We start from the raw sequence: 144,179 nt of genomic DNA, 5'->3' as shown, positions 1-144,179 counted from the left end.
GATCTAAAAGAAATTACTATTCAGGTGGTAACAAGAAGTTTTCTTTCTCTAAGGGGAAATAGTATCAGCAGCAGTCTCAGCAAACACAGCAACAGAAGGGCTCAAATTCTCAAGCTCAAGGCAGTGGCAAAGGTTCTAATACCAAGAACAACCGCAATGCTCAATGCAATAAATAGAACCAGTCCAATCAGCCAGCTCAGAGTAGCCAGTCTTTTGTGAGCAGGAATAGTTGTCAGCAATCAAATGTACCACCTATGGGAAGAGGTTCTGGCAGAAATACAGAATGTTTTTCATGTGGTTAGATTGGACATTATGCAGCTTAGTGTCCTCAGCGAGCACCTCAGTTTTCAGGACCTAGACCTACCATTTCAGAGCCTACAGTTGGTGATGCAGGTAGAGCTCATAGAGTCTTTGCAGCAGTTGATCAGCGTCAAGCAGATCATCAGGGAACAGTGGTTGAGACCACAGGTGCTATTAGAGGTATATCTCTTTCAATATTGTTTGATTTAGGGGCTACAGATTCATTTATTTCACCATCTATAGTTTCTAAGTGTAAGTTGGATGCGGTGAAGCAAGATTGTGGTTGGCAAGTGGAACTAGCCTCAGGTATTAAGGTCTCCACAGACTCTGTAGTTCATAAGTGCGGGCTTAGCTTGGGAAGTTTTGACTCTACAGTGGATCTTCGAGTCATACCCCTTGGTTCCTATGATGTGGTTTTAGGCATGGACTGGCTTGGATCACACAGAGCCAGTATAGATTGCAGGAAGAAGATTATTATGTGCCAAGATGACCAAGGGAATGATGTGAAGATAGTTGGGATACCAAGGCCTATATCTCTGCGGATGATTTATGCTATGCAATTGAAGCAAAGTTTCCGTAAGGGATGTTAGATATTTGTTGTTATGGTAAATGATCTTGATGAGGAAGATTTCATGAGGGAGACTTTAGATCACCTGATTTTGCAAGAGTACGCAGATGTTTTTCCAAGTGAGGTTCCAGGCATGCCTCCAAAGAGGGACATTGACTTTAGTATTGATCTGATTCCTGGAGCGGGGCCTATCTCTAAAGCTCCTTATCGCATGACTACTTAGGAATTGGGTGAGCTACGTCTTCAACTAGAGGAACTTCTGGCCAAAGGGAGCATTCGACCTAGCGTATCACCTTGGGGAGCTCCAGTGCTCTTTGTGAAAAAGAAAGACGGTTCTTTGTGCCTTTGTATTGACTACAAATAGTTGAACAAGGTGACTATTAAGAACAGGTATCCTTTACCCAAAATTGATGACTTATTCGATCAGATCAAGGGAGTTACAGTATTCTCCAAGATTGATCTTAAGTCAGGATACCACCAGCTTCGCATTAAGGAAGCAGATATTCACAAGACCACTTTTTGAACTCGCTATGGGCATTATGAATTCACAGTGGTACCTTTTGGGTTGACTAATGCTCCATCAGTTTTCATGAGTTTGATGAATGGTGTGTTCTGATCTTATCTGGACAGGTTTGTACTCGTATTTTTTGATGACATATTGATATATTTTAATACTCAGAAAGAGCATGAGGAACACCTACAGTTGGTATTGCAGTGTTTGAGGGACAATCAGCTTTATGCCAATGCAGCTAAGTGCGAATTCTTCAAATCGGAGATTCAGTATTTAGGGCATGTTATTTTAGGTGATGGTATTTCAGTGGATCCTGCAAAGATTCAAGCGATAATAGATTGGCCTACACCGACTAATGTGTCAGAGATTCGTAGTTTCATGGGTTTAGCCGGTTATTATCATAGATTTGTCTAGAACTTCTCTAGGATAGCACATCCTATCACTTCCCTTCAAAGGAAAGGAAAGAAGTTCGTATGGATAGAGAAATGTGAGGAAGCTTTTCAAAAGCTCAAGGAGCTTTTGACCAGTGCACAGATTCTAGCTATACCTGATCCAGAAGGTGATTTCATGGTATGTACAGATGCTTCTCTTGAAGGGATTGGGGCAGTGTTGATGCAGGATGGATGGGTGATTGCGTATGAATCACGTAAGCTCAAGGATCATGAGTTAAATTATCCTACGCATGATCTTGAGTTAGTAGCAGTAGTTCATGCTTTGACTAGATGGAAACATTTCTTGTTGGGGCACAAATTTTTGCTACATAGCGATCATCGTAGTCTTCAGTACATTTTTACTCAGCCTAATTTGAATGCTCGCCAGAGGTGATGGATGGAGTTTCTATGCGAGTATGATTTTGAGGTTAAGTACATTCAAGGCAAGGAGAATGTGGTGGCGGATGCTTTGAGTCGCAGGAGACATGTGATATCATCGATGACCCTTAGTGTGGATTTGAGGAGTCAAATTCTTCAGGCACTTCCTACGGATTCTTGGTATCAGAAAGTGTGCAGAGAGATAGATTCGGGGAAATATTTGGAAGGTAAGTTTGTAGGTTATGTTCGAGAATTAGATGGTCTTTTAAGACATCTGGGGAGGATATATGTGCCATTTTTTAGATGAGCTTCGCACCTTGATACTGGCAGAAGCCCATCGTACACCTTACTCAGCACATCCAAGTGTCAAGAAGATGCATGTTGATTTGAGATGTTTGTTCTTTTGGTCTGGGATGAAGCGAGATATTGCTAATTTTGTGGCTAGGTGCCTTGAGTGTCAGAGAGTTAAGGCAGAACATCAGCACCCAGCTGAACTTTTGCAGCCTAATCTCATTCCTTCTTGGAAGTGGGATATCATCTCCATGGATTTCATTGTAGGATTACCTATGATAGTTCGACGTCATGATGCTATCATGGTCACCGTTGATCGGTTGACTAAGGTGGCACATTTTTCACCGATTAGGTCTTCCTACATAGCAGCTTCTGTAGCTAATGTCTTTATGCGTGATACTGTGAGATTACATGGTATTCCTAAAAAGATCATTTCTGACAAGGATCCTGTATTCACATCTGCATTCTGGACATCATTGCAGCATGAGCTTGGAGTGCAGTTAAACTTCAGTTCAGCATATCATCCAGAGACTGATGGTCAGACAGAGAGGGTGAATCAGGTTTTGGAGGATATGTTACGAATGTATGTGATGGATAGACAGACATATTGGGAGGATTATCTCTACCTAGTAGAGTTTGCTTACAACAACGGGTATCATAGTTCTATTGGCATGGCACCATTTCAAGCATTATATGGACGTCCTTGTCGTACACCATTGAGTTGGGACAGTCTTGAGGATCGCATCCTTTTGGGTCCTGAGATGCTTCGTGATATGGAGCAACAGGTAGTGCATATTCGTGAGCATTTGACTACGGCACAGGATAGGCAGAAGAAATATGTTGATGCTCATAGGACTGATAAGCAGTTTGTTGTGGGTGATAAGGTTTTCTTGAGAGTGCGTCCGCGGAAGAGTCTGATCCGATATGGAAAGGGTTCTAAGCTAGCACCTCGCTTTGTGGGACCATTCAAGATTTTCGAGACGATTGGCTCGGTTTCTTACCGCCTTGCTCTACCGCCCAGCCTAGCTCGCATTCATGATGTTTTCCATGTTTCGGTACTTCGGCAGTATATTCCTGATATTGTACATTTTCTTGATTGGAATGTGTTGCAAGTAGAGGACGAGCAGTTGGCTTTGGAGCTGGTTCGTATTTTGGAGCAGTGGGAGTTGACCCTCAGGGGTCGAACCATCGAGCAGGTAAGGGTCCAATGGGACCCTACTGATGATTCTTTAGCTACTTGGGAGGATGCAGCTAGATTGAGGGAGTTATATCCTTACTTGTTTGTAGGCTTCCAGGAGTAAGCCTAACCCAAGGGGGGGTGGATGTAGTGCCTCCCCTCGTTCACATCTTTTCTAGACTTATTGTTGTTATTGTTATCAGACTTTGATGAACTAGTATTATGTTGATGGATTAGTGGTATTGTTTTGAGACTATCAGACATTATGTTATGGACTCAGTGGTTATATGATGAGATCATTTCGACTTTACATTTCATGCATACATGATGATCATTATATTGTTTTCAGTTATTGTTGATGATTAGTTAGATGGTTTATTATCTCATGTGTTTTATTATGGATACTTACCCCATACTTGCATGTGTATGGTGTGTGTGTTTTCTTATTGTATGACATTTCTGATGTGGTTAAGGAAGGGAGTCATAGTCACCTGCTTAGTCGGGATCTACACGATGCACCACTTCCTACCATTGTCTGTTTAGCTTAGCATTATATATTGTATGTACATGCATGGTTTTTCTGCAGATTGTAGTTACCGGGTATCGACTTCTCTGAATTGCCAGGATGAGCGTACCCTATTATAGTATCTCAATGATAAGAGAATGGAGATAAATTCTCAAGTCCAAATCCCAAACTTTTAAGCCAATTGTCCTAGTGAGGTAGGACAAGTATCTAGATATTTTACCCACCGAATGTGTTAGATGACATAATTCATGATTTTTAACCCTTTAGATTGATTTTGAGTAATTTGCTCTATGATGGGTTTTCATATTTTATCTTGGAGGTCTATGGTGAATTTTCTATTAATTAAGTCTTAATAAATAGATTTAATTAATAAATTAATTATTTGAGAAAATTTCATGTTATTTGATATTTTGATTATAATTAATTAAATATGAATTATTTGTGGAAAAAGGTGTAAATAAAAGAAAATTAGAAATTAAAATTAATAATAATAATAATAAAGTAGTAAATAAATAATAGTAATAAAAGTTATAAAAATTAATATGAAAGTTATAAAGATTAAAATGGAAGTTATAAATATTTAATAGAAAATTATAATAAAAGTGAATTGGAGTTATAAGCTTGCATGGGAATTAATGCACTTTTCTATTTCTCATGTGTCAACAACACGGAGGTTAGTGCATCAATTAAGCACATGGTGTCTACAACCCTATGGCTCATCTTGAAGGTTGGAAAAGACCCATGCTTAGATGGTGGCACCTTCCAGATGTTTCTAGAAGCATTCTAGATGTTTCCTGAAAGCTCTTTATATTCAGGCATTCATAGAGGCTTAGATATAGCATTGGGAGTGCAATTTGGAGTATTGGAGGATTTGAGAATTCTGAAGAAGGGAGCTTGCTCTACGGGTTTTCTGAGGAAGAGCGAATTAGCATCAGAATCCAGGTAGATTCTTGTGATTTTACTTATGCTATTTCCACATCATGCATTCCCTGTCTTCTTCGTGTCTTCCATATGTCTTCTGAGAATTTTTCCTATTTTAATTGTATGTATTCTCAATATGGGTAGTTACATTTATTTGAGAATCTTATATGCATAGATCTGAAAGATCACAGGGATAGGGTTTAAATTTATAGCCAAATCCATTAGAAAATTAATTGAGTGAATCTAGAGTGCAAATATTTTATAGAAAAATTGTTTAATTGTAGATATAATCTTTGTGGAAAAACATACATGTTTATATATTCAGATTTGCATACATATATGTGTGTGTGTGTGTACATTTATTATGAATCTAATACAAAATTCGAATATATATATACATACATACATACATACATACATACATACATACATACATACATACATACATACATATATATATATATATATAATACACCGAATGAACGATTGATAAATCGCAGTGGGGAAAACTTAAATCGCGATTCATATTGCGTGGAAACAATGTTAAAAAATATATATATTAAAATTGCCAGGGGCATGTTTTGTACGCCACGCCTGCGGAAGGCAGAGGCCTGTCGTCGCAAGTCTGCGGCGACAGGGATACTACGTACCCGCTGTCGACGCAGTGCCTGCGACCGCAAGTACTGCGTACCGCAACAAGGGTGGGGGGGGTTAATTATTAATTCGTTATGCTTTTTTTTTTAAAACGTTTATGTTGCATAAAAAAATGTTTATGTTAATATGTTTAAAACAAACGTTATACGATTTCTATGAAATCGATTCTCATTGTTATTTTTCATATGATATATGGTGTCAATCGAAATTGTTAATTCAATTTTATGAAACGTAATATATATATATATATATATATATATATATATATATATATATATATATATATATATATATATATATATATATATATATATATATATATATATATATATATATGTAAATATGATTATTAATAAATTTAAGTTATTATTATGATTGAAGGTTTATTTTCATAATGGTGACTCTTTAATAATTTTCAACTATTAAGATTTAATTGTATAAAATTATTAAATAAAGAATTGATAGTTTGGTGGGAGATGTATCAAACAAATGTTATAATTGGAAAATGGATTTTAGTTCTATTAAGGAAACCTTTTATTTATCCAAAACAATATATGTGTTAGGGAAACGTACAAAATGTTCCTCCATTCATTCTTCAAGCTTGGAAACATAAACTGAGATATCTACGCATTAATTCAAGTTGTAAATTTAGCAAAATCAAAACATGTGTTTACATTGTGTATTCTTATGTTGTTGTTTTGGGTTTTGGGTTGACTAGTGTTGACCAGTATAGGACGTCTACCAGAGGCTTGGGAGTTATGCGATTGTGATGTCATGATGATGTTTTAATCTCGATCTTTATAAACCCAACCATGGTTATGTGATGGAATTCTCTATGTATTGGATGTGATTACTGATTGTTATAGTTGAGATTCTTATGTGTGAGACACTTGACTTAACCATTATTTTGGTCATCGATCAGTTATCCTTGGTTATTTTCTAGTCGCCATGATAGGACTGAAATGTGGAATTATTCTTGATGATGTCATGATGTGACATGTTTGACTTAACCATTTTTGGAGTCTTCGATCAGTTTGATTGAGATATATTTTGGTTATTGAGAACCATTGGATACTTTGATTATCAGTGATACTTCAATTGCTAATAGAGAGCTGTTGTGATCATGATTTTCTATGGATGTTAGCTCATGGAGATTTGATGCTTTAATGCATATTTGATGATTTGATTATGGATTATCTTTTGTGATTTTGAGATTTATGATTCCATGAGCATTAGGGTAGGATATATGCATGTAGTGACGGGAAGTGGCTTGCAATGGGGGCCGGGCCCCTAAGAGGCTGCCAGGGTAACTCATTGTAAGTTGGATTAATAAGTGATAACATTCACACCTAATACTAACTGAATGAACCTAAAAAGATAAGATTTTTGTTCTCGCCCATGCGTTGAGTGCTTGTACAGGCTAGGATGGGAGTAGTGAGACGCATGGTTGCGACCTTGCATTCCGTAGTATGCCTTGTCAGTATGAGAGGATACTAGTGGCCGAATGAAATCAGTATGGACCCATGGAGTTTAGCTAACTACCAGGGTAACTTGTACGTGATAATTGCGATGACACTTTCCCGCTTGCATAGTAGGTTCTTACATGTCATTGTGTGCTTCTGGGAATAGATTTCAGATTTTGTGTTAGGAACCTTTGAGTTAGTATACTTTTAGGATTCCTGGACTTATAGAGATTTGTGCTATGTGATTTTGATAGCCTATTTGGGACTTGAGATTATCTCCTCAGCACGGTGGGAGTGGACCACTTAGGTACCATGCGGTCGGGTGGTAGTGTATTTTCTACTCTTATCATTTTGAGTTTCATTGAGACATCGTGGCTGACGCATCCTTCATGATGGTGGATATGTATCCTTTATATTGATGATTAGCATATGTTAGATGATGTTATCTTATGCTTTTATTTGCATGTTAGATTACTTTCTACATATGATGTTGTATATGTTAGGAGTGACATTCCTACTATGTAATACCGATGATCTCTTCGGTGATTGGAATGTTACGCACGGAGGGATGGCTAGGATCCACGAGGGTCTAATGATGCTATTAACAGTTGGGAGGAACCGTGCACTTAGTTTATTATGTTTGATCTTTATGATGGATGTATATGACTTCTATGATGATGTATCATGTGATTATCTTACTTTGATGTACCATGAATTAGAATAGGATGATGTACCTTATTCTATGTATGTATATTCTTTTGAGCTTGTCATACCCTGTGACATGTACAGTGGATGATTGAGTATTTGACATGTAATGTATAAACATTAGACTTATCATTATTTCATGTGGATGTTGTACCAGTTAGATTCATGTAAGTTAAATGTTTCTAGATGTAATCCAACGTTAAGGTATCTTAAAGAATGTAATCTATTATGTATGTTATGTTTACTTTTAGATGGACATTACTATTGCTTCCGTTATTGTGCATAAGTTATACGTTGTGTTTACTTACATGAAAAAAAAATGCTACTAAACTTAGTGAAATTCTAGGTTAATTCTTTGGATCCCTTGGCGGGGCATTACAGGAGGAATGATTCACTCACTGTAATCACAATTCTTTCTTTCACTTGACACCTAACAAATTCAAGCCTTATGATTTTGTAATGTTCTTTCCTTTAACTAGAGTTGTTATCTTAATTGGCCAGTCATCATAGAATATAAAATTTGGTTACCATAGGTATAAAAATAGTAATTAGAGTCAATATAAAATTGGGAGACGCCAAATAGGATTGAAACAAATAAAATAAATTAAAGAAAATAAATGAGAAATAAAAATATATCAAAACTTGGTTATCATAGGTATAAAAATAGTAATTAGAATCAATGTAAAATTGGGACATGTCAAATAGGATTGAAACAAATAAAATAAATTAAAGAAAATAAATGAGAAATAAAAATATATCATTTGAATACCTATTTTCCAGAAGCTCAATGAGCCTAGGAATTAAATCTTCTTTATCTAATAAAATATTCCTTCATTTGATGTTAGATGAAAATAATTCTTCCATCCGAATAGACAAATTTTGTTCCCATCAAACCAATCCTAAAGTGAACGAATCTAAGGGAAAAAAAATGTAAAAAAAATCTCAATCCTAAAATATTAAACCAACATAACAACCATGCGACCAACCCTAAATCTAGAATGATGATGAATGTAAATTTGCAATGATAATTTAAAATAAACCAATTACAGCATGCTTTCTTAGAAAGAGATCTCTAGCCATCTTTGCCATGAGCCTAGATATGACTTATCAAAAGCAACTCTTCTTTAGGTGTCCATGGTCCCCTTCTGCTACAAGGAGTTTGGAAATCCAAACAATTAAATTTGTTGTTTCTTCAAAAATGGAAGTTGGTGCACAGTTGTGAGGAGGTGGAATAAAGTTAGGATAATGTGGTGTCATTACACATGTAAACCCTATTTGTATTTAAATTTTCTTAACCAAAAAATAGAAAAGACTGTCAGGAAAAATGGACATGGCCAATTCAATAGAATTTAGAAATTTTATTTAATTAGAAATTTTAGTACAACTGTAGTATAAATGGAAAATTTTGCAAATTGCACAACTATCAAAATGAAGATTAATGTAAACTAGTTGACCAAAAACTATAGTCTCTGCCTATAATAAGTAGGATTAATAATGTAGCCATTTAAAAGGACTTTGAACATCCTAAGAAGGAAATTCTAGGGACATGAACACTCAAGTGGCTATAAAACTGGGGGAATATTGCAAAGGGGTAATGTGATTTTTGACTCTACAACTCTATATTGTTTGTAATGTGTACCCATGGGTGTTACCTAGTGACCAAGCTCAAGAGTGCAGGAATCCCTACAAAAGCCAAAGGCATTTTCTTTCCATTTACTTTATATATTTCTTGTATTGTGTGCTAGTGGGTTTTAACCTTGTGACCAAGTTAACAATAAAACCTAAGTTTGCGAATCAACCTACTTATAGACAAAAATTGCCTCATGTACAAATGCTCTGTTGTATCAAGCATGGTATAGCCTTATAAAGTGATCTCGAGAACATTCAGTAAGGATCCATATGAAGCAAAATTACTAGCTTTTGATGTGATAAAAGATATCTTAATGGTAATAGATATTGAGAGACTTGTAGTCCGATAAAATGAAGATCACTGAACGAATGATTTTTTTACAAAGGCCAAACAGGCTAGAGAACCCCCTAATAGCTACAATACAAATAATGATCCCTTGGAAGATCGAGATCTTTTTAATCTCTTCTATACAATATATTAACCTCCCAATTAAGCTCTACTGCAAGGGAACGAGAATAGTGGTAGCACAATCATGAAGTAGGGTACAATAACTAAAATAGACTTATTAGACCAATTGATTAATTAGTCAAATCTGTAGACGGAATGATGCCAATAAACATGAAATGGAGCTCTTCAACAATTGATATAAGATATTTTAGTGATTAATATAATACTAACCTCACTATTGGGTCCTAATAGAAATGCCAATTCATCATTTCTATTGTGCCTGTGCAGGATTATTTACACACCATCCATATAGGCAGAAGTCCATTGTATATCTGAGTGAATGTAGATATAGAGAAAGTGATATTGATCAAAATTGTCCCAAATATATTATCTATTGTCGATAAGAACAATAAACTTATTTTTAATAGTCACTTCTAGAGTACCCCTCAGTAGTGGAACAAATATAAGGCACTGCTCCCCATCGTGGCACTACATGCACTTCTTCGCATGCTTTATCATAGCCGACAGTTTCACACTTGACTCTTCACTATGGTAAGGCTCCATTTTCACCATTCTTTAAACACCAGATTTCCAATTAGTTGGAAAAATAAATCCAATAGAATACTAACAAGAGTTGGAGGGCAGCCAAGTTCCTGCCATAACTTGAGGATGACTTTGGTTATGTCTAATTTATGGGTAGAATAGTGAATGTCTAATATAGCGTTAGCATACATGTATTATTAATAATTCGATGTGAGAAGCTGTAATAAAAAGCAGTGATCCTTTTTTAAAAGTTCAAATCTTTTATTTTAAAAAAGTGTACTATTTGTTTATAGATTATGCTATTATAAAATTGTCCTATATTTTTGAGAGAACAAAGTGATTCTATAAGAAACATCATTTCAAAGTGAATCCATAAAAAGCATTTTAAAGTGAATATATATTAACTTTAATAAGAAAAATGATTTCCTTTATAAATATATTAAAATTATAATTTATGATATTGAAAGTTAAAATAGAGTTCTCCAATCTCCCTAGATTTTAAAAAATTCAAAAAATACCATTTTCCAAAATATGAAGGGGTATTGGACCACTACAAGAGTTGAGCTGAATATTTCCATTTTCAACTTGATCGTCCATTTATAAATGGAAGATAACAATGAATCAAAGCTTTTTGAGCCACCCTCACGATGGAAAAGGTTTAACTGTTTAATCTATTTCTGCGTAGCTCTATCAATACTTATTACACACTGTCAATGCGATTTGTCGAAGATGGCAAAGATGCCCTCTTGAGGGATTTTATGAGGTCAAATCATCAAAGAATGGCACTTTTTAATTTGGTTTTTTCAGTCTGGATGAAAACGGCAACTGGCATGTGGGAAACTGGTATACCCAAATCTCTGAGAAGACCATCATTTGGGTGGCTAACAGAGAAACTTCCTTCAGAAACATGCAGTCTAAGCCTGGTTATGTCACAGTTCTGGCTATGTCACGCTCTCTGATTTGCAAGAAGGGAATGGGTCGAGTAATGATTCTCGGCAAGCTAAGGCATCCATAGCTTCCATACTTGACACTGGTAACTTTGTTCTTTTGGCCGCCCAAAATACTATAGACAATCATGAACATATGATACAAAAAACTAAAATATAGATACCTCCAATGAGCTAATGTTGTTTGAGCAGAAGTTAAAACACTTCTTGTTGTGAGCCATGGCCCAATTACCACACCTGACAGTATGCTGAAAACCTGAAACCCGTATTTAATAGCCTCTTGTTCTGCTAATGTCTTAGATATCGTATACAGATTCTAGGAAATTTAGGGGACTCCGACAACGTTCGTCATGGCATTTTTGAGTGAGTTCCTCCTTGTCATTTATTGGAGAAGCTGCTGTAACTGATGAAGTGGAAATTACACGTTTAACATATTCAGATCTTACACAACCTTTCCTAATATTGCGTCTAGTCCAGAAAGATTTAGAGAAAAGTCTTTCTTGAATTCCTTGGATTGATATAGGTTTTTGAGATATTAAAATCACATTCAATTGTTAGCATGAACAATGAGGTGACGAGTGATTTCATTTGCTTAACATGTTAGGTTTTGTAAAGACCATGGGACTTGACACATGAAACACTCCATGACACCCTCCATTGCAGAATCAAAGCTGCCCTCTAAACATAGATCAGCTTTAAAGAGCATAATCCTTTAAACTTCAACAAGGTCCCAGATTTTGTTGATGCCAATGATTTTTGAGCTGGACACTTCTTCAGAACCTGTTGGGGATATGAAGCTCAACCATTTTTTTTTTTTATTCCCTCCAACAGACTCTGTCTCTTCAATTCTTCCGCTGACATTCAAGAGTCTCCCTTGGAGCTCTTTTATATATTGTATTTGCTGTAACTTGTATATACTTCTGGATTAAATAATATATTCTCCTGCTCAGTGTGGACGTAGGCTTTATTGGCCGAACCACGATAAATCTGTGTACTCTGTTTTTGCATTCTTGTTTGCACATTTATTGCTTTTCTAACCTTTACAATTGGTATCAGAGCAAGGTATTGCTGTTTAGAATTCAGGGTTGAAATTCTGGGATCATGGAGGAGCTCAAAGTGCAGAAATTTACAGGCAAAAATTTTGGCCTGTGGAAGGTGCAAATGAAGTCGCTATTAATTAAGCAAGATCTGGCACTTGCTTTAGAGGGGAAATGAAAGCAACCAGACACGATGTCTGATGAGGATTGGGAAACAATGGACAGGAAGGCAGTAGCAACAATTCTTCTTTCACTGTCTGAAAATGTGCTCCTTAATGTTGCAACAGAAACAACAACAAAGGCAGTTTGGGACAAGCTGAGAACTACTTATGCAATGGCGTCTGCTGCAAACAAGGTTTTCATCATTAAGAAACTCTATAGTCTCAAAATGAAGGATGGTGGTAATATAGCAAATCATCTCAATGAGTTTAATACTCTAATCAGTCAAGCAAATTCGGTGGGCATGCCACCAAGTGATGAAAGCAAAGCTGTCTTATTGTTATGTTCTCTTCCAGCCAGTTGGGATGGAGTTGTAACAGCCATAAGCACATCGCTTCCCAGCAAGAAAAAGTTAGTTTTTGATGAAGTTGCAGCTACTCTTCTCAGTGAAGACATGAGAAGAAAGAGTGATGTTCCCTCATCCGGTGAAGCCTTAACAGCAGTAAGCATCGACAATAGAGGGAGGAGTCATCAAAGAGGTAGAAACTCCAATAATAGAGGAAGATCAATGTCTGCAAAAGGGACAGATTCGAAAGAAAGCAAAGGGGGTTGCTGGTTTTGTGGCAAACCAGGCCACTCAAAGAAAAATTGTCGTGCTTACAAAAGGGCACAAGATAAGGTGCGGGACAGTCAAGCTAACACCGCTTATGAGAAGGATAAACCAGGGATTTTAGTTCTTGCTGCAAGTGATACTATTTCAGAATCATGGGTACTTGATTCTGGAGCATCCTTTCATGCTTCCTCACACACGGAGTTCACAAATTATCATGAAGGTGAATTTGGGAAAGTTTATTTGGGTGACAATAATGCTTGTGACATTATTGGGAAAGGTGATATTTTATTACCATCACTTGGAGGAGGGCAATGGCTTTTAAAGGATGTTCGACATATTCCAAAATTGAAGAGAAATCTGATTTCTGTTTCTCAACTTCATAGTCAAGGCTGTCATACATTCTTCAATTCCGATACATGGAAGATAACAAAGGGATCTTTGATAGTTGCAAAAGGAGATAAAGTTGGGAGTTTATATATTCTAGAAAGTAACAATGAAGTGGGAGCTGCTATGACAACGGTGGACAACAACTCGGAGCTTTGGCATCAAAGGCTTGGGCACATGAGTCGGAAAGGACTTGATGTAATGCTGAAAAGAAATCAACTGCCAGGGCTGAAATCTATTGATATAGAATTCTGCGAACATTGTCTCTATGGCAAACAGAGGCGGGTCAACTTCTTGAAGACCAGTAGTGAGAGGAAGGGCACACCCTTGGAGCTTGTTCACACGGATGTCTTTGGACCCACTGAGGTAACCTCTTTTGGCGGGTCCAATTATTTCGTTACTTTTCTAGATGATTGTACAAGAAAAATTTGGATTTATATGCTCTCTAGGAAATCAGAAGTTTTCTCTAAATTTCAAGTTTTTAAAGCCCTTGTTGAAAAGCAAAGTGGACACAAGATTAAGTGTCTAAAAAGTGATAATGGGGGAGAATTCTGCTCCTTGGAATTTGATTCTTTTTGTGTGGATAATGGTATCCGTCAAATCAAGGTTGTTCCATTTACTCCACAAGAAAATGGAGCATCAGAAAGGTTGAATAGAACAATTCTTGAGAGAGCTCGGTGTATGCTCTCTAATGCCGGCCTGAGTAAGGAATTCTGGGCTGAGGCGTGCAACACAGCGATGTATCTCATTAATCGGAGTCCCTCATCACGATTGGACTTTGGCATTCCGGAGGAGGAATGGTTAGGCAAAAGAATTTCATATTCTCACATTCGAGTGTTTGGGTGTGAAGTATTTTTCCATGTGCCGAAAGAAAAAAGAACCAAGTTGGATTTTAAATCATAGTGGGGTATCTTCATGGGCTATGCTGAAGATCAGTATGGGTTTCGTATTTGGGATCCAAAAGAGAAGAAAATCATCAGGAGCAGAGATGCTGTCTTCAATGAGAAGACATTTCCAGGTTGGCAGCCACAATCAACATTAGAGGAAGAATTTGTGCCCACAATTGTTTTGGAAAACAATGACTCAAAGACATATACTAGTGGAAGTCAGCAGTTCATTTCTCCTGCGACTTTATTTTCACCAATCTCTGTTACATCTAATTCAAGTGAAAAAGATATCAGAGATGGCACTGAACATCAATTTTCTGATGACTACACACCAAATGTGGTGTTTCCAAGCACTTCAAACTCTTCATACACTGGTCAAACAGCAGATGCTGTTGCAATAAATAGAATAACAGAAGTTGAGGGGGTTATGTCTCCTCCTTCACGCGTGGACCATTCTTCCCCACGTGGAGACAATGTGCCAGCAGCTGCAGCGGCTGCTCTGCCTCCCCCCACCGCTATTCAACCAGCAATTGGGGAGGCATTTGACAACTCTCAGCCTGTGTTGATAGACATCCGGAACATGGGGAAAGGAGCTGCAGTTGGCAATTTAGAGGGAAATAACTCCAATTTGACTGCACTCCATAGGAATGAGGAAAATACTAATCCTCAGAATTCTGAAATTGCTCAAGGACTCAGAAGATCATCTCGACAGAGAAAACTTCCAGCAAAGTTCTCTGATTATGAGTTATTAGTTGCAGAGGAGGCAGAACCGTCCTTATTAGTGTCTGATCAATTGGAGCCTGCAAATTACAAAGCTGCTTGCAGAGCTTCGGATTCACAGAAATCACTAGATGCCATGAGGGAGGAAATGGATTCATTGGTAACAAATCAGACTTGGGATTTGATGCCTTTGCCACCGAATAGGCAAGCTCTAAAGAACAAGTGGGTGTATAAAATAAAAGAAGAAGATGGCGGCAAGGTTCATTATAAGGCCAGATTAGTGGTCAAAGGATATGGACAGCAATAGGGCATCGACTTCAATGAGATCTTCTCCCCGGTAGTCAAGATGACTACTATCAGAGCCGTTCTAGGCTTGGTTGCTACATGGGATCTTGAGCTGGAGCAGTTGGATGTCAAGACTGCGTTCCTACATGGTGATGTAGATGAAGAACTTTATATGATGCAGCCGGAAGGCTTTGTAAAAAAAAGGAAAGGAGCATCTTTATTGCAGATTGAAGAGAAGCTTGTATGGACTGAAGCAGGCCCCAAGACAATGGTACAAGAAATTTGATCAGTTTACGGTTGAGCACAAGTTCATACATTCAGAGGCTGATCCATGTGTTTATTATAAACGGTTGCCCACAGGTGAATTTATAATTCTTTTACTATATGTGGATGATATGTTAGTTGCCGGAACTAGTATGAAGATTGTTCATGAACTAAAGAAGCATTTGGGAAGCAGATTTGCAATGATAGATTTGGGGGCAGCTAAGAGGATACTTGGGATGACCATTTCACGGGATAGATCCATGAGGAAACTTTGCTTTATCTCAAAAGCAATACATTGAGAAGGTATTGGACAGATTTGGCATGCTGGACGCCAAACCAGTTTGTGTCCCTCTAGCATCTCATTTCCGTTTGACTGCTGAAATGTGTCCCATAACACACGAGGATACAGAATTCATGAAGGGAATCCCTTATACTTCAGCAGTTGGTAGCATTATGTATGCTATGATTTCTACTCACCAAGATATTGCTCATGCAGTGGGAGTAGTTAGCCGGTTTATGAGTAATCCTGGCAAACCTCAAACCTCATTGGGAGGCAGTTAAATGGATTCTCCGGTATCTTAAAGGCACCTCTGCTTTCTCTTTATGTTTTGGAACAGATAAGCCAGCATTGCAAGGTTTCGTAGATTCGGATCTTGGTGGTGATTTAGACAAGCGGAGATCCACCTCAGGTTATGCTTTCACATTTGCTGGTGCAGCGATCAGTTGGGGCTCTAGATTGCAACATTCAGTTGCTCAATCATCTGCTGAAGCCGAATACATGGCTCTCTCCGAGGGGGCCAAAGAGATGGTATGGTTGCAGATTTTGTATAAAGAATTGGGTTTGCAGCAATCAGATATTAATCCTTTTTGTGACAACTGTAGTGCTATATTCATGAGCAAGCATCATACATCTCAGCGACGCTCAAAGCACATTGACTTGCGTTATCATTACATTCAGCATGTGGTTGAAGAAGGAAAACTTCAAGTCGTCAAGATTGACACAAAAGTAAATCCAATTGATGCCCTCACGAAGGTTGTAACACAGGAGAAGTTCGAGTTTTGCTGAGCTTCTCTCGGCATTTCTAGCATGTGATAGCAAGGATTAGAGTAGGGGAATAGCTTGTTACAGCAGTGGTTGATCTTCAAGTGGGAGATTGTTGGAGATATGAAGCTCAACCGTTTTTTTTATTATTCCCTCCAACAGACTCTGTCTCTTCAATTCTTCCGCTGACATTCAAGAGTCTCCCTTGGAGCTCTTTTATATATTGTATTCGCTATAACTTGTATATAGTTCTGGATTAAATAATATATTCTCCTGCTCAGTGTGGACGTAGGCTTTATTGGCCGAACCACGATAAATCTGTGTACTCTGTTTTTCCATTCTTGTTTGCACATTTATTGCTTTTCTAACCTTTACAGAACCGAGGCCTTTTTCAAGATCATCGATCAATTTCCCATTGATACAGACATTATATATTATAGTTTTCAAAGTTTTTATACAAAGGACGCGAGGGTTACCGAGAAAACCACACAGAACATGTAGATTAATATAAATCTATTTCATATCAACTTCTTCCAATCTAAAGTGAAAAAACAACACCTTTTGATCAAGTTAAATCCCATTTCATTGTTCAATTCGCTATTCCACTATAAATTTGATCTCCGAAAACAAATTTGCGCGGACTTTTTTCGTACTTTAATTGATGTAGATCTAAATATTATTTTTGATTAAAGGGAAAAACAAAGATGTTTACTTTTACAAGAACTGAATGACAAACGCAGATCATATATAGAAAGGGAAAAAGTTTGAGCCCCCATTAAACAAGAGAGCAATTGTTCTTGCTCAAAATTTAATGGAGAGCCATTAAGAGATGATTTTTCCTTAAATTTCAAGGAAATGCAATTAAAACAACAAGGCCATGATTTTCACTCAAACTTCAACAAAATGCCATTAAAACAAAAAGACTAGAACCACAAAATTCAACAAGAAATATTTATGCTGTTGTAAAAAATGTAGGTTTGTAGAACCGCAGGCAAAAAAGAATAAAATATCGTAAGGAAACACTGCTCCATATTAATAGATGGTGTAACAACGTGAAGAAACTGACGGAAGAAGCTATTTGAAAATCTACTCTACAAACAATACAAGTATACATAGTTGCTGCAAATATTTCCTTGCCTTGCACTTGCTCACCTTCTTGTAATGCTTGGTGCTTAAAGATATTTATATTTAAAATGAAAATAATGGTAGAAATACTAACTCCATTAATAGCATTTTTGATACTAACTCAAAATAATGGTGCTTAAAGATAACCAACAACCTAAAACACATCAAAAATAGCATTTTTGATACAACATCCCATAGAAGCCAACACATATTATAATATTAAAACTGTGCAATTTGAGTTCCAATATTCACCCATCATCAATATACCTAATTGAACTATGATCATTACCAGTTGAAGCACTTAATTTATATTCCCCAGCATTACAGGGAGATTTAAAAGATTAGAAAAATCTTACCAGGAGCTATAATGTCCATAGTTTTTTCCATATATTTACCAGTGCAACGCCCAAAAAGCCCTCCACACATTTAGAATGAAACCCCTAAATTTAACATTATTTAACTTTGCATTGACTTTCCTAGAGGACTTAAAATTTGATTCTTATGCTTGTAGGGTTTGCAAGTTTTCAAACAGTGAGTCTTGGTGACGCTTTTAACAACTAGAGTAAAAAAACCTAATCTAGTCATTCCCACATCTTCGATACATTTGTTGAAAGTTATGGAGAATCCTCTGGGAGAGATAAAAGAAACTTACTTGCTAAAACTAGACAGCCCAAGTAATTTACCAAACAAACATCTCCCACCAAGAAAAAAAGAGTACAAGGGGTAATTCTTAGGTTGAGCATCTATTCTCCTTGTACGGCTAGTAAATAGTTCTAAAGTCTTATGCTCACACATATCACCTATGTGCTTAAACAAAACTCTGTTGTGCCAAGAATGATGCTGGTAACCATACACCTTACTTCTCTCAAACAAGCCTTTGGCACTGTACATTCTCGTGGAAGGGTAAGGGTGAACTTTTATGCCGCGTGGAATGCCAATAAAACAAACAAAATTATTAATATTCAAACTACTTCTGCACTATCCTGTAGTACACTGCAAAAGTTCTAGAGTAATGTGTCTTCTCATCTTGGTATCAGCAAAGTTTTCTTGAGATTTTATTTCCACCAAATGTAATCCAATGAAATCAATGAAAAATATTAATAATGAACTTTGGATGTAAAAAACTTGCATCTTTTCTTTAAATGTGCATAGTGTTAAAGAGAAACAGAAAAAACATATGCAATGTGACTGGACATCCATATTCAAGTATAATCACTAGTTAGGAGAGGAGCCTTGGCAATAGTTCTTTCCCATGGCAAGAACTTAAAATGCCACAACTCTCAAATATTTCAATGAAATTACAGTGTTTGTAATGCTAAAGAATATATACAAATCAATTGTAGCTTAATGTTAATGATTGATGAATGTACGCATTCAAATGAATAAGTCTACTACTGAAGAGTTGAAAAATCAATTAAACTATTTATCAAATTTACCATAGTGTTCATGAGTCAAAATCAAATAGTAGAGGATAAATCTAATTTCATCAGCATGTTTAAGATTCTAATGTTTACATCAAAGAAATCCATGAAAGCAATGAATACAAAATATAAAATGTTGGGATTACCATTACTGATCATAATCACCATGTCCTTGTCCATTAGAGTAGTATTGTGTATGCAACAATCCACTCTGCAAAAATTTCCATAATTATCGTTTGAAATAAGTCAATTGATAAAGTAGAAAAACTAGAAAGTAAAAAGAAATATGCATGTAAAATGTGAGACACGTGAACTATCACAAGCATCCCACCTGCCCAATGCCACCACCACCTGTCAAATGATTTCTACTAAGTGTAATGTTCAACAGATGTCCAAATATTATTTAGTAAAATTTTCAATTTATCTCAACATAAAAATAAAAAGATCACCGCAAAAATCAACAATGACCAATTAGAAAATGAAAATTAAATAACAAAATCTCACTTTAATAAAGTATTTTTACAAAACATAGGATAAAATAACTACACACAATTTCCTAGAAATGAATTAATAGACAAGAGTGATATGAAAACTTTAGTCTCCACCTATTTATAGGTGGGACTAATAATTTGAAACTATGGAATTTACAAATAGAGGGGAAGATATAATAGTAAACTAATTTAGCTTAGAACATGAACTTAGTGAGCTTGTGCAAATTGGTATTTCGTAAATCTTATGAACTCTTTGTTTGCAATTACCATCTATGTCACAGGAGCTTCTAATAACAAAAAAAGTTGGAGATCCATTTGTCATTTTTAAGCGCTTGTTGCATATTTGTGAGATCATTTTTTTTCTCTTTTCCTATAAAATGTGTTTAAATATGCTAAATGTAAATATTTATATGACACTATCAAATAGTTGTTCATAACACCAAATTCTTTTGTAAATTTGCATGCAAAATTGCTACAAATTTATATAGTATGAAGAATGCACCAGATTGCCAAAACTATAATCCTGAATATCAATTCTGAAGATGGTATCACAATAGTTCTTAAATCAATAAAGTTCATCCCTAACACACACAAGCACTGATACAGTATTTGTATTTATGACTTCTACTAATTGGAAATGAAAAACCAAAGTCCACAATACGAGTAGCCTAGAAAACTTTAACTTCAATTATCTTAGGTTTCTTGGGCTCGAGAGGAGGAAGCTTGGGAACAACACTAGCACTCCATGACAATTAGCATTACTAATGTTGTAGCAATCATGCAAAAAGTAATACAACTTTTGAAGGGTTTTATTGTATTTGTATTAGCTAAAACACTCAAATAGAAGTTCAATTTCATTTCATTTTTTAACCACCATGTATAGTATCTAAGCAGATTTTGGAGTACATCTCCAAACCTAATACTAGTGTAATGCCCCGCCAAGGGATCCAAAGAATTAACCTAGTATTTCACTAAGTTGGTAGCATTTTTTTTTTTTTTTGAAATAATTACCACATACAACTTATGCACAATAACGAAAGCAATAGCAATGTCCATCTAAAGAGTAAACATATCATACATAACATACTACATTCTTTAAGATCCCTTAACGTGAATTACATACATGATTACAACATCCACATGAAATAATAATGATAAGTCCAATGTTCAATTATTACATATCCAACTGCTCATTCATCCACTGTACATGTCACAGGGTATGAAGGCTTAAAAGAATATACATATGTAGAATAAGGTACATCGTCCTATTCAAATCCATGATACATCAAAGTAAAGATAATCACATGATACACATCATAGAATTCATAAACATCCATCATAAATATCTACAAAATAAACCAAGTGCACAGTTCCTCCCAACCGTTAATAGCATCATTAGACCATCGTGGATCCTAGCCATCCCTCCGTGCGTAACATTCCAAGCACCGAAGAGATCATCGGTATTATCATAGTAGGAATGTCACTCCTAAACATCCTACTAACATAAAAAGTAAAGCATAAGATATCATCATCTAACATATGCTAATCATCAATGAAAGGATACATATCCACCATCACGAAGGACGCATTAACCACAAAGTCTCAATGAATCTCAGATGATAAGAGTGGAAAATACACTACCACCCGACCGCGTGGTACCTAAGTGGTCCACTCCCACCGTGCTGAGGAGATAATCTCAAGTCCCAAACAGGCTATCAAAACCACATAGCACACGACTCTAAAGTCCAGGAATCCTAAAAGTATACTAACTCATGGGTTCCAATCACAAAACAGACATCTACTTCCCAGAGGCACACAATGACATGTAGGAACCTACTATGCAAGCGGGAAAGTGTCATCGCATTTATCTCGTACAAGTTACCCTGGTAGTTAGCTAAACTCCACGGGTCCATACAGATCTCATGCGGCCACTAGTATCCTTTCATACTGATAAGGCATACTATGGAATGCAAGGTCGCAACCACGCGTTCTCTCTACTCCCATCCTAGCCTATACAAGCACTCAAGGCATGGGCGAGAGCCAAAAACTCTTATCTTTTTAGGTTCATTCAGTTAGTATTAAGTGTGTGAATTTTATCACTTATTAATCCAACTTACAATGAGTTACCCTGGCAGCCTCTTAGGGCCCCGGCCCCCATTGCAAGCCACTTCCCGACACTACATGCAGATATCCTACCCTAATGTTCATGGTATCATAATCATAAAGAAAGTCCACAAAATCTCCATAATAAGGATCAACAAATATCCATGATTAAAAATCATCAAATATGCATAAAAGCATCAAATCACCATGAGCAACGTCCATAGAAAATCATGAACACAACAACTCTCTATTGGCAACTGAAGTATCACTGATAATCAAAATATCCATTGGTTCTCAATAACCAAAATATGTCTCAAAATCATACTGATCGAAGACTCCAAAATGGTTGAGTCAAACATGTCACAACATGACATCATCAAGAATAAATCCATATATTAGTCCCATCATGGCGACTAGAATATATCCAAGGATAACTCATCGATGACCAAAAATAATGGTTAAGTCAAGGGTCTCAGACATAAGAATCTCAACTATAACAATCAGTATTCACAACCAATACATAGAGCATTCCATCACATAATCATGGTTGGGTTTATAAAGATCGAGATTAAAACATCATCAAGACATCACATTCACATAACCCCCAAGCCTCTGGTAGACGTCCTATACTGGTCAACACTAGTCAACCCAAAACCCAAAACATTAGCATAATGAATACACAATGTAAACACATGTTTTGGTTTTGCTAAGTTTTCAAATTTGAATTCATATGCAAAATCTCAGTTTTTGTATTCCAAGTTTAGAGGAAGAACATTTTCCTACGTTTTTTCATGTATTAATTTCTGGATGGATTAAAAATTCCCTCTAAACTTCAGTTTCCAATTATAACATTTAAAAGACATTTCCACTAACTTAATTTTCATATGCTTCATATATCTTATAATCTTAAACTATTAATTAATTCATAATAGTTAAAATTATAAAATTACAAAACTATTCATCATTAAAAAAGAGATGAATTTATAAATCTTTTATTATCAACTTTAAATCTTTTAAATAACATATATATATATATATACATATATATATATATATACGTATATATATATTTATATTTAAATATATACATACGTACATATATAATATAATATTTATTTTTTGCATTTTATAAAAAACGAAACCGAATTTTTATTAGTTTCGATTCATAAAGGGAATCGAATAACAAAATTTCCTTAGAACAAAGTCGAATCGAATATGTCGTCGGCTGTCACTGTTGTGACATATGCCGCGGGTACCCTGCGATCAATACAGTCGCGGGTACACTGCGTAGCAGGTACCGCGCGACCCTTTAAAGCACGAGTATGGGGTGCGATTCTGCCCCCACCCAAACATGCATTAGTATTTGTTTTATCAAATAATCGCAGCGCGATTTAATAAGTTGCGAAATACGTTTATTGAAACGTTTTCGCCATAGTAAGGTTATGATTATATAAATATGTATTATATATATATATATGTGTATATATATATATATATATATATCTATATATATATATATGTATATATGTATATATGTATATATATGTATATATGTATATATATATATATATATATATATATATGTATATATATATATATATGTATATATATATATATGTATATATATATATATATGTATATATATATATGTATATATATATATGTATATGTATATATATAACAAGGTTTATGTATATATGTATATATATGTATGTATATATATATATAATATACAGAATCACAGTATGTTTATAAAAATACAAGCTTTCATTTTCAGAACCTCTCTATGAAACTTGTTCTTTTAAAATTCTCTGATGGCTAATTCTAATGGGTTTGTCCATGAATTGCAACCCTAGTCCGTATTATTTTCAGATCTAAGCATATAGAATCCTTAAATAAAACTAATTGCCCAAATTGAAAATGCACAATGAAGACATATGGAAAATACGAAGAAGACAGGGGAGAGCAAGATGCAGAAGTATCATAATGAAACCACAAGAATCTACCCGGATTCTGATGCTAACTCGCTTATCCTCAGACAACCCGCAGAGCAAGCTCCCCTTCTTCAGAATTTTCCTGAATCCTCCAATGCTTCAACTGTTCTCCACGCTAGCCACACTATCCACGCTATGTCCCAGCTCCCCAAGCTATTAAAGAATGCCCGAATATATAGAGCTTTTGGATAACCCTAGGATGCTTCTAGAACTAGCTGGAAGATATCGTCAACTAAGCATGGACCTATTTCCAACCTTTTTGATAAGCCCTAGGGTTGTAGACACCATGTGCTCAATTGATGCACTAACCCACGTGTTGTTGACACATGAAAAATGGGGAACTGCATTAATTTCCAAGCAAGTTTATAATTCCAATTATTTTTAACTAATTTCCATTTATAACTCCCATTTTAATTTTTTTTTATAACCTTTATTTTAAATTTTTATAACTTTTATCATTAATATTTGTTTATTAATTTATTAATATTTTATAGTTATTATTTATTTTGTAATTTCTAATTTTCTTTTAATTTAATTCTTTTATTTCTCAATTAATTCTCCTTGAATTAATCATAATCAAAATATCAAAAATCATGATATTTAATCTCTCAAATAATTAATTTATTAATTAAATCTATTTGTTAAGACTTAATTAATAGAAAATTCACCATAGACCTTCATGATAAAATATGAAAACCCATCATAGGACAATTCATGCGAAATCGGTCTAAAAGATTAAAAATCACAAAATATGTCATTCGACACATTCAGTGGGTACTCAACTCAGATACTTGTCCTAACTCACTAGGACAAATGGTTTTAGGGTTTGGGATTTGGACTTGAGAATTTACCTCCCCTCTCTTATCATTGAGATAGTATAATAGGGTACGCTCATCCTAGCAATTCAGGGAAGTCGATACCCGGTACCTGCAACCTACAGAAAATCATGCATGTACATACAATATATATAGTGCTAAGCTAAACAGGCAATGGCAGGAAGTGGTGCATCGTGTAGATCCCGACTAAGCAGGTGACTACGACTCCCTTCCTTAACCACATCAGAAACGCCATACAATAAGAAAACACGCACACCATACACATGCAAGTATGGGGTAAGTATCCATAATAAAACTCATGAAATAATAACCATCTAACTAATCATCAACAATAACTAAAAATAATATAATGATCATCATACATACATGAAATGTAAAGTCTAGATGATCTCATCATATAATAACTGAATCCATAACATAATGTCTGATAGTCTCAAAACAATACCACTAATCCATCTACATAGTACTAGTCCATCAAAGTCTGATAATAATAGCAATAATATGTCCAAAGAAGATGTGAACGAGGGTAGGCACCACAACTAGTTTGCATGCAAATATCTTACATTTTCTAATCTCTGAGTTATTTATTTTATAGCAACTTCAGTTGAGACAGTCTTCAAATGAAATAAATACAATAGATCAATTTTTTAATGTAACACTCACCTCAGTCATCAACTTAGCTAATTGTCTCATAATCACTTCATTTTTGGGGTTGCCTACATTGAAAATGTGGTTGTTTTCCCTAGAAGAGTTTTCTAGTAAAAACCAATGGGTGAGATGATGAAAGACTGTAAAGCATATGAGACATGGATAAATAGTCTACCTTTGCAAAAAAAAAAAAGTGACTAACAATCATCTGTAGAATAACTTTAATAGTGCATCATTTATATAAGCAAATGTATGTTGTGACTATCCTCCGTCTACAAGTTTCAATGACTCACCTCTTAATAATCCGTAAATGCTCATAGTTATTGATCAATCATTGTATGAACAATTGGTCATAAAGAAATTTAACATGGGCTAGTTGATGGGTATTGATATATATGTTGCAATTGCATGTGGTTGTGCGGATGCTAAAACTTTAAGAAATAACAAAACACAAATGCTCATTTTTTGACACTTTCACTCAGTCATGCTTATGTACATGATGAATGTCACAAGTTTCCTTATGACTACTTAACAACTAAAACAAATAAACCAAAAAATTATCTTAATGACCAAAAAATAAGTCAATGGAGAATGCATCGTTTAATTTTAAAAACTTATAGCTCAAAATAACAAAATGTAAGATCAAATAAAATTCTTTATTTGTGGTATGCTTCTTTGGAAAATTTCCCATAGCTTCCAACAACAACTTATATATACTTGGATACTATTAACTTTCTATGTGAGTATGTTCACATCTAGTCAATAATGTAATGGATTTCTAACTCTAATTTTGACCAGCTAGTTAGGACATGTTTTGTTATGTAGGTTTTGTTCATGTTGCTTTATTTGAGTATAATAATATTTTAACTAACTTTTTTTTTGAGTCTTTTGATTAACATTGAGCATATTACCCTTCCCTCTCTTCATCATAATCAATGCCACTTGCATTGCTTGTACTGTGCGTACTCCTTGATCTTTTTATTTGCCTCATCTTCACTCATAAAACCATTTTCATCACCAAAATGTGCAGAATAATCCACGACCTATAGTATCCCTCTTTTCCTCGAAGAAAAAGGAAAAATATAATCATTTAAAACATTGTTCAGACAAACAAAAGATATTTCAATACTGATAAACTACATAAAAACCTACAAATAGATCAATTGCCCAAGGTTTTTTTTTTTTAAATAAAAGTGTTTGCTATAATTGCCTTAAATCTAATATAGTATGTATAGTAGGCCCAACAAAAGAGTTATCCTCTACCTCAATGCCCATAAATGAGCATGTTTGTGTTAATAAAACATATCTAACATTCCTTCAAGGTTTGATAGAGAAAATAACTATTAAATAAATTTGAAAAAATTGTAGATGTAAGTTGGGCATTATGAGAAGTGATTCCTTCCCTCATTTGTGGAAACTTAATTAAGAATGACCTAGGACGTAAAGTAACACAGAACATGGAACTGGTGTTTTAACTTCTTAAAATGGGGAAACCCTCTCTCTTGTATGGTGATACAAAGTCATATGCAAAAATCCTTGATGCCCAGACTTCCACCACATGATCCCCACTAGTAGAAAGCTATGAAAGTCAAGAGATATCTAAAGAAGAAAAATCCTTCAATAGACAAAAGGCCCATTTGCCAAGAGGACCACTTAGACTCTACACTATCAACAAACAAATTTGAAAAAATTTGAAATTTGGAGTTTAATTGATTTTTGACCTATAGTCCAATTATAGTTTAATGAATATCTAAAGCTGCTAACACCCTCCAAAACCTACTACATTGAATTTTTGGGTAAAGATTGGGCCCGATCTTCTCTATTTGATCCCTCCATATTGACACCAGTGTTTACCATACAAGGTAAAAGGATACTTATCACATGTAATATAGTAAGATATAACACAGAAAGATACTTTATTCATATATGCAATATGCACTTCAATGCTTACAATATGATCATGCTCATTACAATTATTCTGATGATGTTCAATATCCCTTCCAGATGGTGTACACATACTTTCTCGAAAGGGTGACTCAACTGTCACACACCCTTTCAAATATAGTTCTACTTGTTAATTACAATATAGATTTTACCAAAAACATCATCCCCCCCCCCCCCCAAAAAAAAAAGTAAAGTCATCTCCAGATGACAATTACAAAATATCCAAGATGGATTGACAAAATAGAATAGGTCTTTTCCCATCACATCACATTCACAGTCCTCCCATGCCTACGCCAAACTGGTCTCCAAAACACATTTCATCTATAGCCTTAGCTAACACAATAATGTCTAACCTTGATAGCCACCTATGCCACCTTCTCTACTTCCAACTCCTAGGTACACTAAGCCAAGTGTCACTCTTACTGCCTCCAACTGAATGGTCAGCTCCTCCGAGCTCTCTATGCATCCACCAAGACAACCTCATGTCCAACACCTACTCCAAGTGCCTCAAAATGTAGCACCCCTCTCGAAAGGCTTGCTCTAGTGCTCTCTCCACCTCTAGCAGAGAGACACACCATGCTTGTAATAGCTCTAGGTCTCATTAGCTAGTCACACTTCCCATGACTAATAACTAAACTAACTCAGGGTTTAGAGGGCAATTCCCCCAATGGGGTCAAGGGGCAGCACCCCCGCAGGGTCCTAGGGCAAAGCCCAACGCATGTTCCCTGTCGCGATACAAGGCGAGGTCAAGGGGCAGCGCCCCCACCGCCAAGACCAAATTAGCACCCTCAAACCCACACAGAAGTCCATGGAACACACCATTTTTGTAATTTTCTTCTGATCCCATACTCTTTCTGCCAACCGCGTATGTTCTACCTGTTTATGTATTTCCCTTCACTTCGGTATCATACATTATTCATTGTAAACTATTTTGATTTGTCATCATTTTTTTATATATAATAGAACCTTCCTACCATACTCTGATATGCTATAATTATAGTCTTATTTCCCTGATTGCATTGGTCATACATCACTATTTTATGCTTTGATTGGCTTCATTTTTTCTTGTCGTACGATACCCAATGTCTATTTTATGCTTTGACTGGCTTCATTTTTACTTGTTGTACGATACCCAATGTGAGATGTGTATGCCATACCGTGTTTGCTTTAATGTACCTTTATTTGTACCTACATTCCTACAATTTCTACTTGTATAAGTTCTCCTACTACTGATACCATATGGTGTATGGCTACATCATTCACTACCTCCACAAGTATTTTTTACAATCACCATAGAGGATGACTAACAATGGTTGTACGATAGCATTTGTCTTTTATATCTAATCATACAGTGCTCTTCATAGGCCGTACGAACTATCATACAATAATTATGTTACTCCCTTATGTCATATAGCCATATGGTCTACTTCCTATCGCCACCTCTCTCTATCTCCCTATCATACAGTGTATCAATGTACTGCCTATGCAATTTCTACTCTTTGCTTGGTCATATGGTGGATCACTATGATTACCTACTGACTCTGCACAATATCCCCTAATTGCATTATGTACATCTGTATGGCCTTAAGCTTGTTACTTCTTTTATATTTTCTTCCTTCTATACAGTGTTCATTCTGAGTGCTTCTTGTGTGCGATGGTATGGTTGTACAACTTCCCAGTTTGCACATCCATATGGTATTTACTTGCACTTATTATAATTCCTCTTATAGTGATACAATGAAAATTTGCTCAACTTTAATGATACATGCAATTTATTGAATCCGTACAGTACTATTATCCCCTGTAGACAAGTCTTCCAATTGTACAATGCATTGTATGGCCTTTAGTTTACTCTTTTATCACTGTTCTTATTAACAAATTATCATTTCACATTCTTTATTATTATTTTCATTTACTTTTACATATACACATTAGTAATTACTATTTTTATATTGTCTCTTAGTTGTTTGTCCGCGGGGGTGCATTATTTCTTTCACAATAGACTTTCAGCTTTGACCCTTTCACTGCATCGACTACTTCCTTTCCATCAAGCATCCATAATTTTATTGCCCCATTATCACCAACTTCATGTATCTTGTATGGTCCTACCCACTTCACTTTGAACTTTCCTGGTCTGATTTCACTCTGTCCATTATGCTTCAAAACTAACTAGCCTGGTTGAAATCTATTCAACTTCAAGTGCTTGTCATGTTGTAACTTATGCCTGTTCTATGTAACCTTTGTGGCCCATTGTGCTTGCAGTCGTCACTCATCAAGTTTATTTATATTTATAATCTCTCCCTCATACTTCCCATATCTCCTAGTTTGTTCTTGATCGCAATCCTTAAACTTGGTACCATGAATTCCATCAGCTGCCACTCCTTGCCATCAATAATTGTATTCTTGATTTTAGAACCTTCACTCTGTACTGCTGAAGTTTCTATTAATCCCTTCTTCTTTATTTCTTGTGCAGACTATACAATGTGTTTTCCTTGTTGTCGGTACCTTTCTACTAAATATGTGGTGTGGTGTAACCTTTTCTTTCTGCACGATCTGTTCACTATGTACTGCATAGTGGAATCTTTCCTTTTTCTAGGTCCATACAATATGTTCTTCCTCTTAACTGGCCATATGGTATGTTCTTTCCTTCAGCTTCAGCCATAATCGCCTTGTCTTCTTTCAATTCTTTGTATTCCTTTGGACATTCATTTTCCTCTCCTCTCTTACCTTTGTCGACCCTTAACATATTACAGCTTAGAAAGAGCTCGCAGTCCTCCATTTGCCAATGGAGTAGGTCATTCACCAAGTCTAGGTCGTCATCGTTAGACCCTCCTTCCAGTCTCAATACTCCCTCTTCATCAAGTTCCATTCTCTTCTTCTGTTCGTCGTCCCCTCCACCTTCGCCTTCAAAATTCAACAACGTTGCCTCCTTACCTATCATCTGTGTGTGCAAGTCAAATATACATTTTTAGCCTTCGTGCTCCATGGATAGGGTGTTTCATTTCCAATCATGTTTCACTTTTTCTTCTACCAACCAACCCCGTTCAAGGATAGCATCATACCCTTTTCTTTTTAGTGGAATGACCACAAAATCTAATAGAAATGGTTGCATTCCAATACTTACTAGTTGTGCCATCAAGGTTCCCTACAACATAATTCCATGTTGATCTGCAGTGAGTAACAAAAATGTAGGTGGCCACAACATAGGTTGTCCCAAATTTTTCCATATATCCTCTGGTAACACGTTCATGCCTGACCCTCCGTTCACAACTATGTCTGTAGGTATTATTCCTAGGATACCCATCTCAACTACTATTGAATGCCTTCCCGTCGTGAGTGTGAATAGCATTGGGTCTACTATAGTTGTTCCACTGCCATCCCTTCTCACTTCCTCCATTGCTTTCAAAAGTGGTGTCATGTTTAATATCATTGTCTGCAACTGAGGCATTGCAAGAAAGTCATTTAATTTAATAGGAACTTCTATTTACACTACCTACCTTATCATGTTTTGTTCAGCCAAGTTCCTCTTCAAGGTATCAGTAGTGTCTTTTGCTTACAACTTCCCTATTTCCATTTATTTTTCCAACTCCATTCATGCTTGTTGTAACCTCTTCTTTTCCTCCTCTGCATCAAGGTACTTTTCCTTCTTTGCTTGCTCACGCATAATGGCTAGTGTTTCCTCATCACATGTTTTGATGCTTAACAAGTTCACCCCTTACTTCAGGCATTTTGAATCTTCATGGTCTCCTGAAACACACCATTTGCATAACAACTATGGCATCTCCTTAGTGGTAAATCTCTAGCAAAGTGCCCCTAGAGGTTGCATGCACAACATTGTATCATTGGTCATCCACTCGAGTCATATTGTATTCGACTTCGGCCTCTATTGTTATTATTATTACCACCCCTTCTGCATTGGTTATTGTTGTGATATCCTCCTGAGGTTGCATCATTGTTCGTATTTGTTCCAGTGGACACTTCCTGCATCAGTAACACTTGTTGGTGTCCCTTTGACTTCATATTGAATAGGCATTCCTTTATGGAATGTCCCACAATCTGACAAATATCACAAAAAAAAATTTGGCCAGGAGCCCTTTGTATGGCCTTCCTCCTTATAGTTCGTACACCACAATTCCCCCTTCACTGAGTCAACATTCTTTTTCAAATTTTTAAATTCTTTCATCATCCATAGCAGATCCTTTTGCAATGCTCAAACTTTCTTGTTTGATTCTTCATCGTTGCTGCTACTTTCGAATTATGAATCATCTGAATCTGATGATTTGTGCTTCTTCTTCTTCTTGCTTGTTTTTTGTTCACTCTCTAGATCCATCACCCAATTATATGCATCTATTGTGATGTTGGAGGTACAATCTTCATTTTCGTTTTTAGAGCCAGTTGTAGCCCCTCAATAAACCATCATTTCTTTGATCTTTCAAGCGGTGGGCTTTGCATCTTCCCCACCAACTCTTTCAGCCTTCTTGCATAGAAATGAATCATTTCATTCTTTCCCTACTTTGTGTTGTATATTTCTACTACAATTTCATTATCGTCCCTTAGTAGTTGAAACTCTGTGATGAACTCCTTCCTAACATCTTCCCATGTAGTTAATTTCTAAGGATTGGCATCTGCAAACCAATCAATTGCTACACCCCACAGGATCACTGAAAATTGTCAGACCCAATCATCTTTGTTTGTTACACCAATAGCTATCCATATTGTTTCACATGTCTTGCAATGTTTGATCGCATCTATCGTCCTGTCACCATTAAACTTCGAAAATTTATCTTTTGGTCCTATCATTGCTACTTTCTTTTGATTATGTGGTCATTGTTGTGTACCCACACTATTTTGAGCACCCACATTGTTCTAAGTACCCACACTGTTCTGAGCACCTGTTTTGTTCTACACAACCATGTTGCTTTAGACAACCATCCTACTTCCAACAACACGTTACCTAGTGAAAAAAGATCTTCCTCAAGCGAAGTTGTTTGATTCTTTTCCTGTATCTATTCATTAGGTGTATTGAGAATGAAGAGTTCACTTCACACTCATGCTCCTTTTGCATTTCAAGTCATGCGAGTTACGTCCCTTCTATTCAGATTCTCTACCCTCAGCACATACAAGTTAAGGATCTCCTTCCTTGTTTCTTCCACCAAATTCAATCGATGTCAAGTCTCTTCTAGAAATTCTTCGGCACTCCTCGATTTGCTAGTTGAATGCACTCCCTCCATCTATTCTCCTTCACCCCCTCGGTGTCCACTGGTATTCTTCTGAAGCTTTTGTCTACGCTCTACCTATTGTGCTAAAATTAAAATTCCTATGTTGTGCATATTTCATCCTTATCTTTTATCTTATTCATATCCTTGTTAAGCAGATTTGGCATTAATTTTTATAACACTTCCTTTGTTCCAGGTTCGACTGGAAATGACACCAAATGTTTACCGTATAGGGTAAAAGGATACTTATCACATGTAGTATAGTAAGATATAACACAAAAAGATACTTTATTCATAAATGCAATATGCACTTCAATGCTTACAATATGATTATGATCATTACAATTATTCTAATGATGTTCAATAGTCCCTTCTGGACGGTGTACACATACTTTCCTAAAGGGGTGACTCAACCATCACACGCCCTTTCAGATACTATTCTACTCATCGACTAAAATATAGATTTTACCAACAATAGCCAAAAATTGATGTATACAAGATTAAGTGCATATTTGATTAGGGAAGCTTCTAATAGACCAACTAAGATGCCTCTGAAATAGGCTTTTGTTCCCACCAAAAGTTCAAGTTTCAGATGCCCCAATAGCTTCCAACATTCCCAAAAACAAGAATAATCATTCAATTAGATCAAGTTAGATGAAATATGTAATTGTTGCTAGAATAATTTTTCTATGAGATAGACATTAACATTAAATCAAGTGTAGAAAATAAGTGACCATAAGTTGCTTTGATATTTGGAGAACTACAAACATGATTTCGAGATTATTTAGTCTTTACAATGAAATTCTTTTTCTATATTTTTAGACTAAGGTATTTTAGACAAAAAAAATGGATCTATAATTTCTAGGTCATTTATCTACGCAATTTTCCATATGATACTTGCTACAGTATCCTGTAAGTTTGTTACTCATAATCATGCAAGAAACATCAACTTGCAATTTAATTCTTGCAATAGTATTGAATACATATCATTTTCAGGTTTCCAAAGTTAATACCTAGAAAGATTTTTTCAAAGATTATGTGGAGATAATAAAATTTAGTATCATCTTGGATATAAAACATGGTTATTAGTGTGTTGTAGTTGAGTCACTAAATGGGTAACATGAAAAGAATGCAAGAACCAGATATGGACTCAGATTGATGTTAAAATTCTTCCACCCATAATGTCATAGAAGGAAAGTAATTTAATAAATGAACCGTGTTGACACCATCATAAGTTGGTCCCTTTCATATCTATTAAAGAAGTAATAGAAGTGAGCGCTAGTCTATATTACAAAAACAATAACAGCAATAAAGAAAATTGTTTGAAGTGTGTCTTATTTGTGCCCAAATGTAGAAATTTAGCATAGATATTCATTGTAAACCTTTTTTTATAGTGTGGCTTATTCTTCCAATCACAGTTATTCCTAAATTATATTTTTAGAATATACTTAAGGTTTTGTTGGAGTTTGATTGTATGCATCATCCTCATGCGGTTACTACTATGAACTTTTTCATTGTAATGATAATGACCTTTTTAATTTGAGGGACATCTAGATGAAGATGTACAATAGTCAACATTACTTAAAACCTAAATACATAACCAACAAGATCAAAATTTCAAGTGATCAATCTCTAAGTGCAAATGTATTGGTAAGGCTTGGTTTACTCCCACTCCCAAGCTTGGTCATTAACTAAGGAATATAAAATCTAAATTGTAAGGATCTTAAATAATATTTTTTCATGGAATATAGGCTCAAAACTGTAAAATTCACCTTCTATTTATATCATTTGTCTCTTCCACTAGCGATCTCATTCTTCAATGGGTGTTTAAGATGCTAAGAAATTTAAATGTGTGTCCTATAAGCATACCCACTACCTACATTCCTATCCTTATCTTCTTACTTGGAAAGATTGACTGTTCTTTTTAAAAAGGAAACTCTTTGTAAAACCATTTCTCATAACAAAAGACAACACTCACCACAAGAAGAGCGTCAATGAAATTTTTGTATCGTGAGGTCAAGTGTTATAGTGCCCTAGTGTACAAATAGCAACTGGATTGATTGTTTATAACAAGAAAAATATATTATTGAGTATTAAGTATCAATATTTTTTTAAATCATTAATGGTACATATAAGCCTTACCAAACATAAAAAATTAAATAGTAAAGCACTTAATTAACACATTGGGCTAAATAGTAATTTGGGGAAATACAGAATTGTGGAAGTTAAAAACATGTGTGAATAATGAATAAATGTTGAAAATATGATTATGTTGGAATGTTCAAATAAATGCATAGAGAAACAGAAACCATCCCTCCACAACAAGACCAAAAAAAACAACAAGAAAGAAGATAAAGGGAGATTTGCCTTTAGTAGGAACTATTATCGATTTATTTTAAATGATCTTACATTGTAAATGACTTAATTAATAACATAAATATATTGTTAGATTAAATATAATAATATTAATTTAACTTCTATTTAAATCTAATATTAATATTTACTCATCCTTTAATTCATAGTGTAATTATAAAGAACTCAAACTTAGAATAACAATTTCAATTGAATTATCTATAATTTTACTCATAATATCAATTAATTATAACTAGATAACTATACAATGAACTACACTATAAGTTCTCTTACAATATAACTACGTCACAATTATATCCAACCATTAGTTTAACTAACCTTGGATAAATAGAAATGTTACTTTTTTTTAAATCCACTTATGAAGATAAGTAATAATATTTTTTTATTTTTTTGAAATAAATAAATAATAATAATATAGAAGCTTGTTGATGAAAGGAAGCCATGTTTTAAAAATGGCATGCGAACAAGAAAGAAAGAAAAAAATATGTCCATATAATAAGTTGTGGCTTTTATTCTCTTTCTTTAAACATAAAGAATGTTCCTCACTTCTTTATCACAACAAGAAAAGCAATAATCTTAGTTCTTCTATGGAGATTTATGCCACAGCTTGTTGACCCCATTGGAAAATTCATCTACATGGAGTCCGTCTAGTCCCTCATTTAGATGCTAAGGTTCTTATATCTCTTAAACTAGGTCAAGATCTACCTAAGACTCTTAATATAGTTATTACTAATGAAAATTTCTCGTCCTATTGAGACTCTGGGAGGACTTAGTGTATGCTTTCTCTACAAAAAAGAGGAGCATCTCAGGAAGAACTATCCCATTATCAAAAATAAGAACCCTAAATCTGGAATCCCTTCGTCTTCCCCTATATTTTTGCCAATGGGTCCTTCTTCATTTGTTAAAAATAACCCAATGCCCTCACCTATTACTCCCTCTCTTTCGATTCCCCCCTCCTGATTCTTCTCTTCCACACCAAGCTCAGATGATGATTTTTGAGGATAATGATGGTTTTCAAAAGGTTATTAAAAAAAGAAAAAATTGTGCTAATAAACCTAATGTTTTTCCCCCTCCTCCTGGTGTAGGGTCAGAACCTAAGATATGTGGGGCTACTACTTTCGTGGCTACCACCAAAGCCCCTTCTCAGGTTCAGCTCCTTCATTAGGACCGAAGCTACCGACTAAAGTTTTTAAAGAAATCACTGATGATTTCATTGTGCAAGTCATCCCTATGATAAAAAATGTTGCTACCCCCCCAATCGTTGAGTTGAATATCAACTCTCCTTATCTTTCTAACAATGAGGACATGCTCACTTCAAAATGAAGAGGGAGACCTCTTGGTTTTAAAAATAAAAAATTGAACAAAAGCAAAGCCCTACAGACCCTAGAGAAAGTACTCCTATGGAAGACATTGTCGGCTTTGAAGCGTCTAATGCTAACATTGGTTTTTGATGAATTGTTTATCATGGAATATAAGAGGACTAGAATGTCCTGATAGAAAATTTGTGATCAAAAGTTTGCTCAGTTCTATTAATTATATGGATATAGTTATGTTACAAGAAATTAAATCTACTAGATTCACCCTTGAATGCAATCTTAACTTTCTTTGGAAAGATGCCATCAAGTTCTCCACTAATCATCCTCAGGGAAGAGGGGGAGTTGTTATTCTGGTCAGCCCAAAATGGGGTCCCAAGATTAAGAGCTTTGGAGTCTCTCCCTATAACAGGGTTATTTGGTTGATATTTAGCTACAATAATTATGAATTTGGAGTATGCTCTCTGTATGCTACTAATGATTACATTGAAAGAGCTAATTTCTAATCTTTGCTCAATTCACTTCTGGATATCCCCTGGTTGTTTGGAGGTGATTTTAATATGATCAAGGATCAAGAAGATAAAATTGGGGTTCTTCCTTTCTCTTGGAAAGAATAGGAAAATCTTCCTTAGAATATGTTTAAGCAATCCAAATCTCTTTTTGATCCTTTAAGTGGGAATAAAAATATCAATCCTAGGCTTTGGCACACCTGGAGCAATTTTCATAAGGACCAATCTAGAATCTATTCAAGATTGGATCAATTTTACCTCAATAGAAACTTTTTCTCTATGATTCTTGATAAGAATAATAAACTTGTACTAGTCTCTCCTACCACTCTCTCAGATCACCACCCTATCTCGATCTCGATCAAATTTAGTTGTCCCCTGTCCTTAATAGACATATTAATCCTAAATTTATTCTTAATACTAGTCTTCTTGATGATGAAGATATTCTTACGGCTATCTCCATCATCTATCTTATTAACCAGTCACATTATCCCTTCATGTCACATGGTGAGATGGAACAGGAATATCTCTACTAGTTGGAATTTTCTTAAGATTGTTGGTCAAAAGAAGGCCAAGGACTTTAGACGTAAAGACTCCTAGCTTAGTTCTAATCTTTATAATGTTGAACTTGATATCCAAAATAATTCTGATGATCCCTACCTAATCCAACAACTTGCTTATGCTAAAAATTCTCTAAGGAAACATCAGCATCACAAAGCTCTTGGAGCTAGAATTCATTCAAGAGCTCACTAGTTACAATTTAGTGATAGAGGAAGTAAATTCTTCTTTAATCTTATCAAACAGAAGCAAGCCAATGAATCCATTGATAAGTTATTTATTAATAATCAAGAGATTATGGATATTGATATTATCAAGAGGGAGTTTGCTCATTTTCATGAGGATATTTTCACTTCGGAAGATTCTCATGATGCTAGTTTCCTTATGGAGCAATGCAGGAACCTTATCCCCAAGAGGATTTCGGATATTTATGCCTTTACTCTTAGCCAACCTATATCTATTGAAGATTGAGAAGGCTATAAATTCCCTCAATAATGATAAAGCTCCCGACCCTAACAAACTACTGGTGGGATTGTACAAAGCTAACAACAAATGGATTTGCAAGGATCTTCTTAATATATACAATGAGGCTATTTATTCTAGTTCTCTAGGTAGAACCATCAATTCTGGCATTATCAAGCTTATCCCTAAGGATGGGGATAAGACTCTTATCAAGAACTGGAGGCCCATAACTCTTTTGAATGTTTCATATAAAATTCTTTCTAAAATTATGTCTTGTAGACTAGAAACCATCCTCCTTAAGTTTGTCTGTCCTACCCAAACTAGTTTTGTTAAGGGTAGATACATTTTAGAGAATATGATTACTAGTTGGGAAGCTCTTGATTGGGCTAAGCATTCGAAACAAAATGTTTCTATGTTCTTAATGGACTTTTAAAAGGCTTATGATAGAGTGGAGTAGAGTTTTATAAACACGATGATGGAAGCTTTTGGTTTCCCTCCTTTCTTTTATAACATTGTTCAAATGCTTCTTAAAGATGCTCATGCCCAAGTTGATGTTAGTGGATCATTCTCAGACCCCTTTCCTCTGGGAAGATCCATTAGAAAAGGTTGTCTACTTGCCCCTTCCCTCTTTTTGATTGCTTTTGATGCTTTCTTTTATATCCTAAGGGATAATTCTTTGTCTCCCGCAATCAAAGGTATCACCCTCCCTAATAACAAGGAGATTATCAACTGCCAATTTGCTGATGATACTTCTTTGTTTCATGAGGCCTCAGAAGCCAACTTTGAGGCCATGATCAATAAACTTAATGTATTCTGTAAAATTTTAGGAGTTCATTTATCTTAGTCTAAATCTATCTATCTTGGATGGAAGGATCAACCTCCAAACTAGTTTGATAAATTTGGGTTTCGATGGGGTGGCCCTTATAAAATTGTCAAATACCTAGGTATTCCCTTCTCCATAGAGCCTTCTTTGAAAGAAATATGGAGTTGGGTCAAGGATAAGATCCATAATAAACTTAATAAATGGAACAATAGATCTCTTTCCCTTGCTGGTAGGATCCAGGTGTGCCAAAAAATTCTCTCTTCTTACAATATTTATTGCTTCAGCTTGGATGTTCAACGACTACCAGGTGTTGGAAATTTAGAAAGCCATCTACAAGTATCTTTGGTCAGATGGGAAAGGTAATAATAAGATTCATTCGGTTAAGTGGGATTGGTGCCATGTCGACAAGCTCCTTGGGGGATTAGGGTTAAAAGACCTCAAATTATGTGGTCTTACTTTGGCCTCCAAATGGATCTTTCATGCTTTGGAGGGAGACGATCCTTGGAAAGTTCTAATTTGTAACAATATTGAAAGGGCTTACCCCAAGAAAACTAAATTTTGGAAAAATCTCCCTCTTACTGATCTGATTTGTGGTGATTTTCCTATCATTATTCAAGGCTCAGTTATATTCGAATCTATTTGGAAAGCTTGGAACCATGTTAGGCATTTCATAAAAGATAAAGATTTCCATGATAATAAGACTATCCATGGCGAAAGATCCATTTGGTTGAACCTTAAGCTGTGTAATAAGCCCCTTGCCCTTACCCAAGGATGTTCTACCAAGCACTAGGCCACCTGTGGGATCAAGCAATTTATTGATATATTTGAGAAGGATAAACTTATCCTATGGGATGAGTTAAAAAATAGATTTAACCTTCCTAGCTCTCATAAGAAAACTTATAATATGATCATCAAAGCTAGTAAGGATATTCCCACTACCTATCATATTAATTCCAGCAGCTATATAAAAATTAAATGGTCGGATGGGACCATCATTACCAAGCTAAAAGCTAAAACCATTTACTCTGTTATCAATCATAATGAAGCTATTATTAATCATGTTAATAAAATGTGGTACACAAATCTTGATGTCTCCTCTTGGAAGTAATTATGTGATAAGTTATGGAAAAGTTCTATTGACCCTAAAATTAAATGATTTAGGTGGCTCCTTATTATGGCCAAGCTTCTCGTAAGGAACAATTTCTCTGATATTAATTATTGTAGTATTTGCAGAACCCCAGAAATGGGAAGACATGTATTCTTTGACTGCAACTTTGCTAAAGAGGTTTGGTTGATGTTTGGTATTTCTATCCCTTTTACCTTTAGCATTTTTGAAATTGTTACTAGTTTTAAAAAAGATGCTAACATGTTTTGGAATATTCTCTCATCTAACATTTTTTGGCAAATTTAGAAATGCAGAAATGAGGAAAGGTTTCAAAACATTCCCAGATTACTTACTGAGTCTTTTCAAAGTCTCACACATTTTTTAAAAAAATTGCAAGTTCAAATCACTATGAAAGTTGACAAAGCAAAATTCAAAAGACTCTAAAAGACGGGCATGCCACTTTCTTCACAAATGAGGTGAAGAATGGTTACTTCTGAGGCTGCATATGGATAACATTCAAACCTTTAATCACACCATAGATCTTCTCAGCAAGGAAATTAAAAGGAATAATCATGGTACTACCGAAGAAATGATATATATGCTTAAGCAGATTCAAGATCAGAAAACCACTTTTTGGATGGAAGGCCCTATGGGCTGAACAACTTGGGTTGATACCTTTGAAGATGTGCTCCACTAGTGTTGTTCTTTTATGGTCTCTTTTTGATAGTTGGTTCTATTCTCTAGACTATTATCTGATGTGAGACTAGGCCTCTTGTAAATTTGTTTTGATACTCTGCGAATCTTGTAATTTTTGAAATCCTTATACTTAATAATAAAAAATAATCCTAGTTCAAATCCAGCTGGAAAAATGTAATAGGAACCCTCACTCATTTTTTGAAGGCAAAACAAACCCAAGTCAAGTTTTACAAATGAAATACTACATATGCAAGCCAAGATCATGAGAAGCTGGAAAGAAATCCACTTTTGTGTCGAAGGGTTAGCAAAATGAGAAACAAGAAAAGCTTCGTGTGTGATGACATTAGAAAATAGAAGAAATGATAATAACTTAATCATGAAAGTGTATTGAGCACAAATATCCCACCATTTTTGTAAGCTCTTTTCACAAAGAAATTCCAAAAAATTGCATGGCAGTGATCATTAAAAGGAGTCAAACTTATAGAGATTTATTTGAGAATTAAGAATTTTGGTTTGAGAGAGAATTAAGAATTTTGGTTTGAGAGAGAATTAAAAATTTGTGTGTTACAAGATCTTTTGAGTGTAAAAATGGCTTTAGAAATCCTCCCTCCAAGAGCCTCTCAAGAATAGTTAACAAATAAAAAAAGCAACAAAAAATATATGGTCAAAAACTCATGAAATTTCTTTTTTCTATGCAAAGATACCAGTGCATACAACTCACATGTTGAAAGAAGAGATTTACCAGCAAGAGTGGGTACAATGAGTTCTTGCACAGAGGATCACAAATTTTGCTACAACTGGGTTTCAAACCATCATTCTTCCTTCTTTGCATTTTAGGAATGAAAAGAAATGAGTAAGCTTTTAGGTTAATCATTCTTTTTTATTGCCCTAAGCCAAATTGAAATATTTTTCAAGCCTGATTGGAAGCCATTTAGTGGCATTTCTTTTCTTTTTTTAAATCCCTTCATTGTATGCTTTATTTATTTATGTAATGATATTTTACTTTGAAATATTGTTACATAGTTAAGTAAATGAAAAATATCCATTGTTGTTGCTCTTGTTTTTTTTAATTTTTGTAATTCGATGACTTCAACTAATCTTTCTATAAGATTGGTCAATTTATTAGAATAGTTTGAGGGGATTTTAATATTAACAAGGTTCTTAAGTGGAAGATAAGGCTCTATGATAATGTCCTTTAAGTCTTCTTGATTTCTTCTTGGAGATTAGAATCAGTTGAGGACATTGGGAGTAAATACAGGAGTCATGTGGTGTGGTGTATTGAACTTGGATTTGATCATTGTTGGGAGGATTTAACAGTTATTTTGACTCTTTTTAGTGAGGAGAGAGTAAATTTAGACAAGTAGACTCTTACTTATGGGTTAAAAGGTCTTTCTCAAACCATTTCTTTTGGTTTTAAGGTTGTTGACTCCAATTTTGGGGCCTAGTTTATGGCATCCGACCTTGAGTGGTCAAGAGTTTTGTACTTATGAGTTTCCAAACTCATTTCTCAATAGTTCTCCTTCATCTATGCAGAGGCTTTTGGAGACTCTTGAGTACCAAAGTTTTTTTTTTTTTTTTTTTTTTTTGTGTCGTTGCAACTCATGATATTTTGTAGGCATTCTTGCAATTGGTATAATAATATAGAGTTATTGGAGACCTATTTTGAAATGTATCCTTTGTGTGTTCATGATTTGATTTGATCTTTCATGTTGTGATTATCATAAGTCCTGCATGTTACATCTTAAACCTACACCTTTGAGTAAATATTATTGAACCATAATAAGGTATAAGTTGTGAGTGTTTTAGTTAAGGGTTTGGGTTAATTCTGAAAATATCAATCCTGTTAGTCCAAAGTTTTTAAAAAATCATTTCATTACTTTTTGTCAAACATTTTTATAAATTCTCATATATTAAGTTGTGTTTTTATCATTAGTGCTATTATCAGAGACTTCTTTATGTTTTGTTTTCCATTGAATATTGTCATCATTTCAATGTATCATATGATAGTTTCTAGCAGCATGTTTATTTCTACAAAGTTTTCCCTTTCAATTTGCCTTCTTCCCTTTCCCTTCAAGTTTTAGGATAGATTGAGCGCATTTAGGTGATTATCAAATAGGGGTTGACCTAGAAGTTGGAGGTTTTGCTTCATTTTATGTGTCCCACATAGAAGTGATTCCCATGTTATGCCAAGACTGTTGAAATTATGCAATTTTGTAAGGGTGCAAATTTGATGCATAATAGTAACATATAGATTTGTTTGAAAAATACTCTTCAAAGAATAATTAATGTGACCTAATACATATGGTTTCCTAGGTGGCATCCCATATTTGGACAAGCCTCATATTCCAACAACATTTTAATCTTGTATTCTTAATCATCTCGTCTACACCTTTCTTTCATGTCCCTTATACAAGATGAAGTGCATTTAATGCATAATGCCTAAAATGTATAATATGTTTATTAGTTTTAATAGAAGTCAAACTCTTATTTATCTTTGTTTCTACAAAGTCCACATAATCAAATGATTGGGATTCATGGCTCTAGACATCAGTCGACAACACCATAGGAGCTATCAACATTTTTGTATGAGCTTCCAAACTTGATAAATGACATATATAATAGTATGTGTATTGATAATACTCCTCTATCAAATATTCAAGTGAAAATGGAGATTCTTCCTCATCCTCAAATAACCTCAACTTATTCTTTTTATTTCTAGGTTTGTGGAAATAGAATTTTTATCTTTTATTGTCATTATCCATTCTGAAATATCCAATCTTAAGGTCTTCAAACTTCAATTTTAGATCACAATTATAATCCAAGTTGAAAACATTATAGATGTTATCAATTGTAATAGGGATTAATGAGGATTTATCTTTACTATAAATTGTCCTTGTTGCTAGTTCAAAAATTTTAACAATAACTATCATAAACTTAACATTCACAAAGACATTTGGGATATAACAAATTTCCCCAAATTTAGCTTCCAAGGATTGCATACAAGTTGAAGTTTGTGCATCTTCCTATTACAATAACCCTCCTTTGAAGTCCATATTTCTCCTAAAAGAATTTGACTATCATCTAGTTTACCGATTTCAAGGTTTAAGCTTTGAGACCACTTGGGTCATGGTTCAAAGCCTCGATCAAATCTAGATTTGCATGCCTTATTCTTTCTTTTGCCTCTTAGTTTAGAATGTTAGGATCCTCCATTGTAATTGAATTCTCACAAAATACCAAATTTTAAAAAATATAGACAGCAAAAGCACTTACACCACTCTAAGTAGTAGAGCAAAAACGAAAAATAGGAAAACCTAGAAATGGATTCACAAACTTATTCACACATAACTACAATTACAACACTACTCCAAGCTTCGAATATTTACCCCTTTTGTGTTGACTCTAATGTTCCTGTAATTGCCTGGAGCTTGAATCCTCTTAATGAACTTCTTTGCAAATAGTTACCACCCTTTATCACAATCACAAAGGCTTTAATGATACAATTGAGGCAAAATTGGGGCTCATATACCTTCAAACAAATAAAACTAATGTTTAATTATGCAAGCTTAATACAACCAATACAATCATTTAGTAACTCTGAACTATCCATCGTTGATCAAAATTATCGACATCCATTGAACAAATTTGATGTTTCCCTTCAATTTGACATCTTCCACTAACCATGGTCGATGGATTTAAGAATCACAGGAAAAAAATCCCTCTGATGAAGCTACGTCTCTTCAATTAACACATTGATTTCTAGTAAGGCCAACAATCCACTTATTATTCATAATCAACAAATCAATGTAACAAAGAAAATATTTCATCAATATATCATAGATTCTCTAATGTACACACTTGATATCAATATCTTCGTATATTTCATCGATCTATCATTGGAATGCACACACTTCTTAGCTACCCATAATCGATGAACCTATGAAACACCAAAATTGTTCAATCAATACGATACTATACCATTAATAGACATTAATTAAGTATAAAAGTTCACTAACGAGGATCCTGGATCACGAAACTCTCGGTAAGGAGCTTGTCAGCCAAGTTCTGGGCAAGTTGCAAGTTGGAGTACTGAGCGATGACCATACCATTTCAAAACAGATGGCTCAAAACCCTCTTGTTTTCAAAATCCGATTTTGATTATTCCAAAGCTCGCATTCAGTTTGGGAGGGTAATCATCGAATTCCACGAAGCCGCGTCTCTTCCTATTCTCAATAATCAATGGTTAAATTATGTCCTGAAGAGTTGAATGGTGCTTCAATTAATGTATTTTTTTTGTTTTATGTTACTACAAACAGTGGATCAACCGGCATCCTTGAGGTGTCAGTGAGAATATTAACTTTGAATACGCATCAGATTACAGAGTGACTTAACAGCATGGAGTCGATTCGTTGAAATAACAAGACTGCAATAGTTTTGCAGTTTGCGGCTCAATCGGATGGCCAAAACACCGTGAAAATAGTCAAGTTAATTTTGAACCATATTTCTCTCAAATGAAGCCAAAATTTAAAGGGCCGCGCATTGTTCCCTTCAAACGTTGTCGCATGTCCAGTGCCACGTCATATTTTGGAAGGCATCTTTCCCATCCGCCAGACATTTGCAATGCTAGCATGGACGATTCTTGATTTCTTCAGTGCACCACGTGGGGTGAGGGTACTGTTTTTCCATGCTGCCACGTTGTCCAGAGTTTATGCTTCTCATGACAAACATTACAGTTTGGTAATCCCAATTAGTATGTATTCCTTGAGAATATTCTACTCCACTCAAACAATAAGAGTGTGTCGTTTTTAATATTCTAAAGTAAAGTTTTAATATTGATTGAAGAAATATTAATAATATTAAAATTTATCACAAATTAAATACAATATAATATATAATATATGTTTTATGTAATATATATGTTTCTTCTCCTATTTTTCTTTGTTCTTAAATTTCTCTTCTCGTGAAGACTTCAACTTCACTAGCACAACAAGCACTCATATAATGTATTATTAATATGTTATAATAGCTATTAAAATAAATAGATTACTTTAAAGTGTTAGAGATAATTACTATTAATAATTATAAATAATATTTATATTAATTACAATAATTACTTAATATCAGTACATTAAAATTATTAACATGAGCTCGTTTGTAATGGATAATAATATAGATCTAATTTCATAATTAGTTATTTAAATTCTTTACTACAAGGTCATGTTATGCTTGAAATATGGAGAAGGCAAGATCTAGATAACAATAAAAATCTGCAAATTTAGAGGGGAGAGAGAGAGAGAGAGAGATAAGAAGATATCAACAAAGAGATAGAGGTGGAGATAGATATGGAGGAGAAGAATGTATAGAGAATAAAATGAATTGATAAAAAGAGAGGAGAAATGGGTAAATAGACATGGTAGAGATACCCATGTAGAGGAGAAAAAAAGCAAGAATGGGAGAGGGAGAAATTGAAAAATGTAGATAGAGATAGTCTACTTATCTATAGACACAAATAAAGAGGGAGGGGTATAAGGGATGAGAAAGATGGAAATATAACGTGTGTGTGTGTGTGTGTGTGTGTGTGTGTGAGAGAGAGAGAGAGAGATATTAATTAGGAGAGGGATATGTAGAGAAGAAAATAGTTAGATGAAGATAGAAGAGAAAGGGGTCTAGATAGAGATTGAGTGTGTGTGTGTGTGTGTTTTTGCACGTGCACATGCACACTCCCATATAGGAGACAAGGAAAGAATGAGAGAAGGGGAGACAAATAGGCTCTTTGTGTGTGTGTGTGTGTGTGTGTGTGTGTGTGTGTGTGTGAGAGAGAGAGAGGAGGGGAGGGGGTGGCAGGGGTTGGTGTGTGTGTGCCTAAGAGAGAGAGAGAGATAGGGGGGGGGGGGGGGAGAGATTAAGGAACAGAGCGGGGATGGAAGATATAAACATAAAGAGAAGAGAGAATAAGGGAGGGATTTATATAAAGATAAACATACTAGAGAAGAGAGTGGGTATGGAAGATATAAATGATTAGCAAAGAGAGGGTGATTGAGTTGTATGGAAATATAGAGAGATGGTGAGAGGGAGGGATAAACAAAGAGACAAATGCTTAGTTGACCTTCCATACCTTTATGTCGTACCTATTGCACACTAAGGTGTGATTGCTAGTATAGTTAGGCAAAGCCCATAGAAAGTAATCATTTAAGCAGCAAGAGCAGCACCAATAAAAGACATAAGATGATCCTTGTCATCTAAATCACCCCACATGTCAAAAGATGAGAAAGAGACCACCCTCATGAGCAACAACCTCCTCTTTTATCTTTCTCTTCTTTATAGGTGAGATCAAGAACACCAACTTGAAGAGACGGTTGGGAAAACTAGGCCATCCAACGTCTCTACAAGAAGCTAACTAGTCACGATCCCTATTAGGGAAAAACCCATAGCAAAACCACTCCCACCATTAGAGTGGTGATGATAAGCCTGAAAACGGCAAGATTTGAAAATGTCAAGCAAAACTTCATATTTTTCTTACAAAAGACGTGCCGAAATGACCAAAGCTTCCTAAAAATTTAATGACACAAATACGAGGAGTGTCAAATTCTATTCCCCAAGAGAGCCGAATATATTCAACTGTTACATCATCTTACATGCCTCGGAAAGTTTTGGCAGTTGTAGTAAGACTGCATTGGTTACATATTTTATATGTTTCACATACAGAGCATATATCTACTGATGACCTTTTCTCACCGCAAAAACTGCACATGATACCATGGTAACTCGATAGTTGATCAAAAGGATGTTGTAGAAAACATTTAGGAGGGATGATAGTATCTCTCCATTTGCTCTGCATAAATTTCCCAATTCCTCCATTTTTTATGTCTTTCACCAATTTTATCTTGCTATTTTGTTCACTGTGATAGAGTAGATCGACCACTTCCATTCCCCTCCCACTTACCATCTCACCATTTCCATCCACCACAACTATACGTATTCTCCAGTCCTTTATCCGACTCTCCCAATCTACTCTAGCGAGACCCAGTACCATTCTTCTCACCTTCTCTATCCTTTCATCAGTTCCCATTCTATTTATCTCCTTTTGCAAGTGCCTAACACGCCGCCAAAATTTGAATACATCGGAGTTTGAGAGCGTTGTTATGCTACACATCTCAGATTCATTTTCCTTTAGTTTTTGCCAAGCCATATCATCAAAATCATTTGTAAAAATGATGCAGCTGTGACCAACATAAAAGACTTACAACTCCATTTCCAACGTTGTCAGAGCATAATTCAAGTTAGGGACGAGCTCCATCATCATGTCAACTGAGTTCGCGAAAACTAGCCTCATTACTCCATGATCCATTGTCGCCTTCGCCTATCACAAAAAACCTTATTTTTCAATTATCTTGCCAACATGTATAAATAAATTCTGAGATTCAAAGAGAAAACCCACTTAATTTTAAATTGACCTCGTCTAAGAGAAAATCTACTTCATTTAAATTCACCTTGTTTAGGAGAAAATTTAGATTCTCAAAGATGAATTGTACAGGGGATAAAGAATTGAATTTGAATCCTTCCCACTCTGCCTTCTGCAGTTCTTCTTTACGAGCTTGAGAAAATGGATACGCCTCTTCATCCAACCTATCTATCATCGTCATTGCATCTTTGTTAGTAATCTTTCCCTTTTTGTCCAACACACAAACAAACGGTATCCACAACCACCTCTCAATCAAAGAATGTTTTCGCTTCTCTATCAACCATGACTTGGTACCACTGGCCACAAAGCACCGGTAGTCGCTCTCTCAAACTCCTCCCATCTGGAGCTTCCCCTATAAGCTACAACCCAAATAACTTGGACCATATGGTTGTGGCTCTCGCATCTTTAGATACATTTTTTTCATGGCTAAGGCGCAAACTTGGGTTTTATCAAAAAATGTGATGAGTAGTAATATCAACTTTCCTTGTAGATCGACAACCTTAACCTGCATTTAGATTTTCTATTACTCTAATAAGTTGTCCTCAAAAAATTTCCATCACACTCAAAGTGAGATTATTGTTTGAAAACACAATTACTCTAAAAAAATACCTTAAGATTTTCATTGACCAATAGGTAATCCATTTTATCAGTTACCGGCAATTCAATATTGTTCTCTTTAGGAGTGTTTTCCAAAAAGGCCGCTCAATCCAATATATAAGATATATCTTCCCATGATGAGAAGCATTTTGGGTCATTCTGTTCTAATTGTTAGTGCTATGGAAAACTACAATGCTTATGGTGTCAAAAGTAGTAGATAATTCATGATAGAAAGAGGAAGTCTAAGAGCCAACAGGTGTATAAGCTAGGATTCTGCCGAGCAACTCAGATGTTAATGATTTAAAATGAGGCCCAACATATATGATTTGAAACTCCCTTCAATTATGTTGCAGTTGCTGCAAGTTCTTTCCTATTGTTCCCCACTTAGCTTCAAATTTTGAATCGATGATTAAGACGAGAGAAGTTTGTGGTTGATTGGAGGATGAACAGAAGGGGCATTGTTGAGCATTAAGCAGAAGCCCTTCCTCATCAAATATCTTTTATAACACCCCTTGCAACAACAAAGCCCTTTGTCCTTCTCTACCTTGCAATTGCAACATAATGACAACAACAATGGTGGAATGAGATTGAATTTTTTTGAAAAGAAAAATGTTATCCTTCGGCTTAAATATATCTAAATTTTGTTGTGTATGATTTCTGGATTTGACTGTATGAATTTTTCCTTTTGACATTTTGGATCAAACTTTAATATATCTAATTTTTAATTAAAATAATAAGTATTTACTCCATATTAGATCTCTAGAATGTTAATACTAAATAAAATTTACAACTTATACCTGAGGGTACTCTGTTACCGTCACTAAATTCCTTCCTTCTTCATTGTTCATTTACATCCATTGTTGTATCATTCTTTCACTGTGCACAATGTCAAGGTGCCATAAGCTCCTTATACTCCCCACACTATCCATCCCTTCACCACCCAAATTCTTACATTCACTTATAAGAGGCAGACTTGACAACATCTTACAACAACTCAAGTCTAGCGTTTTCAATTCCACCAAACAATGAAAGTCATTACACAACTCTTGTAAGCTTTCACATCCTAATAAGACCAATTCTTGCAGGTGAGTTCACCAAATCTGCTGGGAAGCATGTTCAAACTAGAACAACTCTTAAAATTTATACTGGATCCCCACACAGACCTGCCTCCTAGGCAATGTAAGAACCATGTCCTAAATAAGAAAAGCCACATCACACAAATACGAAAACTATGGAAAAGAACCAATCAAAAATAGAGTTCAAAAGTCAAGTAATAATTCATTATTAAGCAATTAAATTTAAACAATAATCATTAGTTTGTCATCTGCTATAACACAACAATGTCTATGGTGTTGATCTACACATCCAGCATCCAACGAATGCCCATTACAAGTATGATCGAACATACATCTCATTTGTAATGATTACATTATCCATTTATCAAAATTACGTCATAATGTTCATCTTAAAGATGAATGTACAACCAATAGATAGGCTTCACAGATCTTGCCATGTGTCCTTTAGTGTGACCCAATCTCCAAAGCCATCAGGTGTCGTCCATCTGCTATCTGAGACGAGACTATGGCCCAAGCACTTTTACCACACCAACCAGAGAATGTTTACTCCCCCGAGGTCCTTCCTAACATGAAGAACGCCCCAACCCTAGCACAAGAAACCTAGCTTTCTGGAACAAGATGGATCAGATGGATCTGGTGCAGCCGTTAAACATACTACATACAACCATGTGCCTAGTAGCCTAATTACGGAATGTGGCAGGGAAAAGAAGAAAAGACCACTACACATCTACTCATATGTAGTTAAAGAAAAATTGTAACACATCTACCCACATATAACATTTCTTTTAAAGCATATCTACACATATGCAATATAAAAGTAAGCATAGTAACACACATATGCATCACGTTTAGAACAACATAATTAAATGCAAGAAGATAGATGGCTTGACTAGATTTCTCATATTACTAAAAAGAGAGATGAAACATAATGAATCCTACTTATCAGAACCAGACCGGTTGAGAGAAGCAAAACATAATGCATCCATCCCTACCCTCCCATATGCCACATTACACCCTTCCATAAGGAATCAAACATCTTCACTCTAAACACCGTGAACAATTTAATGGTCAAGCAACATGTGAACCAACTAGCTTTATATAACATTTCCTATGAGTATTGCAGAGTGAAAAATTAAGATGCCTGCTTGTTTTGATAAAGTGCAATTACAATGTAGGATAGAGACCTAGTACACTCTATGATGCCAAGAATATAAGGAAGCATTCTTTCAGCCATAAAAACTTTGCTTTCCTTAAGCAAAAGAATATTCAAGAATATAAGCATTCATATATAGCAACACTTTGGTTTTAGCATGGTTTCTCTATGTTTCCACATCCTCCTTCTGTCCCATAAGATTATTGCAGTTGTTCATTGTATTGCCCAATAGGCCTATTTTAGTGACAAAGACTTTGAGTTCTCATACACAACATAATATTATACCCGACATGTTGGTTGATAAAAAAGAAAATGACTAAAGCAATTAATCTATGCCTCAACACTAAAGGATGAGGTGTTTCAGCCAACAGTCATATATGATCCTATTCCTGTACAATGGCACAGCTTCTGAAAGAGGAACTATAGCAAGAAACATAAATCAGGTAGTCTAGAAGGGTCTACATTTAATTAAGAACTGCAGAAGAACATCAGTTCAACATTTTTCCAAAAAAATTTAGAAATAAAAACATAAGTTCAGTTGTCAAAGCATATACAACATTGAAGTGAAGTGTTAAATTAAAGACATAACCCCACTCAAGGTAACAACAACACAGCAACAGGTTATGAACCGATTGGATGTGCTTCTATTCCAGTTTACCAGAATGTTCCAGCTTAATTAACTAAGACGGTTTCTTCTAAACCTATCCACAGCTAAGAGAATAATTGCAGGTTTTAGAGATGCTGCAAGGTGTAAGCCAAGAACACAAGGTGAAGTTCAATGAAATGGTATATTTCCAACATTATGCAACAACCACTAAGTTTTTTTTTTTTTTTGCGAGCATCAGCTGCTAAGTGTTAGGTGCATCTGTGTGACCACTACTTTGTTTACTAGGTTTCTTGAGAATTGAAAACCAATTTTATGAGCCATTCTCTATGTTAAATCTAAAGCCCAAAAATCAAAGGTGATAAACAACAATAAGAAGGAGCCAAAATTGAACCAATAAACACCAGAAATATCTTGGGAAAACCCTTCGAGAAGGAAGGGAAAAACCCAACCACACAACAAAATAATATCTTTATTGATAATAAAATGTTCAAGTGTACAATATCCTTTGCTTGATGCAAATATATAACAATAGGATTGAAGGTCTCTTGAGATTTCCATAACTCCTATAATTAATTATAACTCTCGGAATATTCATGCATCAATGCATGTGAATGACACATGTCATTACATTTAATAGTATAATTTAAACATAAGTGTCCTTTTCAACTGATGGTAACAATAACGGTAATAACATCCTTATTTCCAGAGATAGAGATCTCTATCGCAACTACCATCTTTAACACTCCCTCTTAGTCAAAGAGAGATCTCATCCCACGACTACAACCAAAATGTTAATGATAAAATCTGATACCATATATCCTACAAGATTCATGAAAACCTGTAACAATTACTCATATTCATGGTATCACTCAACATGAAAACTTGTAACAATTTCTCATTTTCATGGAGTCACTCAACATGAAACCCTGTAACAATTACTCATATTCATGGAATCACTCAAAATGAAAACCTGTAACAATTACTTATATTCATGGAATCACTCAACATGAAAAGATTTGCAAGACTCGCGGCTAAGCCTTTATTCACGAACTCTCTCAACATGAACTGTCATGGAATCCCTCAACATGACATCCAACTCCCATCACGGAATCTCTCAACATGATGACATCATGGACTCTCTCAACATGATGTTCACTATCGCATAGTGAAAGAGTTATCATAGTTGATCTTACAATCTCATTTATTCACACAAGAAAAGAAATAGGCATAACAAAAAACAAAACTTAGTTCCATTTAAGTCTCAAATTCTACAAAAACCTCAAGCATTAAAAGCATGTATAAGAAATGAAGGGATACTATAAAGACTATCTCTCAACCAAGAACAACTCCCTCTGAAATTCATATCTAGACACAAATATGTGACTTTAATTGAAGCAACATTCTCATCTTATGATTCTTGTTGCATTCTATAGTCAAGAAAAATTTATAAAATCTATTTATCATATAGAAATAAATATTATAAGGAAACACTATTATTAAATATAAAAAATTCATGACCAATATAAAATACTTATCTCTAATTATCTTATCAGTTTTGAATTTCATATCTTTCCACCCAATTGTTGAAACTTTTGCTTCACCTCTTTGAAGTCTAGCATTCCTGTGAAATTTAGTTATGATTAGCTAAAAATAGGTTTTGAAAGGACCCGAAACCTTGTACATCAAATCTAAATATATGACAATATAAGGCCCAAATATAGCAGTGTAAGTCACCAAACAAAGATAGGGAATAACCAACAAATTTCCACCACAACAGACATCAATCTTCAACAAAGGAGCTTAAGATTTAGATTTAGATTTAGAACCTCCCTTATAGGACTGCAAATTCTTATCTAGAGGAGGGATGGAGTACTTAGATTTCTTTCCTTTTACCGTTGTCCATCCATCCTATAGCTTAGCCCCATTGTTCTACCAATCCCCTGAAGAAACGAAGGAATCCACATGGCAGACCGGAGAAGAAGTATCATCCAACAAAACATTCCCCCTAGGAGAGGCCAATTTGGGCGAACCCAAATCCAAAACATTCTGTACTGCAGGTCCAGAGACAGTAGACTAAAAAGGGTCCACATTCAAGACAACAAGACCAACAGTCTGGGAAGCAAGAGCCTCCTCCAAAACAAGTTGATCCAAAGCATCAAGAGAAGTATCCCCTGAACCATTAGAAGCAAGAGACCCCTCAGCAACTTGCTCTTGAACAAATGAAGATTTAGTAACAGTGTAATGCTTATCAGAAACACCCGCCCACCAGATAGGTGTTCGTTTTGATCTTACCTTGTCAGAAGAACATCGAGCCGCCACATGGCCAGTCATATGACATTTCCTGCATCAGAAGGGAAGACCTTCATAATCCAAAACCTAAGTCCAGATACCTTGTGGGGAACCCAGGCAAATCTTCTTAGGGAGACCCTTAGAGACATCCATCTCAACTAAGATGCGCGCAAACGTTGAATGAAGAACATCAGAGGTTGCCAAGTCCACAATCTGAAAAATCCCCAAGAGCCCACCTAACAGATTCCAAAATAGAATCCAACCAAAGATGCATGGGAAGATTCGGAAGCCTAACCCAAACAGGGATCTTATTGAAATATTTTGTAAGTGTGTCAAAATCCTTATGCTAAGATTTGGCCATTAGGGGAAAACGTTCCTCCCAAGAGAAGCTGTAATCACACAAGATAGTCCTCCTATCTTCAGCATTTTCCAGCTTGACAATAAAAAAGCCCTTAGCAACATGGTAAATCTGAATATCTGCAGATAAAATCAGCCTCCAAAACTTGGCAATCCAATCATGAAGGGCAAGAAGGGAGGGCCAAAAACCCCTAAATCGGAAAATAGTAGCATGGGAGGAGAAAACCTTTGCAGTTTTGAGAATCTCATCAACTGTATCAGAATCTAACAAAACTCGAAGGGGTTTAGTCACACTCATAGGAGTAGCCTTGCATTGCTTTGAAGATCCTGAAGAATGACCAGCAGAAGGGACAGACCTATGAAGGTCTGCCTCAAAAGCAGCAACATCTACGTAAGAGGCAGGACCAACAGACCCCGACCCCCCTAGCCCCAAACACAAAAAAATCCCCTAAGGCAGACCCAACACAAGCAGCCTTCACCGCAAGAGAAGCAGTCGCACCAGACCCGGCGAGAACAAATGAAGGAGAGGGAGACGCAGCAGCCCCCATCGCAACCTCCACAACTGGCGTGACAGCATCCACAAGAGCATCCACGAGAAAAGAGTAAACCATGGTAGGAGAAAAACCAAACAACACAGTTTGAAATCGCCCTTGGGGGGAGCAGGAGCACAGGCAAGAGCCATCTAAAAAGTGTTCATTTGTTGTTAAAGAGTGTTAGTATCAGCAACCTCTAGAATTTTATTAGTCACAACCTTTCACCTTCTAATACACACTTTTCCCAAAAGACTAATTTTCAGAATTTTGTAGTAAACATGTGAAACTTCTCTGTTAGAGATAAATTGTCAGATTTGATAATAACTCTCTTATGTAACCTTTATCCTGAACATTTAACAATGTACAGAAATTGCCACACAGAGAACAAAAGTGTTCTTTCACTGATAATTCGAAACTGATCTTATTGAACTATTAGACACCAAAAGATTGTGAATTGTTCCCGACAACAATTTGTAAATAGTGTCATTTCATGATAGATAAACAAGCCTCTCCAAGAAAAACGATCAAACAACACTCGAGTTCATGATACCCAGCCTTTAATAATCATAATGCATTGTAATAGAGGAACGGAGAACGAAGAGCGTGTCTAAAATTTAGACAAATTTTGGGTGACACATTGCCATCAAAGGAAGGAAATAGATGTTGATTGAACCAACTAAAAGTCCACTACCCACATTGGATTTCATATGCCAACTCATACTAGAAATTAGGAAACGGCAATAAAATCAAAATCGAATAGTCTCTATCAGAAAAGATTCATTCTACAGTAGAATTTTTTTCTCCAGAAAAGATGTTTGCACAGGCTTGCTAGAGAAATGAAAGAATATGTTAACTTTCCTTCTCATACGACCCACCCCAAGAATCATTCGAACGGTAGGAACCTTTCAACGGGCCAAGAAAAGAAGTCATCCCGCGTGCCTTCAAATTTCAAGCATGAGGGGAGAGATGAGTTGTCAATGATTGAATAATTTAATCATGAGGGTTATCCAGAGATGAATGTCACATGAGCATCAATGAATATAGATCCACGTTGTATGTTGACTCATCGCATCAGAGCCACCATCACATTATTAGAATGAGAGTTGTTACACTTATCGAGTTCTAGAAAGATTTCTAACATAATAAAGATGTTAGTATTACCTTTGAATATACTATAGTAGCAACTTATTTAACCTAAGGTGTCAGCGATCACATACAACACATAATAAAATATCTTAGATTGCATATGCAGCTAGTAACACGATTGTGATTGTTGTCTTACACCCAGACCATTACCGGCAGATGGTAAATAAAAATAAATAAACTTAACATTCCAACCACAGACATTATAGCCAATAGAAGTTATGAATGAATGGAAGCCACAAAAGACAATAAAGCCAAACCCGAAAAAAAAATAAAGAAAACCGACTCAACAAAATCATGCAAAGACGATGCTACCGAAAACAAGACTCTTTCCTGAGTCTTTGAGCATAATCGATTTGGTCATGCAAAAGCCAAGCTTGCTTCTCTCTGCTACCTTCATCAATGCACAACATGAATAACATAATGAGGCTTGGAAAGGGAAATCATCGGACGCTAAGGAAGATAAATAACAAAAGTAACTACAACTGGAGAAGACAGAGCTATATGAGCCAAATGACTAAAGCTCGTGAGCTATACCAAAAGAGAAGACCAACCAATAGAGATCAATTAACTCCCAACAAATCATAACCACAAAACAAATATACTAAACAGAAGAAACAAGTCCTCATCAAATTCAATTAACTTAAACTCTTTCCATAATTCAAGGGTTTTACCAACAATGTTGACCAGGTCAAAGTCAACCCAATCGCCACATAAGCACTAGTCAAAAAGTCAAAAAGCAAGACGTGACAGGCAATGCGGAAGATATGTCAGGCTTTTACATCTATCTATTTTTTATGACTAGAAAGCTTTTCCAAATCGCATGGAAGCTCTTTTAAACTCCAGCAAAATGACAGGTCAAGTGTAAGACTGACCAACTCCGTGAATCCAGTGGGAAACTGCTTTAGATGACTACAATTACTCAAATCCAACTCTTCTAAAGATTGGAGCTTGACAAGAGACTCAGGCAATTCTGTTAGGTCTTCACAGCTGCTCAGTATTAACTTTCGAAGATTATGTAAACTTAAAAGACATTGTGAAATTCCATCTGTATTGCATCCCGTCAAATCCAGCTGCTTTAATGAACAAAAATGTGAAACTTCAGCTGTTCCCTGTATTTTGGACCATCTGAATTTGTGTACATTTAGATTTGGGAGATTCTGTAGCAATAAAATAGAATATTAATTCACAACCCATCACTTTCAAAGGGAATATTAGGAGTACCACACTTTTTTTCATTTCTATACTGAACATAAAGGGGAAATTTATATAACATTACAATTGAAAAGGAAGAAATAAATTATTATTATTATGTGAAAATGGTATATCACTTGCCATGGATGGACTCAAAATGACATTCTCCTTGAAATATTCTATTGATAGGTATCTCAAATGCTTGAGGTTGGAGATACTTATTGGTAAATTGGATACTCCACTTTCCACGTGAAGACACCTTAGCTCATGGTACTGTGCGTGGCATTTCCCTTTCAAATTCATCATCCTTCCCACATAAAATACTCGTAGAGACCTGCTTGTGGCATCCAACTCTTCTGCTGATATAAGGGAATGACTATTGAAAGATCCCATCCATATTCCTTGTACCTGGGAAACAGGCTATTAAAATTCAAACACATTGTCAAATTATTATTGTTTCTGAAAAATTTTGAGTAAAATAAGTGATTATATCTTCTAAAGTTTGTGCTTAACTTGATTGAAGAAAGTGAGAAAGAAACAATACACCTTTCTAATAATCTTTTTGGTTGGGATGGCAAAGAGAAAGGTTAACAGAGAAAACTTTGAACACAAACATGAAGCTCTTTTATTCACGCAAATTTCTCCAAATTGATTATATATAGACTCAATATAGAGATGTTTCCCATTCATTGCAGGATGCTCTTGCAGATTATATTCTGGCCTACAAAAAATAGCAGTGAAACAGCTATTGCATAGAATTTCACATGATAAAACAGCTTTGTAGCCTCCCAAAAACAGATTAAACTGCCTTAGTTTATTTCATGCAAACTTTAACTAACTTCAGTTATATAACGCTGAACTTACGTATGGTAGAGAGCCAAACACGCATGCATAAATGTTTTAATACCAATAAAGACATTAAAATAGACAGACAAATAAGTATTTTATAGATTTGGATGATTATACAAACTTCTTGATAACAGTTAAACTCCTCAAACCTGCTGCCATACCAAACATAATTTTTAAAAGCAGTCTCACCTCTTAGCCAGCTGATTAAATGAACAAAAAAGAAATGATAAGAAAATGATAACAATAGAAAGAATTAAATGATAAAAATTAAAATAAATCGCTTACTGTCCTTTCAATACTTCTTAACAGAAATGAATAATACAGACAATTCAGTGACTTATCTACAACCTCAGAAAAGCATATCCTAGCATTTCTCATGCATCACACAGCTCTTTGTAACTGGCAGATTAACTTCAAAACAGAGTTTGTTACCAAAACCCAGTGATACAGCAAGGACAAAAACCACTAATGCTACGATAATAATAAAGGAGCTATGTTAAAATCTATTGATACAATCAAAGAATAGCCTAACCAAACTACACATGTGAAGCATGGTGGTGAATAGTGGTGAAATGGAGTGCATGGATTCTGAATGTCATTGTAGAGCTCAGCATCAATTGTCAGCATTTTTTGGTGATTCGTGTATGTAAATGTTTATGTTCTTTTTTTAATCATATTTAATGAAAACTCATGCATACCTCTTTACTTTTTAAGGTCAAAGAAAAATCTTCTACATTTCTGAATCAACTATATATCGATTTACTACAACCAGCTGCCAAAAATAAGATCATGAATCTTTATCTTCTTATCTTGTCTTTTAATGAGAGCTCCTTGAAGACATTCCATTTCTTCCTCCCCCAAAATATAGGCAACATCCTCCCAATCCCAACTCAAATCATAGAAGAATGAACATAAATCAAGGTATACCTCCTTAGCACTTGATTTAAGCCCCTCGTAAGAAAATAGAACCCTTCGCTCATCAAAACTGTACCTCTCGCTGCCAGCAAAATCCTCTCCAGATAGTAGAAAATTAAGCATTCACCCATAAGCTTCAACTGTGTTTTTCAATTGATGAATATAAGCTCGGATAACTTCCAAAAACAGAGGACAGCAATTGCATTTCTTCACTATCTTCTTGGCCTGAGGTCTCTCCTGCAATATGGAGCCTATCTATCTTTTTTGTCAATTTTTCCGCATAAGATTTGAAGAGCTGCATCAACAGAAAGAGGTGATAGAGTTTGCAAGGTTCAATTTCGCAGCTTTCAATTACATCAGAGACAGCTGTTTCTCTAGCTGTTACAAGTAATCGGAATCTCTTAGCACTAGTAACATCCTTGGGTAGAAGTTTTTTCAGTGGTTCCAAAACCAAAGCATTGTCAATATATAGAAAGACAGATTCCTTTTCTATGATATCTTTCAAGCTCTGACGTCCACTTTCAAAATTGCTTACGAATTGTTTGGTGGCAGTCAAATCCTGCAAAATCAAGGACTGCAGGTCTTCAACTTTGGGATCTTCCTTCAGGTTTTGAATGAGAGTAACTTTGGAATGTTTCCACCCCTGAAGCTTGTCTTTAAGAGAAGCATAAACTGCATCAGCCAGGATGGTCTTTCCAGAGCCTCCAATACCATATACAATCACTGCTGTTGTTGCACTATCATCTTCCCAGTCTAGCTGTTGAATGACTTCTTCAATTTTTTCTTTTAATCCGACTGAATTATTCAAACATGTTATATGTCACACTTAAAAGAAAAGAAGATCAATAACAAGTGACCGATGATGTTGTACCTGCATCATTGTGAAGAGCCAGAAAAGGGGCTGGACGGACTGCCTGATTGCTCTGCATTGCCTCCAAAATAGAGGTGTTTATTTGTAAACTAAGGAATTTACACATATCATCTATGTCCCTGTTAAGTTTTTGAAGCTCTTGTCCATCCGTTGAGGCTTTGAACACCCTTCACATGTTCCAGTCAAAATTAAAAAACTAAATGAGAAGAAATTACAGTCTAGCTTAAAGTAAAGCTCTCGAAAACTAAGCCAAATGTAGAATGTCCTTGACTTAGTAATCTAAAAATAAAAATTAGGCTTAGAAAGCTGATCTTCAGATCTGATCACCCAAAACATTATGTTGTGAAAACTTAAAAGAGCATTCTAAAAATCATGACTCAGAATAAATATTTGCACAAAGAAAGACATTAATTCAGATGTAGAATGGTTGTGTACCTTTTGATAAATCCTTTCTTTTCCTTCTGGGAACAACATAAAATGGCTACATCAAGAATTGGATTTGTAGATTCTTTCAATTTAGTATGTCACTCCGTCTTCAAGCTAGGAACAAGCTAGGAAGACATTGAAGCTGAAGAATTACTTTGCCCAAATCATTCATAGACTTGAGATGTCTGAAACAATCCTCATTATTTTCAATGGTGTCTATGACTTTCAATGTTGCACCTACCACTACAAAACCCACTGCAATCCGATGAACATTTCCAATTGCATTTAACACTGATATTGTTTCATATTTATTTCCAGAATATTCTTTAATCTGCAAATTCAATATTAATATATCAACTTTATTACAAAGCTTTTTTTAATCTCCTTTAACCCAAATAAAAAGGATCATAAATGAATAATCATTCAACAAGATTATGATATATTGAAGATAAAGTAAAATTATTGGAAGTAGTTGAAAGCTTATGTAATAAAACAAAATGTTAAAAGCTTATGTAATAAAACAAAATGTTAACAAAAGTGAATATAATGTCCCATATAGCATGGCATTTACAGCATAGATTCATGTTGGATAGTTTTTTATGCTTGACTACAGAAGATCAATACCCTGCAGATGTAGAAGTGTATTACATTATTAGTTTGAGCAGTTGTGAGAACTCTTTTCCTTATTTTATGTGCTCTAATTCTGATTATAAGCAAATCTGATATGGTATATAATTTCTTCAATGTCTGAAATGGGATACTGTGTAAGCATGATTATATGCAGATTTGATTGTTAAACATAAGAACATGGACCGTTATGTTACAGAACAGGGCTTAAAAGGTTTTTTGGCTGAGTGAGAATCAGAAGCATAATTGCAGAACCGAGGCCTTAGTTTCCATTGCTGAGGCATGACATATAGGGCAGAATTTATTTACAAACTTTTTTAAAACATTTAAATAAAGGTATTTTACTGTTTTGCGTCAAATGTCTCCATTTAGCTTTAGTTCGTTGCCTAGTATTATAATGGGTTCTTCCAGCTACATTTGCCACAAGTTGATTTGTATGCTTTGTCTAAGCAGGACCTATAAAACCTTTAAGAGGACTTCTCAAAAATCTTTTACTTCTTATCATTGGTTATGTATTGCTTGTATATATTATTAGAAGATTTAATCAAACATATCTTATACATACAAGACCTACTCTGAGTTGCGCCAAGTTCTTTTTGTCTATTGATGAGTATTTGATTTATACATGCATATGTTCCTTTATCTTGATCATCACTATATACATCCTATCAAATAAAGGCCCCAATCTCTTCGCCTCTTATTCTCACAATAATCAAAACTAAAAAAACCAGTTAATAACAGAAGTGAGTTTTACCGAGCTTTGCGAGTCCTGTTTACTCATGCAAACATATCAATGGAAAGCCTGAAAATGAAAATATATTATGGGCTTGGCTCTGTTGTTCCACTTATAAAATAATGCATTAAGTTCTCATTAAGTAGAACGTCATATAATAAAAGCACCTGCTCATTGTAATTTATTGAAACAAAGGTTGGATATTTACCAGTATGAGAGGTCAGGGAAATTCTAGTGAGCATTCTCATGCACGTTGTGTATGGTTAACTTATGAACATAGACTAACTAGAGTTTCATATTTCTCTTTCCTTGTGAATTAAACGTCAGGGAAGACCCTTGTCATCATCCCTCCGCTTATGAATTTTTATTTTTATAATCAGTTTTTATTTTTATTGAGGTTTTTATAATCCTAATCTTATTGAACATAATTAATTAATTTAAAGTATACATAATAATATGTTTTAGATTAATATCTAGATTAATTATATCATGTTATTAAAAATATTTTATTGAAATTTTTATAATCATAATCTTATTGAACATAATTAATTAATTTAAATTATACATAATAACATGTTTTAGATTAATTATGCCAATAGTGGCATGTTGTGATGGTTAAGTTGTTGAGTTGTTATCCTTGCCATCAAGGTTCAAATCTAATGGGGATGAGGTCCCCCGTTTGTGGCCTCACTGGTTCATAGCTCCAGGTCAAAGTGTTTACCCCTCTTTAAAAAAAAATAAAATGTTTTAGATTAATTATATCATGTTATTAATAAAAAATAATTTTCATATTTAATAAATATAATTAATAAATTTGATAAAAAAAGATGTGACGAAAAATTATGAGGATAGCTTTGCAGGATGTTTCTGACATTGTTAATGCGGAGTTGAACTTTTTTCTTCCCTCCCCAAGCCAAATGGTTGTTACCCATACCGGCCTGCACAGTCAAACCAGCCTTCATTGGGATTCTTTTGGAGTGTTTGCAGCAGAAGGGGGCAACTTTCCAAACAAGGGGTTCCTTCAATGGAAAAAAAAAGTCTATGCAAAGAACCAGAGTGATTCCAAGATTGGGGGGTCCTCTCCCCACGAGGTCCCCTTCCATTACTGTGCAACATTTTTTAGGATCGCAGAAAACTGTTGTGGACGGTGATGGCTTAGATTATAGTGGGCTCAGACCACCAAAATAGGAGTCAAACAGACTGGCAATGTAGGGACACAAAACCATTTGCAAGTTATCCGAAAGCAGCTAGCTAGGATTTTATCAGAAGTTGGGTCGACTAGAGGGAAAACCTTTACCTACTACCACCAAAGAGTTTTCTATGAATATGGATGAGGATGCACATGTGGAAGTAACTCACAACCTTTCAATTGTCTCTAAGATGGGTTTAATTGAACGATTTAGAGGGTTTTGGCCAAGTTTACGACAAATGCACAGTTGGATATCTAACAACTGGGAGCCCATTCTTACTAGGTGGGTTCAAATATACCCTGTTGCTAAAGGTTTCTTCACTGTGGTTTTTGAAAAGAATCAAGACAATAAGAAGATTCATGTGACTAGGTTTGGTGTTGGGAGGAGAAGTTTGTGTTGATGTTGAAACCTTGGCACCCAGATTTCAACCCTAGCTCTAAGTTGTTTGAAAAAATTTCAATCTGGGTAAGGCTCCCTAATCTTCCCCTTTATTTATGATTTGATTCTTATCTTGAGGCAGTTGAGGACTCGTTGGGAAGTTTTCTCATGGTGGATGAGAACTCTTCAAATCTATGTCACTCTATCTTTGTGCATATCTTACTATAAATGGATATTACTGAAGGGCTTACTATTGAAATCAAGATTAATACCTCCAAAGGATACTACGTGCAGCCTCTAGATTACAAAGGTGTTCCTTTTAGATGCAGAATCTGTTTTCAGACTGGCCATATGGCTGTGAAAAGTTACAAAGTGAGACCATAGGAGGATGTCTCATGGTGACAAGATGCGGTTCGACAACACTATAAGGTAGAGAAGAAAGGGAAGAAACAAAGAGCTCCTCCCAAGATGTTATGGGAGGGAAAATGCAAAAAGATACGAGATCCACTTTTCAATAAGTGCTTCTAGCAACACAGCTCCATGTTGAATGGGCCGGGTAGGGAGCTACAACAGTATATTGGTGTTGACACTTTTGAGGGCAAAGAGAAATGCAAGTCACTGGGCTCACAGGTGCATGAGGAAAATGGAGCTAGGAAAGATCCGGACCAATAGGAAGTCAGGAGGCAAAAGATCAAGAGCAGTTTACTAAGAATAACTCTGTTGGTTAGGAGTCTGAAGCTGCTCGAGTGGAAGATGGTTGGCAAACTGTGAAGAGGAAAAAGGAGCGGCAGTAGAAGGATACATCCTTTGGGATGACCCTCCATTCACACACTAAGGCTCGAGGCAAAGTTTAGGACCTTTTGGTTGATTTCTAAGTTTGGTTGTTGCCATTTTTTAGTGTTTTGTTTATGGATCCTTACTATCTGTTGTAGTTGAATGATTATGAAACATATAGATGATATCAAGAAGTAGCCTTATTTGGGTTGTATCTACCAAAAAATGTGGCACCTCATGTAATTTGTTACTATTAATAATAAAAAGTCAATCACTACCGACCACAAACAAATTGATAATTATTCAAATAATTAGATATTTTTAATTTAGAATGAAACAACAAAATTATCATGAAATAATACCCCATAAAGATTTCTCTCAGTCCAAGCTTTTGGAAATAGTAACAACCAGACAAAAATTGTTGAAAACAATTAAGAATAAGAAACATTTATTGTACGGTGTGTGTACCTGAATGGCAATCAATTTCACATTTGTTGAGACCTGACCTGCAAAATCGGAAGTCTCTGATGCAGAAGGGAGCCCAACTAATGTCTCTTAGATGGGATGCTTTTCCCTCTATAAGCAAATACATTAATGGTGTTGTTCAGTAATAAAACATGGGAATCTCAAATGAAATCAAACATAGCGCATGGTTTGTACTAGATGAGCAAGAAGTTCAACAATTTGCTTCACTAATTTGCCAAGATCAAAGTCTGGTTTATCTACCTTTATCATTAGAATTACATCTATGTGTTGGGAAGGCGTAACAAGGGACAAAGATGAGGATGTTGTGTGAGTCATAATGAAAGAATGAAAAAAAATTGCCGAAGATACTGAAGATGAAAGTGCCTCGACTCGAAGCAAAACCTTGAAAACAGAAAGGAAATGGCAAAGGAATAAATGCAGAGGCTCCTTATAATGTGTTGTAGTCAACTCCAATTTAAATATTTTAAACGGTATGGGGAAAGCCATCCCGACACACCACTAATTGCTTCTTTAATCTCTATAAAATGAAGTAACGAGTCACGAAAACACATTGGAGTTGACAAGGAGTTTCCAGCGAGTTGGAAATCCATTTCACCACATCACTCGGGTAGAGTAGCCAGTACTTGAACACCCTAACTTCACACTCATCAAAATCCTACCTGAAAATTTCAAATCGCTCCCATTTTTTGACAGCAACTTACTTGTTGAGTTGCCTACTTATAATTAAGGTTTCAAGTCCACATCACCCATTATGATGCCACATCAGCATGTTTGCCAAGTTGTCCAAAACGGCCCAAATAAAAAGTGAGGCCAATGGTCATGCATAAAAGGTACCCATACTTGAATAGCTGCTGTCGCATTGCATCATTGGTTAATTTTTATAACTAAGGGTACATTTTATTCAATTTTGGGTAGTCAGCATTGTACTAACAATTTTAAAGTCACAAGTATTGGTACAAAGTTGTCAAAAAGTTTGGACATTAAGTCAATAAATGTAGGTATCAAGTCGATAACTCCTATCACAACTATTGGGACGCGTTCAAGTACTGGGTCCTCTCCCCTAAGACAAATCAGCAAAGATACAAACACACTAAAATTACGCATCTTTATATCTTAAAAAATTCCGGCATTGCAACAATTCAGATTAAAAATAAAAATAAATAAATAAAATAAAAAACTATGTTGAAAGATTAATAATATTAAAATACAGTTATATTATATTGTTGATATTAGACCTTTGTATTTTTATTTAACTCATTCTAATAGAAATCAAATGTGCTTCAGCAGTCTTCAGGGCTACTAAGTGTCCTTATCATAACCTTATCATAACCTTATCATAACATAGAGTGTGGCTAAGAGGGTGAAAATTTTCATTAACAAATCACAAAATTGTGCCATTAATCAACAGAGGATTTCAGGGTCTTAAAGAGAATTCAAAGACTCAACAAGGATCTACCTATCTTCACATAATTGTGATTTTTCTCTCTTCGTCCACAAAATGCTGAATGAATTGTCACGAGAAGACTGCATTCTACTATGGATTTCAGGCCAACATGAAGAAATGTAGCGGTCTATTTATAGGTGTTGGAATTTAAATCATTAAGCAAATAATACTTCGACTTGTCAATTATACATCTTGCTTTATGCACTGCAGTGTTGTGAAGAACGTAATTTTGAATTGAAATGATTTTCAAACAGGGAATGTCTACTTAAAGGTCCTTTGAAAACCTTGGAACCCATAGGAGGCAACCGGTCTGATTCTGCCTGCTTTGGGAACACTAGAAACATAAAAACATCAATAATTAAAATCTTGAGCTTAAAATCCAAAATGCTTTTTTTCTTTTTGGGTAGAATGTAGCCCTGTGAAAGAAGGCCTTGAAGTTCCATGTTTGGTTCATTTTACCCGATAAGTTTGCTAAAGGTCATCTAGGATACAGTCCTGAAAACTGTAACAAGGAACTGGAATTGTTTTCCCTAGGATCATCTCACAGTTGATTTCTCATAGATATTCTCACGATCACCAAGAAATTTATGGTAGACCCATCGTAGAGGCCATGGCCTATTTAAGAGGCCAAATGTTGCAGTAAACATCACCTACTAAGCTAACAAATTTGACTGAAGTGAGCAATTTTATATGTGCTTAAAATTCAAATTGTAAATCTTATAAAAGATAATGTAGAGTACCTTGGACATTTATTTTCTTCACACATGATGCCTAAAGATATATTAACCTTTGCAGAAATCCTTTTATTGCCACCTCCTAGAAATGGTTAATTGCCCATATACAATCTGGATCTCCACTCCCATTAATTCAAATCTCTGGAATTATGTCAAAATAAATATTTTTTTAAAAAGATGAAAACTGCAAAGTTAAATTTGAGACCTTTAAGTATCTTTTTTCTCAAACTGACCAAATGTATCCAATAATAGCATAATTTCTTATTAAATTTTACCTTGATAGATGGATAATAAAAGACATGTTACAGATCACATCAATGTCTTTGTAACTGCATCATTATGGCTGTTGTGTGAACTATAGCTCAAATTTTGTAATGCTCCAGTAAGATGGCCATTGACTTATTTTTCATGCTTGTACCTGAGCTACAATTGCTCCCATAAACTAGGAATAACACAATCAATCAGAAACATCTTCATCCTGGCCTACCCTGCTACCAAACCACCATGTGATCCTGCATAGGTTGCCTTTGATGCTAGTTTCTGAGCTTCTGCAGACCCAAACCTTAGCAGTCCAAGGAGAGTAGGTATGCATCCTCCTAGGAGCACTTACTGTAGAGAACCGTTGTCAGCTCCCAATTTTGAATATCATGCACAATTTATGGTTTGCAATGTTTATATGTTTCTAACTTATTCAATTTTTCCAAAGTCCAATATGTATTAATAATTGCAAGAATTTTGAAATGAAGATGTAGAATCAGATTATAATTGCAAGGAAATTCTTTTATTTTAATTGAGAACTTCAAATCAGAATTACATATATAACTATGGGCACCTGGACTGCAGTCAAATATGCCTAGCTGTGCTACCAAATGCCCTTCCTTAACTCTCAATCCCAACCGTAAATGATGAATGCACTTGCTGTCATCTAATGTGCAGGTTGCTGGGCATGTGCAAGTAACTTGCTGTTGTGATGTGTCACCTTTTCTGCCTCAATACGGCTGCCTCTTTGAAATGTAGGCTTATGCTGGCTTATAGCTCTGATTGCCCCATGCTGGTGGTTAAAACTGGAAAACATCGGCCCGTACAAATGTTCCAACCTCCTCAGATATAATTGCTACTTTCAAATGGTGAATCGCAGGTCACAAACAATGGCCGCCGGCTATGGAGAAGGATCCCAGACTTTACACAAAAATCCGTATGGTCTCCTAATTGAATCACAACCTCTTAATTTGCAGTTCTGCATTTGAGATTTGTGTATGGCTTCCTTCCAACACTAGCACCAACTTGTAATATCACCACACCTTCCTCATTACAAATCGTAGGCAGTAAGAATTGCAATACTTCAGACAAATCACAGGTAATGAAAATTATACTATCTCCATTCAATACCAATTGAATTTCCTTGGTAATAGACCTCTCCTTAGCGACAGTTCTAACAGAATGAGAATTCAACAATTTGCTATACCTCAGCAACAAATTGCAACAATACTCAGGAGTCAGAACAATCCTTAAAAACTTCACACAAACCCTTAGCCAGAAAATCAATGAGAAAATATATAATTCAAGATTGTTCTTCTCCCTAGATACAAAAGATACAGTAGGAGAAAGTTGGCCAATTGTATACTTCAGCACAATTGCCAAGAACTTCTCAAACGAGACCCTTATACTTCAGCAAAGGCTCACAAGTCAGACACCAGGAAAAGCAACAAAAGCACAAAAAGAAAATATATTTTCAAGCGTACCTTTCCCAAAGAAATGAGCTCTCATTTATAAGCTTTCGTTGGCCAAAGTTTCCTTAAAACTCCAGTTCAAAAATTGTGGAAGTTTTCCAAAAGAACTCAACACTAGAAACTTTCCAACTTGCTTTTTTAGAAATCTCTTAAAGTCATTATTATAATAATATAAACATATTATAATAATATAAACATATTATAATAATGCAACTCAATGATTAATAAATAAATAAGAGCTTATGCAATTATTAACCTGATTAATTGTAGGTGACGACCAACTACCTAGCCACACATTATACTGCCAAAAATAGCAACTGTCAATAATGGACTTACTAAAAATAGTAAGTACACAACTGAGACCCCCAAAATACCCTATCAGCTCACAAGGGTCACTATGATGAGTTAACTCCATCAACTAAGTAGACCTGCCAAAAACAAGGACATTACACTTACACTCTTAAGTCTCTCTCATCACACCAAATCCCTTTGCACAAGACTTGAGAAGTGCAACGAGCAAAAGTGTTGCTTGTGGATTAGAACCTAATGCATTTTTTATATCCTTCCCAGACTTCGCAAACTACAGTAATCCTTGTGTTGCCAGGTCTTTTCAAATTGTTGTGGATGTGTTAACTTGATAATGCTCAATAAATTAAGCTAATGTTTTCCAAGTACCATCTTCCAGACCTACTATTCCATTCAAGTCTCTGGAAAACAATTACCTTTAAATAAATATATATAAAACGAAAATTGAAACCTACAAAGTTAATTTCGGTGTCTGTAGATATCACTTATCTCAAATTGACCAAATGATATCCAGCAATAACAATATTTCCTATAAAAATTACCCTAATAAATTTAAATTAGTAAAAATATGTTACAGATCGGATCAAGGTCTTTGAAAATGCATCATTATGGCCTACGCGTGAATTATCGCACAAATTTTATAATGCTCTCATGGTTGTTGACTAATTTATCATGCTTGTAACTGAATTTTAATTACTCCTAGATACTAGGAATAACACTTTCAGTCATACATATCTTCATCCAAACTAGCTTTGCTACAAAATTGCCAAATGATACAGCATAGATTGCCTTCGTTGATGGTTTTTGAGCTTCCACAGACCCAGAACCTAGCTGCCCAAACAGAGAAGGTATGCACCCTCATAGCAACACTTTTAGTCTTACTGTCTTTCTCATCACACAGAATCCATACTTGAGAAGTGTAATGAGCAAAGTTGTTTCCTATGAATGAGAACCTAGTGCATTTTTTTACATCCTTTCTAGACTTAACAAATTCCAACAGTCTTTTTGTTACCATCTTTTTTCAATTGATGTAGATGTGTTTACCTGGAAATCCTGAATAAAATGAGCTATAGTTTCTCATATACCATCTGGGTCTTCAAATTCCTGACCTACTTTCTATTACCAAGATCCAACAGGCCTTTGTTGCCAGCTCTTTTTTGATTAATGTGGATCTATTTACTTAGAAATGATCAATAAATTGAGCTATAAGATGTCCACATACCATCTAGATCTTCCATCTGTACTATTCCATTCAAATATCTCTCAAAATCAGTTATTTGAAAATAATATTCAGAAAAATAAAATTCAAACCCACATATTAAATTTTATGTCTTTGATTATCATTTGTCTCAAACAGAGCAAATGGTATGCTACTATCCAGTACAGCAATATTTCCTATAAAAAATTGCCTAATAGATAAATTACTAAGTTGCCAGTTCAGGTTCGGGTTCAAATTTGGGTTTGTTAGTACAGAAACGTGTGTGTGTGTGTGTGTGTGTAGCCTAGAAGCATGAATCAAGATTAGAATGTCATGTAGTTTCATGAAAACAACAAAAACACTATAAACTTGTAATCATTGCATCATAGCTGTTATGAACATCAAAATATTAAAATAATCTTGAACTAAAGTATCATTATTTTGACTTTCAACAATTGGAACTTTAGACTAAGTTTTAATTAGTTGATTCACAAACAGTGCCAATGCCAAGTTGCACTAATAACATTCTAGCTCTCCAAGTCCTCAAGTGCTTATTACTTTTTCACTATATAGAGAGATTGTTTGTTTGTAGTTAATATCCTACTTCTAAAAAAAGTTATAAAAGTATCTTGCAACTCCCTTCACCTATTAAAGATATTGTTTAATGTTCAAAATATGATTTATCACTATAGAGAGCTTCTGATTAATCAGATAGGGGCCATTAGCGGCAATTGGATATAAAACTTTCATTGGAAGAAATATTAAGTGCTAGTTTAATTTTATGTAATAAATATCTGAGCTTTACCAAATTTTGTTTTGTAATGTCAAAGACCTTTATTCAAACTTTGTAATAATTATTTTTTGCAATAAAATTATAGATTTTTTCTTAGTGAAACTGTACCAAGTTCACACTTGGTATGTCTGGGTCTGCTTTGGTTCAACCATGGTTCGATCTAGGTTTGGCTTAGAGGAACACTTGTCTGCCTGGGTTCGAACCCGGGTGGAATCCATAGGCCAACCAGTAGGAACAAGGACCAGTTTGAAATTTGCCTGTTTCGGAGGGCCAGGGGGGAGAATTGGGTATCATAGATAAATTACAAAGAATATGTTTTAGATTGCATCAAGGTGGTTTGAACTGCATTTTTATGGCCAATCTGTTATCATTTCCTAATAGAAGCACATAATCAACTAGATCCAATAGACTTTTACAAGATGCATAGCTAATAGATAGTTGCAAAGAAAAATCTAGCTACAATATCTAGAGAGTTTAAGATAGATTTTGATTATGAAAACCAAAGGTAAAGATTTGTTCAAACCTACATAATAGGTTGCCAACAAAAGTAATTTAAATCTTTCATTCTCTAAGAGGCATGATCCCCAATAAGATTAAGTACAACCCATGAATAAGGCTACAAAATTACACATAAGTCTAAAGTCCTGCACTAGAAGATAGTTGAAAAAACTACACACTACCTAAGATGATTGAATTTTAGCATTAAAAAAAAAGGAAAGGAAAGGTTCATGTGGCTGGAAACTTAGAATAACCCTGCATGTAATTGGAACAAAGACCAACAAGAAATAAATTTTAGCAATATATTCATTTCTTATGATTCACATAGAATGAAAGCATGAGGAAATTGACAAGCCATTTATAAGCAGAAACGAAGTAATATGACTATCAATACAAGTTTACTGATATCATGGTTTAATAACTTATCGTCACTTTCATTGGAATGAGCATAAAAGGGGCTATAGAATATAAAGAATGTAACTCAAGTTTCATGAGATCTCAAAACAAGGAGTCTAAGATGCCTTGTCCTAGCCAGTAGTAGTGAACATAATGATTGTGTTTCAAAATCTGGAGATTTCATAGCCGTAATTGATAGATAAGATCTTTCTATTTCCAAACATATCTGCAGAAAGTGCATACATAAAAAAATTAGCTATAAGAATAAAAAGGATTTCAGTTCTCATCCATATAATGTAAAGCTTACCTAGAACTGAAAATGAATAAGAGAAACATGTAAGACGGAGAGCATTCGTATCAAAATAATTGGTGTAATCCATATATTGAAGGGATAAACATATTAGAATTCATATTGTTAAGGTCCATAAAACTCTTACATCAAAAGAATGAGTCCATTGACAAATACATTAATTGTTATTATAGAGATAGGACAAGATATGCTTAGGTATTGACAACTATACAACAAGATATGCTTAGCTTAGGTATTTGAATTAACAAGGAGCAAGATTGGCAAACATAGATACTTAAATGAAGCCTGTGATAATATCAAAGAGAAATGTAAGTGTCAAAGCTGACTCCAACTATTCAGAAGACAAGGTGACTAATTCACTGTCTATTGTGCTTTGATGGGACCAAACTCACCAATAGAATGAGTGTTAAACAAAATTTAAGCCTCTAGTTCCAAAGTACAAACATAATAGAAGGTAGAGTAAGACCTTATAATGGTTTAGACCAAACAAGTAACAAGGGGCAATTTAAAAAATGTGTTTGGTCCTCATGTACAAATACAAATCCCAAAAACAACATAAAACTAACATCCCTCACAATAGTCCTTGTGTGGAAACATAGATATTAAAAATAACATAGTAATCGTAACTATGTTACAAGATTCTTCCCTAAATGCTCAAGGTCCCAGTCCAATTTGACCCAAATACAGGACCAAATGTGGTCTGCTCCAGGTTTGGACATGGTCACACAAAAACCCTATGGGTCTTCTCTGCCACCCTAGGTGCAAATTTTGCCAAAGCAAATTTGAACATCAATGGCTGGACCCAAGAAGATTGACAAGTTCTTGGCCCTTTTTATTTTTTTCTTATTTTTGGTCTACTTTGGTCAACTTGAGCCTCCAACCCTAAAATAGACAACTAAAAAGAGTAAAAATGGTGAAACATATCTCATTTGTGCATTTGCGAATTAAAAGTAAAACTTCTTACCTCCGTTTGTAAACTTCTTAGCTCTAAGCTAGTTTGTGAGATATTCCTTATGTGGTTGCAAATGTTGAGAACTCCTTAAAAGACGTTGAAGAGGAATATTTCAACAAAAGAGGTAGGTTTTGTTGATTTGGTTTGTTTTCAAAAAGATTGTAATTTGTTCCAAAATAAATGAACTCTAGTTGTTCTTTTTTTCATTTTGGTTTGTCTTTGTATGTTGTTGAAATACATTCATAGAATGGCAAGTGCTTCTAGCATTGGAACTCCTAGTTCAAAACAAACTCAAGTCCTCCACTAAAGAAATATGTGGAAAACGTTCAAGTTGGTTCAACTACCAAGTGGAGGAGGTTAACTTTGGATTTGTAGCCATTGCAAAGATTTACATGAAAGCTCTTATCATCAAGTGAAAGCACATTAAATGTGCTTTATTCCTCAAGAAGGCATTATGTTTTATACAAGCAAGCCACCACGATGGCAGTTAAACATCCAAGATCTTTAGTAAAAGAAAGAACATTTAATGGCAGTAAACTACCCAGTATTACAACATAATATGATAACAATTATTCTTCAACAATGACAATCAAATGTTTGTCAAACATTTACCTATTGTTCAAGAAACGAGCATTTCATTAAATGGATGAAGGAAAATGCAAGAAATAAGTTACCCAGACATATGAGCTTCAAAAAGACTTGTCACATGATATATAATATATATTGCTAGTATGCAAGTCAGAATACCACAGCAAACGGAAGTAGTCGTCTGAAAGTTCACGAAAATGAAGAAAATAATCAATTTTGAAACCAAAACACAAATCACTCAGTTTTCCATACTAGAGTCTGTTGCATACAAACAGATAATGTGTGATATTCAATTTTGAAACCAAAACACAAATCACTCAGTTTTCCAAAAAGCATGCCCAATTTGGAAAGGTGCAACTAGGATGGACAACAAACCATGCAATATTTGTCAATAGTATGCTACACCCAAGGTTACAGGTAGTTGGGCAGCTGTAATAATTTGAAATCAATACACAGTCATCATTGATATAGATATAGAGCCTGGGATAATAGCAGATTATTTCTGATATTAAGCTGTTGATAAACAAATGAAATTACATTCGCTGTTGTAGAACCTCCACAAATAAAAGATATGGCTCAATCTAATTAATATAGCCATAGAAGATCACCGATCAAAAAAAAAATAGCCATAGAAAATAATAAATCCCATGTTGCTACAGAAGGATCACTTAGCAACTGATACAAGAAATGCTCTATAAGACAAATAACTCTATGAGACAAATATGGCTAATCACATGACACAGTAGCCACCTAGGACTTCCTTCTCATATGACATGGCTGGTAAAAGAAAACAACCCTGCTCAATGAACAAGGCTCCCACAAACTTCATACAATGTTGTGATCAATTGATGGAGAATGAAATGAAATAACTTGCACAATAGAAGAAATAATATGAAATATTATATAAATACTTGATAATAGCTAAGAGTAATAGGCCACTTCGAGGGGGCAACCTCCAAATATCTCCAATGAGAACACACTTCACAATATGATGTTGAAGTAAGACTCACAACCTCCTATATATACCTAAGTATGCTTAGGTTGAATAGACACAACCCTACATAACACCTAGGCCAACCTACCTACCTAAATAATAATATAATAATAATAACATGACTTAATTAAGGATTAAGATAGCCACAAGTTGACTATTCATAACCCTATATACACCAATATTAAGGGCGTAGCATGCCCCCTCTTGAAAGAAGCATTGTCCTCAATGCTAACCAAGTGTGGATTCTTTTGAATGAACTCCTCATCCTCCCATGTGGCCTCTTCAACTGGTAAGTTCTTCCATTGGATGAGATACTGAGTCAGGGTTCTATTCCTCAGTTTCTTCATGCGTGTTTGAAGAATGCACTCTGGTTCCAAAATTATTCTTCCTTCTTTATCAAGTTCTAGTAGTATTGTTTGAGTAGGAATATTCTACCTAATTACCTTCTTCAAACAAGAAACATGAAAAACTGGATGTACCTTTGTTGTTGGTGGCAACTCAAGTTGTAGGCAACACTACCAATCTTCTGCATTATTTAGTATGGTCCATAGTATCTTGGAGACAACTTATTATTCCTTTTTTGTTGTTTCATTGAGATTTGTTTATAAGGTTGCAATCTCAAGAAGACCTAGTCCCCAACTTCAAAAAAAAATTCACTGCGATGTTGATCCACTTGTTGTTTCATTTGATTTTGTGCCATAGCTAAATTCTCCTTGAGTCATTGAAATTACATGTTGATGAAGCAAGTGTTCCTCTACTGCATGAACTCTTGGTGACACCTTTAATGATGATGTGATGGAAGGAGGATGATATCCATAAAGTGCCAAAAATGGAGACATTTTTGATGAGCTATGAAAAGAAGTATTGTACCATCATTCTACAAGAGGCAGCCAATCTACCTATTGAGATTTTTTTCTGAAGTGAAATAACGTAGATATCCTTCCAAACATTTATTAACAACCTCAGTTTGCCCATTTGATTGAGGATGATATGAAGAACTATGAGCCAATTGAGTACCCAAACATGAGAATAAATCTTTCCAAAAGTGACTAGTAAAGATAGGATCATGATCACTAACAATAACCTTAGGTGTACCATGATATTCTCCAAGAAAACTTTTGCCACTATACTTGCTGTAAAAGGCTGTGATAATGCAATGAAATATGCATATTTAGTGAGGCGATCAACTACTACCATGATGACATTATGACCTTTAGATTTGGGAAGCCCTATGATGAAGTCCATGGATACCTCTTCCCAACATTGGCTAGGAATAGATAAAGGCTTCAAAAGACCTGGTGTCTTAATTGTTTCCCCCTTATTTCTTTGACAAACCAAACATTCAGCCACAAATTTTTGAACATCACCTTTTAGCCCTTCCCAAAAAAAATCTTGCTTGACTCGATGATATGTCTTCAAAAATCTTGAATGACCGCCAATTGGGGACCCATGTAGTTCTTTGAGAATCTTGTGTTTAAGAATGGAATTCTTGCAGAGATACAAATGCTCTTTATACCAAAGAATATCCCCCTTTAAACAAAACTTATCTGAACTACTAGGGTCACTTTTTATTTGATGGATGAGATTACTTGTTGCAACATCATTTTGCCACTTTTTTTTGGCTTCTACCACCCAATTTCTTGTAATATTGAAAGGGCACACAATAAGGCTTCATCTTTTTCATCCTTCTTGGAAAGTGCATCGGCCACAATATTTTCCTTCCTTTTCTTGTATACAATTTCAAAGTCATGTCCCAACATCTTAGTGGCCCATTTTTGTTGCTCTTCTGATGATAATCTTTGTTCCAAATGATCTATCTTAACCTTGAAGTGTCGACCCATTAAATAAGGCCTCCATTTTTTAACTGCATGAAGGATTGCTAGTATTTCCTTCTCATAAATAGGTTTGAGTTGATTTTTACCTTTTAATTGACGACTCTCAAAAGCAATTGGTCGACCTTCTTGCACAAGAACTGCTCCTATCCCATTTCCAGAAGCATCACATTCCACAATGAATTCCTTGGTGAAGTTAGGAGTGGCAAGCACTGGAGTTGTACACATAGCCTTCTTCAATTGCTCAAATGATACGTTAGCAAATTCATTCCAACGAAAAGAATCCTTCTTCGATAGAGTGGTAAGGGATGCTGCTATACGACCATAATTCTTAACAAATCTTCTATAGTATCCTGTCAATCCCAAGAAACCCCTCAGCTTCTTAATAATTTTTGGAATAGGCCATTTCATGATAGCCTTAATTTTGTTAGGGTCTACCTTTACTCCTTCATGTGAAACTATGTGTCCCAAATACTCCACCTTCTTAAGACCAAAAGCACACTTGGATGGCTTAGCATAGAGTTGATGATCTTCGAGTAATTGTGATGCTTGATCTACATGTTGCAAATGTTCTTCCCAAGTCTTGCTATAAATTAATATATCATCAAAAAATAGTAACACAAACTTTCTCAAGAACTTCTTAAAAATGGAAGTCATCAAACTTTGGAATGTAGATGGTGCATTGGTAAGACCAAATGACATTAACAAAAATTCATAATGACCCTTGTGAGTTTGAAATGCTATCTTACAAATATCTTCCTCCTTAATCCAAATTTGGTGATAACCCGATCTAAGATCTAACTTGGTAAAATACATAGCTCCATTTAATTCATCTAGAAGATCATCAATGACTGGAATAGGAAACTTATCTTTAATGGTGTACTTGTTGAGCACTCTATAATCTGGACACATGTGCTAAGTTTCAACCTTCTTACGCACCATCACAATAGGTGAGGAGTAAGCACTTTGGCTATGCCTGATAATTATTGCCTCTAGCATTTCCTCAACAATTTTTTCTATCTCACTTTTTTATATGTATAGGTACCTGTAAGGCCTGATGTTTGGTGGTTGGCTCCCTAGAACTAGTTGTATGGCATGGTCATGATCCCTCTTAGGAGGAAGTCCTTTAGGCATATCTCCAAGAATCACCGAGTGACGATCAGTTATTGCTTGTAAATTTGGATGAGTAAGCGCATTAGATTGAGAGACTTCTAATGAACATAGCTGGGCCGCAAATCCATCCGCACCTTTCTTAAAAAGCTTTTACATTTGATGAGAGCTTACCATTTGTGGGGAATTTGCCTTCAATCCCCTTAGCCCCACTACCTTTCCTTTTGATTGAAATCGCATGAATAGTTATTGGAAGTTCATCTCAATTGTTCCCAATGTAGTAAGCCATTGTACTCCCAAAACAATGTCCATTGCACCCATGGATATTGCATACATTGGGGTATCAAGTCGATAATCTCCCATGGATAATTTGATACTATGACACTTCCCTAAACAACTAACTATGCCCCCATTTGCAATAAAAACCTAAAACTCTAGGGCTAGATATATAAAACAATTTAGAAGAGTTGCCAACTTTTTGTTGATGAAATTATGAGTACTACCTAAGTCTATCAACACTGTTACTTTCTACTTCTTTAAGAAACCCAATACCTTGAGAGTTTGTGGTGCACTGAAACCTGAAAATGCATGACAAGAAATGATTGATTGAGAATCATGTGATTCCTCACCTGACTCCCTATCCTCCTCTAATATGGGCTCATCCTCTTCTTCCTCGCTTGGACCTTCAATATAGAACAATTTCTTTTCACTACATTTATGTCCTCAACTATATTTGCTATCACAATTGAACACAGCCCTTTTTTTGTTTTCTCCTCAATCTGTTGTGGAGTCAACCTAGTAGGTTGAGGAAGAGAAGGTGTTGAATATCCTTTTTCTCTTGTCACATTAGCCCCTTGCTTTCTAGGAATCAAGAACTTCTCCTCTACCCTGCATGCCAATATAAAAGACTCATTTACTGAGCTGGGACAAAACATGCGTACCTCATGGTGAATGTGATCCTTGAGACCACCCAAGAATAAATCATTCAAGTTCTCCTCTGTAACTTTATCTCTCTTAAGAATAGATTTTGGAATTTTTGAATATAATCCTTAATTGATCCTAGTTGAAACTTAGCAAGTTGGCTAAAGAAGTTTTTTGTCACACTATGGTTATATTGTGCTTGGAGTTTTGTAAAAATTGACCATGATACAGTGAGACCCTTTTTCCTCCTATGAGTACAAAGCCAACGATACCAAATGAATTGATCTGGTTCTAGATATAAGGAAACCATCGTGACCTTTTGTCCATATGGGATTTGATATACTTCAAAAAAAAATCCATTTGATTTATTCATGTTAGATGATCCTTGCCATCAAATTTGTGCATATCCACCTTTGGAAAAAAATTCCTAGATCCCGTAGGATTAATAAAATTTGTGTCATTATTAGTCAACTTGAAGGTTTCACCTTGATTGCTTGAGAGCTCCTTCTTTGTTTCATTTATATAGGTGCTTAACATGCTTCGTATATCTGATATATCTCCTCGTAGGTCACACATATCCCTCTTAACCTCTTCCTTGAATTTACTAAGTTCCTCATGGGAATTACTATCCTTTGTTGCTTCCCAATCTTGATCAGAGGATTTCCCTTTTGTGGCAGCATTCTTTTTACCTCTTGTTGAAGGCCCCGTCATGATGGAAACTAATATTTTTGAAATAAATCACACAAATGAAATGTAAATTCTCTAATTTATTTTTACTTTTTTATTGTAACTTACTAGGGCCTTACTCAGAAAAAAATTTCCAAAAAATTTAGCAAATTTGCTGTCTTGAGAGAATTTTCCTAATTTTGCAATATCTTGCTTTTTTTTTTCAATTTCTCCAAGCTTTGAAATTTAGGCTCCTCTACTATATATTCAAAAACCCAATGCAAGTTATACTCCAATTCAGCAAGATGTGAGAGATATGAAGATCTCAATAAATTGTGTAGAAATAGTAATTCTACAATAATTTTTGTCAAATTTGCTTCAATTCCTCTAAATTTTGGACTATAGCTTTTATAATATGGTCTTCAAAAACCCTTTAAAAATCTTCGAAAAATTCGCTAAAATCTGAAAGTTATGCTCTTCCCAAAATTGCCCCAATGTTGAGTAAAAATATTGCCTCTATGGTGTCAAGATCATGCTCCGATACCACTTGTAATGAAATAACTTGTACAATAGAAGAAATAATATGAAATATAAATACTTGATAATAATTGAGAGTAATAGGTCACTTCGAGGGGGCAACCTCCAAATATTTCCAATGAGAACACACTTCAGAATATGATGTTGAAATAAGACTCACAACCTCCTATATATACCTAATTATGCTTAGGTTGAATAGACACAACCCTACATAACACCTCGGCCGACCTACCTACCTAAATAATAATATAATAATGATAACATGACTTAATTAAGGATTAAGATAGCCACAAGTTGACTATTCATAATCCTATATACACCAATATTAAGGGCGTAGCAGAGAAATGCAATAGACATTGGAAGGCATGATACAACTGAACGACAACCTTAAATTTCTGCCAATGATTTTGAATTTGCACAGCACTGTTAGGATTGGTAGGGTCCCTCTATCAAGGCTGGAAATAACGAACAAAAAACATTAACAGATAAATAATATTAATCTCAACTCTTTAGAGTGCATCTAGCAGATTGTGTAGTAATTAGCAATTATTCAAACTTTTAAACCTACAAGATCTTGAACAAAATACATTTTGCATATAGAATTGTCTCATTAGAAAACAATGATAAATATAACTCTGAAAACTGAACATTAACTGGAAACTAGAATAACGTACTGAAACTTCATACCCCAAACAAATAATTGCAACACTGGTCTTCACTAGAACTTGGGAAATAACCAAATTGTAAACAATAACTTAATACTGGAAATCTCTATCAAATGAAGTCCATTTGCATGATAAATGTTGAAATACACTGAAAACTAGGAGGATTGTAAGGCAAAGGGTGCAAGCTGGATACTCTTTTAGAAAGTGGAAGTAGTAATCGGCTAGTTTTTGTAGATGTTGTATGCCTACCTGAAGGCAATATGTAGCCCATATTTTATAAAGCCTGAAAAGATGAAGTACCCATGTCCTGGATTAGCTGAACTAAACACAAAGATTTTAATCAATCTACCTAATTTAAGTGTTAAAAGTTCTGAGAGGCCCTGTGAATTACCTCTTGATTCTGATCGAGTGTAAGGGATTAAGTGGGATATAGTCAAAACATTGGAAGTAGAAGTTCAGAACAGACTATATATGAGTAATATACTTTTGTGACCTGTAAGATAGAAAAAATTGGTATAGAGAACAAATAAGTTGATATTAATCTGTGTTAAAGTTGTTTTTTGGCAAGCACTATGACTGGCTTCTAAGCCTAGGAATGTAACTGAGAGCCAAAGTTAGGCCCACAATTCTCAATAACAATATATAACCTTCAGAAATGAAAGTGAGAATTGTTGGATTTAACTCATGTATATATCTAGTGTTTGCTAGTATAGTGTTTGTGTGCTGTATGGGGACTATTGCATTAAGTTGACGTGAATATAGATCAAAATTTAATGACTGGTTAACAGAATTCTATTCATGCAATTAACCAAGAAATGGTTTTAAGTCTCAGCCAAGATTGTTTAGGTACACAATTAGTCGACTATGCATGAGTCCCATAGACTTATCTAATATATATATATATATATATATCATAAATTGCTACTTCCAGTTTGAATTCGGATTTGTGGGTTCAATTAGAAAAAATTGGGGGAGGGTTTGAGTTTGTTTTTGGTTCATCCATACAAAACATATAAATAATAAAAAGGTAAAGTTTAAATATACATATATACAACAGAAAACAAGTTCATACTACACCACTATGCTAATAATAAAATAGCATAGCATAATACACCACCATGTGTGTGTGTGTGTGTGTGTGTGTGTGTGTGCGCTTGAGTCCAAATAACATAGCAAAATGCCAAAATACACCATCGTATCAATGTTTCAGTTCAATAATAATAATGTCAGCTTTAACAATCCGCTATCACTGATCAAATACCATCAAAAGTCTTCAAATTGTCCACTAATTCTCCAAGTCAAACCCATGGGGCTTTTGTAGGTGCTTGTCTGAACCTAGAATGGACCAAATCTGGACCCATATTTGGGCTGGACTGGACCAAAACCCAGCAGATATCCAGAAGAATCTGGTAATGTAGTATATATTCCTTGTTGAATTAATGTTGATTACCCTATGCAACCTTCAAAGATCTCATCAATTAGTTGTTCAGAATCAACACTACAATATCTGGTGAGCCTAGAACACGCCCCTATATTCAACAAATAGATAAGATCCTATTTAAAGTACTTAAAGTTCAAACTTCTATGCAAACATTATTAGGAAGTGAGAAATTCTGAAACTCAACAATACTGCTTTAAAACAATACTTTTTACAAACTAATCCAAAGGTTGTGGACTGATAGTAATGTGCTACACTTGTTGTTACAAGGATCTAAGTTCCAAACTCAAAGATCAGCTCTCTCCTACAAAAGTTTACTCTTCTTAGCCTTGACTAGAATCGTAATGTGGAATAATTTAGTGAGTTCTTCTTCATCTCCGATTACAGGAAATTTTGCCTCAAGTAGAAAGAAAGGAAGTGATTGTCACATCTCAGCTTATGTAAGCCGTGAAAGGTCATACTTGTAGGAATATTGTGCACTAAGGCAACATAAAACATCACATGAGAGGTCATATATGTGTGACATGCATCTAATCCTTGTCATAATATATGAGAAGCTCATCTCTTGCCTTGACTCAAAGAGATATCCATGGCATTCTTATAGTGATCGATTCTTAATGTTGATGATTTTCATTCCTAAAGACTTATGGACCTTCCAAATTTCCAACTCTCAGTTATGTTGTTGAGATTTTTTGACAACATCTATCCTAGTTCCAATTTACAACTTGAGATAATATCATAGTGGCATAGCAGAACTGAATTCTGAAATATATCCTCATAAAAGAAACTTTAAAAGTTGAATAAACTAAGCCTTTCAATATCATCTTAAACACTCTCTTTATGATGTTTTCACACTAAAATTGATTGAGGACAAAAAATATTGGGAAAGGCAGACTATCATGCCCCTGCATGAAAACTTTGTTTTTTACAACTCAAAGCATAGCCTCACTTGATAACAATGACTAGGCAATAAAGTAGAGGACATCAAGTGAGCAACTAGAATAAAATAATAGAGAATTGAGAAATGATTTCAGATCAGCGACTTAACAAGGGAGGTCAACTAGATAAAATAAAATATATTAGCATTTCATTGTTTGGAGGCTGACTAAGACCCATTAAGGTTATAAACTTGTATTATAGGTTGACCAAGGTGCATGGAATTGAATGGGAAGGCCAACTAATATTAACCTTTAGGCCCCAGTCATCTAAGAGCATGACAACTAAATTAATGATAGCGCTCCATTATGAAGGACAGTGACTCCTTGCAAAAAAATTGATGAAGAGGTGTGACTGCCCCCTCCAATTGAAGATATAAATAGAATGACAATTCATTAGGAGAAGGCATCTGTGGAGGATTAAAATGTGATGATCAATGAGAATAAGCAAAACCTAAAACTTGGAACTGAACTAACATTAGCAGCAATACTATTTAAGAGGTAATGTTGATAGATAAGTAGATTTATAGAACTATGCATATCAAAGTTGCATGGACACGGATACAAATACAACTATGGATATAGATATGACCATATTTTAAGACCCCAAATATCAATATGGATACGGTCGGATACAACGTTACTAAAAAACACATACACTTGTATTTAACACAATTTTCTGAGTTATAGAGGAGATTTTTGTTACTTGAAGCAATATAAACACATAAATGCTACATTAATTAGTTAATTTAACACTTTACAATATATGAAAAAATAGTAGAGTGCATAGGTATAGTATTCAATGTGTATTCTGGCTGTACCTAATACATATCCAAATTCTATATGGGGAAATCCGTATCCGAGAAGGCACAAAGGGGTTTATGGCTATTTTGATGCATATGTGTTCATGAAATAGAGATGACTGCAATCTGAAAATGTTCAACAAATTCCTAATGAGACTATTATAAGAACCTATTTTGAAAAAGAAATGACTTATTTGGGTTTTAATATGAATGATGTTTATCGATAACATGGCTTTTACTAATGATTACTATGATATATAATATTATGGCATATGATTAAATGTTAATATCTGGTGAGTAATACTGCCCACAAAAACGTAGACTGGTTTCTCTTACAGAAGGCACTGCTATTAGTAAATTTGTATTCTTAAATGTTCTTTATTTCATTTTCCAACTGAAATAATGGTTTCAAGGCAAAATAGAGCAATATTCCCAAAAGGGACATTACACACCTTGCATGCCATTCTTCTGTTTCCCTATTATTATTTAGTTACTATAACTTCTCAGAGAAGCATGTCCTTTTTCACTCCAAATTCTTTGACGGGGAGAATTAAAAAATCCAAGGGTGTTTGGAAATCTCTAGCCATATATGACAAGTCTCCACATAACCCAAATAGAGGATTCTAAGCAGAAAAAATTTAGAGTCTATATGCAAAAGAATAGACAGCATACCATCCAAGATGATACTAGATACACCCTAGGAAAACCCTCAAGAAGGTGAAAACACAGCCTCCAAAAGCATTTATCACTCGTGTATTATTCAGCAATGAAATCATTACAATACAACTTCAGAGTCCTTTGTGAACATTTTTGAAATGCAAGCTCTCTATGAGCATTGAATGTAAACAAGTGTGTAACCATAGAACCCATGCCATGCATCAAACACTCACAAACACAACCAAAAGATGCTCACAACCCCTTAACCAAAAATGTCACCCAACCAACCCTAGACAACTACCCATGTGCTTGCTTTTATAGAATCCAACTCACACAAAACCACCAAGTGCTATTACATAAAACCATGTGACATACCATGAGATTGGAAAACGATCAACCCATCATTTAACATTAGGTACTAAGCTCTCACTTTACTAAGACTTGTTTGAGGTTTTCACATCATCACCCCATTGAAAATGGGGAGCAACTCATCTTGGTAGTAAGTAGGGGTCTTAGTATAATCGTAGATTTTGGAGTCTCCAAGCCTAGGGGATAATTTTTGGCAATTTTTGGTCTAATTAAGAGTCAAGATAAGTTAATGGGAGAAGAGTGGAGCTGTGAGGAGCTCATCCTTAGGCAAATCCTAGAATGGTTGAGTTGGAAAGGAGTGAAATCATAAGCAATACCTCAATGCATGACCTAACTTTAAAGGCTTACAATTTGCTAACAATAGAAAGACGATTTCAAGCCCTCTTCATTGGAAGATAATGAAAGCAAGGGTAGAGACAACCACTTGGAGAAGAAAGATGAAAACAATCTAAGGGAAAAGTAAAAACACTGAAGCAAATCTAGTGGGAAAAACGTGAAAACTTAAGATCTTTTTGGGTCAAATCTGAGTAATAAATAAATTGAAACTCATGAAGAAATTTGAATTTGGAAAATAGTATCCACGAAATTGCAAGGAAAAAAGTATTTGGGCATGACGAGAAAAGAAGATACATGGGGAGGTCAGAATACGACCACATCATGTCCAAGCTTGGACATGGGAAGGTTGGAATCCAACCACCTCATCTTCCAACTTGGGACTTCAACCCTCAAATTCAAGCCCTCTTATCTTGAGAAGACATCAATTCCATGGGCATCCTTGCATGGAACTATAGGGGCAAGATGTAAAACATAATTTTCCTTCCAAATTAGACTTGTTTGGGCACATAGAAAGATCAATTTTTCAAGGAAAACATGAAAATCAGACTTTGGAAAGGAAAGAAAATCTGGAATCAAGGTGAAAGCAACATCAAACTTATTATAACCTTTGCAATCTGATCAAACAAGGGGAATTTTGAGATGAAATTCAAGTGGGGATGAAGAAAGAAAAAGTGGATTAAATTCATTTTAAAATGAACATTTTAAAATGAAGTGGAGATCTAATGGAGAGGACATTATGCCTGGACTTGGGGATGTCAGATTCCAACCGCCCCATGTCCAAGACTGAACATGGAAAGGTTGGAATCCGACTACCCCATGTCCAAGGTGGGACTTGGGACACTAAAATTCCGCCTACTCTTTCTGATCAAATGTTGATTTCTTACAACTTGCATGAAAATATATGAACTTCAACTTAAAAATCAAGATTCCTCACCAATACATGTTTTATTTTAGTGAGCTAAATATCAGCTTTCCCATCGAAGTACAAGCAGACCTGCAATCAAGGGGAAAGGACATGATTAAGTCTAACATTTCAAGGTGAAACTAAGATTCAAGCCATCAAATGCGAAAGTTGAAAGAGAAGTGAAGATTGTTTGAGATCAAAATGGCATAGGATTTCAAGGCAAAATTGGCATGAAGACAGGACTTGGGAAGGTCAGAATCCAACCTCCAAGCTGGGACTTCAGACCTCAAATTCTCACCATTGAAAAAAGAACATTTTTGACATCATATCAGTTTCCAACTTCCCATCATGAGGGAAGTCAGTCCAAGCTATGCCAAGTTCGATAAGAGCTGATAAAAGGGAAAGTTCTCCATCTCAAGAATGAAATCAGATCTTTAGGAGCAGAGAATCCATGATTCTATCTCAAATTGAGCTAAGGATCAATCCGTCATTAGATTTTCAGTGTGAAAATTAAGAGAGAATATTAGAGAAGGTGAATATTTGAATGAGGTTGGACTTAGAGAGGTCAGAATCCAACCATTCCAAGTCCCAAATTGGGACTTCAGCCCCCTGATTTCTACCAGCCCCTAGGAACCAAGCAATTCAACCTTGCCAATAGGAATTGAACCCAAATTTGATGAGAAAGACTTGTCTTGGTCAGACACTCTTGAAAAATAGACCATATTCACAAACAAGGGTGCAATCAGGAAATCAGAAATTTACTAGGCATGACAATCAAAGTTGACAATTTAAAAGACCGTGATTTGAATCTAAGTTGAGAATTATCGATACTAATATTTGATTGTTCTCAAGATTATTTACAAGTAAAGTTTCTTTCATCCAAGCATCATGCCTAAATAATAATTTTAAAAGTTGTTTTATCTTGACATAATCTATTTTTGTCTATGTTCAACATTTTATGAGCTTAATGCAATCGTCTCTTTTGTTTTGCAAGGGAACTTTGAAGGAAGGAGATGCTTAGAGAACGAGGGACTGTGGCAATATCAAGTTCAAGAGTTCAAGCAAGAAGATGGTTTGAGGTTGAAGATCAAAGAAAAGATGGGAATCCAAGTTCAAGATTAGATTATAAAAATGGATATCAAAGCATAACTTATGCAAGAAAATGGGTAAGTCTACAAGTAAAGATATATTATTATCAACTTGAATACCCCTAGAGAATCTAAGTTCAATTGAACCAAGTAGATTATTGCAGCTACATGAAACCATTAGAACATTGAGGCCAAGAAGCCAAAATAAGAAAGGATGGAGAAAGCTAATGAAGATAAAGCAATTTGGGAATAGCCATCACAACTAAAGGCTTGATAATTTGAGTATCAAGAGGTATTTTCTCATCACCAAGAAATTGATCTAAGATAAACATGTTAAGGTGGTGCCCACTCATCTTCAACCAATCAAAAGTCTTCATTTGCACATGTCCAACACACAATCACATAATGCCAAATGTACATGTCAATTCTACCTAGAGTTTATACCTAGGATATTTTCTCATTGGCTCTCAAAAGCATTGTAGTTTTCTTATTGCCCACAAGGTGGTGCTTTGATGTAATTGGACAAGCATTCTATGCTTATAGCCATTAGTTAAACTAGGGCTTTAGTGGATTGATCTGAGCCCTTGATCTTGAATTGATCTTGGTCATCCATTGTAATTGAACTACAATAAAGGCCCAAGGCCCTATCATTTGTAAAAGGGGGGAGATTTGTTGAAATTGTTGCCATAATGTTATCAAAGTAATTGCTAATTCAGTGTTGGTCTTCATGGCATAATACTTGTATTGGATGGTTTCTACATTTCCTCACTTAGATTAAGCTTTTATTTCATGTTGATTAGAAGTAATGTTTAGTTGAATGGAAGGTATTTTGATTGCACCTTGTGCAAGCATGCGTAGACTAAACCAGTAGTTGCTTGTTGATTGTAAGTTTGTCTTGCATGGCCAAATGGCATATTTATGAGCTTTACTTTGATTATTGCTTGCTCATTGATATGCATCGGCGGCTTGTGTTAATGGGGTTGTAATAGTTTGAGCATCTTATATTAATATCTTAGGAGATCACACTAGCGTTGTTGATGTTGATGGGTAAGCTAAGTCCAGTAGAGTCACAAAGGTGTTTAGAGTTTTTTGCATTCGAGGATTTGAATAGCTTTCTAAACCCTTTAGCTTTGTAATTTGTTTGGTTGAAAAGTAGTTAAGTGTCGATATCCACTAAATGAACATCATAGGTCCCTTTGTGGAACCTGGCATATCATATCATTACACCTAAGTGAAAGTCTACAATAAGAAGGAACCTTGGGGTTGACTCATTTGATCACACAATCCCTATACATTGTTTAGCATATGAACATCCTTATTCAAGAAAATGGAGATTTGGTGTTTCAATTGGAAGACTAAGTATTCTATTATGCCAAAATAGCCCTGAGAATGCTAACCCAATGTGATGCATGTATCTTGAGGTCCCTTAGGTGCACTACATAATAATAATAATAATCAATTAAACATTATGCAAGTTGTACAACACTCCATATCCTAATAAGGGACCCGTGCTTCAAAATAGGCTCCTCATTTTTATCCCCAACTCTCACTTAAAGAATTTGGCAAGGCCCCTCTATGCAATTATAGTCTAAACATCAAGTTCTTCATATCCAGTTGTAATCACACACACACATACTCGACTGCAAACTTTTGCTTTGTTATTGTTATTTCTGATCCATTGGAAACTTTAGATTTGTTATTTTTATTTCACATTGTGTTGTCATTTAGATGCCCACAATGACAGCTCTCCCGAGGCTTCCCTAACCATCTCGTCGTAATGAATATAAGAGGCCAGAAAGAGGCGAATAAAAAACAAAAAATGTAGAGTTAAAAAATTCTAATAACAACCTCTACAATTATACTCAAAAACAACAGAATATGTTTGTTGTAAATTTGATATCTCCCAAATTGTTACCCTGAAAGGCAGGCTTCAATGAAACCTTGCAGTGGGAGGGCAAGCAGATTTATCCCTCATGAGCAATCGTCCTTGTTCAGACTGCCCAATTTCTCTGTCAGGTACATACAACTAAGTAAGCGCAGTGCATTTAAATTTAATAATGACCTGTACCCATTGAGGCTATTTATCGTGTTTTGCATCTATTGTTATAGAGTTCGCTGAAACCTCCACGCCTTAGTTTGAAACAATTTTTATCTCCTACTTCTTATCGTTTAGATATCTGTAATATAAATACTACACAAATAGGCCTCAAAGAGTTTAAATGTATACTGAAAAATAGTATTGTTTCCCGTGCTTCCCTGTTCTTTTGTTTCTTTGTCATTGTGCTTTACCATTAAATTCTTTATAAATTATCATTCGTGCTGTATCATTCTTTAGATTTCCAAATTGAAACAATTATCCTAATCACTCTGTTCTTCCAAAATCCTGTTAACATACAATAACACAAAAATCTAATGATCATTAACGGAAAAAAACAGAAACATACATTTGACTCTGTCCGCAGAGATGATAGGAGCAGCTCATAACATTTGGGAAATGGTACATGTAAACGGCTAATATTGACTTCCGACCTTCATGCTTTCTTTTAAATTGCGCGGCAAACATTTAGATCATTATATTCCTTTTCGGAGTCATCGCGAGAAGGTCGCAAAGACTGGATATAAATCTATGCCGAAGAGACTGTACCGTTGGAAACCGTAGAATTTAAATTTAAATTTTACGACTACTTGATTTTGGTAAAATATATGTTTTAGATTGTTGTTTAGATGTTGGAGGATAAAATTATTTTGCATGAAAAATTCATGTTATATGTGTGATTGTGTACCTAAGTTTACTTAATGTCTTTAAAACATCATATCATTCAAATCTTGTCTTTCTAATTAGATGATGCTTTGTATTTGAATTAGATGTTATAGGACCATTGACATAGGGCTCTATCCCTACCAATTGAATAATTTTAATATATGCTAAACCTCATAATTATATTGTTGGATGTCATCTCTCTACTAGTTGGACGAACTTATGCAACAAAAAAAAATGTCCCCTTTTTACTTTTAACAAAAAAAACACAAATCGTTTGAAAGAGGGGTCAATTAAAAAAATTGGATGAATATTACAACCAAACAATATAGAGAACACAAAAAAATAGGAGAAATGTGTAAAGGGATGAGGAGTGAGAGTGGGTTTAGGGTTTTTAATAGCGAGGGAGGTGTAGAGAAGGGAAATTCATGGGAAGTTTTGGCTGATAAAGATAAGAGAGGCTTTGTTTCTCCTTGTTTGTGGATGGATATGGCATTTCCCTTCCCTCGACTACAATGGTGGGTCTTTCATTTGGTTTTCTCTAGTGCCTACTATAGTGACATGGCATGTGTTGTTTTAGTCCTTGTTGGTGCCTTTTGTGTCAATTTGAAGTCTAATGGGGAATTTCCCTTTAGTCACAAGGCTTTCTTGTAGAGATATGTGTGCTTAGTTAAGAGGATGTTTCTCTTTGGTGGTAGTAAGGTGTGTTTCCCTTTACTTTTGTTGCCAGTCATCATTGTTTTGCAACCTCTCCCTTATTCGGTTAGAGCTTCATGGATTCTCTAAGGTGTGGTGGGGTTGTTCTCCTTGCCTTTGGGGTGTCTTCCACTACATGTTGAAGTGTAGTTTGGGTTAGCCTTTTCATAGGCATGTGTCTTGTGTTGAATGTTTGGCCTTATTTTTTCTATTTGGCCCCCTTCTCCTTTTCTGTGGTTGTTTTTAGTTGTTCTCATGGAGGTAATTATAAGGGTAACTCTCATGGACTCATGGTGGTGTGTGATGTCCACTTTCTAAAAAGAAGATTTGATAAATAGTTAAATAATTGTATAATACAATTCTAAATTAATTATAATATAAATAATAGTAATATTAAAATAATGATTAAATCATTATATATTTTTGGTGAAAAAGTGGGAATTCTTGTCTATAGTTCCTACAACCAAGGTTCAAACCTCACGAAATTACTCCCTACTATGTCAATAATTAAGAGGTTTCCAGGATATTGTATCTTGATTCACTCTTAGGATATAGAGTGGGGTAATTGCATTCCACCTAGAGATTACATTCCTAGCTTGTTTTTTTGCACTGAATAAGAAAAGGGTGATTATGGTGGAATTGCAACATGTGTAGGATTTTTTATAGCATCAAGGGTTGCAATACAATAGGGGATCATAGTCCAAATGGCCTTTCACAAAATGATTGGAGGTTTTGCTTAAAAGTACAAGTGGAAGAAACCATATAGAGCATGAAAGGTTGTAGTCAAGTAATGGTTTGAATTGTTTAACTTGGAGAATGATGTTCAACAAGCCAAATAAAATCCACAAGGGACTAGCCAGTGTTTTCATATTTGTGTGTGGCTAATAGGGTGGGTTCAAAATAGTTGGAATGGAAGTTTTGGCACCGAAAACAGTAGAATGTGAATGAGGATCTTAACAAGGTAATGTCCAACCCTATTCACACTAGGGTTGTGTCATTATTGTTAGAAAATAGTGAATAGAGTAACTCTTTTATTTTTCTCGAGGCTCATGCCTTTTTTCATGAAATGGGGAGGGGAATGGCCAACTTTATCCAGGAGTAGGGTTTGGTGTGGTGAGTACTAGGGTGAAGACTATGTTTTAAAAATGCTTCCAGATGGCTTTTTCCTAGTTATGTGTCCGACAAAAAAAGATAAAAAGTGGATTATCAATAGTGGCCCATTCATGATGGGGGGAAGGGTTTTTAATTTGAAGGATTGGATGTGCCAAATTTTGATCCTAATATAGCATACATTAAATAATTGTGTGTTTGGATTAGGTTGAAGAATCTCCATCATGAGTATCAGGATAAGAAGACCTTAAAGAATATTGGAAGCAAGTTAAGTATTTTTATGAGAGACAAGGAATTTGTTGAATAATCTGGTTATAGTATGTTTCCTTGAATATGCATTTTATGGTAAACAATACACCCTCATCCAAAAATAAAAGACAGTAAGATAGAGGAAGGGATTTGGTGACAACTAATAGAAATCTAGCTAACAATGGTCTCATATTCAAAATGTAAAGAAATTGAGCGCATGTATGGTATTTGCCCAAACATGGAAAGGGGAAAGGTTTAGCCATAAAATTCTCAGTTGAGGAATTTACGAACCTAACTATAAATTATCTCCTTCTACTATAATAAATATGTTACAATAAAATATTTTTAAAAATAATCCATAATGCACAAGGGTTTATCCTAATTCAATTCTCATAGCCTTCAATATGTTTTAAGTTGTTTCTTGAGCTTACTTAACATTCCAATAATTATTGCTTTCTTCTAATTGCACTTGTCATTTTTTATGTTTTTTTTCCTATTACATCTTATATAATTATTTTCTTGTTTCCATTACCATTTTATTCGATAATAACATAAAAATGTATATCATTATTTCTACCACAATACATCTCAATCATAATAATTGATTTATATATCCAAAATCGATTTACATATCCAAAATATGATTAAGAACTTGAGAGAATAGGAATCGTGTTTAATTAGTCTAGATAATTTAATGTAAAACATTTTTTTCGCATTTAAATATTATTCATTGTTTAAAGTGATGTATATTGTACAACATAATTGTAAGATTTTTTGATTCAACTATATAGTCTATCTAGTCATAAGTCAATAAATATGTACACATGTAGTGAAGCTTTACTCTTACACACATCTATTAAGTAAATAAATTATAGTTCATAAAAGCTACGTTGTTAGGAAGGACCACTTACAAAATAGTTGGAAAGGAAAATTTGCCATCAAAAGTAGTTGAATGTGAATGAGGATCTTAACAAGGTAATGCTCAATCCTATTCACACTAGGGTGGTGGCATTATTGTTAGAAAATAGAGAATAGAGTGACTCTTTTATTTTTCTCAAGGCTCGTGCCTTTTTTCATGAGATAGGGAGGGGAATGGTCAACTTTCTCCAAAGATTTTAAAAGAGATGGGGAGGGAAATGGACCATTTGGTGTGGTGAGTACTACGGTGAAGACTGTATTTTAAAAATGCTTGCAAATGGCTTTTGCATAGTTATGTGTCCAATAGAAAAAAGATAAAGAGTGGTCATCAATAATGGCCCATTCATGATGGTGGAAGGGTTTTTAATTTAAAGGAGTGGGCACCAAATTTTGATCCCAATATAGTAGCCATCAAAGAGGTTTGTATTTGGATTAGGTTGAAGGATCTCCCTCATGGTATAGGGATAAGGAAACCCTAAAGAATATTGGAAACATGCTAATTGTTTTTACGAGAGCTTGGGAAGTTGTTAAATGATATGATTATAGTTTGTTTCCTCGAATACATGCATTTTATGGTATCTATAATAAACCCTACTCCAGAAATGAAAGAGATTAAGATAGAGGAAGGGATTTGGTGACAACGAATAGGAATCTAGTTGGCAATGGTCTTATATTCAAATGTAAAGAAGTTGAGCATATATTATGGTAGTTGCCCAAAGATGAAATGGGAAAGGTTTAGCCCAAAACTTCTTAGTTGAGGAAATTATGAACCTGACTATAAATTATCTCCTTCTACTATAATAAATATGTTACAATAAAATATTAAAAAATAATCCATAATGCACAAGGGTGTATCCTAATTCATTTCTCACATCCTTCAATATGTTTTAAGTTGTTTCAAGCTTACTTAACATTCCAATAATTATTGCTTCCTTCCTATTGCACTTATCATTTTTGTTGTCTTTCTTTCCTATTACATCCTATGCAATTTTTGTTTTGATTCCATAACCATTTTATTAAATAATTACATGAAAAATGTATGTCATTATTTCTACCACATTACATCTCAAATACCAAAATTGATATACACATCCAAAATAAGAATAAGAACTCAAGGGAATAGAAATCTTGTTTAATTTATCTAGATAATTTTGAGTAATTTTTTTTTTTCACTTTAAATATTAGCCATTGTTTAATGTGATGTATATTACAACATAAATGTAAGGTTTTTTGAGTCAACTATATAGTCTATCTAGCAATAAGTCAATAAATATGTGCATGTAGTGAAGCTTTACTCTTATGCACATCTATTAAGTAAACAAATTATAGTTCATAAAAACCAAGTTGTTAGGAAGGACCACTTACAAGATATGTAAAAAATTTCAAGATACTTTGAGAAATGAGGGAAAAAATTCCACTCTGTGCTTGAAAACACAACCTTATGAAATCCATCTTTACATAATCAAAATATCCACAAGAACTTAAGAGAATGCAGATCTTGTTTACCATACCTAAATGACTTTTATGGAAAGCATTTTATTTTCACTTTATATAATCTTTATTTTATGTGATGTATTTTGTAGAACAGAAATGTAATAACCCTCAACTAGATATAGCTTAATCAAACCTCGATTTCTTTCACAATTCAATGGTTTGCTATTTCGTCAAACACTTGGTGAGCATTTTCCCCTACCAGCTAGTGAGCTATTGAATATCTAAGTAAATTGCTCTAGTCTGATCTAATCATCAATTTATGTATTTCCAAATGGCAATAGTTTTCAATTAATTATGATGCCTTTGCAAAAATTGGCTCGTTAAGTTATGTTACTAGTTTAGTGATGAACAACATAGAAACTATTTCTTCTACCATTCAGTATTTGTTCAAAAGCTATTACAAGTTACATTTCATTCATTAAAATTAAGAACCCAAAACTTGGAAATGATTTGCACAATAAACATTCAACTTCACCATAGCTTGCAACCTAGGAATGATATGCTATAATAGTCAAACATGAAACTTCTTTATAATGTTGAGATTCTAACACAAGAATTCCAAAATTGTACCCAACTAAATCTCTCCACTCCACATGCAACTACAACAATCTTTGCCAATTCAATCCAACACCTTCAAACTTGAACACAAAGCCTTAAATCTTTATTGTAGGCCCCAAAAACTAGAATGCAAAGCTTATAGAAAAATTGTAGGGCCTCTAAAACAATTCATAGGGCCTCCTAAATCAAACATATGGCTCATTGGATTCACATTTAGGCTTCCAGTTGTATATGCAACCCCAAAAACATGAAACATTACCTAGTTATGTAATAATAACTAGTGAAAATACCTCCAAAATGTTGCTCGATACCAATGATGACATCACCAATAACATGTCCAACCCCTTATGAAAAAATGTAGGCATCAAAATCACAAACCTCATCCTTTCAAACACAAACCGAACCTTCAACAGAAAATGTCACAGATTCTCAACCAACCCAAATCTACATGCATGCATTTGACTTCTCAGTTATAGTATGAATAGTATGAGAAGCCATAATGAAATTCTCAAAATTCACAAACTCTAAACTTTACTATACTTCAACGATAGGGTAATACCTCAATGTTGAACCCTTATACCTCAACAAGAGAATTAAATTCACAAATGAGAAAAGCCTATCAACTAAGCAACAAAAGAAAATTAAACAATTGAATGATCAACTCTCATAATGGGAGCAATATTTATAATCTTGATTTTGCAACTTAACCTCAACTACACACCTTTTACTTAAAATCCTTTTTGCTTTATACCTAGATGCATAATACAATGCATTAATTTTCTTTGGCTCCCCAAAATGTCCTTTTTCAACACAAAAGGTCATTATTTCTTGTGTCCTAGATTTAAATGTTTTCAACTCGGTTCCAATGAACTATGACCCTAAGGTGGCCAATATACAATACCGACGAAATAACAACCTCAACATATTTAATTGAATAATGATAATTATTCACTTATCTAGTGAAAGACTGAAGAAGCATCATAATTATTCAACACGAGCAATCTAGATGAAAGAAGATGGTGAATAAACTTGACGGGGTGACTTACTAAAAATAAATGCTCCCTCTAATATTCTTGGAGCCCAAACCAGAAGCTAGAAAACAAATTTGAAAGTATCCATGAGAGCATCACTTAATTCCTATAACTCATCTGAGCTCATTGAAACCAACAATTGACTTACTATAAATAATAAGTCTTTCAAAAATAGAGCCAAAACACACCATAGGCCATTGGAGAGCTTAATAACTCCACATAAAGGTCCCCTAAACATCAATATCAGCTTGCAAGGACCCAATAATAGTATGAATCCATCAAATCCATGATAACTAAAAAATATGGACATTACATAATTTTTTTTGAATCAATTAGATATAGAGTTAAGTGGACTTAATATTAAAAGAAATTCTATAATTGAACACGCTAAATACGTATTAAAATAGGTGCACTTAAAATATAGTGATACTTCACTTTTATGAACATCTCTTATTAGATGTAATAAATATTAACACAAAACCACTAACAAAATATGTCGATTTATTTTTAGAACATCTCCAATGTGTCAAATAATATCATAAGTTTTTAAAAATAAATTGTCATATTTTGTTAGTGGTTTTGTATTAGTATATATTACATCTAAGAGATGTTCATAAAAGTGAAACATCACTACATTCCAAGGGTGCCTATTTGAACATGTATTTAGTGTGTTCTATTATACAGTTTCCTATAATAACAAGAGCTCTGGCAAGCAGGAGTCCTTGCCTTTTGCATTGGCGGGAAGTAGTGAGTTTGAGAAACCAAAAGCAAAGTTACATATTTTATGTAATTCTTAATATATGTAGCAGCAGCATGTTACTGATGAGTAAATAGCAACTACAAAGTGAGGCAAATTGTGTTAGTAGTTGTTAAAAAGGAACAACAAAGAAATGAAATGGGAAGTAGTGAATGAAATGATGACAAATGAAATTTAACAAGAGTATAGTGTGGTGTGTGCCAGAATTTGATGGAAAATCCAGTTGAAAGAAAGAATTTTGGCCGGTTTCTAGACTTTGAAATATTCTGTTGTTGGCTGGGATTGCCTAAAATCAGTTGGAGCCGGCGCTTTTCAGGGATTTTGGTCAAAAATTACCCGATTTCAGACCTTCCGTATTGAACAATTCTTTGTCTTCAGCTTAGGAAACATTAAGTATTTTACAAATTTGGAGAGGAAACAAGCGATGGGGGCTGGAATTTAATAGAAATGATCAAAGTTTCATGGTTCAATTGCCCAGATAGGGTCAGAATCCGACCCAATGCCCAAAAATCATTATTTCTGCCCCATGGTTTGAGGTTCGATTTGAGTTTCAAGTTCAAACAAATTGGAGCAAAATGAATGAGAGTTGAGCTAAAGGATCTGATTGGTGAAGTAATTGAGACAGATTAGAGTTCATTTTTAATGGAAATGCACAAGCACACCCTCCTTGGACAAATTTCGCACTGAGCGTCGAAAGTTTTTGACATGCCTAACAATTAAATCGGTGCCCAAGTATTTGACAAATGATGAATTTAGCCAACACACGTTGCCTGATACTATACCTACTTCCAGTACCTTCTTATGTACCCATTTTATGCAAATGACAATTATCCTCTCATAGCACAACTATAAACCAAATCCACACTGTAACAAGAAAGACAAAACATAATACTCACTGTTATTTCAAGCTGTGTTCTATTGAGAGGCTGCTTGCCACGCTTCCCACATACGTAATGATCTATTACGCACTTGCCGACTGTCTGCAAGAACAAAAAAAATTCCCTCAAAAAACTTCATTGCACCTAGTAATTTGCACTCATTGAAAATGAAACTTTAACCAAACTAAAATATGCAATGGATGCTTAGATTTACTGTAACACAAATGCCAATCACTTGAAACACAGTAATATCGTTGTTAGCCTTCACAGGAGCGGAAAGGGTCCTGTTAACATGTATAGCCAAGCTTCATATCTCTGCTTTTGCAAATCACGCTAACTGCTATTCTGTAATTTCGAAATTGGTAAACATTTGAACATTGTTTATCCACCTCTACTGTCGGTGGCTCTCTGATGTTAGCATAATAAATGCTAACCTACTTCTACTGCCCACTGCTCTGTCGTGGCATCAATAACAATTGATTGCATTAATTCTCTTCTCTTTCCAACCGCCTTAGCCTCCACATTTTTGTCCAATAATAATATTGAAAAAAGTCAGTAAAACCCCAGCAAAATTGTCTCGCCCAATCATAAATCCAAAATTAGTATACAATAATTCTATTTTCTTAATACAAGTCCTGAAACTTTAGAATATGATGGCTCTTGACTTGAAAGAAGAAATTAGGAAGGTGAAAAGATTACACTAGTTACCTGCCATTTAAAATAACAAGTCTACTTAATTTTCCATCTAATTAACTCAAAAAAAAAACTTAAAAACTCTACATTTATGGTCTACAAAATACATCACATAAAAGTATGAAAAGAACCATATGTCAATTTATTTTTTAAAACATATAATATTCGACACATTGGTTTTAAAAAACCATGTGTACCTACTCGAGAATACAACATTTTCAAGTCTTAATCTGTACCGACCAATTTTTTTCACGGACTAAATAAACTAGGAAAATGAAAATGATTGGCTACAAAGTATTATAAAGAAATAAAGAGTAGAAATGATGGTAGGCGGATGGTAAGCAACCGAGAAAAGACAAATAAGAAGTTTTACATTGAACGAAACTGTTTCACGTGTGAACGCGCTTACGAGATCTTTGAAAGCCGGCTTTACCCCTTAACCAAAATACAATACAAACTTGTTCAAACCCTCGTTTCGCCACACCCTAATAGATCTCATAGGCCTTCGATTCGCAGTCGTTGCAGGCCCGATTGATTCGATCTTGGGCCCAAACAATTTTTTTTTCGAATACCCTTTAGTTCCCTCTATCGATTCAGACCAGTTTTACCCTCTGCCGTTGACAATCTTGTACGCTAGGTTTTTCCGTCTTTCCCCAAATTCCGTTCGATCATCGAGGGCTTTCGTATTTCTTGCACGGCACGTAAATTCGCCGATCGGGAGGTAGGGATTTGAGGTCGGCCTTTCAATTTATTTTGATCTCTTCTGTGATTTATGTTTTTGAACATTACAGGGTTTAGATTTTGTGGGTTTGATCTTTAGCAATTTGGGTGTGAAGATTATGCGTTTTTTTTTTCAATGAGAAGGTATTTTTGTATGGCCGTTGTTGAAAATGTTCGAATCGAATGAAAATAGGTTATGATCTTAGGGTTTCTTTGATTTAATGAACTTAGGGTTGTTTTACTTCGATTCCTTTGGTTATTCGTTGGATGGGATCGCTGCTGGATGCGGTTTTTCTCTTTTTTTTTTTGGGTTCGGGAGGAGATTAGGGCTTGCTTTTAACCAAGGGTTTCATCGTGAAGTGCGTTGAATTTGTTAAATTTAATCTTTAAATTTATTCTGGTTGAGCAGGCAGGCTCCGGATTCTTTTCACTGATAGGCTATTTTTAAGAATAATTTTAATAATTTTCGAAAAATCTTAAGTTTGATTTCCTTCTAAATTATGATTTTTAGAGCCCTAATTTTTTCATAATTTGTGTACTAATTTGTATTTTTTTTTTTAGCTGAAACTTTAAATTATTGGTTACTTTTTAAATTTCAAATTTTAAAAATAACCTAAATTAATAATAGTTTTCAAAGCCTTAATTTTCTCATTTTTTTGTGTAGTAATTTAGAATTTATTGGCAGCTGAAGGAATAAGTTATTCATATTTACTTTTTTTATTTTAATTTTTTAAATATTACTATGTAAATATTTAAAACATTTCTCAAGAATACTGCATTAGGAAATTATTTTCTCTTGGTTTTGTTCTCGGCTATTTATTATGAAATTATTTCTCGTACAACTCAAGCTCATCCCTGTGGGCTTATTTTATAATAAATTATTTGATTGTACAAGTGGCAATAAATATTTTATTTTATTTTATTTAAAACTTTTTGAATATATCTTTTTATTAAATTTTTCATTAAGCGGTTGTTACATAAACATGTTAAAGAAAGTGCGCTTACACAAAAAAGCATATTTTAGAAAATTAAGTACATTTATGTTTCAGATTATCTGATGCAATCTATCGTTGTCATGATTTCTTTAGATTGCAGATTAGAGCTTATAATAATGTGGTGTCTATTATATATGAATATATTATTATATCAGCAAATGTTAATCTTCTTATTTTGCGACACACAAATATATTTTTATAATGTTAGGCAGTGGGACAGGGATTCTTTATGATTATCTAAAATTATACAATATGTTTTTGTTGTTACCTTAATTTTGCTACTATTATAATACTTAATATTTATTTCAGCTTTACATTGAATGCTTATGTCTTTTCCATTCGATGTCCATGTTGGTTATTATCGGATAATGCCTCATTTATAATTTTGTCTAATTTAATTTTAATAGTTATCATCAATGTCAAAATAATGCTTTTGCGCCATATTAAAGTAGTGAGGAGTTCTGAAGTACTTGATATTTTATATAGAATTGGAAATTATATTATTTTTACTTTGTTGGTAATCAAATTGCAGTGAAAGGATTAAGTGGTATATCTGTTATATATTTGATTTAGACACACAAAACCTATATCAACAATATTTTGAGAGTAAAAATTAATCAAAAATAGTAACCATAAATACAAAATGCACTTGTGGTTTTAAGGCACCAGTGGCTAGTGTATTCAATCATGATTTGTGTCGGTTTTAATAATGGTAGAAATGTATTTGCCAAGATTTCATTTTTGTACTTTTGAACTGTACAATCATTGACAAATAATAAACCATCACAAGTCCAGTCTTCAACAAGTGGATATTTGCAAACAACTTTCTTATATTTCTTTTGTTTAATCATGAAGAGTGCATGGCAAATTAAATGAATCACATGATACTTCAATCTGCACTGTGTAAAATGGCATAAACTAGATGTTTTTTACCATGAACTTAGGCTTATTCCTTGTACCTTCATGAGATCATAAACATGACAGTTATCAGAACAAACATTTCAGGAAAATGGAAAGGCATGGGATTTAAAATGACTTTTTTGTTTAGCATCCTCTCAAGTTTCGGACTTTACCATAGTCCAATTGGTTGTCATTCTGCCTAATTTTTGGTGTTAATAGTTGTAATCTTGCTTATTTGGACATCATGATTAGTTACATAAGTTGTTTTCTGTCTGATGAAGGTCAATGTATAAATAAATTGAACTATATTTGTCAAATTTTTAGCATGTTGTGAATTTCTGAAATCCCGTTAGCTTTCTAGTCTTTATCTGAAATCTAGAATCTGTTGTTGAGATTTTAAATCTTAGATACCAGCATAAATGGTAGTTTTATCAAATGATGCTAATTCTGCTGAGATTTGCCTTTTTGTGCAATTCTTATTAGTTATATGGTTTCTAGAGTATTGAGTTGTCGCTTGAATACTGCTGCAGGGTTCACCATGGTTCTGAAACGAAATAAACGAGCTTTGGAAGATGGAAAATCATGCCAACCTGTTAAATGTTACAGACAATCAGAAAATATTCTTGATCAGACAAGTGGAATTGGTGGAATTGTCCCTTATAATAGTCACAGAAAAATGCATCTCCAAGGGTTTACACAACCAGATGGCATGGAAAGATTTTGTGGAGACAGGCTCTTGATTTCATCAAGAGAGATAGACCTTAGCAAGGGTATCATCTTTAATGATGGCATTGATTTGTCAGAGAGGGATGAAACTCATGAGAAGCAAGTAGTTGTGAAGACCAGCAATGACAGTTCTGTGACTACTGAACTTGGCCATAGTCAAAACGTTGTTTGTGATCACAAACAGGAGCAATGCATAGAAATGGTAGAGGAAGTGCTGACTGATGGGATAATTCAAGATTCCAGCTTGTGTGAATATAATTTTAAAAAACCACAGGAAAAAGCATATAATGGACATAAGGCCAATGATTCTGAAATATGCATGTCAGTCTCGAGCGTTGACAATGGCAGATTGTCTAGTAGAGATTCCAATGATGTTGATTTTGACACGGTATGTTTGTGTAAACTACATGTTTATTATTTTATTTGTTTCTACATTTCATCTGGTAGAGTTTCAAATGATGTTGATTTGACAAGGTATGTTTTGTGTAAACTACATGTTTATTATTTTATTTGTTTCTACATTTCAATTTTATTTTCTATATATTTTAAAGTTTTTGTATCGCTTCGAATGTGGCAGGATTCTCAATCTTGTTCAGTTTTATGTACCATAAGATAAATGAGTTGTTTAAGTGACTTTATTGACTCACTTGAGTGTATAGTACTCATTTTGTGACAGTCTCTTGTCTCTTGTATCCTTTAGCTGGTTTGTTTTCCCATATGCTAAGTGGTTTGACATGTAGGGTGTCAACATGATGGAGTTATTTAGAGCTTAAAGATGTAATTAAATATTGTCAATGTGAAGATATGCTAACATTCAAGGGATCTTATGAATAATGTTTCTATCTCATATATGGAAGTGCTTGAAAACTGTGGTTCCTATATACACTATGAAAACAAAGCTGAACATGCACAAGGATATCCCTCCTCAAAATACTTAGGGACAGGTGTTTGAAAAATAGAAAACAGATTTTTTATAAGTTTACATCTCAATTTATAATGTTTTGTGAATACATCTCTTCATTTAACTGTATTTACTCACTTTATTATTGATCAATTTGCATCTGAACTAAGCAAATAAATATAAAACCTCTATTCTGATGCAACAAAATGATATCAGTGTAGATCTTCTGGTAAATAGGTTCAGAAATTGCCAAGTTGATTTTACATAATGCCCTGGTTTAATGAATAGTCCAGGTTTGAGCCCCATTTATATATCATTGATTCATTGTTGACTGGTGGTTGCTTTCGTGGGAAGTTTATTCATGGCCCTTGTTGTGGAAACTTGATGGCATTTTAAATTTTATCTATTACTGGCTAATAATCTAATATAAGAGTACTTCTGCTTGTGTGTGTGGCAAAGTGTATATCCTGATAACTTATAAGAATAAACGTAGTGAGAAGAATATATAAATTTCAATTTTTTCTTAAAATTGTCATATTAAGCACATTATAATCAATCCAATAAATTTTCTATAATCTGCATACTTGTTTCAGCATGTTATGGAAGCCTGTAGGTTTAATGTTTGTTGTAGGAGGAGAAGAATCTTCCTTCTTTGTTCAAATGATACTTGCTAATAATTTAATATAGTAGTCCTGCTGCCTCTGCGTGTCAAAGTTCCTATTCTAATAATTAGTAATAATAAACACACCAAAAAGAATTTACAGTGTTCAAAAATATTTTTACATTAATAAAACAGTCTTATTAATCCAATATAGTTTCTTTTGTCTGCATATTGATTTCAGTATTCTTTGTTATAACTATAGGAGAAGAAATTTTCTTATTGTCTCCTATTTTTGTTATTCAGGTCTCTGCCTCCTCCCCAAGCACCAAAGACATGCTCTGTGGTATTGAAACAATGCCTCATGAATGCAAAGAATCAGAGAAAATACATTGTCCGCTGCTTCCTTCCTCTGTTTCTGATTCTGGAAACTTCAGTTCTAGAACTTATGTAGAGTCTGACTGTAATGAGGAACAATTTTCTCACTCTGAGTCAGCTGCATGCTTTGGCTACTATTATTGTAAGAAGGTTTCTATAGGACCAGAATATCAAGCTGAAATACCTCCATGGAGACCGGAAGTCTGCGTTTCTAATTGTGATTCTTCTGATCTGATGTCATCCGAAGCATGTCATGATGATGACATCCCTCATAGATTGCTTGGTAATTGTGTGTGGCCCTTGGCTGGATCAAACAATGAACTTCAAGATCATTATGTAGGACTAGGCAAATCTACTGATTGTGAGTGTCCAGACCAAAATTCTATACGCTGTGTCAAGGAACATATTGAAGCTGAACGGGAAAAACTGAAGCTAAAGCTTGGCAAAGCATTTTCTTTGTTGGGCTTTGATGACATGGGTGAGAATGTGTCAGAAAAATGGACAAGACCGGAGGAAGAAACTTTTTGGGATATTGTAAGTATGAATCCCATGTCATCAAACAAGAACTTTTGGAATTATCTCTCTGTGGCTTTTCCCTCAAGAAGCAAAGAGGAGCTGGTGAGCTATTATTTCAATGTGTTTATTCTTCGTCGAAGGGCTCTTCAGAACAGAATTGACCCAGAAAACATTGACAGTGATGATGATGAAGAAGATTGGCATGGCTCTGAAATTGGACCGAGTAACCGATTCAGGGTGATTGAGGAAGATGATGATTCAGAAGCAGAGTCTGATGATAGTGAAGGTGATGATGAGGTTTCTGACTCTGATGAAATTCATGGTGCTACAGAAGAAGAAGATGAAGTGACAACAGGTTACTTATCAGAGGGGCACATGACGAATATGAGCTTTCACAAGATTACTTTCTGTGACCAAGATAACAATGCAATGGATTGCCAGGATGAAGACATTGATGATCGAATGGGAGGGTTTGCATTACCTTTTCAACACAGGCTTGTGGAAGGTGACCAAAGTGATTTGTTTGTGGGGCAGGACTTGCAAAATGAATCATACACATCATTTGAATGGAACCATGGAAGTAAGTCAAGTTCACTGATGTGCATAAGAACTGCTGGAATTCATTCTCATCAGGATGAAAAATTCAAAGAAGGAACCAGCTCTAACGATTCCTGTAGAGAAGAAAGACTGCCGGATTTACATTGTGGAAATGAATTGCTATGTGGAGATGGCAAAGCAAATGGTAATTTACCTCGCAAGGATGACTTGTTTGTTGACGGACACCCTTCTTCTCTTCTGGAACAATATGACTCAAAGCTGTGGGACATTGCTTTAGTGACTAGATTAAAAACAGATGCAGATAGGCTGGTTTCAACCTGCAGTCTGATAAAAGAACTATTTGGGGACGAAACAAGGGATAATGATAGGAGCCAAATTTGACTTAAATACCTTTTAATGAAGATAATGCTTTTGAGCTTTGACCTAGTGGGCTGTGATACATATTTTTCGAAATCCAACCATCTGGTTTTCCTCTTTTTGATATGACCAAACCTGCCATTGCACAGCATTTTGCCAATTTGTCAAGTTCTGCATTTTGCCAATTTGTCAAGCCTGTCATTTTTTCCTCTTTGTCCATGGTCATAAAATTCTCTTCAGTTTTCCACTAATCTCTGTAGATTGAGAGACATCTTGTACTGAATAAATTCTTTTTGGAAATTTTTCTCTTTGGGCTCATGGAATGACCCATATTGTACATTTCTTTGTAATATCGACATGGCACCAAATGAAGATGTGCCATGTTTGTAATATATATTGATTGATTAGTCAAGTTAATACCTTCCATGAGAAATTCCTGGCTTTGAAATTTTGATGCTGCCTTGTTATAAATCAGTCTTAAAAGAGTTGCATGAAATGTGCTTTGAAGCAACAAATGAATAACATTTACTAGCTTGCGACCCAGACAAGCCATGATCATCACTTAGATCCCTTTTCAATGAAAGTCATATACAGAAAAAGTTGTCATTATTTGTTAGCACTGTGTGCCTTTCTCAGCATATCTTTGTATAATATCAATAGATCGGAAACCACATTTGTTTATAACTTCATATTATTAAAGCAGCCTAACAAGGGGGCTATCCCTTACAAAACCATGGCACAAAAGCAGAGCTGCTGGTAGAAACAAAAACAATGTCAACAGAAGGACCCTTGACAGCAGACTAGCTGCTCCGCTAGTAACCCCTATCATGTGAGGGTAGGCAGCCAACCTACAGCATTGGATGGAGAAGTGGCTGCAGAATGTTTCTTCCATCGCCAATGAGCAACTGTCCATGCAATTCAGAGGGGTCCCCCCCATCAAGAACAGAGTCCACAACATTGTCTGATAGTGCTGATCAACAGGAGCATAGTGCTGATCAACCTCAGCAGTCCTGGTCTGGCGCATGTCACAAGCAGCAACTGTCAGAAGAGTTCAAACCGCCAGAGGGGGCTGTCTCAGCAACAAGAGGTGGGTTCATTAGAACTGAAGAGGCTGGAACAGGAGTGCCTAAACTGTCTTTTTGGTATTTATTTAGTAAAATGAATTTGGCAACTGGCAGAGATCTTTGGCAAAAAGGGAAATTAAGTATATGACTTAATGTCAAGCGCGGTCCCCCTTGAACTAGTTTCCTTTACAGGGTTTAATTTCTTCATTTGTAAGAATTAGATTTTTATTTTATTATCAAGTTTTCTTCTCGTAAGCATTTTTGTTGTGACACTGTTCATACATTTCACTTTGTTTCAACCACCATCAACTCGAACACAGCAAATGGTGCATAAAGACTCTACTTGCTGGAGTGTGATGCTCATGGCGTTCACCTGTTGTTTGACAGTCCACTGTTGAAGTGACCACTTTTTCATTGTACAAATCAAATACATGCACAGATAAGCATTGACACTGTTCAAATTCTGGTTTAGAGTTGAAAACCAGATTCAATTTATGCAAATCAGCGCTTTGAATAGTGGTTTTGCAGTATCTCTCTTTTAAATGATACTGTAACCAGATAAATTGTTGGAACACATTTAATTTTTTAATCTCTGCAAGGGAGTTGTACTATTTTATTTTTCTGGTAGTAAGATTGATTTTATTGATAAATTAAAAACATCACAAGAAGAGATCACATCAACATAAGCTTGAAAATTCTGGGATGGCATCGTTTTGCTGAATCCTTCATCCAGCAAAAACTCTATCCTCTATCCATCGTTGCAGTCTCAATTACAGAGAGCTGCCATTGTAATTACAAAGGTTTCCCAAAACTACAATACAAAATTTGGTGCAGGAACCAGAAAGTGTTAAGTGAAGCTTTAGAAGACACAAGCAGGAGAAAAAGAGACATTAGAGAAGCTTTCCAAAAACTATGCTGTAACAGAAATAGAACCAAAAGTGGTGATCATTGATTATTGGCATCATTCTGCCTTTTCTTTCTGTCATCACTTCGCCATAAAGCATTGCCAAAATGAAGGGGGCCCTAGAAATTTTTGGATTGTTCACTGTGGCAGTCTGTTGCCGTTTTTACCCATTTGCATACAAAATTTGGCAGTTTTTAACATACTGCTCTAAAGAGTGAATTCAGAAAACCAACTTGAGCATACTTTTACCTCCCAAACATGAGAATTTGTGGGAAAGATAACAAAAAAACAACAGAGAGAAACACCAGCCAACATAAGACAATTGTGGAAAGGAGCAATTGTGGAAAGGAGAAGCACAACATTGTTTCATTTGAGGGCATGAGGGACAAATCCCTGTATACTTGCTCTAAGCATAGCATTGGTTTTGGCTTCCTGGCAGTTTTCTTCGCCATTATTTGCCTTTTCTCTAGCTCTTTTCAACTCCACTAGATGTTCCTCATTAGAGCAAATGTCCATGTCAATAATGTGTTGCATAACCTATAGCTTAAGGGTGTATTGGAGTTTTCTTGCCTCCTTGAATCGTTTATCCCTTAGGCTCACATCAAATCTTCAAAGAAATGGAGTGTATTTTGAGCATGAAATTTTTTCAATGCCAATTTGTTTCACCCTAATTTATGCCAATGCCAAGGATCAAGGCATCTAAAATATCCTCTAAACTTAAGAGAGCATCCCTAGAAGCCAACTGAATCATGATGTACTTGGCAATGTCCTTACCTTTGCCAAGTTGTAAAACCCATGCTACAATCATGGAATAAATGTCTATGTTGGTGTGATGACGATTTTCTAGTTGGTAATGATAAGATAATATTATTAATGTTCAACAAAAGACCACAACGAGGGTCTATGAGATTGGAAGCTTATACCAAGAAGATAGTAGACAAACAAAGCATCAAATGGTGTCCACAAACGATTAAGTACAACAAAAGAAGAAGAAGAAGAAGAAAGTAGGAGACATCACAGAAAAGATTAGGTATCCGTCCTCATAGGGAAAAAATTCAACGACGACTGATTAGTGCGGCTACTAGAGGCCCGTGATGAAGTCGAGTGCTACGAGAGGAGTGTTGCTAGTGAAGAGGTCCCCTATGGGGTTTTAGAGATCTGTAAAGGCCCATATTAGGGAAACTTTATGGACACTTCATACCCTCAATCGGAGTTAAGGGCAAGAAGGTTGTAATAAGCTGTGTTTGGGTTCGACTCCTAGGAAATGAACGCTGTAAAGTATGATCACGAAGTTGTAAGGACTCACAGAGATAGAGCACAATGCAATGTTGATCGGTGTACCTGAAAAAATCCAAGAGGGATTTGCAATCTCTAAATAGACAGGAAAATCTCCCTCTAATCTCGTACTATATGGGGCATCTAAAAAGAAAATGAGTCTTAGATTCAGCCTCAGCTAAGGTACAAAGTGTACACACTCAATCCTCTCTAGCAATATGGTGATTGACCTGGATTTGGAGTCTGTGTGAGCCCACCTTGAAGGAGCCAAGGGAGATACATAGGATGTGTATCTAGTATTTATGTAAGTACTCGGGGCAAACAATAATCCCATCCTGGATATCTAAGAAGTGCTCGGTGTAGAAAGTCGTCCTCAAACATAGTCCCCCTGGAGGATCCACCCAGGTCCTATGATATACTACTTGTAGATGTCAAGTTTGACATGCTCGTTCAACTCTTGCCGAGAGGGGAGTAGAAGAGTTGGAGTGAAAACTAGTATGGAGGGAGACAATTGATGTCGATCCCAACTGAACTCAACAAGATAGTAGCCTGAGCATACCAACAACAAGCTCTAGTAGCTGGATCAGAGTCTACAATAGCAACTGAGGAGCAATAGGCTAAATAAGGGTATCTATTTTTGGACTTCAACCAAGTCTGCAAAACCACGAAGATGGTGGAGAAACAAAATAAGGTAAAAAATGGCTGCAAGCCTGAATGGGTGAGCTCCAAACTCAGCCAAAATAATATTGTGGGGGGTAGATCTATGACATTGGATAATTCGATGGAGGAGCAGAATCAGGGTATGCTTGATCATGGCCCAATATGAGTCTAAAAGCGAAGGACCCCAAACCATTGCACCATAGAGCACTGTGGATCATACTAGGGAATCCAAGAGGGATGACTTAGATGATGTGTCCTGAAAGTGGTGTCTGAAGCACTGTCTCTTGAGCATGGCAAGGGAACCCAATCCTTTACTGATCTGAGGCTGAATGGCTGATCTCAAGTTGAAACGAAATCCAAAAAACTTGACCCCAAGGTATGTGTAAGATGATGTAATCTCAACTTCCCGACCCTAGAAGTGAAAATGAAAATGCGAGGTCTTCAAACCATTGAAGACCATAACACAAGTCTTCTCAAGGTTCACGACTGTCTCATGTCACAAAAAGATGTAAGTCTATCCAAAATCCTCTGAAGACCTTGAGGAGAAGTAAGAAGAACCACATCATCAACAAAGAGAAGGATGGAGATCAATACTTGGTGTAGATGACAACCATCACTTGGAAGCGAGGAGTCACTGAGAAAAGCCTCAAGCTCATCAATGTAGATCCCGAACAAGGTTGGTGAGAGAGGGCAGCCCTGCTTCACTCCAATGGTGCTCTGGATAGGGTCGGAGAGGCCCTCTGTGGTCTCGAGTCTACCAACCACTATCTCATATAACCTCATGGTAGCCGTCAATAAGATCTCAAAAATACCAATATCTCTCAGTCTTTGAAAAAAGGGCCACTCTGGGGATGGAATCAAAAGCTTTACGAAAATTCACAAAACAACAATAGATTTTCTTTGAGTGGCGCTGAGCCTCCTCAATAATAAGCCGTAGTGTAAAGATATGATCCATAGTCTGGTAGTTTACACTAAATCTTGCTTGACCCTTTGCCCTTTAATTCCTCATGTCGAGCTCACTGGATAAAATAGTATTCAATGTTGTAGCATAAAGTTTGGCAAATGTATGCCCAATCATGATGGTCCTATAGTTTCTGGGATTAGAGGTTAGGCCAAACTTATGGATCAGGTGAATAACGTGTCTTGACCAAGAGTCTTGAAAACCAAAACAAACCACTCTATTAAAGAGTCTAGAGAGATAAGAGCCTAGGATCGTGGTGTGGAGCTTGAAGAGCTCAACCTAAAAACCCTCCTCATCAACCGCCTTGATACATCTCAAAAGTTTGATGGCCTCGTAAATGTTGGAGGTGGAGAAAAAGTGACAATGGGGGAGTGGGCTAGGAAGGTGAGCAGGCTGACTCGGGATATCATACAACGTGGAGACATGAGAGGCAAGGAGGCGAAGGTTGGGGGTGGATTGGGGTTGGCTACGTCGGGGGAACATAATGCGCCAAAACAACTTGGGGTACTGAATAAGCGTATCATGGAGGGATTTGCCCTGTGAAGTAATAAATAATCGCTTCTTATGGCGAAGAAAGCATTTCTAGGAGAGTCGTAAATTGGTGAAAGTGGGGGAATGAGTATTAAAAGCCGAGCGTAAGGAGCGATGGAAGGTTTTACAGGCATCATCAAACCGCTGGTTCATGGGACAAGTATTTCGTCGAACGGATTTGGGAGTGTTGGAAATAGAGCGGCGAGGGATAGAGAGGAGAGCTGACTCCCAAATCGCTGTAGCTAGTGAGTGAAACATGGACACTTGACTGTGATCCATAAAGCTAGCAGAGTGGAGGAATCTTCTCAAATGGAAAATGAAGAGGTCTTGATCACTATCCTCAAAACATAAATGGGTAAGGGGGTGGTTCTAGGAAGGATGGCTAGAGATGGGTGGTAGAGGGTGGCAAGAAATGCGAACTGAAAGGCTAAGGAGGGCATGATCCGCCAGGGGAAGACGAGAGATAGTAAAGTTTTGGATGGAGAGGAGGAAAGAAGCAACAATGAGGATATAATCAACCACACTCGCACCCCCACTATGAGGCTAACACGTAAAAAGCTCAGAACCCGGGAAGCAAGAGAGGCCATTCAAAATCACCAGATCGGAGGTCTTACAGAGCCGGAGAAGGTAGTGACCATAGCAAGTTAGAGGTCCACTGTGATCCTCAGATAAATGCTGAAGCCTCAAACTAGTAGGATCCCTCTCAGTAGTATAAATCAAGTGGGGGGGTATGGAGATCTTTAGTTCGTGCATTAAAGTCTCATAAGATAATGATGTCACCCATAGCCCCAAACTTGGAGATGCTCTCGAAAAGGTTTGTAAAAGGGTTCCTGTCCTCAACACTGTGAATGGCATAAGGTGAAGAAGTCAGCGGAAAGTAACAAACGACAATGAAGATCTCTCTGATGGCAACTGGTACCACCAACCTGGACCCACATAAATTTGGCTCGAGAGTCAGAAAGAACCAACGTGGTAGTACTGAACAGATCATCTCTAATCAAACAAGCAACCCCACTGGACACACACCACCTAAAGCGCAAACCTCCTCTCTACAGACTAAAAGCCACTGATATCCTGTGTAACCTGGAAGTGGCCGAGTAGGACTCTCATGAGTCTCGATAACAACCAACAAATCAACATACCCAACAACATCATGAAGTAAGCCTGGCAAAGACCACAGGGAGCCACTGCCATTCCAACAGTTGACAAGTAGAGAGCCAATGGAGGGCTTAGACTTGCCCAACTGTTGGTGCTTAAACCATCATTTGGCTTGGGTATGTCTCTCATCCCAACCCTTGGGAGGTGAGTCACGAATAACTGCTTTTAGATTCTTTATTATTACTCATTTCCCATTACTCCTCACTTCTACCAGAAGGCTCCTAGAGTGCTTTAGTTCAGCTACCTGTGATTTTGTGAGGTCCTCATCAAGAAATATCTTTGTGGGAAGAAGGAAGAGCTTCTTCTTTTCCCTGAGAGCTTGTAGTCGTTCAGCCAGTGAGAGAAACCTAATAAAAAGGGTGCCATCGTGTCCAAACCATGCTCTATTTAATGTAATATTGGAAATACCTAGTTGCTCGTTGAGAAATGAGTAGCCTGTGGGGAGAGGATCAATGGAGGACGAAGGAAGACCTCTAACCTGAAGGTTGAGTTCCCTGAAGCGCCTAACCTTATCCTCTGCTAACTTCTCTTGGACAATTTTTTCGACCTCAGGCAGAGGCGTAGTGCTGGAATTTTTGCAAGTAGAGGCCCAAGTTTTAATTTACTACTTTGTTTCAGTCAAAAGAGATGTTTTTTATTAACAAGCTCGCTCTGCGTGTCCTTGAGGTTTCCCATATCCCCGAAGTCATCAATAATGGAGTTGATATCTTTTGTAATACTTGCTATTTGTGTGGTAAAAGTTTCAGAGAGGTCTTGGATGTGTGAAGAATTAGCCACAACCTGTTGGTTTAAATCATTCAATGATTGAGATAGGGAATGAATAGTGTCCTAGAGAGTTTGATTTACTGATTCGTACTTCTGTAAATGCACTAAGAGACCTTGGGAAACTGCTGAGCGAGAAAGAGTAGTGACTTTTAGAGTTGCATTATCCTTCTCCAATAATGTCAAGTAGTCAACTATTTGCTGTAGTGTTGTGGGATTGGGTGGGGTTCCATGATTCAAAACAATACTACGCAACATATAAATAAACAAAATTAATCCGTATAATAATTAACCAAAGTAGATACTATATGTGACATTCTATCAAACAGTTCCCATACAATCTTGTTTGAGGTGGATAATCTACGGATTGGAACCTGGTGGGCAAAGCATCAAGTTGCTCTTTAGTGCAAATGTGAGGGACAAGATTCAACCACAGCTTCCGGTGGGCTTCTGCAAAAATTCCTTTGTGCTCGCCTGTGTGGAAAGCACTGTAGATGAACTCACAGAGCACCCTCTTTCATATGCCATGAAGCTTGTGTAGAAGGCCAAGGTCAGACTCTCTAATGATGTACGCTTTGTGATTGAGGACGACTTAGACTAGCAAAGCAAGCCAATGCAACCCACAACGGAAATCTAGTAGACATAATATCTCCTATTTGTAAAATCGTACCACTCCATCCATCCTCATTCAATCCCTCAATCAGCTGCCTTGCACCACTACAAGGCACGAGCACAAGATTTCACCGCACGATAACCAATCAAATGCCAGACGAATGCTAGGGCATGAGCACAGACATAGAGTAATTTTTTTTGAGCAATCAATCAACTACATCCACAAGTCTGTGGTGAGTGAATTTGAACATTTTGTCTACCCGAGTTCTTCTGCTATGGCCATGAAAGGGATTTTGTTGCTTTCTACACTAAAGGATGAAAGTGGTTTCCATTTTTCGCAACATTAAAATTTCTACTCTGCAAATCCTTTCTAACTTATGAGGCTTGCAAGCTTGAGTGCACACCCTTCTATTTTTTAAGGGGTTAGTGATTGAATGCATTTAAAGCTTGTCACATCCATCATATTACTTATGTTGAATGACAACTCCTCATCACCCTTGGTTGCATGCTGCATTAATGGGCGGGGAAAGGTCGCTAGATGAGGGAGTAGGAGAATGGTTCATTCCTCCCATGTGACATCAAAATAATTCTCCATTACAATTTCAAGGATGTTAAGGTTTAATGTCGAATTGATATTGTGTCAACTTATTTGTTCCTAGATCTTATTAATTTGTGAAATCTTATAATCCTCTAGGGATGACAACTCATCATTGATTATGAAGATGTAATTTTAGAATTGATAGGCCTCCTCTATGTTATCATTAATAATAACATTAATAGTTATTTTTGAATCACCTTCCACATGCAACCTTATCACTACTAATTTTTTGATGCTTTGTTGGCTAAAAGAACTGCTTCAACTTCAATCACATTATTTGTTCCATCTTGAAGACACTTGCCTCCACATGCAATAAGATCCCCCTTTGCATCTCTGATTATGAATCCTACATTAGAAGGGCTAGGTTCCCTTTAGAGGCACCTTCGAGTTACATTTCCACCACCCTTCTTGGGGTCTTTTCTATTGGATCACCTCAAGAGCAAAGGGGGAAGAGGGATGAACCCCAAAACATCCATACATGGGTAAAAGGGTTTGTGTTAATTTAGGTGTGACTAACTAGAGTTGATGCATAGCTCCAGGATCATTAGCCTAACAGTACGCCTCATGACTTGCCTTCACTCAAACTTGTGGCTATACACCCCTTTAAAGAGTTTGTGGTAATCTAGGCATGACTTGAACTAGACTCAATGTATAGCACCAAGATCTTTAACCTAACACTACACCTTCCAATTCGCCTTTACACCAGCTCGGCTACACACACACACACTTAGGACAGTTGCAATTGTATTTATTTATTTTTTACACCACTTTTCCTCTCATCATCATTAGAGAAATTTTTTAAAGGCAGGTGCTACTTTCCAGATAGCTTGAGCTTTTAGATACCACCTCAAAATTTAGTTAACATCTTGATTCATGTATGTTATGCTTCTGGATGAGATTGTGTGAGTTTATCTTATCATCAACGTTTCAGATCATACTCAATCCATCATCAAGATGTGAGTTTATTTTATCACACAATCTCATCTAGAAGCATAACATACAAGATCATGGATTGTGGAAATCTTCTATTGTTAATCTTGATTAATGTCCAATATCCATCATTTGTTCTGCATACTTTATGCATACATCATTTAAACGGGGGTCATTTTTGTTTATCATGGCATATTTTTTCATTTACCCTTGTCTTTTCAAAACATGTATTATGCATTATTTCACTCAAAAGCTCTCTTGTAGGGATTTGATTATTTTAAATGTTCTAAACAACCTATTATTGAAGCTCTATTTCATTCTACTTTTTATTGTTGGAAATAATTCCTCATAATTATGATTCTATCATAAAGCTCAAACTAGTAAAATACTCAAAATTAATTAAATGATTAAATTGTTTGAGTCTTCCTCACTTAAGACGCTCCACCTAATTGATCAATTTTATTGTTAATATCTTATTTTTACTTGACATGAATAAAATAACTGAATAATTTATTATATGATGGGGATTATGTACACTCCAACAAAATCCAATAATAGAACTATCTAAAGTGCACTTCATATTCATATGGTTACAAGAGCCTACTATTTTTACTTAGTCTAATTAAGTCCTTCATTTTTAAAACTAATTTCATCACGACTCTTAATTATGTCCTCAATCTTTTGAAAATATTGTCATTCTCCTTAGGTGATCTTCTCATCACATTTCTACCATGTACGCTCAATTTTTTTAAAATAGACTCTGTCCAATTTATGCTATTAAATTAAATATTTTTGTACATACGACTCTCATTCAAATCATATAAGAATTGAAGAACAATGCTGCTCGTGACTGCATCTGCGTCTACTTCTTTGCCCTCGCGGATGTCTTCTCTTGGGGCAGCTTCCGCCTTTGACCAGGCTTCTGTGCGGACCTCTTCCAAGGGCGTGGTAGTTACTAGGGTTGGCTCAACATCTTTTGCTCCAGATTTCGTCTTGCACGGCGATGCTCTAGATGGGATTCACACTCTGTCCGCTCTTGCCTAGGCTTTTGATGCTGGTTTTGGCAGCCTCTTTGTAGTTTTTCCTACTAGGCCGACTATTGTTCCGCCTCATGGTGCTGCAGGTAGATCCATCATCTCTTAGGCTGATGTTTCCACTTATGAGGCTAGCATTGGAGGTCAGATTGATCATTTGACGCTTTGTGATCCTGTGCCAATTGTTGTAAGTAACCTAATAATGATTGATTTAGAGCTTGATATTGTTGATGAGATCTCCACTTGTGTGGATGATTTCTCCTCTACTACTACTATCTTCTATTTTAAGGGTTTCTGGCTCTCTCTATCAGAACTGGACACTTAGATTACCCATGTTTGGGAGCCCATCATTTCAGAAACATCTTAGATATACCCTGTGGCAAGGGTTTTTTCATTATGAAATTTGATACTACTAAAGATAGAAATGCCATCTTGTGCCGTGGTTTCTCATGGGGGGAGAAGTTTCCCTTGATGGCTAAACCTTGGTATGAGGATTTTGACCCATCGACAGAATCCTTTAATAAGATCCCTTTGCGGGTCAAGTTGCTGAATCTCCCCCTTCACCTATGGTTGGATTCAGTCTTGAAGGCAGTGGGGGATGCCCTTGGAGATTTATTACTGGTTGATATTGCATATTCCAATGTGTTTTGAATGATGTATGCTTGCATCCTGGTTGAGATCGATGTCTCCAAGGGACTCCCTGAAAAGATTATGCTGGCCACTTTGCTTGGATCTTAGATCCAGTTTCTTGATTATGAGGGTATTCCCTCTGATGCAAGAAATGCCACAAGACTGGCCACCTTGCTGCCTGCTGCTCTTCTAAAAAATCTAGACCGAAGAAGTCTCCTTCTTGGTGGAAGGGGGTTCAGATGATCACTACACGGTTTAGAAAGCCCCCTCTGCTAGGAATGGTGACTCTCCTTAGGACACTTTGGTGGTGGACCCCAACGATGATTACCTCTTCTGTTCACCCTCTTTTGGATTCTATCTCTAGCGATTCGACTGCTACCCCTCCTATGGCTCTATCTTTGGATGTCGTTCTTCCATCTCAGGATGTTGCTGTCCCTTCTTCTGCCAAGTTCCATTCCCTGGCTGCGGGGGTTTTGGGGGATGATTGTGATGTTGCTGAATTTGCATGGCAGAAGGCTGCTGGTTTGGTGGAGGATGGATAGACCACAGTAAAAGGAAAAAAGGTAAAGCCCTCCACTCCTTTTGATATGGCATTACGATCTCAAAAGATGAGACCGAAAGGGAAAGCTTGAGTCTTTGTTGTAGTTGTACCATTTTTGGTTCTCCTAGCTCTTTTGCCCTACTATTCTTTGTAGTCTGACATGGTAAGGGACTTATTGCCTATTCCTCTTTTTACCATGGGGCTTCAGGTGCCTGTTCAAAACCTGTTTATGTGGCTAAATATTACTGTGTTATCTGTGATGCCACTATGGTCACTTGTCTTGGTTGGTGACCTATTTCACCTTTGGGCTATAGTTTTGTTTGGTTTGGGATTCATTAAAAAATTTATGATTTGTAAAGGGTTCCAAGCACCCTTCAAAACTTGTTTTCCTTAATCAAAACCTCTCATTCAAATCATAGTTGGAAAAAAAACATGCTTGCAATAGGTTTTTGTGTTAATGCATGCTGTGAATGCTTGGTTTGCATTTTATTGAATGTTTCCTTTCACTAGTACATTTTACCACTATTTTCAGCTAAAGGCAATTTTGGCTTTTGAATTTGTTTTTTAGTTTATTATCTTGAAAAGGTCAAAATTTTGACAAACGTGGATTATCAACAAAAAAAAGTGAAAAGTGAAACTCATTTTTCACTCTGTGAGTACCAAAAGGCTCGCGAGAGGGAGGAGGATTAGCAACAACCTCATCCAAATAGTAGAGCAACGACCAGGAGAGGTTGGAGAAGACATTTGTGATGTTGCTCCTATAGTGCCATCACCCTTTTGCACAGGGATGCATAAATGCCAGTGTGGGAAACTTAGGTGAGAAGAACAAAATTAGATTTGGATCAATCCCCAAACCTCCAGGGAAAATAAAATCACAGAATTAACGCCACAAACATTTGGAACATGTTGGTGAATTAGGCATTGTGGCTGCTGGAGGATTTGTGCTAGTACAATTACTTTGTTATATATATATATATATATATATATATATATATATATATATATATATATATATATATATATATATATATATATATATATATATATATATATATATATGTATATATATTTACACACACACATTTATATATACACACAGAGTATATGCTAAAACTATTGTTTTTTAGGGCTTGACACTATATTATGAAGAGCGTCCATTCCACTATAATTGCTTTTAGAGTTTTAGATATGAGTTGGAGGACATCCATTCTACTGAATATATGTTAAAACTAATTCTTTAAGCATTTGCACTAACATTATTACTTTATTTGATATATACACATCAATTTGTGCTAGTATTTTTGTTTCGGTTTATATATATAGTGGATTTATGTCAAACTATTGTTTCTAGGGTATGAAATATCAATTGGAAGCTTGTCCATTCTGCTAAATATATGCCTAGAATTATCAATTTTAGGATTTGGAATATTAATTAGAACAACATCTACCATATTCTAAAAATCTCTGATTTGAATGATGTTATAAATATATCAATAATACACACAAAATAATGCACAATAGTCTACATGGATTCAAATTCTTCCATCTTTTTTTGATTGAGATAGACTATTGGGTTTGTGCATTCTAATTAATTGAAAAGGGAAATAGTGTCTACTTCCAACATCTTGTCTATCATGTCCTTGACCTTTATCTACAAATTGAGATTTAAGCACCATGACTATTTCCTAATTGGGTCAAAGACCAGTTGCACTCTAATCTATATTTTTATATGAATATCACTCCTCCATATCATGATAACCTATGGGAACAAATCTTGGTATTTTTGCAATAGATTGTGCATTAATGATAAATGCTCCTTTCCATAGTAATAAATCTATAATTCGTATCTTTTGTTCCTTTTTGAACTAATGTTGAGTTTCTTTGAATTAATTTTGAGCTGATGCTATGTTTTTGAACTAAATAACTGCTCAACATCCAGATTGCACAATACATATGCTTTAGTGTCTATTCTTTCTTGCATAAAAAATATGTGTTTCTTTTCCTCTTGCACAATCTTCTTACCATATACCTTTTCTTGATGTGTACTAGATCTTATGTATTTGCATAGTAAAAGGTTGTGTACATTGGCATCCTCTTTTGGGGTACTCATTTTAGTGTCCACTCTCATAGTTTATTCTTAGGACTACTTCTACTCGACCCTAACCTTTCTTTTGATCACAAAAAATAATGCAAACACTCTTTAACCTAAGGATTAATTTATTTGGCAATCCTACAATTTTCATTCTTAACATTTGAAGAACAATTTAAGTAGATGGGTGGTAGTGACTTCAATTAAATTTAAAAAGATTTGAAAAATGATTTGTAAGTAGGTATTATATTGGAAACCCTTATTATTCATTATGTAAATTCCCAATTCAAATGTAAATTGCATTTTCAGGGTCAAGGTGTTGCTCAAAACCTTCCACAAAAATTCTGTCAAAAAGGTATGGGATAATGTGGGGCAGAGAAGCACCAACCTTTCTTTTGGGGATTGGAAGAAGGCTGTTGGGAAGGTGGAGGAAGGTTGGACATTAGTTAAAACAGAAAAAAGGAAATCCACCAAACCCTCATTTGATATGTCTTTACGTTTTCAAAAGTCAAGACCAAAATGTAAATCTTGATGGTCTGTGGTTTCTTGGGCTGTTTGCACTCTTGTGGAGAACTTGGTTGTGTCCCTCTAGTTTGTTAGGTGGTTTTCCATAGTTGTTTTTTGTTCCTCATTGTTATATTTTTCTTGTCCCTTTGTACAAGGTTTTGGGTCCTTTCAAAACCTATTTTTACTTAATCAAAATACCAAACTTGCTTTTCTAGATTTGTGAAAATTGCAATTTGTAGGCCCATACTTGCTCTTTCTAATCTTAGATTTGCATTTTTCAATTGTGCCATTGCACATGAAAAGGATGAAAATTGCTAGGTTGGTGGGAGTTTTCTTAATTAAAATATTGGTTTCAAAATTAACCATGAAATTGAAACATAAGTGAATTGAAATTGAAGCTTTGAAATAGAATGTTGAATCTTATGTTGAATGTTCATGACGATGCAGGATTTATTTATTGTATTAAAACGAATTGAAAGAATACTCTTATATAGGGTTTTCAAGACATTTTGTGAATCAAACCTCCAATAGTTCTATTTTGACATCTGGATTGAGGAACAACTGGTAGGAACCCAACATTGACATATTTGAAATTGGGCCTAAGTTGGTAGGTAATGGTGTCTTAGGTGTCATTAACCTACAAAAAAAATGACAAGTGGAAAATCAGATGTGTAGGACCTAAGACAACAATTTCGATCACCATGTGCAAATATGAAATCAATGTTTTAATTTGGTCATAAATAGGCTTGGATAAGAGTTCAAAGATAATACACACTGTACTAATCTTTCAACTGTTGACTACTATATCTTAAAAAGTGATGCTCCTCCTCCATGCATCATGTTGTTTATATATGTGTTGGTTAACAGTTTGTCCTCCTTAGTTTCCTAGTTTGTACCTTGACTCTCAATGCGCCCAATATTGATGGAAAACAAAATAGTTAATGACAGAATGGGTCAGTGTAGTGATCTATCAAAGACTCCTTAATTGAAAGGTACAAATCCCTTAAAATGCAGAGATTTGCAATGAATTTGTTTTAAATTTTGGGTATACGCTTAACCAGAGAGCATATGAGGTATGACCGGATTGCCTAATACTTCGAACAACCTAGGAAAATTTTGATTTTGACTCACAACATCCACAACAATGAATGAATATGAGTCATAGTTGATCCCATCTAACACCTAAAAATGCAATCTATTCTACCTTTGAATACAAGATTGTAACAATGCAACGCTATCTACCACTTGCATGAGAGGAGAATGAATGATTAACTTGACAATGCCCGGATTGCTCAAGTAACTGAGATTTGACAATACCCAGATTGCTTCGTACTCAGTTTCTTTCATTAACTATATTCCAAACTTCTTATACAACAATGACATGCATATGACCTAACACATATAGAACAAGGGAATAAGGTAATATTGTAAGAATTTTCCTAAGGGAAAAATTCACCCAGGAACTAAGAACTCAAACACAAGCACACAGTAGACCAAAAAGAGTGAGAGTATGATCAGAATAACAATGTATTTAATAACTGGTTCATAAGAGTACACTAGGAGTGCCTGTATATAAAGGCCTCTGAGATACATCTAGAATGCCTCATAATCAACACCATGATGTGTCATACAACCAAGCACATGTCCACTAGATATGGGTTATCCTCCATTAAGCACAACAGTAAGTGCGGTGATGAGAGGATAAGCCTACAAGGGTGTGACACGCAAAATAGTGTTGTAGACACCATGTGCTTAAATAGAGTTACGTACTCCTATGTTGTCTACATGACAACTCAAAAGGTGTGCAAACTCCCAAGTGTCTCACAAATAAAAAATAAAAAATAATGCAAAATAATAAATAATGCATTAACCTAAGTAAACTTAGGTAAGTGTAATAAGTAAATACTTATTTACACCAACACCTCCCCTTAAGTGCAACTTAGGGGAATGCCCTTAAGCTTACTATCTAGGATGAAGATGCATAATGGGTCCCGACTACTAGGCCATATTAGGTACCCAAGTACATAATGAAAATGAAATCTCTCATAAAGCAAGGAAAGAGGGAAAACCTCATGGGAAAACACCCCCCCCGAAAAAAAAGAGAGAGATAAGTAAGGATGCATCGATGGATGGAGTAATCAAGACCCCCCCATTATGACATACATCCAGTATATACATAAGAGAATAAGAGAAGGAAGAGAGACAGAATAGGCTCCCCCCCCCCCAAAAGAAGAATGCCAACAAGTGAAAGCTACTCCGATGAAGAAGCTGGTCCATGAATGCAAAATGGTGTTCCTCCCTAGGAAGAAACAATGCGAAAGGTACAGTCCTGAAGATGTGTGCTAGCCCTGAAACCTGCTCAAGTATCTCTGTGCTGATGCTGAAGTTCACCCCTTCCAAATGTGCTAAAAAGAATGAATGCAGATCTGTCAAGGATGTCTCTTGAACCTATTTCACTGAACCATATGTCTCCTCAACTGACAAAGAGACATCCACTAATTGTTTTTCATAAGGATCCACAATCATACCAACCTGTAAAGATTGATCATGTAGAGAATGGACATGAGGGTCATAGTGAGCCCTCGCAACAATTGTAGAAGAATCATCATCAATGAGAAGATGTAAGTCCTCAAGTCTATCTCCTAAGTCAAGTGAAGCTGGAGCTGGAAGACGAGATGTACCATGCTGTGATGGACCTTTCACTGTGGCAATATAAGCACATGGACTGGACTGATGTGACCTCTCACTGCAACTGTCGATAGAACCCCATGTGTCTTAACTTGTTGAAGCACTATCGCTGGTGTCACTATCAGTTTCCACTATGTATGAAGTGCGGAGAGGAGTAGAGGACAAGCTGGGAGAACTTTCCTCAAAATGAACATCCTTCTCCACAAAGATCTCATGTGTCTCTGGATACATAAGTTTGTAAGCCTTCACATTGTCTTCATAACCGATAAAGGTACAAGGCCTAGATTTTGGTGCCTTGCAACTCCTGGAAGATAGGTTAGCCCATGCTAGACAACCAAAGACTCTAAGGTGACTCACAACTAGTTTTCTGCCACACCATGCCTCAAAAGGAGTCTTGCCATCTAAGGCTGGATGAGGAGACATATTAAGTATGTGAGTAGCATTGCTAATGGCTTCAACTTAAAGTGTAGGATCAAGAGACTTGGCCTTAATCATGCAACTTGCCATGGTCTTGAGAGTCCTAATCCTCATAGCTGCAACATCTGTCTTGTGCGGACTAAATGCTGGTGAGTTCTGAAGATCAATCCCCTCAATTCTGCATAATTTCTTAAGTCTTCTATCTATATATCTAATTTCATTGTCCACCTTAAGTAATTTGATGGCTTTCCTTGACTTGTGTTCAACACGAGTCTTGAAATCTTGAAGCTTATGAACCAATTCATTCTTATGATGAAGGAAGAAGACCCGAGTGAATCTGGAAAAGTCATCAACAAATATGAGTATGTAGCGGCCTTGGCTGACTGAAGTCACTGCAAAGGGTCCTGCTAATACCATGTGAACTAGCTGAAGAACAACTGGAGCTTGAGAAGACTTCCCTTTATCATACTTCTCCTTGAGATTCATATCCACTGAACAAGATGAACACTCTCCCTTAGAAAAGCTGATATTAGGTAGACCTTTGACCATGTGTTTTGAGCAAAGTTGTTGAAGAGAGCAGAAGTCAAGGTGACCAAACCGCTCATGCTATAAGTTGTTTGAAGTAGAGTGAGTTAACAAGGCTTGGGAAGGACTCTTAGGCACAAAGTGGGAGAAGGAGTATAACCTCTTGTCATCATTGACTTTCCCCACTGCTACCAATGAATCATCTTTGAGACTTCGCACCATCACTGAATCTGGAAGGAACTCAACCTTATGACCATCTCCAAGGTGAGTGATTTGGTAAACTGATAGGAGATTAGAGCTTAGATTTGGAACGTAGAGAACATCTTTGAATTCCCCATTATCCATTTCCACATGTCCTTTCCCTTCAACTTCCATCTTAGCATCACCTCCCATGAAGATGTGTGGTACCTTTGACTGCTTCAATGAAGAAAAGTCTTCTTTTGAAGAACCCATGTGGTAAGAGGCACCTGAGTGAAGTATCCATTTTGAAGAAGAATTTGAGTTTGCCATAAGTGCTTGACCTTTACCTTTTGAAGAGATAGGAGTAGAATCCTTGGAAGTACCTGGTACTTGAATCTTGTTCTTCTTGAGTAGATTTTCTAGCTCATTGATTCTTTTTGTCTTGCAATGACGATCGTCATGATTTGGCTTTTTGCAATATGGGCAAAAGAGTTTGTAGTTCTTTTCATTACTTCCCTTATTGTTTAGAGAAGAACCTCCTTGTTGAGAGGAGGATTGTTGTGTCTTAGATTGTGTTTTCTGCTTCCACCGCTTCTTGTTGTTGTTGCTTTTTCCCCTTCACTATATTTGTGATCATCACTAGCCACTAAGGCTTTGGTCTTTGATGACTTGAGAAGTCCAAAATCCACTAAGTGAGATTGTTCAACAATCAACATATCTACAAATCCATCAAAGGAAGGCTTCTGGTAAGTAGATCCCATGGTCAACCTGTGAGTATTAAAGCTCGAAACAAAGTTGGCATACTCAAAAGGTAGCTTCTTCAGGATGTGATGAATCGACCTGCCATCCTTCATGGGATTTCCACAATCTTTTAGAAGTTCCCTATATTCATTGACTCTAATGATGTAATCCTGAATTTTGTCATAATTCTTAGGATCCAAGAGAAGTAGATCATCCTCAATCTGAAATCCATTTTCTTCATCCACTTTACCATACATCTGTTCAAGTTTATCCCAAGCTTCTTTAGATTCTGAATAATTTTTAATGTGAAAGAGAAGATCCCCATGCACACAATTCTTGATAACACCTAAAGCTTGTCGATCTTGTCTTTGCCAATCAATGAATTCTTTAGCATCAATAGGTTTAGTGATTGTACCATCAACATAAAGACTATATCATTTTTCCATTAATCTACTCCATGCAATATCTTTCCATGTAGAATAGTTGCGTGAAGTTAGAGGAGGACATTTAAAACCCATCATGCAGAAATGAAAGAGCACAAAAGAGAGACAAAAACATAGTACACCCCCCCCCTTTTCACTCAATCAAAAGACCCCCCCAAAAAAGCTGTTGGCACTTTATAAGTAGTGCGTTTACAATGAGCCACTTGTCAAAATGAACAAAGTGGACTTTTTGATTTTTCTTTTACAACTGCCTTATGAGGCTGAAATCTGTCACTTAAACACTGTAGCTTAGTTTTACATCAATTCTAAAAAAATCAAAACTTTACAATGCCAAAGAACGCCTAATTTTGAAAGTGAGAAATTGGTCCACACAACTCTAGAATCTGACTTCAGATCTAGAAAGTAGATGAAAAATACAAACTTAAAAAAAAAATGGAACTTGAAAAAGTGACAAGATGTGCCCGTACGGAGCTTCTGAAGTTGCAAAACCAAGATTATTCAGGTATAGTAGCCAAAAAATACAAATTCTACAAAATCTGTGCACCAAAATTAGAAAACAACACCACCACTGGAAAATTTAGGAAATTTTACCTGATTTCAAAAAAAATTAGACCTGAATCGGAGTCCAGATGTCTGAGATATGAGCTCGCGAAGTCAAGCTGCCAAATTGAAAAATAATCTGGAGAGGGGTCTGGGAGGAAAACTGTAAGTCTAAATTTAAAGGTCAAACGATCATCAACACAGTTGTAAAATGCCTAAAATGACGTCTAGACAACCGTCAATTTTAAGACAACAAAATGATGACATCAGCAAAAAAGAAAGCCCTAGGCTGACATGGCAGATGACATGTCTGATCCATACTATACGAAAATGTTGACATGGCAAAAAATATGGTTTCCACGTGGCAATGTGGCAGTACCGTGTCTGTCTTGCGTGTGCTAAGGTGAGAGGGCAATGTTGAAGTGGCTTTGGCCACTTGTAGGGAACTACAGTCTTGCGTGGCTGCCAAACTTTAAATACAGCGCATGCAAGGAGGGTACAACGACCATCAAAAATTGTCAGAGACAGTTTGCGTCGTCAGGAAACTACAGATGGTGCTCAAAATTAGGGATCGATTCCCAAAATGATAGATCTATAGGCGCAGGCAGGGATTTTGAAACTTGTTGAGGATTGTGCAACGATTGTCATAATTCTCCAAACCGTTGCTGAAAAGAACAGTCCGATGCTGGAAAATAGGGGTTTGAAAATGCAGTTAATGCCAGGTTGGGATATTAATCCCACATTGATCATACCACAGTCCTCTGTGGGCTTTCTTAAGAAAGGGCCACGGATGTGAAAATAGATGAAGAGAGCCGCTGGTGTAGTGTGCTCGTCGGAAGTATTGTGGATGGACTAATTTGTGGAGGCGTCGCCAAAATCTTCTGTGCGATGCCAAAAGTTGTAGGATGTACGGCTCAGGATTATAATAATGTATGCATAATTAATAATATAATATTTACAAATTAATAAATCCACATCCAAAAATGGCAGATCCGGGGTGTCACTGCCCAGGTCTACTAAAAAAAAATTTTCTGCGAATTTCCACAAATATAGTGACGGGAAATAGATAGCAGAAGAATAATAAAATTCCAGATTTGAAATAAGTCAAATGAATCTACGAAGAAAGACCATACCCATACTGCAAATCGGGCCTCCAAGTTCTGATTTGCAAAATTTTTTTGCCTCACGGTCGACTTTGGGCCAAGGTAGCCAAGTTTATAGTCGATTTTCACCAGTTCAGTGTTTTAGATGCAATGGTGAGGTCAGAGCTGGCTCTAGACACTCCCACTTTCTATAGCACTCCAAATTTGGGCTGAGGTGATGAAGCAAGCGTGGTCTTGAATGACTATGGATGAGAAAATCTCCAAGTTGCTCTGATACCATGTAAGAATTTTCCTAAGGGAAAAATTCACCCAACAACTAAAAACTCAAACACAAGCACACAGTAGACCAAAAAGAGTGAGAGTATGATTAGAATAACAATGTATTCAATAACTGGTTCATAAGAGTACACTAGGAGTGCTTGTATATAAAGGCCTCTGAGATACATCTAGAATGCCTCATAATCAGCACCATGATGTGTCATACAACCAAGCACATGTCCACTAGATATGGGTTATCCTCCATTAAGCACGAAAGTAAGTGCTGTGATGAGAGGATAAGCCTACAAGGGTGTGACATGCAAAACAATGTTGTGACACCATGTGCTTAAATAGAGTTGCGTACTCCTGTGTTGTCTACATGACAACTCAAAAGGTGTGCAAACTCCCAAGTGTCTCACAAATAAAAAACATAAAATAATGCAAAATAATAAATAATGCATTAACCTAAGTAAACTTAAGTAAGTGTAATAAGTAAATACTTATTTACACAACAAATATTGTAGCGAATAAAGTAAAGCTTACAATCTACTGAAATGAAAGAAACAAAACCAAGTTTATTTGCAATCTTTCAGTTTTCATTTACAACACATTTCATCCCAAGTACCATGCAAAAACTAATGAATGAAAAAATTAAAATATAGACTCAGAGTCTCATAGAGTAGTCCCATCTACAAGGGATTTTCCCACAAAAATAAATTTTCCCATCTTATTAACTTCTCAAAAGTTACATTTATAGGCCTATGAGGGATGACCAATTACATTTGATGATTTCATTGCAGAGAATCTTTGAACAAATGGATACTAAAAATAGGATTTGATTGAGTCATCATCCATTATAGAGTCTAAGCCTACGAGGAGAATGCCAAAAATGACTACAATAATAGAATTTGAGAAAGAGAAGAGGTGACATTTGTCAAAGAGAGTGTCAGAGCATCAAATTTTCTTTGGGGTCACAGTCATAGCTCTGTACGCTTTCATTGCATCAGTTACACTATTCATTTCATTGACACCTAGGATGATAATATTATCAGCTCGAATTATCCAATAATCCTGCATCTCTATCAACTCTTCAACTTTGGTGATCTTTGATTGGAGTTTTTCTGATGCACGCCTTAGAATAGAATCTGTTGTTGAAATCTCCTAGATTTTTGATAACTAGAAGCTGGTTGGATCAGAGGATTCTTCTAAAAATGCTAGAAATTTGGCTTTCATTCACTCAATGTCAACCAATTGACCATTACAGATGATATATGATTAAGTATGCACTACCTTTAGATGTTCACTAAAGCATATATGTTGTTTAGCTCATTTGAAAATCTTAATGAGCTCTCAAGTATGAGTTCCAATGAAGCAATGGTTCTTGGCATGTTTTAAGAATCCCATGGATCATAGAAACTTTAGTTTTCATATCAATTACCTCATGCAACAAAGCAATCTGCTATGTTAAATTCTCTGATTCTTTGTGCATTGTAGTTTGATGACTGGGCACTACTTCTCTCAATTTGTTAATGTCTAACAAGTTTCCAAGGTTCTCAATTAGAGAGGAACCTTGGGCCTTCATTTGATCAATCTAGGCATGACCAATTTTACCGAATTGCCTCTCTTGTTGTAGCTTTAGTAGCATATTTTATTCTCCTCGGCACTAGGGTCAAATGTACTTGTAGAGGTGCTTCCAAGTGTAGCTCTGATATAATCCATCAGTTCCTTATTCATGACTTTGAGTACCTCTTTCTCTTCCCTTAAGTCTCCTAGTCTATCTTTAATCTTGCCATTCGTTGATTTCCATATGTTGACCATTAAATCATGCATAGGAATACCAATGTCAATAGTTCTGATCTAGAAATCATCATCAATTAGCTCATGAAACTTACCCTCCTAAGGTTCTACTAACTCCATTAGAACATGACTAGTAGAAGAGTCAATGGCCAATGCTGCTATGGTCTTTTGCTTCTTTGTCTTCTTTGATTGTGGCTGAGACAAAGTTGCTTGCATGATGATGTCCTTGGATGGGGCAACTTCCTCACACCTTCTTTTCTTTCGACCAATGGTCCCTTCCAACCATGATTTTTTTGAAAGGACATTGATTTCCAACTATAGGACTATAGGATCAAAGAGATTCTTTGCTACTGGGGGTGTTGGCTTGCTCTGTGTGGCATTGGGGAAAGTAGTTACCTTGGTAACTGGGAGGGCTAGAGTGTCACCTTGCTAAGATGCATCTTTCTCTTGACCATCTAGGGGATTGTTGTCACCATCAAGGTGGATGACTTACACAGGAGAGGAAGACTTGGCCACTGACTTCTCTTGCTCCTTTTCTTTTTTCTTCTCACTATCACCGACCTTTCTTGTGTTTGTCAGGGATCCTCCACCACAAGTTTGAGTAATCTAAACATTCTTTTCAGGAGGTTGGTCTCCCCCTCCACTGATGGATTGTGTTGGACCAACTGAGGTTGAGGTAGCGACAATTTTGGATGTAGTAGTAGTCGACTGAGAAGGTCCAAAAGCTACTCCACCAATAGAGTTTGTACTCCTACTTCTTTTCTTCCTTTCTCTGGTCCATTTCACCCACTTGTCCATCCTTTTGATGATCCCTCGCATCAAGAACTCCATTATGTCAACAATAGAACCTTCAGGCAGATTTAATACAATGGGAGTCTTCTTGATTTGCTCGTAGGATGAGGGATGCATGTAAGAATCGTCATCTTCAAGATTAGAAACATCAAGGATGTCATTATACATTTTAATTTCATCTATTTTAAGCCTAGAACAATACCTCTCCTTGGTTTGATTTTCACTACAACTTCTGGCCTAGTAGTCTTCAATATTCAGGAAATGTCTGTAAGTGTACCCAAGCTTCAAATAGTCTCTCACAAATTTTTTTGGGTCATATTGAGGCCTTATTACCTCATAATCGATTAGTTTAATCTTTCTCTCAAAATTTTTGACTAGATTTTTGACATCGGATCTAGAAGCACAGGAATAAGGTCCTACCACTATTGGGAAGGAAATCCCAACTATCTTCTTCACATTGGAACACAATTTGTTCACCTATAGGATTTCTATACATAGTTTAACAAGAACAACATTGTCTTTGGGATACTTGGGAAGCCTTTTGGGGAAACCATCAAATGCACCAATCTTTAGGTAGGAGAAAGATAGGAGTTGGATGAAAAAACATCCAAATTGGCTTACAACTGAAATAGCTTTAGGTGAAAACCTTTGCTCAGGAAAGCCTTGCAATTCTTGATACAACCTCATTGTAAATGTATCATTAACTTTTACACATTCTTCAAATCTCCTCTACAGCTATAGGTGGGGATAGAATTCATATACCTTCATATTTTCATCATAGTCTTTGAAACTGGGAAGACCTGGCCAAAGGTGATGTGTGGCTAAGGCATTTATTAGGTATGAAGACATATAGAACTATCCAAATGGCCAAGAAGCAAGCTCTTCACATATGATCTTAGCCCAATGGATCTACAGTCCATCAACACATATGACATGCACCAAGAAGAAGTGGTGTTGGATGAAATCTAAGATTTCATCCCTTCCTTTCAATCTCAACAATGGTGCCAATATGTCCACAAGCTTTTTTTAAAATTGGTTCCAAAAAAAGTCTTTAGCATTTTAATCTATTTCGAACGAGGTGTTTGGAACCAAGTTCTCCGAATGTCTTCTCTTCACATAGTCTTCTTTTCATTGAACATCAACACAAAGGATGAGAAGTCAGTCTCACAATATCGCTCTTTTGTTGAAATGCCAAATGCAGACTGTGTTAATACTTTGTTTATAGATAGTAGAATGGACTGATTAGGTAGCAATATTTGCTTTGTATCTAGATTGTACCTTTTGATACATTCCTTTACTAGTTCTGGTGCTTGCATGAGCATGGGGAATCTGATAGCTTCAACTAATTTGCTTTCCTTCAATTTATGGGTTATTGGGTGAATTCACTGTGCAAATTGCCTAAATCATAGAACTTGAACAATATATCTAAGAAGCTCTTGAATTCACTTTCTAGATGAATTAAATGATCATACCCTCCTGCTCTGATTTCCATTAACTTACAATTTTATAAAGGGGATAAACTACTCGATAAATAGCCATTAAGACACTAGAGAACTATGCTTGGACAAAATTCGATTGATGCAGAAATCCAAACATTGGTGCCACAAGAATGAAGCAAATTGCAACCAACGACTGTGACAATAGGATTTTTAATAAATTTTATGGTTAACGACTATTTAAAATTTTCCACTTCCACCCATAAATGGAGATTCATAAATCTAATAATCATGTCATTTACTTAAAGCTCATATAGCAGCAAGATTAGTGACTTCACTAGTTCAGTTGATTTTGACTTAACAAGAACTCCTCTATTTATTTAAGAATCCAAACCAAGGGCTCACACATCAATTCTTGATATGTGAAGGAGAAACTATAGTCTTATCTTTCCACAAGCTTGCCTTCTTCTTTAATTCGAGATCGTAGCATGAGCAATTCTCCTTCGATATGTTGGGCACCTTGTTTCTTTGTTTTCTGCACAAGGCTTCTTTGCTTAATTTCACAACCTAACTTGGGGAATCCAATGAAATAGATTCTTCGCATCAATCATTTGAACATTTGATTTCTTTTATATTCAGGGCACACCTTTACGACCAATTTCTCTGGAAGCATCTTTCTAGCATCTTCGTAGAATCTCTTTATGTTATACTTCTAGAATTCTTTACCTTTCTTGTCTTCAAAAAGGCAACCTTGAACGTTTCCTTAAGATACAAAAGCACCATTGAAACCTTCATTTTCCAAAGAGAGAAGCATTTCAAAGCATTTTCCTTTGACTTAGCCTTTTATCTTACATCTATTCTAAATGAATTGGTGACAGTGGATTCATCATCTTAGTGATGCACATTAAGGGCTTGACTAAATATCTCTACAACACTGCACCTAGGTCTACTTAATGCATGAAATCTCTTCAAGGGAGCGCGGGTTTTCTTAGCTTTGGGAATAGAATAGAACAAGTTCATTTCCAGTGGATGGTTAATTGAAAACATGAAGCTCCGTCTCTTTGCACAGAAATGAATTTTGGCTTCAGAATTTTGATTTGAGAGTTTCTTATCTCTATGCCTTTGCTTCTCTTGGTTTTTTCACCGTAAAATGAGTGGGCACATATCTGCAGATGCTATCATAATTGTGTTCTTTGAATAAATGTTGTATGAAGTTTTCCAAAGATGGATAGATTGCCAAATGGTTTAGAATCAGTAGGAAATATGCCTTTTGAGGTAGGAAAATAATTAAGGAAGCAAGTACGACTCTCTTCTTATCAGGAAGATGCTGAAACAACATTCTATCCATACCTAGTTCACCCAAGACCTTAATGCAGTAGAATGACAGGAATTTCGCATGGAGGTATAAGGGGAAGTGGAGCAAGGGAAACGTGGAAAAGACATAAAGTGAGAGTCTTAGGAAACTTGATGAGAAGAAAGCCACCGAGGGGCTATCTAGACGAACCACTGAACATAATTGCAATGAATACCATCAAAGTAGAAGCTCAAAAGGGATAGACTGAAAGTATGGCAACAACTAGCTCTGATTGGGGAATCAAGCATTGCAAATGCCTGAGAAGGGACCTAGTATCTATGGTTTCACACAATCAAAACAAAAAACTTAAAAAGGGGGAAACCACTAAGCTAAGCACATGACAGAAAGGAAAACTAGGCTAAGGAAGCAGGAAACAAAACAAGAACACAACATAAATGAAAACCTACCTAGACTAAGCTCTAACTACAGGTGTTACCTGCTCTCAATTGTGGATTTGATACAATTTTAGGTCTTGGCCATTGTAGGACAATGTCAAAAGCTCTCCAGTAGGATAGGCCAAGATGAAAGAGTTATTTTGATTCACTTGCACAACTTTGAAGGGACCTTTCCAAGGAGAGTCAAACTTATGATGCATATTGGTGCTTGCCACATATTGTATATTTTGGTTTGCACACATTATCTAACATCTTTTTCTCAGCATACACTACTTGCTTGACATGCACTAAGTATTGTTAAGTAATGACTTAAGTGCATTCTCACTCATATGTCAAAACCAAAATGAGATCAACAGATAAACATGTCCCTATCACTAGAAATGGTATGAGGTAGATTGTGCAATATGAACACTTCTCCAAAAAAAAAAATCAGCAACAATGAAGAAATGGGAATATTTAGTTTTCCTATCCACTACTACAAATATGCAATTCCTTCACACTACTACCATATTGTAGCACATTTTAACCCTTTATTAATCATGTCATGCCACTGGAATCATACTTAAGTTCTTGTATTGATCATAGACCAACAATGGACTATATGCTACACCACAAAAGTAGTCAAGAATAGTACTATTGCATTTAAAACACTTTAAAGAAAACTTGAAATGGTTTAACATAAGATAAAACCAAATTAATACCTAAAAAGAGAATTATTAATGGTTGAAGGAAGCATGATAAATTATTAATTTAGAAATTAGGTGTCTCAACTTGCAATCTCTTATAGGATTGTTATTATTATTAAGGTTCTATACAAAAACTTGTGTTACATTTAAGATAATAGTCCTCACCTTCCATCAAGTTTTGGATTTAGTTTTAGTTCCACTGACCTAATTGATTTGGAGTGATTTCTCTATTTTCTTTAACAAAATAGAATAATAAATATTTTAGTTTAAGTTATAGGTACTGTATCATTTTTTGAGTTTCTGTGTGTACTCCATGTGAGTGACCTTAACTTTTATACTTTTGAACCCATTGACCTATGTGATTAGATATATTCTTTTTCTTTTTTCCAACATCAATATCAATTTATTATATTGAATAAACCATGCTATTTTATAATAAAAGAAAAGTATACCTATAAGTTACAATGACATGTAAAGTTCTAGATTTTATAAGGGTTTATAAATCAACTTGAGGATTAATTTTTTTAGATGATCAATGTGCAACTCTATGTAGTCTATACCTTGAAAAAGTTCCTACTACATTTGAGACATCATCTCTTCAATATTATGCGTCACAGGGGGGGATACAAAGGAAATAATTATTTTGAGCCATCACTACAATTGTTAGTTATCTTGCTTAGGTCTCTTCACAAAATCCAAACTATCCTTGTGCTTCATACTTGAAGGTGGCTAGTACGATATAGGATTAGGTATAACCTTCTCTATTCACAAAAAATAACTAAAATTTTTCTTACTATTGAACTCAAAATTACTACTTCTATCTTCCCAAGAATGAGAATGACATTACTACAAGATCTCACTATCTTGTTATGTGAACACTAAATCAAGCTAAATGGTTTGTAGCATCTATAAGACATATATGGTACCTCATGACTAAAATATTATTTTCCCAATATAGATAAATAAAGCTATGCAATTTATTCTATGGCTGTCATTACTAGATATTTACAACCCATGTGTAAAATTGCCTTAATTCCATGATAACTCATAGTTTGGATTAATATTAATCATATTAGTGATGAGTCAACTAATCATGTCATTCTACTCTCTACATCTCCAATTCGCTACTACAAATATGAATTTCCTTCCCTATACTCATGGTTGGAGATGTGGCTTCTATAATTACCTTGTAGATTTGAATTGTTGTTCTAACCATAGGCTTGTCACTCTTTCCTCTTTACATGCACATACATCAATGATAAAGATAAAGTAGGGACATACACAATAGAAGCTTTTGTATAATTCATTTAATTTGTTTAGATGCCACCCTTATTGAAGAGATAGTAATATTTAATTATTTAATTATTTTTTATTGTATAAAAGATACTACTAATGCTTGTATGTTTATATTTGATATAACTTTATAGCCCAAATATTTTCTTCTGAAGAAAGTCTACGCCTAACAATATGAACCCATAACAAAATAAGGTGACAACTGCTAGATTGTGGTCTTAGTTAAAAAAAAAGGTGATGGAAAATGTTATTGCTCTTGCAAAAAATGTAAGGGCTTAAAGAATCGAAGAATTCTAATCACAACAACTCAGAGACATTGTAGGCAACATGATCACATTGAATGCAGAAAGGATTTTCATCCTTAGGCAAATACAGATATTTCCAACTAGTGGAACATGGAATATCGAAGCAGAAGGTAATGTTCCCATGGAAGAAGATATTGGTATTAGCACAACTGATAATGTGCCAAAGAACAAGATTGAAGAAGTTGTTATTGGTGCAACTGATGAAGATGATGATATATAGCAGTGCATCTAATGATGATGTTGAAGACAACCTTGATATACGTATAATCGAAAAGGCATACAAGCCCCTATACCAAGGCTCCCAAACAATGCTTGTCTCCGCTGTATTGTTGTTGGTAAACTTCAAGGTTATTAATGTTAGAGTAATCAAGTTTTTCTTATTAATTAAATAACATTGATTTAATTATTAAGTCACTTATTATCTCTAGTTTACTAAAGCTAAACTTTGGGCATATAATAATTTTGTTTTATTAATTACTATCATGCAACCTAGGTTTTACCTGTTAGGGTTTTGATCTCTTTTTATAAGGATTGATCTCTTTGTAATTTAATTGATTCAATTTTGGTAAAGGCAATTTCTCTTTTTTCTTATCAAGAATGTCTCATCTATGGATATGAGAATTTTAGTCTCCATAGCTTTTGCTTCTCTCTTTCTATGACATGTATTTGCATGCATGTGATTCTTGGGAGCTATAGGTTGATCTTTCATCAAATTCAACATGGTATTAGAGCTCTAGATCTTCATGCCCCTGTTATGTTTGTTATAGATTTGACATTGGTTTTTAGATCTGTGTTTTTTTTAAAAAAGGTTTTGGTTCTTTAGAACAATTTTTTTGGATCTGGGAGTCACTAATTTTTGGGTCACTTTGAGCCCAAACGAACATCACTATTGAGCTCAAAGTGTCCAAAAACCCCTATTCTCATATAAATTTTGTCCAATTTGGACATAGTTGGAATTTAAGGCAAAAAATATTGCTCCCAAATTGCGTATGTTTCCCGAGGTGACGATTTGATATTTTTTGGCATAGAAACAAGATTTTTTTGCATGGAAATCAAGATTTTTTGACACAAAAAATGAGATTTTTCAATAGGCAAATAAAAAAATTCAGCACATAAATTAAGATTTTTTGGCACACAAATCAATATTTTTGGTGCAAAAATCACAATTTTCAACATGCAAATCAAGATTTTTTAGCATGCAAATTAAGATTTTTGACACACAAATTGAGGTAATTTTGGTATGAAGCTGTCATGCTTCTTGAGGTAATTTTAAGTACTGGTGGATGTGTTTCCTGAGACATTTTGGCACAGATCCTGAGGTGGTACATATTTTTATTTTGCCATTCCACCTCTGTTTTGACATACATGTGATTTTTTGGCCGTAACTTGCTCATCCAAATTTCATTTTTTTGCAAACGACATAGCATCAAAAAGCTAGTTCTAAGTACATTGTGATGGTGTAGTTTATTTGGATTTTTGATGCTCTTTGATTACCAATTTATGCAGTCAAAGTCAAAGATTTTATTTTGCACTCTGAGAGACATATCTTGAGACATTCTATTTTCCAAAGTTTGCTCTAGGCACATCTCTTTCAGTATTTTTTTTTTTTTTTTTTTTGTATTATGGTGAATATCATGGTTGTTTCAGGTACAAAGATCGATTTTGTTGCTTCAGATAATTTATCATGGTTTGTACTATCTATTGTATCAGCCTTATGTCTCTTTTGATCTTTTTTGAAATCTTTTTGTAGTATTTTTGCAAATGCATAGAGATAAAGTGCCACTCTATTGCATTTTAAGATCTTGCACATCTTTGTGTTTTTTGTATTCACACTAAATTATAAAGTGCCTTCAAGGGTTTCATGTTGGTCATACTTTCCATCTTCCTTTGTTAAGTGAGTGTTCTTTCTACAACATTAGCCTCATGATGTGTCAATGACATGTGCCATTATAGGTATTTGTACTTCTTTTGCACTCTCGATGTTCCTAGTTCTTCTTTTTGTAAGATATATTGCATTTAGTTTCAGGGTTCATGTCTTACCTCTCAACATTATAGGGGGGTTATGTTGGTTCTATTTATTTCTTGGTTTGATGGAGTGGGCTATGTATTTAGTATTTGATCCTATGTACTAGGCGATTGTAGTGGTTGGATTCCTATGAATTTTGATGAGATGGATCATTTACCATATAGACATTCTTCATTCCTATTTTTGGAGGCCATGAAGATGGCTTCCATCTTCGATTGATCAACTCTTCAAACTTAATCTTCTCTATCTAGTCATTTTCTATACAATGGAGGTTCTTCAAATCAACAATTTGGCAGTGTTTTTAGCTTCATGCTTCAGTGGTGTTCTTCATGATCATATTTTTTTCCCTATCTTCTAGGACATTGCCTAGTTTGGAGGTTTCTTTAGTCCTTCACTAGTTCTTGTTAGCATTATTTCCATCTCTTTTTTGAGTAGGGTTTTTTTCATGTGGTTTTCTCTATTTCTCCTCTTTTCAAAGATTTAGTTGTGTTTGGATACCTCATCAGGCCTTATTGCAGGGACCCAAATTTAATTTCAATAGTAGTTTCTAGGTTTTTAGCTATTCCTTAAGTTTATCTTAAGGCGGGGGGGGGGGGGGGTGTTAGAGTAATAAAGTATTTTCTTATCAATTGAATCATATTGATTTAATTATTAAGTCACTTATTATCTCTAGTTTACTTAAGCTAAAATTTGGGCATATAGTAATTAATTTTTTTATTAATTATTATCATACAACCTAGGTTCTACCTATTAGGGTTTTGATCTCTTTTTATAAGGATTAATCTCTTTGCAGTTTAATTGATTCACTTTTGATAAAGAAAATTTCTGTTTTTGCTCATCAAGAATGTCTCATCTATGGATCTGGGAATTCTAATCTCCATAGCTTTTTCATATCTCTTTCTACGATAAGTATTTGCATGCAAGTGATTCTTGGAAGCTGTGGGGTTGATCTTTCCTCAACTTCAACAATAAATGATATATCCAATGTAGAAATCTCACATATGGTAAGGTATAGTGTCATTTTTGTCATCTTCCATGTTAGAGTACCATTAATGTTTTTTATATTAATAATTTTTTTTCATAGGTTGATAGGTGAGTGTTTGTTACCACCATCAAACATTCTACCTTGCTCTTATTGAGAATTATCAGTCATTATGAAAGATATTGGAATGGAGTATCAAATGAAACATGCATATCCCAATGTTCATATTAAATATCATAAACAATATGAATTTGTAACACAATGTCCTAATTTTCACATTAGTGGATATTGATTAGATAAAATATCCAAAAAGGTGCCTCACAAGGTTCTTTGGTATATTCTCATTATTCCACGTCTACAACGATTATTTAGGTGCACTAGGACACAATTTATGGATTACCATGCACGCAATAAAAGTCAAGATGACATTGTGTGAATGCTTGTGGATGGTTCTAAATTTAAGGACATAGAAGATAGGTGGCCATTATTTAAATAAGAACCTCATAATTTGAAGCTTCCATTAGCAACAGACGGTGTCAATCCATTTAGAGAGATGAGATCCATTTACTCAATCTAGCCTATTTTTGTTATTAACAATAACATTCCTCTTTAGATGTTTGTAAAGAGGGAGCACATAATGTTGAAAATGATTGTACTAGGTATTTTTCTATTTACTAGTCATCTAAATTAATTTATAAATGCAATATCAAAATGGCCATAATAGTTATGTTTTGTTTATATTCATTAAACTAGGTAAGTACTAAGTGAAAGATATGAATGCATATATTGAGCCCTTGATTGATGAGTTGTTGGAGTTATGGAATGGGATCACTATGTACGACATCTCTAGATCAATAGGTGAAAGAGATTTTTAATTCCATGCAATACTTGTATGGCCAATACACGACACCCTTGGGCTAACACATTTTTGTGGTATGTAAAACTATTAATGCATATTTTTTGTATGTAATAATGCTAACACATTTTCATTGTATGTTTAACTTGCGCATGATAATTGTAAATATGAATCTTCTAGTACACATGTAATCCATTTATACATGATCTTGTAGGTCTCCAGACAAAGGAAAAATTTGCATCTCCAATTTGTAGTCCAAAGATGAAATTTCATCATTCAAAAAGTTTAGGAAAGTAGGTGTTCAATGAGTATAGAAACTTTCTCCACAAAAAGCATTAGTATCAAATTAACCAAAACCATATTTTCAATGGGAAAGAAAAGACAACATCAAAGCCACAAAGAATGACACCTCACATATGGAAGTTGGAATACAATAGAATGAATTTTCAATGTAATGTCATTCCATCCGATGTAGGTTTTTGTATGAAATTTAAATTTAGTTACTATCTTTTGTTTAGTAATTATGTAATTGATGTTCATGAAAGTCATTGAGGCATTGATGAACAAATTTGAAAAGGACTTAAAATCTATCCTAGACAATTTAGTAGGTTGTCATACTATGAGCACCTCCCAACCATGCATTTGTTTGATGCTATGCATATTGGAAAGAATGTAACATAGACACTATGATAAATATTTAATGGAAGGGGTGAGAAAGAAAAATTGGTCAAAATTTATAATGACATTCATGAATCCAATCATGTATTGAATTTTTTCATTGAATCAAATAGAAATATAAATTGGATTAATACAAGTGCCATTCCTTGGTTATTAGCATAACAATAAATTGATGCCATATTTGAAGCCATTAAAAAAAATAATTTTTTCACATGATTTGCTACAAACATAAGAAGTCTTATATCAAAGAAAGGTGATTTTGGATTAGGGTTGAAAAGGCATGATTGGTATACCTTTTTCAATGTAAGTCACGTTCTTCTCTATTTCCAATATATTTGTAAAATATCATGTACTTTTCATTGTTTTATTTTATGATATGTTGAAAAGATCATTTTAGTATTATTGCAGTACATTCTACCTCTATCTCTCCTACACAACTTTGACAAAAGAGTGTCAAACAATTTATATATGATCTTGGGAAATACATGAGATTATAAGTGTTATTTGTTACATTTGTTGTATGGATATTGTTTTTGCATCTTGCTCTTCTTTTTCTATAATTTATTATATATTTTTTTGTAGATTCTTATTAATATTTTTTTTCATGATGAATAACTTCTAGGTGGTTGTCATCTAAAGAAATTGATAAAAAAGACATAAAACATTAGAAGAGAAAAATTTCTCATCTTTTGTGTGAGATGTAATAGTCTCTACTTTCAACTTTTTTCAATGCAAAAGAACACTACCTTTTACATCTAGTTCAGGAGATTGAATTGTGTGGACATGTACCAACTAGGTTAATGTGGATAGTTGACAGACACTTTAAATTTTTTAAGGGCTTGGTTTGATAAAGAGCACATCCTAAGGATTCCATGGTGGAGGGATATATGGTATACTATATCATGGTGTACGTTAGTGAATAAATTCCCAAGTTTTCATCAAAGATCCATGTAGATCGCATTTGGGTCCCAACTCCATTAAAAGATTCAAAGGGAAGTACTTGATGGGGAAAGGTAGATTGAGAAAAGTGAGGTAATTATAAGATATTATTGTAGTTAATTAATTCTTATCCATCATAAATAAGTTGTTTCTAACTAGTCTATTTATTTTATACCTATTTTCTCATGAGTGGGATACTCTTCATTTGTATATTGAAAACAATCTTGATTGGATGATGGTATGGATTGAAGGATATCAACAAAATGATCCTTCATTAAAATGGGAAGGTAGGTTTTACTTCATTGGTTAAAACAAGCTCATCATAATGGAGATTCCAATGTTACACCAATGGTAATTGATCTAGAAAATGGTTTAAGAGGTGGAAAGATACATATAAGTTAATCTATCATGATCCATTTGTTTAATATCAATTATAGACAAATGCATAATTTTGATAGTTTGAAAAATAATAGGTCAAGCACCAAAAAGCTATGTACTACAATGGCCGTAAATTTCACATAAAAAATTTGTATGACACGAAGAGAAATTGTGATTCTAGGATAACCGTAGACTTCAAAAATCAATGTGGTTAACCTCCTTTGATATCCATAATGAATCTTCCACAAGACTTTCTTTTCATTTGATCAAATACTCTTCATATGTATTATTTTTTGTGCTTCTTCCAACACAACTATCCAAGATGTCTTCTATTTCATCTATAGATGAAGTAGGTACCAAAATATCCCACTGTACTTCTATTATCTCATCTTTGATACTTCCTTCATGATACACTATTAAATCTAAAATATTAGAAATTGGTGAAAATTTGAGTTCACTGGGTAACTTTACATAAGCATTTCTTGTATCATGCTTCTTCATGATTTTGCATGGTCCAAAATTCTTCATCTTCAAATGATTACATGTTCCCACTCCTTGCTCAAATGAACTGTGACTTAATCTCAAATATGAAATTAGTTATGCCTCATTTTCTCATCTGCCTTAGCCTTGTATCGATTATTCATTTTATTGACATGTTTTGTTGCCTCTTGATGTAAATCCTTTATGTATTATGCAATGTCTTCAGATTCAACACTACTTGTCTCTCCTATGTCCAACCAATACAAAAGAATTTATGGGAATAATTCCATATACCATCTAGAATGTATGCAAATTCTCCCTATGGTAAAATAAAATCCCATCCATTCGGTTTATCCACAACAAGGCATCTTAATATATTTAAAAAAATATATTCACCACTTCTATCCTCCATCAATATGTGGATGACATGATGAGATAAAATTGAAATCAAGGGTAATCCTCTTAATAACACAAACACACACAACAAAATAGAAAAATAAATAGAAAATTGCTCCTAAATGAAACAATTGCAAGAATAGGAACACTTTAATTTCTATTATCTTCAATGAAATGATATTACAATATTTAGACATATGACATCCTCTTAATAACACAAACACACACAACAAAATAGAAAAATAAATAGAAAATTGCTCCTAAACGAAACAATTGCAAGAATAGGAACACTTTAATTTCTATTATCTTCAATGAAATGACATTACAATATTTAGACATATGAGATGTTATAGCCACAAGAGAATTTTTTTTCCAAATATATGTAAGAAAGAGCCACCATATACTCCAATAAAATTTAGTGTCTTGTCTGAAACTATGCTCTTTAATAGACCATGGAGTCTCACCACTTATTTCAAAAAAAAAAAATACCACATGAAAACCATCATTAGTCTTCTTGCAAGGGATGAAATATGCCATCTTTAAAAACTAATCTAACACCACAAAAATGGAATCATGCCCTCTCCAAGTCCTTGGAAAATAAAGAACAAAATCCATAATAAGATCCTCTTATGGTTTCTCTGGTACATGGCTAAAATGCCCATGTACTTCACTTGACTCCTTTTTCAAATTAACATATTCTACAACTTTGTACATAAATATTAACATCCATCTACAAATGTGGTCAATAATAATGCTCACTAACTAGATAAATGGTTTATCTCAACCAAAGTTTCCACCCTCTCCTTCACTATGGTTCTCTTTAATTAAGTTCTCCCTCATGCAACTCCTTGGAATGCACTATTGACTATCTCTAAATAACATACCATCTTGGATTATAAAATCCAACCATCTTATCTTGTCTAAAGTAATAATTTTTATTAAATATCTCCAAGCCTCACCAAAATTATGATCCTTAGGGTATAAACTCTTCATATCCTTTTATCCAAAAAATCCAATCTGCATAATTCTCAATAAATTCTGTCTTATGGTAAGGGAATATATGACGCAAGCAACAGGTGAATAACTAGGGCCAAAGGCTCACCCAGCTATCCAAACCACCCTGCAAGAGTTAACACAATGGAAGTGAACACAGAGAACATCAACCAAAGGAGGAAGACAAGTGAAATACTTTTATTGATTCATCAAAATATCTTCATACATGCCTATCTGTAAGGCCTTTTGGGTTACAACCAATTACAAATACATTCACATTCAGTGATCCAACTGCAAATTTGCACTTTTAGTTCTGCTCTCTAATCTTCTTCGCAAAAACTTACCTAACTCTAAGCCTAAACACTCTATATATACTTTCCAAAATGGCTTACAAATTATTCTAGAACATTACATAAGAGGAAGGTCGACACAACAATGGTCTAGACGCATCCCAAGAAAATATCTTAACATAAATGTAGCGAACAAAATAAATCCCACAAGTCAGCTCATAGAAATCATGTCCAAATGCTGACGCTCGACGAACATTGGGTAACTCGACGAATGAAGAGTCACTTGGCATACATTGTGTAACTCGATTAATGAAGAGTCACTTCGCATACATTGGGTAACTTAGCAAATGAAGAATCACTCAGCGTACACTAGGTAACTCGGTTAGTGAAGAGTCACTTGGTGTACACTGGGTAACTTGGTTAATGAAGAGTCACTTGGCATACACTGGGTAAATCGATTAATGAAGAGTCACTTGGAAAACACTGGGTAACTCGGTTAATGAAGAGTCACTTGGCAAATACTGGGTAACTAGGTTAATGAAGAGTCACTTGGTGAACACTAGGTAACTAGGTTAATGAAGAGTCACTTGGTGAACACTAGGTAACTAGGTTAATGAAGAGTCACTTGGTGAACACTAGGTAACTAGGTTAATGAAGAGTCACTTGGCGAACACTAGGCAGCTTGGTTAATGAAGAGTCACTTGGTGAACACTGGGTAACTCGGTTAATGAAGAGTCACTTGAAAAACACTGGGTAACTAGGTTAATGAAGAGTCACTTGGAAAACATTGGGTAACTAGGTTAATGAAGAGTCACTTGGTGAACACTGGGTAACTAGGTTAATGAAGAGTCACTTGGTGTACACTGGGTAACTCGGTTAATGAAGAGTGAACAAAATGAGCAGGATAACAAGGCAACCCAGGATGCTCTTGCATCAGACAACTGGGGTTGAAAGGAATGATTCTCCTGAATCATTGAGATGTCACAATCTAAGTGGAATCCAACTCAAATTGAAAAATCCATGAAGCATCTTCAATAGGCCTGTTCTTCCACTTTACCAAATATTCATAGTAATCTTTTCCTCTTGTACTCCTACCAACTCTCTAATCTAATATCTGTTCAACTTTTTCAATCTGCTTCTTAGGATAATCTTCTGATACAATAACTTCATCATCTGACTCATGATACTTATACAAATCAACAATATTGAATATAGGAGATATATCCATGTCATCAGGTAACTCAACTTCATAAGCATTACCACTGTCAAACTTCTTCAAGATCTTACAAGGTCCAAATTTCTTCATCTTTAGCTTATTGTATGTTCCAACTAGGAATCTTCCTTTCTTTAGATGAACCATCACCTCATCACCAACTTGAAAATCATGGTGTCTTCTAGGCTGATCAGCATTCTCCTTATACTTCTGATTGCTTTGTTCCAACCTCAACTTCACTTCCTTATGCAAAGACTCCATAAAATTAGCAAATTCTTCTCCTACAATGCTTTTCTTTTCTTGACCAGCAACATCTCTCAAATCTGATATACCTCTAAGATGCATTTCAATAACAATCTCAAAAGGTGTCTTCCCTGTACTCCTATTCATAGAATTATTATATGCAAATTTGGCTTGTGCCAATACCATCTCCCAATTACTTGGCTTATTTCCAACTAAACATCTCAAAAAATTTCCCAAGCTTCTATTCACAACCTCTGTCTGTCCATCTATTTGTGGATGGAATGTAGAACTAAACTTCAGCTCAATACCCATCTTCTTCCACAACGTCTTCCAAAAATAACCAACAAACTTACTATCTCTTTCTAAAATAATACTTCTTGGTAATCCATGCAATCTCACAATCTCTTTAAAGAAAAGTTTAGCAACATGCTCAACATTTGATGTCTTCTTACATGGTATGAAATGAGCCATCTTAGAAAATCTATCCACTACAACAAATATAGAATCATACCCCTTCACTATTTTAGGCAATCCAAGAACAAAATCCATACTAATGTCAGTCCAAGATTTCTTAGGAATAGTAATAGGTGTATACAAACCAATATTTTGACTCACTCCCTTTTCAATTTGACAAACTCCACAACTCTTTACAAATTTTTGAACATCCTTATACATTTGTGGCCAATAATACTTCTCTTTCAGCAAACTCAATGTCTTATCAATTCCAAAATGTTCAGCTAATCCACCACTATGCTTTTCCTTAATCAAATTCAACCTCATAAGACTTCTAGGAATACACAACTGAATACCTTTGAACAACATACCTTATTGAATGAAATATTCATCATACTTGCTTATGTGGTCTGTCAGATTTGGTGCTCTGCACTCTCTCCATGCCTCAGAAAAATCAGGATCAGCATCATACAATTCTTTTATTTCATCAAAACCAAGAACTTCAACCTTCATTTGATTCAACAAAGAACATCTTCTACTCAATACATTAGCAACTCTGTTAGTAACTCCACTCTTATGCTTGATCATGAATGTAAAACTCTACAAGTACTCAACCCACTTCATATGTCTTTGATTCAATTTATGTTGACTTCCCAAGTATTGTAAAGCTTTATGATCAATATACAACACAAAATTCTTAGGAATCAAATAATGTCTCCACTTCTTCAATGCTTGAACAATGGCATAAAATTCTTGATCATACACATAATACTTCCTTTTAGCATCATTCAACTTTTCACTAAAGAAAGCAACAGGCTTACCTTCTTGACTTAATATAGCTCCTATTGTATTACCACTTGCATCACATTCAACTTGAAATACTTTGTTCAAATC

The 144,179-nt window shown here is 35.3% G+C and overlaps 2 protein-coding genes across 3 annotated transcripts; one reads left to right on the top strand and one right to left on the bottom strand.

Moving 5' to 3' along the window:
• Positions 1-56,313: 56,313 nt before the first annotated feature.
• Positions 56,314-97,331, bottom strand: LOC149558369 (uncharacterized). Its single transcript, XM_089830800.1, has 9 exons — positions 97,315-97,331; positions 97,022-97,091; positions 96,826-96,909; positions 60,121-60,297; positions 59,976-60,001; positions 59,541-59,707; positions 58,453-59,464; positions 57,047-57,325; positions 56,314-56,871 (listed from the first exon to the last, which is right to left on the bottom strand). The coding sequence occupies exons 1-7, from the start codon at positions 97,329-97,331 to the stop codon at positions 58,806-58,808; spliced, it is 1,200 nt and encodes a 399-aa protein (XP_089686926.1). The 3' UTR covers positions 56,314-56,871; positions 57,047-57,325; positions 58,453-58,805.
• Positions 97,332-97,833: 502 nt separating this feature from the next.
• LOC149558368 (uncharacterized) lies at positions 97,834-104,582 on the top strand. Of its 2 annotated transcripts, none has more exons than XM_089832632.1 (3): positions 97,834-98,221; positions 100,646-101,229; positions 102,647-104,582. In XM_089832632.1, exons 2-3 carry the CDS (start codon positions 100,654-100,656, stop codon positions 104,171-104,173), a joined length of 2,103 nt encoding a protein of 700 aa, XP_089688758.1. In that variant the 5' UTR covers positions 97,834-98,221; positions 100,646-100,653; the 3' UTR covers positions 104,174-104,582. The 2 variants fall into 2 exon arrangements, with proteins under 2 accessions (XP_089688758.1, XP_089688759.1); XM_089832633.1 differs by lacking the exon at positions 97,834-98,221 and adding an exon at positions 98,261-98,364.
• Positions 104,583-144,179: the final 39,597 nt, after the last annotated feature.

This window comes from Cupressus sempervirens, chromosome 5 (genome assembly GCF_028749045.1).
Source record: "Cupressus sempervirens isolate cs-2001-9-10 chromosome 5, ASM2874904v1, whole genome shotgun sequence".
NCBI lineage: Eukaryota > Viridiplantae > Streptophyta > Pinopsida > Cupressales > Cupressaceae > Cupressus > Cupressus sempervirens.
The sequence above is the reverse complement of the archived record's forward strand: the minus strand, read 5'-3'. Positions and strand labels throughout refer to the sequence as shown.

Bases quoted from the DNA above. Each gene is read 5' to 3' on its own strand.
- LOC149558369 (XM_089830800.1), bottom strand. The intron at 59,708-59,975 runs GTACACAACCAT...GAACATGTGAAG, and splicing joins AAGAAAGGATTTATCAAAAG to GGTGTTCAAAGCCTCAACGG. The intron at 59,465-59,540 runs GTACAACATCAT...TGAATAATTCAG, and splicing joins GGCTCTTCACAATGATGCAG to TCGGATTAAAAGAAAAAATT.
- LOC149558368 (XM_089832632.1), top strand. From the start codon at position 100,654: ATGGTTCTGAAACGAAATAAACGAGCTTTGGAAGATGGAAAATCATGC. The intron at 101,230-102,646 runs GTATGTTTGTGT...TTTGTTATTCAG, and splicing joins ATGATGTTGATTTTGACACG to GTCTCTGCCTCCTCCCCAAG.